The sequence below is a fragment of the Leiobunum rupestre genome, chromosome 11 (genome assembly GCF_980474605.1).
Source record: "Leiobunum rupestre chromosome 11, qqLeiRupe1.1.hap1, whole genome shotgun sequence".
NCBI classification, from domain to species: domain Eukaryota; kingdom Metazoa; phylum Arthropoda; class Arachnida; order Opiliones; family Sclerosomatidae; genus Leiobunum; species Leiobunum rupestre.
The window spans coordinates 43,955,542-44,098,139 of record NC_143394.1 but is presented as its reverse complement, the minus strand read 5'-3'; the positions used below and the strand labels follow the sequence as shown (position 1 = coordinate 44,098,139).

The window sequence follows — 142,598 nt, the reverse complement described above, 5'->3', positions numbered from 1 at the left end:
ATGTCCGGCTAGGCTAGGGATTCGGTCTCGGTCATCTGGTTTTCTTCCCTCGGAACGTCTAGATTTTGGGTGATCAACAGGTGATTCGAGGGTGTTGAGGGCATTACGCTTCCCGAATTCATTACTACTCGGCTTATGCTCTTCCCAAGCACGTACGAGTGACAATGACATTTCCGCACGTGTATCAAAGTTTTTTAATACATTTGCGATAAAATGATAATAAAACAAAGAACAAAATTGATATTGTTTTGCAAAATTTAATATTTGTATTGGAAAAGGGTAATGTTAATGTTGCGCTCCTTTCGTAAGAAAGGAATCGAGTTATATACGTCCTTGGCTCTTCCGGTTGGAATGTCCTGGATGTAGGTCATCTAGGCAGTCGGTGAGTGTTGTTTTGGTCATGAGGGTTGCATTGAGGGTTAATTAATATCTAAGAGCGACTTCATCGCACATTATTTTATATTTATCTCGACATGGTCTTTCTCTCGCACGAGAAACAGAGTTATCCGGGTACTCAAGGCGGACTTCCTTCCTGGTACAAGTTGAGTTCTCTCCAGAATCAGAATTCTCCCTTTTTTGGGGATTTTAGGGTGGAGTTGACAATAAAAAGCAATTGGTGACCTCCCATTTTATTTGGGTCATTGGTGCACCTAAGACTCGTGTCCTGTCATGGGACGTATGACGTTGTCTGACCCGCGAAAGGTCCCTTGGGGTTGGTTCCGCGTGATTGCGGGGGTCTCAGTGTTTGTGGGGAAGAAGGTACCAGGAAAGCATAAGGTTATCTTTATTTTGTCGTCAAGCGAAAATGTTCAGGCCCACTTTCGACCTATGACCTGGCCTCGGAAAACGTGCGCTTTTTGTAGGATCCGGGTTATCTGGTAGTGGGCTAAAGACCCGCTAACATGACACTGGTTCTATGGGATCGCTGTGAGTTGAGGGGACATTACTGGTTTAGTTCGGAAAATTTCTGAGAAAAACTCGGGTGGGGACGGCTCGGAAAGTATTGTACCATGGTAATAAAACGAGAAAAAATAAGCCAATTATTTCGATAATTCGAGGCTCTTAATTTTAACATTGCTGAAGGCAGGGATTTAGTTTATAATTTATATTAGGTACACTGTTTAATTAATTATCTTAATTTTATATTTTAAAGCGGGGGTTGATTAAGTTATATAAGATTTATAAACTATATTTAATTTGTATGTAGCGTTCAAAAGTTGTTTAGGTTTTTAGTTTAACAATAATTTCAATTATATTTAACACTGGAATTAGTTTTATTAAATAGAGCTCAAAATTCTAAGATATTTGATGTAGGGGGCTTAAAGAATGCCTAACAATAACTGTTAATATAGAGGGTCAAGAGTGCGGGGAAAATGTAATAACAAAAGTAAATAAAACACACAGAAATAAAAAAAAATGTAAGTATGCGGGGGAAAATGAACCTGAAGGGTTACAGCCTGCAGTCTTGAGGATAAAGTATGTAATTTTTTTAGCTTTGGCTGCCTGTAATATATTACTAATTTTAACTGATTTTCATTAAAAAATGCTATAAATTTATTGTTTCGGAAATAAATGTTATTGTTGAAGACTGTTTCAAAAAATTAACATCAACTGAAGGAAAAGAAATTAACAATATTGCACAACCTGAGACAAAGTCTTGTTTAGAAACAAGCAGACCTGTTTCTGTTATGTATCCAGAATATTGACAATAATAATCTAATAGTGATATATATTTTAAAATGTTAATTAAAATAATATAAATATTATATATTACATGAAGTCAATAACTAAACATTTAAGTATTCTTGAAATATTTTCCAAAAGACACGTACCTTCCTCTCAGGTAGCGAATAGTTGGAGTGTTATTTTGTTGGGAAAATGTTGAACACATAAATGGTAAGCTAATTTTATAACATTGTGAAGGCTTTAAATAATGTTTTTCATTAAAATATACTATGAAGATATAATCATGACAAAGCTGTTTTTGAAGGCTATGAAAATTTTAATCATTACAGATGCAACTTTTAAAGAAAAAAATAGATGATATTATTATGGTCATGCTGAAGTTCAAGCCAATTTATAATAAATAGGAAATAATTTTGAAGTGTATATGATTTAAGTTTATTTTACTGTCAATACAATTATATCCAAGACGCGTTATTTGAAACATCTTTACGTATACCGACCTCAGACGACGGGCGGCGAACACACGTATGGTGTAGGATTATCACCATTCGCGAGTAGGATGCGTTTGTATTCCGCCACGTTTAAGTAGAGCCCGTAAATGCCGCGGAATGTTCTATCATGAATAATCTGAAGTGGAATACTTCCCCCGAAGGGATTTATTATGAACTTCTGGTATAGATAAATTACACGTGTTTTTAAAAGGCAATAATCATGATGATATTAGAAGCTCAAGTAAAAATAACAGAAACTAGTTAGAATTAATCACCCTTGATCTCCGGTATTATATTAACATTTATAGAGGGGTTATCCTTGAAATTATAACAAATTCATTACAGAATTTATGTCACTAAAACTGTACGGTGATACTGCTACAAAGAAGGCTCGACATGCTAATGCCACATCTTCCCAATGTAAGTAAACAATAAAAATAAATATAAATTAATATTAAATTGTAATTATATATAATATTATTATATTATATAACAATATAAGACCAGAAAGGTTTAAATCGCAAGTTGCTTAAAGTTCAACATAAATTTCAATAAGACCTAATTAATAACGGCCAAGCTTTTCCAAATATGGCCTTATTTCCGTATCAAAAGATTAACGTTGTTTTTCTGTCTCACCGACTTCTCACCAGGTGTCGCGGCGGACACGCCCTTTTCGATTTACCGAAATTTCTTTACTTTATTAAAAATTAACCACTAAATATTTTTTGATGCGGTTTTCACTATTTTTGTTTTTAATGGGCTATAGGGCTATCTAACTGGTTAAAGCTTGACCGTTCCCCTTTAAACGAAATAATTATTTATATAATAATAATAATAATAATAATAATAATCAGCTAGGCTAATACCCAAGAAACCACCTAATAGTTAAATTTAGTTTTAACGTGGTTTCTTCTTCGTTTGTATTAGCCCTAAAAACATAATGTAAACAAACGAAATAAAAAGAACCGAATTTCCGAAAACTATTACTCCTTGCGTACAGGCGGCGCTGAGATCGGCGAAAATTTTGAAAAATAAATAAATAAAACGCTCACCATCGTGGCGGTTTGGCCCATCCTATTATAACCCGTGCACCTGAATTAATGACGACTTAGGCCTAAGGGGATACCTGGGATTTTAGCCTACCTGATTAATATTATTATTAAAACCAGCCCAAAGCAAAAATACGTTATCAGTACCACCATATGTAACATAATTACTCATAAGTATGCCACTAGCTCTATTTCTTCACTAACGGTTTGTTTCACAGATATTGCGTCATCCGTACCCTACGTAATATTTGACGTCATATCTGATGTCATATTTGACGTCATCGAATCTCAAATGCCGATAATGCCGTCGCCCAATTAACTCTACGTCTGATAAACCGACGGCCATTATTTTAGTAAACAAACCGGTTTGAACAACCAAGGCTTAGGAGCTAAAATTAACTACAATATAGTGTCAAGTTCTGTTAATGTAATTAATTTGCAAATTAATGAAGTTCTCTGAGACTCACGTTCTAAAATAAATTTGCATTGTCAATTAAAAGAAGCAGGTTTATTAGAAAAAATAGTTGAAATTCCAGTTGAGCTTTTCTGGCGCATCTACAAGGTTGGAGTCTGTGCAGATTCTTTTGAGCCTAGGCCTAACTCTTCTAGGCTTGATATGGGTTTTAATAACGCTGGTGGAATATCCCACTTCGACGACTTGTTCCATTTTCGGAAAGCGATCACTTATTGGTCATTTTCCCCAACCTTTTATTTTTCTAAATTACTCATAATTTAACTTCATCCGCACAAACCGAGCGACGCCAAAAAATCCTTCTCAATTTAGAGGTTTTCCATTGGCTTAAATAAATATGTTACTAGCCAATAGTGTGACTCCCAAAATTACTAGGATGAATAAAAAGGTTAAAATCTAACGTAGTCCACCTTTTTACTGGTTCGTGGTGAAACAAACCGTTAGTGAAGATTTTTGAATGGAATAAAGGTACAGTGGCATATTTATGAGTAATTATGTTACATATGGTACCACATTATCCATAAAGCTGACTAGGCTGTAGACTAGGGGCCCACCACAAGCGGGGACCAGCAGGGGCTCATGCAGGGAAGGCCGATGTTAAGGGGTTGATGAGCCCAAAAAAGCTGAAGCCAGGATTCCTACATACGATACTGTACGTTATGACGCGCTAGTGGAAAGAAAATAAAAAATTATTATGCCCCCTAGTGGAAATGGAAACTAAGCTTAAGGGTTAATTATCACTAGGGCAAAAACTCCGCGACCACGAGCTTCGTCACAAAAAAATTTATTATGCTTGGTTTTCGACGCTTCATAAACATAATGTATTTTTATAAGATTTAGGCTTAAGCCTTGGTTTCCACTAGCGCGCGTAATAAAGAATCATTCCCCTTTGGAACGTACGTTACGTACAACCGTTTTAACGCGCATAAAGGAACATACAATATGACACATAGGAGCAACAAACACAGCACCCCACACAAGGAGAACGCAACCCGTCAAAAGTCGTGCATTTTCTTGTGTACATTTTTCATGGGTTAGACGCTTTAGCGCCTGCTGCCGTCGGAAATTGTCTTCCCTCTTTCCGTAAAACGTTCAGCGTAAAGGTTCGTCCAATGAAATTTGTACACAACACTGCGTTAGCGTGTTTAAAGGCTAGCTGCGCTCTCCTTGTGTTTGTTGCTTCTAGATGGCACACCTATAGTGGAAATCAAGCTTACGGCTTAGTTTTCATTAGCACGCGTTACTCAACTTTGGGACGTACAAACTTTTTCAAGCGCGTTAGGCAAAATACATCATTACGCGCGCTAGTGGAAACTAAGCTTAAACCTTGGTTTCCACTAGCGCGCTTAACGACGCCTCACTCGACTTGGGACGTCGAAAGGTTTTTACACGAGCTAAAACATTTACATTATGACGCACACTAATGGAAACTATTCTGTTACGGGGATTTGTTACGTCGACGCTCGTCGTCATTGCGTTTTTGCACTAGTGAAAACAAGTCTTTATCGTTTATTATTGTTTGGTTATACCATAAGTGTATAATATTATTACACAAGTGTGACACTTCCAAATTTCCACATGCAAATGTTTTACTGAGAGCTATTCACAAGACAGACTGCATTACGGGTTTCGTCGCCGTTTTGCTTCCGCTTGCTAACGGGTCACACGTAACCTTTGACAGCGCCTCGCTAGGGGGAGATTTTCTTCTTGTGATGACGTCACAACGTTACTCAGTAAAATATTCCCCAAAGTGACAAACTTATGTAACATTATTATAGACTTATGGTTATACGCGTAACTCCCTTTGTTGAATGGTTAATATTTTATAGATTATTTTATTTACCAAGATGGGTAAGTCGGGGGAGTGTCATTACCTCGTGCTATCGGGAGGGAATTTTTCAATTACTGAACCTGAAGTACAATTTTATCTGTAGGAGTACCAATAGCTGATACTCTTATGAGTTTATATTTAGCCTAGGAATTATCTTTTGGAATTGATATTAATGTTAATTGTTTTCTTTCTTTTTTAAACGTTATAATTATTATTTTATCTAGTTTTGTAGATCGAGGCCGTTTTTCCGGAAAATATTCCGTATTTTTCCGAAAAAAAAACAAAAAAAGTTTTCATTCCATAATTAGTCAAATCAAGAATGTATTTATTTATACCTAGGGAGAATGTCTATGTTTTTACTTTAGCCTTTCTCTCAATCCACCCGTTGGTCCCCCCAGTACGCTCCTCCGCTTAAAATAAAACGAATAGTCCCGGTATTTCATTGGCTGCTTAAAATTTACGTCACCTAACGCGATGGAAATCAAACGCCGGTGACGTTTTGTCTTTCCCCGCGCGAGACGGGGGAAAGGCGTTCAACGTGCCCGGCGATTGTCGCAACATAATCATTCTTCCTAATAATAAATAAATACATTCTTGGTCAAATATTGTTTGCAAATTTAAATAAAGCGGAATTTTCGCCTCATTTTTCGAATCTAAAAGTAAAACTAAACCTCTAGACTAGTTTAAACTGATTAACAATGTTACACTATTAATGTTTTGTAGTATGTTTACTGTTATTTGACATTTTATATCGATAAAACGTTAAAAACATTAAAATCCCTTAAAAAGTAATTTGTTTCAATTTTATATTTTTCCGGAAAATTAACAATGTCTCTAATTTTATCGAAAGAGTGATCCCAACTTTCTGCGCGAGTCGAAAGTACAAGATTTATTTATATATTAAAATTTACAATCGTGTCCTGGAATTCAGTTTTCGGGTATTCAGATTTCATAATCAAAAACAAAACTTTTTTACGTTCGAGCTAAAAGACTCAAAATACCTAAATTATTAAAGCCATCAAATAAAGTTTTCCGCGTACTAATTAATTGTTGAGTTTTTAATCAATAACGAATTAAATAAATAAATACACACGAAAAAAATCGAACACGTAATGAGGAAAAAATAATTCCGCGAAACGTATCCGTGAAAAACAAATTTCATTGAATGGCGCAACAGGTATTTAAACAGGTCTTAGCCAAAAGCTTCTTTCCGATTGGAGCGAGCGATTCCTGCCGAATTTTTCGAGGTGAAAGCGCTTGTTTCTCAAACATTTCCAAGGACAACCAGTTCGTTTTGTTATTCCACGGGAAAGAAGGAAATATATCAATATTGCATCTTGCACGCCAAAAGCCGGGTGTTCAGTGCGCGATTGACATTATTGTTTCGCGTCTCTTTTATTAGTTATTTTCTTAAAAATATCCAGAGAGTTCGGGCGGTTCTATATAAGCTCGCGTCAAATCGCAAATATTTTAAAACGGGAATGGAATGTAACCTATTTACGTTCTAGTCGAGCGTCGCAAAGGCTTATTGAAGATTTGCCGCGTGTAATTCGAAGAAAAACCGCTCGTATCGCTAGTTTAGTAACGACGTTCAACACTTCAATAGAATCGATTTCCTTTCAATTACAATTGTAGGACATCATTTTTCTCACCAAACGATTTTAGTCGCTAAGATGTTTGGACCAATATCGGTCTTAATTTATCTTTCCGTGGCTTTCCTCTGCCGCTGTGAAGAAGAAGAAGAGGTCAAGGTTTGGTTAAGCACATCCTTGGATAAGACTAATCTCTTGACGCGTCAAGCGGGCTTGAGTTGGGAGGCGTCGGATAGTAGCACTTCGGAACACACCCTGGATATCGACGACTCGGTAACCTACCAAGAGATCGATGGATTGGGAGCCACATTATCCGATTCTTCCGCCTGGCTGATTTCGAAGAAGATGAAACCGGGCGCGAGACGAAAGCTACTGACGTCTCTCTTCGATCGTCAAGAAGGAATCGGCTTGGACGCTGTACAAATCGCCATCGGACCTTCTTCTTTCTCGCTTTCGAATCGAACGTACGATGAAACTTGTTGCGCTGTGGATGATTTCGATATCGATTTGGACAAAGAGTACCTTTTACCCTTGATAAGTTCCATACGAGCTCTCAATAAGGATATTATCGTGTTGGCTAAGAGCTGGAGTCCACCAGCGTGGATGAAGACCGAAAATTCGTTGATAGGGGGGGAATTGAAAGTTAATCAGTTTAACAATTTGGGAACCTACTTCACCAAATTCATAATAGAGTACAAGAAAGCTAGCGTGCCGATTCACGCGTTGATTGTTCAGAACGAACCTCAATACCGCTCTAATTCTTACCCTTCCATGTGGATGGACGCCGAAGAACAAGGATACTTTATTGCCCAGACACTGAAGAAAGTTTTTAACAAGTACGCTCTTGGAACTAAAATAATCGCTTCCAGCAACAATTGGGACTCGTTGGAAACCTACGGCTCGACAGTTCTCAAGAACGAAGAGGCCAAGCGAGCGGTGTCAGGGATCGCATTCCATTGTTACCGAGGAACTCCTCAGGATCAAACCAAATTTCACGAAGATTTTCCGGACGTTGACCTCTATCTGGCTGAATGTACCGACGAAGGTGATGAAGTGACGAACAAGGAATTATTCGAAATTCTGTTCCGGCGAGCCATGAATCGGGAAGTGATAGGAGCTTTCCGCAACTTCGCCAGAACAGTCATGAAGTTCAATTTGGTGTTGGATGGAAACCACGGTCCGCGGAACGGCGGTTGCTCCAATTGTCTGGGAATGGTCACTTTAGATACAAAAACCAACAGGCTAAGGTATAACGCGGCTTATTACGCGTACGGACACTTGTCCAAATTCATTCGCAAAGGGGCCAAAAGAATCCAGTCGACCACATCTACTTCCTACACCATAGAAAGCGTAGCCTTCAAAAATGCTGATGGTGAAAACGTTCTTCTGGTCTACAACAATTTGAAGGAATTCCCGATCAATTTTAAAGCGCAGTGGGGAGGCCGTTTCTTCGCCTACTCGCTTCCTCCGTACGGGGCCGCCACATTCGTTTGGAAAGGAAGTGATCAACCCAAACCGAAGTCGGCCTTTGAAAGGATCGAGGCCGAAAGCTACGCGGATGCCAAGTCGGTCGTTATTGAAAACTGTAACGACACTAGCGGTTGCGGCAGCTCTGTTACATCCACCGACCACGGAGCGTATCTTCTTTACAAGAATATAGATTTTGGATCGGGGGCGCTTTCTTTAACTTACAGGGTCACGTCGAAAGCCACGGGCTTAGTCGAAGTTAAAGTGGACGAACTGAATGGCTCCCATAATATTCTAGCTCTGTTAGTAGTGGAAAATACTGGAGGTTCAAAAACATGGAAAACCATATCGGTGGATATTAATCGTGTCACCGGAGTTCATGACTTGTACGTCGTCTTCAAAGGTAACGTGGTGAACTCCGTGTCTTTCAACTGGTTCGCTTTCAAGAGCGCCGATCGGGATTTCTACGAGAAGTCGCTGGAAATGAGCCAAAATAACTTCTACAAAATAGTTTCTCGATTTAGTGAGAAGGCTTTGGATGTGGATAGGCGAGATAGGAAACGAGATACTCCCGTCCAGCAGTGGGAATACTATTACGCTGATTGGCAAAAGTTTAATTTCGTCCAGTCGGAGGCAAATGACGGATGCTACAACATCGTCGTGAAAGACAGCGGAATGGTTTTGGAAGCATCGGACGGCAGCGACCACGCGCTACCTGTGCGCCAGAAACCGGCAAACGGGGGTCCCGAACAGATGTGGAAGATCGTTTCCGCCGAAGGCGAGAGCGGTTACAGCAAAATCGTTTCTTGTCATAGTAATTTAGTGATGGAAGTCGCGAACTCTACAACGGACAACGGGGCCCTTATTGTCCTAGCCAGAAATCAAAAGGTTAAGTTAGAACAAATATTTTCCCTCGTTTTAATAGAGCCTTTTCCGGTAGAAACTGACTTGAAAGAGTTTGAAAGACGCAAAATAGTCCCGTGAAACTGACACTTATTTGAAGACTATATAAAATAACTGAAGTTATAAGAGTAATAAAAAATTTAATTTTCAATATCTTTGGAATAAAAGAACTTTTATAATACCCTTACCGTGTTTCACAATTAATTTACTCTAATCCATTATTACATACATTGTGTCCCTACGTTTCCTAAGGGTTTTTTTTAATTTGGTAATCTAAACTTAAAATCTACTATTGTAATTCTTCAATATCTTCGCTGTAGGATCGCATACAAGCTAACTGTAGCTTAGAAATTATTGTGTACTAGTGTTGAAATAAATACAAGAACTTTGATTATAATTAGGGATGCACCGATATGGGTACAGCCGATATATCGGCTATTCGTGGCCGATATTAAATTTTTTTATCTATCATAACTGTTTTATATATCACAAAATCATTATAAAAGACTATTTTATTCATATTTTTCATTAAAAAAGATTTCAAGAACATATTCGAATACGTTTCCATCACAAATCGAAGTTAATTAATTAAGAATATTTTTATTTTTACGTTTTTCCAGAAAATATTTTCCTTATACCGGTATCGGGCAATATCGGGTTAAACGAAGCCGATATTGGCCGATACTGATATTAGAAAAATAGGCCGATATATCGGTGCATCGCGCAAACGTAAAGTTTCGAAGATGAATGAAAAATTCACGCGCTTCGAAAACTTTTGAGCAGCTCGAGCCCATGCGTGAATTTTTCATTCATCTTCAAAACTTTACGTTTGCGCGCTACTCACAGTGAAATATTATTTTGGGCGCGTGCAGACAGCCATGAATTAAACTATTTATTTACGTTGATTATTTTATTAAAACTAGCGTTAAAATTAGGGGTCATCCATACATCAAGTGTTTCGTAACTTCTAAACAGCGGGCCAAATCGAAAAAAACCACCCTTTTTGAAACACCCTGTGTAGTAGTAGCACTCCGTCTTCGTAGTTTTGGTCGCAAATTTCATCATTCGAAAGTGCCATTACTCTATACAGTCAAGATCAAACAACAACTGGGACTCTCTAAATAAATCATTCATCGAGGCCGGTCAGAGGTCACCAGGAGTCCAGGACCCCAGTTCAAATGAGAAACATTTATAGAAAATTGTGACCCTTACGCAAAATAGACATTGGGGGGGGGGGGGGGCAACGGTCAGAAAGACCATCTGGAAAAATATAACTTTTTGCAAATCTGTTAGGTTATAAATAAATGTGTTTTGAATTTAGTGCCATTTTTTAGTTTTACATTTGGCTTATAGATGGCACTTTGTGTTCTTAAGCTATTGTTGTCGTCTGCTTCTTGACTTGTTTCCCTTAGTTAGTTAATATATTTAGTTATGATTCTAAATCCAATTTAAATTTTAAATGATTAAAACAGTAGAACTATGATATATAAATATGACTTGCAAAGGACCTATCACCAGTCCACCATTAATAGTGACAGAACTTTTACAAGTAAGAAATATTCTTCTTCTTGAAGTTGACTCGCCAAGGCTAACGATACCAAATTATTCTAGTTGATAAATTTGGGTATTCCTTTGGCACATATCACTTGGCCCAGAGTATCGATGATATCAGACAAATGGATCAGTATTTGTCATAGTGGGAATTCTAAAAAGTAAACATAAAAAAACTTTCTTGAATCTAAAAATTTCAACTATTTACGTTTTATTAGCTTAACATCTGGTCATAACACTGTTGTAACAGTCTTAAACCTTCACCATTCTCTTCCTCAAACATGGGAAGCAAGCGCCACTTGTGCCAAAATGAATCCAGTCAAACCAGTCATAGCTCTTCGTGGTAAATTTTTCAATTCTTTGTTATTGAAAGTTAACTCCTATTTATTCAAATATCTTCAAATAGCTGGCCAGCTCTTCCAAATTTTTAATTTGGAAACTCGAAAATGTTATCAGAAATACAAAATGTCAGCTCCCGTAGATTATTGGACGTGGATCGACCATACTGTCATAGCTATAGTCACCGAATCAGCTGTTCATTTATGGGATACAAACTGTAATAATGTTTAAAATTTGGAAAGAAACACTCTGTAATGTAAAATCTCTGTAGATGATGTTCCTAAAAGATTATTTTATCGCGACGCACGTCTTATCAATGCTCAAATAGTCAATTGCGTTGTAGACCCAAGTTACAGATGGATCGCCGTGTCTGGTCTATTTCTTGAAGTACTTAAGTCTTTCTTTGTATAATTGGGTTAGAAAATTCTTAAATTTTGTTTTTAAACCATAGGATAACAAAGTTGCTGGGGTAGCTCAAGTTTATTCTGTTGACCAAAATCTAAGTCAAACTTTCGAAGCTCATTGGGTGAAATTAATAAGTGGAAAACTACAAGGGAATGCCAAACCAACTACTATATTAGTAGTAGCTAGTCGGTGCTGGGGAAAATCAGGAAAAGTACGATGAATAATTAGCTTATTGTAGGTTATTTTCATAGAACATCTTGACTATTTTGGTAGTTGCATGTGGTTGAATTAGGTCCACACGTTCCAGGTAACTTTGCTCTCTCTGTCCGTACTGAATGTTTGGAATTCAATGACCCTTGGGATAGATACGATTTTCCCATTTCTATACAGGTAATTTTTTAAAAGTCGTTGGTTTTCCAAGTGTAAGAAAATTAACATTTTGAACGGGTAACAGGTTAGCCTAGCTATGGGTCTGGTCTATGTAGTAACCAAATTCGGTTACATTTACATATGTGACTTTGAAACTGCGGTGCCTCTGTGTTGTTGCACAATCTGCCCAGATATTGTATTTACAACGGCTCTGAATCAAGAAACTCAAGGAATAGTTGCAATTTCAAGGAATGGGCAGGTATAATTTATGCTTAGAAGTGGGAAGAAAACAAATTATGGTTAACTCAGTTTTTCACCATAGGTTCTTTCAGTAGACCTCAAAAAAGAGCATTTAATCAAGTATGTTGAGGAAGTGGTAAAAAAACCTCATATCGCTGAACGACTAAGTAAACTAAATTAACCCAGTTTCACAACTAGCAGCGTTGTTATTCACGCTATACATTATGACTTTAAGCCAATTTTTACACTAAAGCATTTTAAAATTGAGTTTTCACTCAAATGTATTGTGATATATTCGAAATCTCTTCATTTATAGCTTAGATCTGATTGATGTTTAAGTATCTATATATTTATATAACTTGAAACAAATGAGGTTCTTAATTTTACAATGTACGATGTAAAGTTGGAGATAATAAGAAACAAGTTTACCGAGAGAATTAAACAATTTTTAATTCCAAGGCTGACGCAAAGAGTTTATACATTTTTAGAATCTTAATTTCTGGAAGAACCACTTGTTCTTTCCCGTCTTATATCTCTCTTCAAACTTTGATTTAACATCTTGCCTGGCCTTCATCTTCTTCGAGGGATCTTTCAGAATTTCCTTGTTAACCACAGACTTGTCGAATACGATATCAACCAAGTAACGGGTGGGCATTAGGTGATTGTAGTTTAGAACCTTGATGAAAGGCTTGATTTTACTCATCTTTGCAACCTTTTTCTTTCCCATCCTTCTGGTGACTTTCCTGGGGTAACGGTCGATGCCAGCGACCAAGGCATGTCCATAAGGCTTGTCCGAGGTACCTTCGTCGTTATTTTTCACAATCACGGCTTTTCGACCGGAATATTTGCCACTAAGTATTAAAACTACTTTACCGCCTTTCATAATTTTTCCCATTTTGAAAGTTTTTAATTGAAACGCCTTCTAAATTTCGATGAAGACGGATTAATGTGAGAGAATCGCGGCGCGTGAAAACGCGTTTATTATTAGGCCTGTAAAACGGAAGAACCGTGGCCGGGGCACAAAAAACATAACTTCCGGTAATACGTACCCAGCGCCACTCATAAGTCATTTTTTACTAACCCAGTTGATTCCTTTTTTAAATTTTTCAATTTGGATTGAATTATTTTAATAATCAATCAAGTAAATTAGTTGTAGAATTATTTTGTCATATTTTTTACGATTATATTAGTAAACAGAATCTGTTTTGGTGTAATCAAAGTTGGCCGTGCTGGTCGGCCAACTTTGATTACACCAAAGATTCATGTCTTTCTTAACTGTCTGCATTTTATTCTGCCACAGGGTCCAGTAAGCGTCCACATTATTCAGTGAAGGAAGGAAGGAAGCTCAAGGATTAAGAGGATGGTGGTTTTGAAAGCGACTAGTTCGTGCTTTAATTTATTTCGACGAGTTATTTTTAAGCAATTAAAAGTAAATTTTTCTTTTAATAATAATCGACCTAAAGATGGATCGTTTTCGTCTTTATATATATCGGGGCGTTATGGAGACAAACTTTACCCAACTGTAATACCTTATTTGGATCTCAGTTATTATGTTTCAAATTATAAAGAAGTGTTAGACAATATAAAACGTAGAAATCAAAATATATCTTTAGACGAGTCTTTTAAATCCAAGGTCGTTCAATTAATGAAAATCAATTCGCAAATTGATGAAAAGTTTTCAGAAAAACATGAACTAGAAGATAAAATAAGAAATTGTATAGCTGGCTCTTCAGATTATATGGAAATGACTGACACAATGTTGAATATAGGGAGACAGATGAGACCATTTATTGATGAAAAATGTGATCTCGAAGAAACTGTTATACCTATCATTTTAAAAGTCCCTAATACTATTCATTCTAAAGTAACAGACAAACCCATAGTTATACATGAATCAGGATCCAAACCATGTCTAGTAAATGTTAAAAGTCATATTGACTTAGGACTTCAAAATAATTACATGAAGTTAACCAATTTCAGTCCTAATGGATATTATTTAATAGGTCCTGTTGCGCAATTAGAAGTGTCCTTAACACAACTTTTTGTTAAAAATCTAAAGTCTTTAGGTTTCAATTTTGTTTCACTGCCAAATATAGTTAAATCTGCCATAGTTGAAGCATGTGGCAAGAGCCCCTTTGAAGCAAATGAAACACTTCGTATTTATGATAAGAAAACTAAATGGGGCAATTATTTACACGTAGTAGGCAGTGCATCATTAGAAGCCTTTGGGTCTTATTTCACTAGAGTTAGATTAGCCATGGAAGATCTTCCAATCACGCTTTTTAGCGTTGGTAGAAAATACCACATAGAAAATGCATCCCAATTTAATGAACCCAACTTATTCAAGCCATTTCAATCCTCTGAAATTGGCATGTGTAATGTGTCTCTAAATGAGACTGACTCACTTGAGAACTTTGACAAGATGTGTGCCAATATTCAACGTTTCTTTGAACATTTGGAAATGCCTTTCCGGATTTCTCAGGTCTCAACCCAACAGATGAATTATGTCGAAAGTTTAAAAGTGAACTTCGAAGTGTGGTCCCCTTTCCTGAAAACTTACGAAGTTTGTGGTTACCTCTCATTGTATGGACAATATTTAAGCAGGAGACTTAGGATACACCACAATGAACAATTTTCTAGTCTTTGTACCGGTAATATTAACATTACAGCTTTGATAGCTTGTATTGTGGAAAATAATCAAAATTCTAAAGGACAAATAATTTTACCTAAACTTTAAGCTTAATTCAAATAAAAATTGCAAATGGCTTCCACTAGACATTTTTTACAACTTTATTTATCTCATACATCCTACAAATCCAGTATTCACTGAAAAGAAATACTAAATTTACCATAATTTATCAAAACATCAGATGGAAAATTAATTTAAATGTTTAAAGAAATTAAACATTCTTTAAATTCTAGCTTGTGTTGAAACAAAGATATCCAATGAGAGAGGGTATTTGTTACTGTACAAAGATAAATGATCTTCATAATAAGAACGTTTCTAAATTTTATTCTTTATTACGCAGCCGTAAATGTAGCTAAGAAATCTGTAACAATCTTCTTTAATTTTGCATCAGTAGCTTCGCTAATTTTTCCCTCAGTGGCAATGGTAGCCAAGAGGTCCTTGTGAGAGGTTTGGACAAGCGATAAAAACTCTTTCTCAAATTGGTTAATCTTAGATGGATCCAATTTGTCTAGGTAGCCTCGGACACCCGTGTAAATTACTGCAACTTGGTCTTCAATAGCCATTGGTACTTTCAGGGAAAAATACTAATTAGTGATCAATTAACAAAAATAATTAACTGTAATATAATTACGATATTGTCCTTGTTTCAGAAGCTCCGTTAAACGAACGCCTCTATTTAACAATTGTTGCGTCGATGCATCCAAATCCGAACCGAACTGAGCAAAAGCAGCTACTTCACGATACTGGGCGAGTTCCAGCTTCATGGATCCAGCAACCTAAAAGTTACAGGATAAAAATATAAACTTTAACACTGAATATATATATAAAATAAATTTCTGATAGAGACCTGTTTCATGGCTTTGGTTTGGGCAGCTGAGCCGACTCGGCTTACAGACAAGCCTACATTGATAGCTGGTCGAATACCTTTGTAGAACAACTCTGTTTCCAAAAAGATTTGCCCATCCGTGATAGAAATTACATTAGTTGGAATGTAAGCCGAGACATCGCCAGCTTGGGTTTCAATAACGGGTAAAGCAGTGAGGGAACCGCCACCAAAAGTTTCGTTCATCTTAGCGGCTCTTTCCAACAAACGAGAGTGGAGGTAAAATACATCTCCTGGGTATGCTTCACGACCAGGGGGACGTCTCAACAAGAGAGACATTTGACGATAGGCAACAGCCTAGAAATAAAATAAATTACTAATTTATTTTTATTGGTTAAAAACTTTCAAGATTACCTGTTTGGATAAATCATCATAAATGATAAGAGCATGCATGCCATTGTCTCTGAAGAATTCTCCCATGGCGCATCCAGAGTATGGGGCTAGATATTGAAGGGGAGCAGCATCGGAAGCCGTGGCACTCACCACAATTGTATATTTCATAGCATCTTTAAACCAAACACTGTTAGAATACAAAATTTAAAGTAATGAAGCCTATATAATATACCAGAATCAGTCAGCCTCTTAACAATTTGAGCCACAGTACTCCTTTTCTGACCAATAGCTACGTAGATACAGAAAAGTTTTTTCTTTTCTTCACCACCTTCATTAAACCTTTTTTGGTTAATGATAGTGTCAATAGCGATAGCGGTTTTGCTATAAATAAAACCAATTTTTAGAATTATTAATGTTCAATTTAATACTTGGGTGCTAATATTATACCCAGTCTGCCTGTCACCAATAATCAGTTCTCGTTGACCTCTGCCAATTGGGACGAGACTGTCCACAGCCTTAATACCAGTTAACATAGGCTCTCGTACAGAAATTCTGGGTATAATACCAGGAGCCTTTACTCCTACACGGGCTCGTGTTTTGCATCCCAAAGCTCCCTTTAAAAAAAGAATGATTAAATTTAATCCACTGCTTTAAACCAAGCTAATAATTACTTTTCCATCAATGGGGTTGCCTAAAGCATCAACAACGCGACCTAAAATTTCCATACCAACTGGGACATCAACGATAGCTCCAGTTCTTTTGACAATATCTCCTTCCTTGATCAGTTTGTCATTACCAAATACTACAATACCAACATTGTCAGGTTCCAAATTCAAAGCCATACCCTTTCAAAGAAATTCATATCTTAGCCATTTGCTCAACCTAAAACATTTCTATATCAATTCAGTACCTTCAAACCACTAGAAAATTCCACCATTTCCTCTGCCTGAATATTTTTAAGTCCGTAAACACGGGCAATACCATCTCCGATGGAAAGGACTCTGCCTGTTTCTTCCAAATCTGCTTTTGATACATGACCAAGGATGCGTTCTTCCAGAATAGAAGAAACTTCGGCGTTTCCTTAAAGGGTAATTGGTTTTTAAAGATATTTACTTTGGTAAATGAAGGCCATGTTGATATTAATTTACCAGGTCCAGCTCCTAAAACTTTAGAAGTTGATAATGATCGGATTGTGTAAGATGGGGTACCATTGAGAAAACTTAGAACCTAGAGGTTGAATAATATTTATTTTAATTGAAGATGACTTTGACCTATGAGGTTAAAAATAGATACTTGGCAGCCTGCCAAAATAGCCTCCCCATGCTTGTAAATTTCCTAAATTTCAAATAGCTATTTAGATATAAATACTGTATTTAACTAATAATTTATCTCGGTTTGTTTATTTAATGTTAGAAACTTAGAATGCAACTTTATATAAATTTTAATATTAAAACGGCAAAACAACTTCCCCTCAATGACCGCAATATGACCTACAGGGATGTCGAATTTTAGGTACCAAGTCCCAAATACTTTTAACGCTAATTTTAAATAAAATGGGTTTTATATAAAAATATACCTTTGGAGAGGTTCGTGGAAGTTGCCTACAAAGCAGATTAGCTAATCTTACTGGTACGAAAGCCATGTTAAACTGATTTAACTAATTTTTGGGGGGAATTAAATTACAGATACCGGTGCCGCGGTGCGCGACCTTTACTAGTCCACACCGAAAACCAATCACAGGGGAAGCACACTCGCAGGCGAAAGCGAGTCCCTTTTTATACTCTTCTGAACCCCGTATCACGAAATATGTAAACCAATGATAAGTCTATTTTTTGGCGGGAATGATTCGGTGCATTTTGGCAAAAATAAATAAGCGAAGTTGTTAAGTTAAGTCTTATTTTAATCTTAGTACATTGACTTAAAATTTACATACAAAATTAATTAACAAATCAAAGGTAACAATAATCAAATTTCGAAAATGCGATGTTAATTTTACAAAAATTCTAAAGTAGCTTTCGCTCTTTCAATTTCGTGGATGAAGGAATAAAACTGTGATAATGAAAGTTCTATAGTTATGTTTTCTAAAGCTCCATTTCCTTTGTCAAGAACAAGTTGTAGTTGTAAGAATGTGGTACCAGCTTTTTTCAATTCGCTAGAACTTGCGACAACGCCGAATTTCCAATCCATATCGACCAAATTGTTTATTACGATACCACTACTATTTGAATTTTGATTTGAAACGGCAGAGTCGCTACCCATGTTTCGGCGGTGTTTCTCTCCTGCAAACCAAAAAAGAGGCGGATTGGAGATTCTGTAGGAAATTTGAAACACTTGAGCACGAATCACACAAGGCCCTATAAAACTAATGCAATATTATAGGCTTACGATTTAAATATTTTTCTCCAAATCACCAGTAAATTATCCGCTATATAAACAAAATTATTACCGTGATAAATGAATGAATTGTAATAGAAAATTAGCTAAACGTACTCATTAGGCTTGAATAACGTATGAGCTGGCCCGCTGCCGCACCGGTCACATCGTGACAGTGATTTGCCTGTAATTAATCCCTGCGCGGAAACGATATATTGTCTCTTTAACTTAGCAAAAATAAATAAAAGCTCCAATATTTTGCAATATTAAGAATTATAAATTATTTTTAAAGACAAATACGTTTTCTATTATAAATTATTATCATTTTTCAAATTTACAAACCTAGGACTACTTTTTTTAGGTTTTCGACTACTGCGCCAATCAGCGCAATGTTTGTTGTAAATCCTAAAAGTAGTAGGGAAAACTAGAAATCGGAGGCTGTTTTGCACTTTAAAAAGTTTAATTTATTGGTTATTGAAATCATTCACTAATGTATATTAACTAACATTTTGAAAAATATGAAGAATAAATGTTGTTTTGTAGGTAATTAAAACTTATGACGATTAATATAATATACTTTTTCTAAAACTTCGTTGTATTGCATTCCAAAGGGGCCTAAGCCTTGGCTCAAACTTGCAGAAAATAAAATACAGCAGGTCTGTCGTGTCACTTCGTATAAAATTTAAGAATAGTTATATCTTTTGCAATGAGAGTTAGTTCATTTTCTATGTTTAATACTACTTTGCATTTCATATTAATTGTATTTTGGTATATTTAGAATACGAACTCTTGAGTGAAGAATATTTCATAAGCCTTGTCAACCTGTCCTTGAGTTCTGAGCTTCTGCTTATCAAAATATTAGGGACTTGGTTAGTTTTTTTAATTTTCACATTTAATATGTTAAATAGCCTTACTAATTACAATTTGCTCCTAACAGATTACCTTTATTCTAAAAAAAAATGTGATTGCTTTAACGTTCAACTTACTGCAGTAATAAACTAAAGAATTAAAAAAAAATGGATCCAGATCAACCTCCAACAACTCAACCGGGTGAAATGGTTCTTGCCAAATTTGAAACTCTTCCAAATGAAGAAAATATGGAAATGGAAGTGGGACAACACATGGAAGAACAAGTTCTCGGCTACTTGGAAGTTCAACCATCTCAGCTTCAAGCTGTTCAAGAAGGCGGGACAATTTATTTTCAGTCCGATGGGCTTGAACTTGATGAACAATTAATTCTGGCTCAAGGTGGTGAAGGCGGGGAGATAATTGTTGTGGTTCGGACAGATCAAGATGGAATGAGTTTTACTGGGGAAGGGGGTGAGAGTGCCTTAAGAGCGGTGAAATTTGGTGATCTTGCTGGTTTAGCCCAACAGATGGGTCTAGCTCCTGGCACCAAAATTGCCCTTCAAAGTGACGATAAAGATGATGAGAGTGGAACAACTTACCTAACTTACGAAACGACCAGTGAAGATTATGCGCATCAAATGCAAGATACTCTTCAAACAACGGATATGGGTATACCCGGGAGTGAAGAAAGTGAAACTATAACATTGTCACTTTCTGACAATACTGTTAGTGTCTTGTCAGTTGGTGATGAAAATCTGTCAAAAAACACTTATTTGCAAGAGCATGGTGAAATGACTGAAATTCCTGTCAGTGTCGCTGAAGATGGAACACTTACCCCACTTAGAATCATTGAAAAACCTAATGATGGTACAAACTCAGAAGACAATGGTACAATTATGCACATAGTTGATAATGTATCAGAAGAAGCTGCGAGAGAAAATCCTGATCAGTGTTTCATTGCTGTTGGAGTCAATGGGGAAGAAATAAACAATGTCGAAAGCTATAACGCCGCTCTTGCCCAAGTTGTTGAACAAGAAAGACGCATTAATTCGCCATCCAAACATCCAATTGTGGTTCGCTTACCATCAGCTGCTGATATGGCCAAAGATACCAACGAAACTGCTCAAAGTGATTCTCAGGCTTCTGAGGAATTACCCCAACACGAACAGACCAGTCAATTAGCAACTAGTAATGGTGAAAACCAGTTGTATCAAACCACAATAGTCACGAATGAGAGTGGACAACAGCAGGTTGAATATCACCTTGTGCAAGCGTCGGACATCACTGGTGATGGTGAACCAGACATCCAACCGGCTGAATGTTATGGCCAGTGGTCTGCTTTAGATAATGCCAGCCAATCACTCATTAATGAGCAATCGAAATGCGAAGAAAATGTAACTAATGCGGTTAATGACATTTCAGACAGTATTAAAACATCTTCAGAGTCAAATCAAGATGTTTTTGTACCTAAAACTCCAACTGACAGTGTACAACACCAAGATCCTCCTGTAAACGAGACTCTGAGAAGCATTGAAGAGTTTTTAAGGACTGGAGAAACTGGGGAAAGTGATGATGAACCTCCAAAAGTGGACAGTAAAACACTGGTACCAGAGAATATGGAAAAGAATAAAACCGAATCAAAAGAACCCCAATCGGCACTTCCAATTGTTGAAAATCAGTTAGAAGAAAACCTTCCTACTGATACTATTGAGAACAATGAAGGAACGATACAACATATGGTCATGGAAGGATTAGGTGAAAATACCACTAGTTACGTTGTTATTGACATAGACAATGCTCCGGAATTTGCTAGTGCAATTGGAAATAATATCCAAATGGAAAGTGTAAATTTTAAATCGGTCGTTAATGAACATGGTCAAAGTGTTGGCATTTTAGAAACAGCCAATGGAGACTTAGAAGTTATTTTAGACTCTGAATCTTTAGTGCCTTCCACAAACGCATCATTCACTAAAGTGAATCACGATGATGAAATGTCTGCTATTTCTAATCATACATCCGCAGTAAGTGAAGCCCTAACACCTCAATTACAAAAAACTTTTCAAAAACTGTTAAGCACCCCTGAAAAGAGACCGCAGACCTCTCTTGAATCTGCTTCTTACCAACTAAATGTCTCATCCACTAAAAGCAAAGTTAACTCAAAATCTCAGCCTGATGGTGAATTTTTAAAAAAAGGCAGTGGTTACGAAAAACCGTTGAAACTTCAGAAAGAAAGTGCTAAAGAAAAGAAACCTACGATATTTGACGTTGGTGCATCTATGGAGGATTTTAAAGTTAAAATTCCCACAAGACAATATAGTAGAACATACAGTCGTAAGAAAACTACGCCACCACCAGTTTCTCCATCCACCAGCACCAGCAAAGAGGCTCCTCAGATGACTTTGGCTGGAAATGAATTTAATAGGAATGATATAATTCTTGTCATTGAACCGAATGAAGAGGTAGCCAGAGGATATGAAAGAATTGATTTAAGTAAAAGCGATATTTCCCATCATATTGATCCTAGTAAAATGGAAATCGTGATTGAAAGTGTTGATCCTAATAAGGATGAAAAGGTAATCTATGAAACAAAAGTTGATGATGTCAAAGAAACGGATAAGGCTTTGGAAAAGGAATCTGATCAGCCTAAACCAATTGTTAATGATACGAAAGTAACAACTGAAGAAAAGGAAGTTGTTGATAATAGTACTGTTTTGGACATCATAGAAAGCCCAATGACAGAAACTCTAAAGGATTCAGACACTGCTGTAGATGACGAAATTCTATCTTTTGCTGTTTCTGAAGAAATTAAAGAAAGCAATTCTTTAATGCAAGGTGAAGAATTGCAGGAAGTGGCTGAAGAAAGTTCTGAATTAACCAAAGAGACTACTCTCGAATTTCAAGAATCTCTGGCAGACACAACTCCAGAGCTAATGGAGACAACAAAAGAATCATTGATTATAACAAATGACGAATTAACTCCCGGTGATAAAATTTCCACCGAAGGTAATGAGGATATTTCTCAAAATATCACGCAAGAAGAAGTACCAATTCCTGAGGCACCAACTAAGAACCCAATCATGAGTACTCCTTTGGAAACTGTGGTAGAGGATCCTGGAGAAATTATGGAATTACAAGAACCTTCAAAAGTGGAAGAAATTCCTGATGAAATTTTTAATGCTCCCAATGATGCCACAATATTACCGGAAGAGTCTTTAACTTTATCACAGCATATTGTAGATGAGCCTAAAGAAATTGTTTCTGAAGACCACAAAGATAATGCATTTATACCTGAAGATCCTGTTGATGAAGCTCAAAAATCACCTACAGCTCAAGAAGAACATCTTGATGTTTCTCTAGGTGTTGTTGTTGGCTCACCTCAAGAAACAGGGTCTTTACCCGAAGAAGATGTTTTCACTCCCTTAGAACCAGTTGCTATTCCTGATGAAGAAATTCCAGTACCGCATCATCTTACTGAACCTCTTGTATCGCAAGTGGCTTCAACACCTAAAGAACCTTCGGTGGCAATTAGAGAAAAAGAATCTCTTGAAAAGGAATTTATAGCTATTGCTAAGAAGTCAGTTGCTGTTGCTAAAAAATCATTGCCAGTACCAATTGCTAAAAAATCAGTAGCTGTTAGAAAAACTAGAACCAGAAAGAAGGATTTGTCAAAAGACTTAATGGAGGTTTCAAATGAAGAGAGTGAAAATGATAAAGCTTTGAGTGAAATTGATAGGATGGAAAGTGAAATTGAAAATGAAATTCAGGATAGTTTATTAAGTGCAAACAAATCCATCAGCGCTGATGAGGAGCATTCGCAATTTGGTTTAGATCAAGATGAAAGTATGAATTATGATGATGACATCATGAAAGGGTCTGTTGTCTTGGACGATAGTCAGTTGGGTAGCATCAAAATTTCAACTAAAGACATGGATGGGAAAAGAAGTAGAAAGTCACGAAAAAGGCATTCAGACTCCGAAATAGAGAAGGAGATCAAGAGAGCCAGATCGAGTGAACCACGACAAAAAGCTTCTACATCTGAAAGCGTTACTATAACTACAGAAAAAAATATAAAAAGAAAATTGTTTACAGCTGGTTCTAAGAAACTTGGCAGGCCAAAGAAATCTTCAACCAGTGGCAAAGCGTATCAAAGCCAAGATGAACTCTTTGATGAATTGTTGAAAGATTCATTACCTAGCACAGGCAAGAAGAGGAAAATGGATAGTAAAACTAAGAACAGTAGTGCAGATCCAAAAAGAAGACGGACTTTGCCAGCTCGGCTTCCGAATGATTACGCTTCCTCTGATGAAGATGTTGTTCTTAGTAACTTCTTTCAGTATCCAGAAAAGAAATTCAAATCAATTGGTCAAGGGAAAAGGGGCCGTGGCCGAAAAACTAAAGTTTTCCAAAACCAAGGCTCTTCTGATGAAGAAGAAGTTATGATGAGTAATTTAAGAATTTATCCCGAAACTTTCAACGACTCGTCCTTCAAAAAAGGCCGAGGCAGAGGAAAAGTGAGAAAAAGTGGGCAATCATCCAGCTATGCGAAATTTCAACAGGAAAATCAGGGAAGATTAATCAAATCCGATCCATCTAAAAGAGGTCGTGGAAGACCTAGAGGCTCCACATTTATTAGAAGAAAACCAAATATGGGCCATCGCTCTCAAGTCAAGAAACAAAAAGAATGTAAAATACATTACTGTTATCAACAGTCCAATCCTGAAAAGTCCCACCAGATTTACACTTGTAAAGAATGCCATTTCAGAACGTCTAGGATGGCTAATATTATAAGGCATTATAAAGACTGTTCTCTTGATATGTTCCCATTTAAGAGTAATAGTTTGGGAGAAAGAACACCGACTAGGTTTAAACTTGACGCAGCATCTGGAAGTAAAAGCTTGCCTGATAACAAAATCTTTAGAAGACTAGAAACCCCCAAGAAAATGTCACCCACAAAAAATGACAAGAGTTCCAAGTCAAGCAAAGCTAGAAGACCCGAGGATGCTAATGCTTCTAGGGATGAAAATTCTATTGGGTACAAAAGAGAACTAGCTATTCTTTTGTAAGGAAATGTACTTAATTTATGTAAAATCGCACTTCTTTAGAACTGATGATCAGGAAATGTCCGATTCTACTCTTGATTCAGATGAGGATGATAGCTACGACATTGAAATGAAAAATAGTGCGTTACACGCTTACAAATTTTGATTCTAAATTAATGTAGATTGGGTATACTAATTAGTTTTAAAATCTAGCATTTGGTTTCGCTGAAAATGATGTTGTATGGGCTGAATGGAGAAATCAACACTGGCCTGCATTGGTATGGGAATTTAGTAGCAGCAAATAATTTTTTGTAGATTTTTAATGAGGCTACATGTCTTTTAGGTAAGAAAAATTTATCCCAGACAGAAAAAGGTGTCAATTTTCTTTATTGCAACACCGATGCCATCTAAAGGGTAAATATACCAATATAATTGGAAAATTTTACTTAGCATAAATTAACATTACTTTTATTTAGGTTCTCAATGCATGTTCGTAAAATCACAAATTTTGATGATGCTGCCAAAAATAAAGATTTTCTTGTAAATATTTCATCCCTTAATAAATTAAAATGTGGTTTTGGAGATGAATTAATTTTTTTTTTGAATAAAAAGGAAAAGGGTTTTTCATTACAAAATAATAATGATCAGCTCGTTAAAGCTGTGCAATTAGCCGAGGATTATTTAAGGAAAAAGTGTCTTGGTCTGAAAATGAGTGCGTTACAGTTTTTCAACGATCCGGAAGGTAAATTGTTGAGCTAAAAATTATTTACTGCTACTGATAGTTCCCTACTTTTTATAGCTGCCAAACAGATATTATCAGAGCTCGAGGAATCTGTGGAAAATCAAGCATCGGATCATAGCGACTCCCATTTAAATGATCCATTGACTCCAATTGCAATTATTGACTTGGACAGGTTAACGAACCCCGCTGGAGAAGTAATGGGTGATCTAGATGGGGAGACAATGGACGAGCGTTCAAAAATGTAATATACCTTTTATTTTTGAGTTTTAAGTCTTTAATTTTCAATTGCTTCTACAGAGAGGATGAAGCTGAAGCCGCAAAAATGATTAAATTCATCATGGATGGAAATGCTGATGTAAGAAGGTTGAATTTCTTGTACTTAAGTTGAAATATTGATAGTTTCTCTGTAGGAGCACCTAATACAAGTTTATAAAGAAGATGTCAAAAGTGAGCGGCATCGACTCTTCAATAGCAGCTTGGATTCCGAGAGGGATTGTGTTAAACGAGCTTCTATTTATAAAGGCGTTATTAAAGATGAAATTAAAGTAAATTTTGTTAAAGTTTTAGTAACCATTAGTCATGTATGCTTTTGCAAAATTTGGGTTTCTTTCGTAGAAGGTGGAATTGACTCAGTACTGTATGGATTTGTTCAAAAAAAGACTTAGCCCAGCCGCAAATTTTGACGTAGTAGCTTACGCATACGAAGTCATGGCTACTGAGGTAATTTTAGTGTCTTGTTTATATGCTTTTTTTCCATTAATATTGACTGACTCGTCATTTCTTCAGGCTATTTTAAAAGCAATTTCGCTTTTAAGCGATGTTACGTTAAAAGAAGCTGAAGAAATATTTGTGAAGGATGACATGGACAAAACGCAGTGCATTTTTGCTGCTAATAGCAAAACTGTCAGTGGTGTTGTGTTTGAGGATGGTGCAAAAGACCCTGTAGCCGTAACTGGGGAAGAAAATGACGATATCGCGGAACCAGAGTCGCGAGAAACATGTCCAATATCACCAACTGAACTACCAACATGAAAGATCACCGTTTATCGCGATATTAAGATTTAAAAAAAATCATTTGTTTTTGACATGCGGTCATCCATTATGGAAAGTAAATTTGTTAGATTTTTGACTTACAAAAAATTATTCACCGTTTAAATTGTCACAGACAATGTCATAGATCTCACGCCTTGTTGGGTTTATGTTTCTTATTTGGTCTATTGTTTTTATTATCCTACCTACAACCCCCCCCCCCTCTTTATTTTTTTCTCCCAGTATTTATCTTTGATTTGCCAATTGATACTGTCTTAAATTCTTAATATACGCAATTTATTCTACAATTTACCTTAATAAATATACAAAAGATTTTTGCGTTTAAAGCTAACGCATTTTTTACTCTTCTGTGCAATACACGTATTTGGAAGCGTGAAAAGTGTACATGCAAATTTTTGGACCAAATGATATTTTAATTATCTAGCCTTTTTTGTTCATTGGTTGTTATACTCCTTTATCAAATATTTGGCTTGGCTCCTTAGCGAGTGTAATTCATTGTATAATTGTTATGTAAAGGAAAAAAATGGTTAGCTTTCAATTTTTAACCGCAAGCCCTCTTCTCCATCTGGTTTAGAAAAATCATTCATATCACAACTTGTGTACAGAAATTCATCCTTCATCATTCATGTATTCATAATGGATCATCATTTAGCTATTGTTTAAAGCAAATGGCAATTTCTAACCTATAACTGCTATAGCGTATAGTTTTTGAATGTCTCGCTCATGCTATGGAGCTCTTGGGAAAATATTTGAAGGAAATAGAAGCGATAGACCAAAGAAAACATGCTCTGAACCAGTTGTAGGGATACAAATTGCGCTAAAATATTTTAATGTTTAAATTACTGGCAGTTATTGAGAGTTGAATAATATAAATGTGGTCCTTTTCAAAAAGCGGACTAGACTTGGCCAGAAATTTCACTCCGCTTCGTGTTTACATGAGAAACTGCGAAGAGAGTATTTACGAACATTCTACCTTGAAGAGTAAAAGACAATTTTAAATATTTTTCTTGGTTTTGCGTGCTGTTTTTAATTTTTGTCAATTATGAAAAAAAAATTTGTTTAAGAAAGACTGGTGATTTTGAAATGGTTGCCACGTAATGTACATGTACTACTGATATTGTTGAAATTCTATCATCCTTAAGTGTAGTAGGGCGGTGCATTTACACGCTACATTTCAATTCCCCCTTGCTACTGTATACAGTTTGTCGCAAAAATAAATGTAGGTTTTAATAGAATCATTTAAATAGTCTTCAGAGAAAGTCAACATAAAAAGAAGTGTTTAAAAAAGCAAAATTATAAATAGATAATTGTCACCTTAAAACAAAAATCTTTTCTAAAAGTTCTGGTTCTTAAATTGTATCCTTGCTTTTTCCAATAATAAAAAACACCATTATTGTAAAGCGGATTAGACATTTAAAGAAATTAAGAGAAAATTTTAAAATAATTTTATACAAAAAAGTAAAAAAAAATTGCTTGTACAAGTAAAATTTTTTAAAAGTGATAACAATAAGTTAAACAATATTTTTAAAACATCAAACTACTTAGTTACAGGTAAATCTAAGACTGGTGAAGTGGTTAAATGAATTAAACTTAATGCGGATGGCGATTTGTAAATATTTTCACTAGAAATACCCTTCCTAATTTTATTTCTTTTGATAGTTGGTGAAAAATATGCATCCTTGCTGGGGCTTTCCTCCGAATCCCCATCGTAGGTTTTGTCAGGACTGTTCTTAGCAGAAGGAACCTTTTTCAGACTGATAGTCAAATTGTGGCTGTTTGAAGGAGAATTGACAACTTCCCATTCCATTTGCTCTGGTTTATTCTTCCTGTAGGAACGACTTAGTCTGCCTAGTGGTTTTCTCTTTCTAATAGGCCATCTTGAGGTAAGGCTATCGCTGATTGGAGATCCACTATTTGATTTGAAACCCTGAATAGCTGGACTCAAAATCTTCTGAGAAATGAGACATGGCACTTTAGTGCTTGTGATATCATCCGACTCTTGTTCATTAGGAGATCTAAGCACTTTCCTCCGTTGAATTTCTTCAGGAGATGTGTTCAGTTTTGAATACAGACTTAAGATAGGAGACCAGCTAGTTTTGGTAAAAGAATTTTCGATTCTTTTTGGGGAAACTAAATTAGTATTAGCTGATCTCGATTTAACAGGAGTCATTGGAACACCAGTTTTAGTTTGGGTTTTTCTGGTTTGGCTGGGTAGTTGGTATTTTGAAGGTCCAAGATCCAGTGGCTCTTGTGAAATTTCTTTACATTTCATTGGCATTTCAATTACTGTAATGGGTAAATCTAATATTGTTTCAAATGCATTGTCAACTAATTCTTTTTGTTCTGAATTTTCAGAATCCTCGGTATCAGTACTTTCATCCAAATTATACATGTCATCTTCAGTAGGCTTTTGAACTTGTTGAGGATTTAATTTCAATGTCTCTTCTAAAACGTTCTTAATTTTAGATCTAGTGTGAGAAGCTGGAGAAAATTCATCGCCTGCTATGAAACACGCACTCTTTGATCTGGTATTCTTGGCAGGAGAATCATCACGCTTTGCATTATAAAGTTTTGATTCTGGGCTCTTGCACAAGTCTAAATTACCAGCTAAATTGCGTATGCATTTGTTCAAACGAGGTGAAGATTTTGGACTAAGTTTTTTCATATATATATTAAGTAAGGGACTTTCCAGTCCGTAATTGTGTGAGTTGGAAATTGAAGCAATGGGACTTTCAGTTAACATAGTTGATAAGTTCCTTGAAAATGATTTCTTTGGTTTGGGAGTATTTTCACCCCTAACAGGAGTTCTTGTATTTTTAATGCCAACCGGACTTGGCATGAGATCCTGAAACAGAAATGATGGTCCAGGTGATTCATTAGATTGAAGTTTCTTCTTAGTGGTTGTTGGTTTTTTCACTGGGGAGTATACATCCAACAAACTCTTCCTTTTAGGGGTAATTCCTTTAGACCTTGGTGTATGTCCTGGGGAAATATTATTTTTTTATCATTTCCTTTAAATTAGTATCTTTTCACATACAAACCTTTTTTACTAGGAGTTTGATTATACGTATTTCTTCTTGTAGCTGATCTAGGTGTTCTCGGTGTAGTGGCTGATAAATGACATTACATTACTGTAAATTAAGCCTGAAAGTTTTATAATTTAACTTACGAGTTTTTCTAGGGGTTCCTCTTAGCTGTTTCTTGGGGTTCTCTGACTTGGGCATAGATTTTTCCTGCTTAAAAAGATTGCGACAGACTTTTCCAACTTCGGTTTTACTCTTCTTTGTAGGTCGCTTCTGAGAAGACCTAATTCTTGAGGATGACCTTATTCTCCTTTTGGCGCGATTCTTAGTCTAATATAAGTATGAAAAAAAAATTACTTATAAACTTCATGTTTCTTGTAAAATACGTTTTACTTTAGGAGTTTCTTTTTTCTTGGCTTTATGGAGCACTTTTTTAGGAACTTCAATTTGTCTTTGAATCTGTGACTGCATGAGTGATGGATGGCGAACAAGAGTTTTTCGATCCATATTTTTCTGACTGGCCACACTCGGTATGGAACTTGTGCCCAAGGAAGAGCATGAAGGATGAGATTTGTCATCAAAATCAGAGTCCATCGATGATTCTTGGCTATCAAATAATGGTACATTCAATTCTTCTCCTATTTCCTCTACAATACTTCTTAGCGATTCCCCATAGCTATGGAAAAGTTTATTATTTAATTTATTAGAAAATAATAACAAGGAGAGTTCAAGTGGCAAATCGTACTTTTCTTTTACAACGTCGTTGAGAAATTTGTTTAAACTCTGAGCACCCTCAACAAATGAAAGTGTTCTTAGCAGAACAACCACCTATAAATAGAAAGTTTAGAGTTAATTACAATAATTATTCCAGCCTCCTAACGCATAAGATTTTAATCACATTATTGCAACAATTTTCAGAAGCTGTATCTCTTTGTAATATCGTTTCTAATTCCAGTCTGAGCAAAACTTGAAGTTTATACTCCATCAATCGCCGTGATTTTTTCGAAGGAGTTTCGTATTTAGCAGAGATAGTTTTCGCATCCATTAACAAGTGTTTCTCCGCTAATTCTTCAACATCAACCTACAGAATTATTTAAAATGTTATTAGGGCACTAAATTTTTTTACATGATCCATACATTTTGAGATTTGGCAAAATGACTTAGAATGTTGATTATGGTTTGTGTGCTTGTTACTAAGCATTTTGCCCCGCTGGAGACTTGATTGTACATTTCTTTTAAATGGGACATTACTGTTTCTTCGGTTGAATCTGTGGAAAAATTTGGGTTTGTGTATAACAAATTTTTGGTGGATATTATTAGAAATGGGAACACCGTTACCTTGATTTATATCAATATTTAGCAAGAAAGTGGGGTTTGATTTGGAAACTGATTTTTTTTTGGAATTAACTTTCTTTTTGGGACTTGACTTATCTGCATTTTTCATAGACAAGCTTCGTTCAAGTAAAATTGAGCTACGATGCGATAGATTGGCACTGTAACTTTTATGGATAGTTTTATTGCTTTTAGAACAAACCAATTCTAGAAAAATGTACACATCATAAGATAAAGAATACGTTTTTATAAAACAATATTCACCATCAGCAGAGCGAAGTTTACGATTAATTTTAGATTTCGGAGACATCACTGTAGATTTCCCTTTGGTATTTGACTGCACTATTTGTTTCAGTTTACCAATTATAGAACTATCGTCAAAACTGTAATTTGGGTTATTCAATTGAGTCCTGTAATGAAAAAACATTAATAATTTTAAGTGGTTTGTTCAAATAACATTTAGTTACTTTACATTGAAACACTAGTAGTAGCAGCCCATTTTTCTAGTGCAGCGCAATTGAAGGAAGAATATGAAGGGTTCAGACACCCATTGGATTGTTTATTGCAAATTTCCATAACTTTAAAGGAGGTTTCACAATTTACAAGATCCAATAGATATTTTTGGAAGTCCTGGTTATTAGGATAAATTAGGCAGGCTGCGGAAGTAGTCACAGGACGCAGTAGACCAAATTGAACCTCATCACTACTTTTGCACTTTACAATCTAATCAATGATAGACATACATGTAGTAATAGCAATTATCAAACAGTTTACGGTTAGTTTAAAAATATACAGGTTATTTTACCAGAACTGCATTTTGTGAGATACTCATCAACATCAAAGCAGAGAATGGGGACTCGTTAGATTCAATAGGAGTGACGGAGAAAGTACAACCAGTTAGAAAAGGAAAAAGCTCTGGTGAGAGTTCAACACTGGCTAATATAGTTATACTAGCTTCATTTTCTAAGCAATCCAAAATCCGTCTTTCAAAAGCTTCTGTATCCATCCTAAAAAAATTAATTCTTTTAACATTTTTTATCCCATACTAATGCATAGTAAGGCAATAACAAACCATATTGTTGCTACTCTAATTTGGCAGATTACGCTCTCATCATTGGTTTTCAGAGGCAACTGTAGGGTTTTAAATTTAGTTATCTTTTTTTTTTGAAGGCAATTACTGAGGATGATCGAGATTGGAATAAAGGAATCTTTTCGAATATGGTGAGTCTTATTTTGATATTGAAGATATTCATCAGTAGCCAAATATTGTATCGGAATGACCCCAAATTTAGAAAAATCTTGTAGTTTAAACATTTCAGAATTAAACTTTTGAATGGGTTGGTTTGTAGTTATATCATCCAACCAAAAAAGATCTATATTAGAGTCTTTGGTTAGCATAGTGTAGAGAGACTTTGGGGTTAATTGTTGAAATATGTCAGTATCTCTATTATAAATATCCACATGGTAATTTTGCAGTGGTGAGATTACAAATAAGTAATTTTGTGATAGTTTATTCACACTGTAGCCATTTTTGGAGTGTAATTTGAACCTTGGGGAAGATTTTTGTTTTCGTGTTATTAGCACTGGGGATGATATATCTGGGACATCCCAATTAAAGTCTGTGCATACTTGACTAAGAGCTTGCTTTAAAGTGTTTTTAAAATCTTTCTGTGATTCATTGCTGTTTTTAGTCTCTTTTTTTTGTTTTGCTCTCAAAGTAGCAAAGAGGTGATTAGTTTTAGTAATGAGTTTCTCTTCAAATTCTTCATAAGTTATGAGGTTAAATGCGGAAAACAGCCGTTTTTCCATAATTTGAAATTCCGGTCCTTGAGAGTTGAAAAAGACATAACCCCATTGCAATCTGTCTAATTGTTCTACTTGATCATAGCCTAAATGGCATAGTAAACGTAGAACAGACAGTCTCACACAGTGCGTCTCACATTCTGGGTCCTTGACACTGAACTCACTTTTCATACATGATTGTTCATCAATAAGAAACACACACCTTACAGGTACCATCATAAGTGGTTGATTTTATATAGTAAATAGCAAGATTTTGCCTAACTTTTCTATTAGCCAATAGCAGGTAATGGCTCTCATTATTCCAAAAAACAGTAATTTTGATTAAATTAGAATATTAAATATACTTTAAACTCTAACTAACAAAATATAATTTAAATACCCTTAGTATTAAGAGTAAACAACAAAAATTCCATCCGCGCAACTCGTAAAATTTCAAATTCGTTAGCTCTTTTTTTTTTTCAAAATGATAGTTTACGTTGGTGCATACAAGTAGGATATATAACCCTCCATGGTGCATATTTCATCGGGGCCTTGACACCAGTGCTCTTGGCGAATGATTCGTGGTAACTTTAGGCTAAAATTTTAAATAAATGAATAACAAAGTTTTATAAGCTATTACTAAATATAATCCAATAACGGAAATTCAATATTTAATGACCGTGATCCAATCATTCTGTCGAGCAGCACAAAGAAAAACGTCTTTGGTATTGGTCATGTCAGGAATAGAAGTTCACTTACCTCCTATGCTTACCTCCGTTGCTCTTTTTAAATTTTTAATATCTAACTTTAGACGGAAATTAGACAAGTTTCGTGACAAATTTATTGTCCAAAATGTTTAGTGCGATAACTAATAAATTGTGGTTTCGTAAATTTATTTTCTGAAAAATCTATTTTCCGACCGACTGTTTATTTATTTATTCACAATTTACAGATTACCATGCCGTTCAATACAAATAATACTTCGTACTTTCATCTTTCTAGAAGTAAATAATGAGTAGGAAAGTATGATAAGAGTCAAATTAGGGTGAAAATTAAGATACTAAAAAAAACAGGAAATAATCAATAAAGAAGAATGTAACTAATGTATGATTGACACAAATGATAAGGGAAGTAATAGGGTACGTTAAGTAAATTAACAGTCAACGGAAAAAAACCCAAGGGATTTATATTATCCACCGATGAGCTTTTTCTTCATAATGACGTAAGTTGCTGAACGCTTTTATTCAGTCCACGGTGTTTTTTTTAAATGGCGTTGAATTTATAGTAGTTTTACGTCAGTAATGACGTCAGTCAACGGAAAAACCTGAAGCCGATTGCCTTCGGTGAGCAACCGATTACCATCATGACGTCAAAACCAGAAACGCGAAAAAGCGTACAAAGCCGATGTCCGCGATTACTAATCGGTGAGTTCGGTGAGCGCTGCTGAACGTATCCCTTTATAGCAGATAGTTGATTAACACTACAATCACGGCCAACTTTGATCACGGGCTGTTCGCGCTACAGCGGCCAACACATTCGTAGAAGTTTATATGTTAAACTATGAGCTTACCTTCAGAGGCGTATCTAGGGTATGGCAGCCATGGCGCGTGCCATGGGCGCCACTTGACGGGGGGCGCCTAGTTATGTTTTAAATTTTTTTTTGGTGGTCTGCTTTGGTGTTGTGTTTTAGGTTTCTCTGAATGTTTATATTTCCGTTATATATATATATATATCTCTCTAAGATGAGATTAGATTTAGGTAACTTTCTGGAAAATGCCTGGGGCAAAGGAAGGTTGTGTGAACTTGCTTTGCTAAGTATCGAGAGAGAAGAAATGGAAACAAGATGTCCCGGACATTTAAGTACACACAATCCCCCTGATGTAACTTTTAATCGCAAGAGGAATTTTACCGAAAACGTATTTTTCGAGTTACCTGGTTTTGGAAATAAGGTAGCGAAACGTGAACCATAGAAATCTCATAGGTAACTAGAATGCTGCCGCCTACGGCCGAGCTTGGCGCCAGTTCGTCTTGAACCTTCAGCCAATGAGAGGCCGTAGAGTGGTTCCGCCAAGGAGGATAATAATCTTCCTTGGATCCGCTACTATAGCGGGAGATAGGTGACGTCATTCTCTCTGGTGACATTAAATTCTTGGCAGAACCACTCTTTGAGCTCTGATTGGCTGAGATCTGGCTATCGTCTGCCACGGCGTTTGGCCCATTTGCCAGTTACACGTTAATTTAAATTAATTTTAGACAAATCGCATTTTTCGAGTTACCAATTTTTGGAAATAAAGTAACGACTTAGATGGCGCCTTTATAGAGCTCGGCGGAACAGATAAATTAACTGGAAAATTTTTTATTATTCATAAAAATTTCGGTTATTAATTATTTATGAATATTATTTGCGGTTATAAAACGAATTAATGTAACTTTTTATTCGGATATTTTCGGCTATGGATAAAAACAAATAAAACTGATATTTCGTATCCAAACGACGAGCTCTACGCCTGTATCAATTGGCACGAAATTCAAATATGACAATGGTGCGTACGTGGGTTGTGGGGTCCCGCGGATTGGCCAAAAATCTCACTTAAAATTAAAAATCGTGTGTACGGCGGCTGGTTATAAAAATATTTAGTGGCACACTTATTCTTAACTTCTGGGCATAACAAATTCAGGCAGGATTTCAATGGAATGCGAATTTAGCTTCAGCGCTTAAAGAATTCAGGTCTGACGTGAAATGCCTAATTAACTCACTTAAAATTAACTTTTTTCAACGCAACTGCAACCTAAGCTGGAATGGGCCTAGACAGGGCCGGCTCAAGGAATTTTTTTCACCCGGACAAGGGGGATTTTTGGCGCCCCTGTTATTTGTAAACTAAATTAAACTACCCCCCCCCCCCCGTAAAAAACATAAATTTACGGTTTTCATAACAATAAATAATCCCTTTAATCACTTTCTAAATACTTTGTGTAAACATATTAAATACCTTCTTTATGGTACACTAGCTGAGAAGCCCGTGCTTTCAGCTAGTTGAGTAAATTCGGGTTTAGAAAACGGGAACAAAATGCACTTTACTTGAAATATGCAAATTAAATGAGTAAATTCGGGTTTAGAAAACGGGAACAAAATGTACTTTACTTGAAATATGCAAATTAAATTATTTTTAAATAGTAAATAGGCATTTTTTTAAATTGCAAACGTTTAATAGTGCAGAATATCATATCTTGTAATATTAACTTATATTTGATTTCTTTGATTAGTTTAAGATGTAATTATGATAAATTAACATATATTAGATTTCTTTGATTAGTGTAAGATGCAATTATGATAAAGCGTTTTTGTACACAATATTTTTAGTTTCAACGTTTGGAGTAAGTATGTACAGGTTATTTGCAGCTCCAACTCTTGAGCACGCCACATAAGGTTTACCCCCATTTCGCTCAAAATAGTTATCCCAATTCCAATTTCTCCCAATTCCCATTTCTCCCAATCCCATTTGTCCCAAAATAGTTATCCCAAATCCCATTTGTCCCAAAATAGTTATCCCAAATCCCATTTGTCCCAAAATAGTTATCCCAAATCCCATTTGTCCCAAAATAGTAATCCCAAATCCCATTTGTCCCAAAATTATCTCTGAACGAACTTTATTATGAACCTACCGTAAAAATATATATTACTTGAAATAAGTCCAAGTAATTCTTTATATTACTACAATTAGGATATGCCTACTAACCTAACCTAACCTAACCTAACGCCAAGTCAATTCACATATTCACAAAACGGTAAACTTACTTTGTTTACCAATTCCAAAGGGCTGGACTCAACTGCCGTAGTAAATTTCTCGTTTTGGGCCCCTTCCTATTTTATTAGACAATGTCGTCAAAAAATATAATGCCGTCAAAATGTTACGCTGTATTTTTTCGACATATCGACTCGTACCGATGAGATCTAAAACCGCGCAATTACCATATATTTGGAAAATAATGATTGGGAGAAAGGGGAATCCATATTTTTGGGAATATTGATCGTTGGGAGAAATGGGAATCAATTTTTTTGGGAAACTTGATCGTTGGGAAAAATGGGAATACATATTTTTGGGTTAAATGAACTCCGCTTCGGAGAAATGGAATTGGGACAAATGGGACACCAGGTTTTTGGGAGAACTGATAACTTTGGGAGAAGGTAAAATTGGAATAAATGGGAACATACCCCACATAAAGCATGGGTTTCCCGCAGTTTTAAGTGACTGTCCTTGCGCTTTATTAATGGTCATTGTGAAGCTAAGATTTATTGGAAATTGCAGGCGTTTAAAATCAAATGGCATATCGGTTGGTATTATGGGTATGCGTGGAATAAATACGGCCCGGGCATATATATACAAACATCAGATTTCCGTCCTTCGGCTGGGCCCCAGCTAGAACGAAAACCCCGCGAAGATTGAGTCATAACCCAACCCCCCAGCGCAGCCGCTAAATTGACTGAGGCAGAAACATATTAGTTGTATAGGTGTATGTAGGTTGCAGGATTCACGGCACCTTTCCAGGGGCAACCATAAATGATTATAGCGCGAGGTCAGGGGTTTCGGTCTTGCGGTCACCGGTTATTGGTTCCGTGGTCAAAATCTACGAATTTTAGAAATCTCAAGACGACCCTATAACCTGACGGCAGGAGCCACAATGCCACAGGCCAAATTTCGTGCGAATCGGACAATTATCTTGGGCGTGCATAGAAGGTAACAAACCAATATATATACATACAATCATCAGATTTTATTTATATAGATGGTCATTTTACATGGAGCTTGAAACACTAGGTAAGGTGGCAAGACTAGTATACCTTAAGTAAATTAATTATAATGTCCAAACTGAATAGTATCAGTGCCAAAAAACACTTCCAATTCAGTAACCGTGTCGGCCTGACCGTCCCGACGGTCTCCACGAACTTTCATCTACGCCAACATGGAATCGCTCTGCAATAAAGTTCCAGCCTTCCGAGGTTACCTCTCCACTCTCCGCCCTGCTATTGTCGCGTTAACTGAGACAAAACTGGACTCCTCGATACATTCCTCGGAAATATTTGGCTCGGACTTTGCCGTATACCGTCACGACCAAATTCGACACGGTGGTGGTGTCCTGATCGCGGTCGCCAATAGCATAAAATCTTATCCAGTGCGCTCCGAGGATACCGTTGAGGTGGTTGTGGTGCGACTTACTATGGGCTCCAAATGTCTGAGGGTCGCTTGCGTCTATCGTCCCCCCTCGTCCAATAAGTCGTATTCTGCCCGGATCAACGCCTTACTTGAAAAGCGGTCCCAGGGTGTCTCTGATATCCTAGTAGTTGGCGATTTCAACTATAAATCCATAGACTGGGATCTGTTACAAACCCCTTTAACTCTCGATCCGAAGTTCTTGTGCACTGTGGTCTCGTGCAACTACACGCAGCACGTTCTAAGTGCTACCAGAACTACGTCTTCCTGTGAAAGCATTCTCGTCTCCCGCAGGAGTTGTTGGTGACGTGATACACCGCCCAGCCCCAGGTCTCGGGGACCACGACTTCCTTCAATTCACTCTGCCGGCTCTTCCCTCATCACCTAGACTGCCCCCCGCATCTGCCTAGCGAACGGCAAAGCGGATACTGAAGCTATCTCAGCTGAACTCCAGTTACTGTGCCTCCCAAACCAGGATATGTGTGACAAGTGGGACACTTTTAAGGCTACCCTCTTCGAGGCGGTCTTACGACACACCCCTCACGCAACATCTCATCCAGATTCGGTGTCCCCCTCCTCCCCTCGGTCACCCCCCCCCCCCTATGAAAAATATCACAATCACAAGCACGGGAATCCTAAAGCTCCTTCAGCAGCTAAATCCCCATAAAGCGCCAGGGCCCGATGGACTTCACCCAGCAATCCTGAAACGTTGCACGGGACCGCTGGCCTCTCCGGTGGAGGACATGATTGCTTTCTCGCTCTCCACAGCCACACTCCCCCAGGACTGGAAGCGCGCTAATGTAAACCCGATTCCAAAGGGAGGGCCCCCAGATGATCCTGAGGAATACAGACAAATCTCCCTGTTTGCCCAACTCCTAAAGGTTGCTGAGTACGTTGTCACCTCCTCCGTCACCACCCACTTGGAGCTCCATAATGCCATTACTCCAGCCCAGCACGGCTTCCGCGACGGTTACAGTACTGAAACCCAGCTCCTCTCCACCGTGGACGCTTGGTGCACCGGTCTAGAGACCGCCCTCCAAGTGGATGTGGTCTTTCTAGACTTCAGAAAGGCATTTGACGCGGTGCCTCATCAGCTTCTTCTTTCGAAACTACATAGCTACTCTACGGTGGCTAGCCTCCTACCTGGAGGGGCATGAGTTCCGTGTAGTCCTTTCTGGTGAGGAGTCAGATTGGTATCCCATCACTTCAGGGGTACCACAGGGCTCAGTACTTGGCCCTCTTCTCTTCACAATTTATGTCAATGACGTAGGCTCTGGTGTATTCTCTCGTTTGTCCATTTACGCCAACGACGTCGCCCTGTCTCGAGCAATCTGCCCTCGTGATCACGACACCTGCAGCTGGACCTCGACCAAATCATGCTCTGGAGCTGCCACTGGAAGCTGAAACTAAACTCCTTCACCGCTCAGGGTTTAAACCCACCTCCTTCGGGTACCAAGTTCAAGAGTTCAAGTATCTCGGTGTTACTTTAACTGACACGCTCTCCTGGGATGTCCACGTTTCTATGACTGTCTCTAGGGCCCACCGAGCTCTCAGCTTCCTCAGCCGAACCCTCCACGGCTGCTCCTTTCCCACGAAAGCATCGGCCATATAAAAACCTACGTCACTGTACTGCTCAGCCATGTGGTCCCCACACAGCGCGGCGGAAACCCACAAACTCGAAATGGTTCAACGAAAGCCCGTCCGTTTTGCCACATCGGTCGGGTACTCGTGGGACATCAGTATCTCACAAGTACTTGAGAATGTTAACTGGCCCACTCTCGCGTCGCGTCGCCGCATCAAACGTCTTGTGGCGATAAACTCCATCATCCATAAAGTGAATGGGGCGCTTTCACCAATCGCGCATACAATATCATCGTGGATGCGTGCCCTCCGCGGTTTGAAAACCGACCAATCCTATGTTATCCCCTATCTGAAAACTAAGCTTTGTAAGCATGCATTTGTACTCTCCTCCATAAAGGACTGGATCTTTCTCCCAGACCACCTAAAGTACCTGCCAGACCACGTAAACTTCACACGTGAGATATCTGACCTTTTCTTTTACTCTGGCGTGATGAGCATCGCCTTTTGTCGGAATTAAAATATTTCAGAGCTTTAGAACTTTAATATATGTGAAATAAAAGAATTAAATTTACGAATAACCCGTGAGTTAAAGATTATAATAATGAATATTTTTATTTTTAACTCACGGGTTGTTCTTAGTAAACTTAATTCTTTTATTCCTTACATAAAATTTACGCTAATTGCTTAAACAACTTAATTAAAACACTATTTTGCGGGATTTTTAAGGCCTACACTTATGGACTTTATTAAAGCTGTAGCTTGCTTTTCTGCTTACAACGGCTTCTCTTCATTTCCTTTTTTTATAAAAAGAACCAGAATGCTTCTTTTTCTCTGACATCTTTATTCTGTTCAACGTGACTCTAATTAATATCTATCTAACTAAAACTAATAAATGGCTTTCTGCGCGTGCTCGTAAAATAGAAGAGACTAACTATAACCACGGTACGGACACACGACAGATTAAATCGTACCGATAGACTGCTTTGGAACTAGCCATTGAAAGCCGGTTCATAAGAGCCTAAAAAACCAATAGAATTCTTGAAGATGGCCTGCAAGTTTATTTATCATAAAGCTGGATAAACGACAACGACATAGCAAGCAAGTACATTGAAGTACTGTACTCCTTTGGGCTTCCTTCTATTCTTGTAGTATCGCCCAATCACTTTTTCTTCTTCATATTATATACCCTGGTTTATAATGAAAATACTAGGAAAATGCTTTATCCGTCAGAACTATCCACTGCAAAATTTATGGATAATTTACTATTGTAAAGTAAATAGTAGAGAAATAAACGTTCATCGACGATGTTGGACATTTTCGTTGGGAAAGCGATTTGTATTTCTAATTAGCTAAAGATTTTTCGAATTATGTTATGCTTTCAATAAAATTTTTATAAACAAATCCAATTCTTGGTAAACCAAAAAGGCGCCCAACTCAATTTTGGCGCCCCTCTCAAACCGGCGCCCCGGGCAGTTGCCCGGTTTGCCCGGCCCTTCAGCCGCCCCTGGGCCTAGAAGTAACAAAACTTGTGATTTTTGATCAAATCTTACTTACCTTCTAAAAAGGGCGTAAAACGTTGAGTTATAATTACTTCTGGGCATACGTTGAAAGCTCGGCGCGAACGGCATTGAAAAATGTGAGAAGGAAACTGGCGTTTAGAACTCTATAGACACGCGGATTTACAATGTCGGAAGTTGCGGGGGCCCGTATACGCTGTACAAAAAACCTCACTTAGAATTAAAATTAAGCAACGTAGTTCCAAATGTAGGTTATATGGAAACCACAGCTATTCAAAAATATAACTCTCATGAAAATCGGATTTAAATTAAGGAACGTTATGTAGACTTTTAGCGGGAAATATAAAACCGCGAAAATTGGGGTCCAGTAAATTAACAAGGAAACTATACTTAAATTTAATATTTACTGATATAACTGAAATTGTATATCCGCTGTATCCTAACCTAACCAAAAATAGTTTTCAACGTTATCGTACTTATTTTTAAATAAAATATCTACCACACAAAGCGAAACCACCAAAAATAGGAAATTTGACCAACTTCTCGGGCTCCGATCCCAAAAATTACTATACTGCCGTCGAGCCTATAATAGTGCCTACCGATTGAGATATCAATCGCCTTGTACCACTAACGTACCGCGAGCAATCGTTTGTACGGCCGCGGCGGCGGCAGCGACGGGGGCGGCGGCTACATAGTAGGTGATCGTAATACACACAAATCCCTAAGGATTGTGTGTAAAAACAGACTTCGACGATATTATTGACAAATTTTCGTGAATCAAAGCCTGGAAGGTAACACTATAAGTTGTTTTCGAATTACACAATATTTCTTGTACAATAAAAGATTATAGTTATTAAAAAATCAATAAAGTTTCACTTATATTCCATTTTTTATAACTCTGACCACCGGGGAAGGGGCGCAATTTCTATGGTTTGCCATAGGTAAAATTTTCCTAGCTACGCCACTGCTTACCTTCCCTAGTTCTTTTTTTTCTAAGCCTATTTGGCCTAGCTTCTTTTGTCTTGGCTTTCCCAGTCCCTATCCTGCCTAGTTTTTTAGCTTTCCCCGTCCTGTTTTAATCGCCCGCTTTTGGGACTATGGCTTCTTCCTCGGAATTTACCGGCGTTTCTCAAGGTATATGGAGTTGGCCGAAGATGACTCTTTCGGCTACATCACCGTGGATCGCCTAGCCGGCCGATCAAGGAGGATAGGAAGGGAGGTGAAGTAGGAGGGATGAACGCGCCAGCATCCTTGTAAGAAGCTTAGCGCGCGCTTGGCGGATTGGCTGCAACACGTAGCGTAGCGGCCGCAATCTTGCCGCCATTTTTCCGAAATTTTCACGCCAAGCGCGCTAAGCTTTTTACACGGATGCTGGCGCGTTCATCCCTCCTACTTCGCCTCCCTTAATATCCTCCTTGGGCCGATCAACCGCGCCAAGCGTTTGCGTTCGCCGGGCGTTGGGGAACATTCCTACGTACGTGCCCCCCCCCCCCACCGATTATACCAGGACTTTTCGGCGCTCGGGGCACCCCCTCACCGGGGTCTCTCCCCCCCCCCCTCCACCAGAAGCCGTCTTTACAAGGTGAGAAATTCTCAAGCCTGGGTACAAGGACAGTAGATACAGGGACGATAAAGTGTATTGGCGGCCTCTGTTGGAATATATCGCCTAAAACGACCTAAACGCAAGGAGAGTTAGTTGTAAACAAAAAAAAATGGCGGTCACCTAATTTTAGCGGTCCTTGACGAGGCTTAAGTGTTCAAAACAAATGGGCATTTTTTTATTTACGCTCGTAGTTTTATTCGAGGGGCTAACCACTCTTTGAAAATCTGTACACCGATTACATAAATGTGAAAATGATAAATCTGTACTCACTTACATAATCATTTTAGTGCAGTCAAAGCTACAGGCTTGTACACCAATTACGGGGAGTGATCAGCCCCTCGGTTTTATTTTTAATTTAACATCAAAATGGTAAAAACTAACTACAATAATACTGTCCATGGTGAACCACGTCTTAACAATGGCCGCGGTTTGTTTACATCTAACTCCCCGTTAATTAGTCTTCGGAGTGCCCTTTTCTGAAACGGGAGCAGAAAGTACTACAAGTCCGCCGCACAGAGGATGTCTCCTTCAGAGAGGCACAAGCAATCGTCCGTTAAAAGTCATACGCTCACGTAGTGTCACGCCACAGGAGTAAAACCCCACGCAGGCCACCACCCCTTCGACTGCGTCCGCTCCAGAGGTACAGACGGCCGCGCCTCTGGGTCTTTTTTCGGCAGTTGATATTTCTCTGATGGTGGCGTACATCGTGGCCGCCGTTGTGGAAACCTACGAAAAGATCCAGGGCATCCAGGACAAACGGTCGGTTTTGAAATCCCTTGCGGCTTCTCTTACCACCGGATTCGTGGACAAGTTCAACAGCAAATTGCCCCCTCATGGGCAGGGCTCTACCACTCAGGATGCCTTCACTTCACATCCTACTGGAGATTATTAGCGTCCTCCAGTGGAATGTCAATGGCGTTCGTTCTCGATTACCGGATCTCATTGACCTTCTAGGTGACTTACACCCCACTATTATCGCCCTTCAAGAAACTTTTCTCTCTCCAACGGATACAGTCAATCTTCATTTCGGCTGTTATGAACCCTTTCGTGCGGACAGGGTAGTCCATCGACCTTCACCTTCCGGAGTTCGTGGTGGTGTTGCGACTCTCGTCGACAAGTCTCTTCCGGTAGTCCGTCTACCCTCTCCAGCCTGTGTCGGTGTCGAATCTCTAGCCTTGAAGATTCACTCCTCCGTTGGATGGTTCCCCCTTTTCAACATCTATGATCCTCAGACAACTCAGTCAGCTGAAACTATTCTATTTCAAGCGGCCCTGGCAACGATTCCGGTTAAGTGGGGAAGTGGTTCCGCAGCCCCCCTCCAGCCTCCTTGGTGGGATGACGCATGCTCGGAGCAGGCCAAGACTGTCAAAGCGGCTCGACGCAGGGCGCAACGCTCGAGTCATTCGTTGGATCAGGTCGCTTACAAACGTGAAAGGGCCCTTTTCAAAAAACTAACTAGAGAGACGAAGCGTAACAGTTGGAGAACTTATTGCAATAAACTACATGCTCACACTCCTTTGACTCAGGTCTGGTCTCAAGTTCGGTGGTTCAAGACCGGCAGACGTCCACGGTAGCTCATTACGTTGAACAATGGAGACAAGGTGGAAATGGATCAAGCCCAAGTCGCAGAGTGCCTCGCGCAGTCTGTTAGAGCGGATACCCATCCTCAGCCAACGCTCGGCCCGGAACAAAAATACCAGCCTGAACCACTTTTGGAGCAGCCACCGGCGAGATACAATGTCCCTTTCTCGGAAGCGGAGTTATACGAGGTCCTCTCCAGCCTTCGCAACACCTCCCCGGGGAAATACAACGTCTCCAACCTCATCATAAAGAACTCGACTCCGGCTTTCCGAACGGCACTCCTAGCGCTCTATAACAGCCTTTGGGCGGAGGGAATCAAGCCTTCTCGTTGGAAACATGCTGTCTAGCACCCCATTCTGAAGCCTGGGAAGCCCTCCCCCGATGCCGCGTCTTACCGCGCTATCTCTCTGCTTCCTAATCTTGGCAAAATTTACGAGAAGCTGGTTCTAGGCAGACTGGTCTGGTTCCTAGACCAGAATGCTGTTCTGCCTGCAGAGCAATCGGGTTCTAGACGTGGGCGTCGAGCAACTGACAATGCGATCCGCCTTGCTATGGCAGCCCAAGGTGCTCTCGCTACGAACAATCACTGCCTTGTGGTCTTCTTAAATCTGAAAGACGCTTTTGGCAGTTTCACCACCAGGCGCTGCTCTACAAACTCCAACGCCGGGTCTTACCAGCAATCTTCTTCGTTGGGTGGAAGACTTCCTCAAGTATAGCACCTATCAGGTCAGGATCAATGGTGCGCTCTCAGCCACTTACCTCGTCACGAGAGACGTTCCTCAGGGCAGCTCGATCAGCCCCATTCTCTTCACTGTAATGTTGGACGGGATCCCTCAACTATGCCAGAGACATGTTTCCCAAGGGGAACACGCCGACGATATTGCGGCCTGGGTCTGTGGCCAAGCCCTTCACGCCTTATACGGCTCCATGCAGCAATCGCCTGATCACATCGCGGAGTACGGTGCACGCTGGGATCTCAACTTTCAGCGACTCAAGTGCCAGTTTATTCTTTTCTCAAAAGCGACTAACATCCCAGGCGATCTCATTCTCAGTCTCGATGGCACTCCCTTAACCAAAGTCCACTTGTATAGGTACCTTGGTGGTATTTTCGACGACAGACTCACATGGAAGCCTCACGTCGAGGCTCTAGCCTCGTCTTCTCTCAAGCGCCGCAATCTTCTGCGTACTGTCTCAGCGACCGGTTGGGGTGCCAGAAGGGGCGTGTGAAGGCTTTTGTACACCCAACTCATTCGCTCCAGGCTGGATTATTTCAGCCCCCTCTATGAGTCCGCAGCCACTCCTCTGCTCGCCTCTTTGGACAAAGTCAAAAACGCTGCTCTACGGGTCATCCTTGGTGTGCCACGGTCTACACCCATTGTCCTGATGGAGGCTGAGGCCACAATTCCACCGCTGAGTTTTCGTCGCACTCTTTTGGACCTTCTTACACTTGCTCCATGTGGCGCAGCGGATACCCCGGCTTTTTATCCCGCTCTTCTGCGGGACAACCTGGCTCAACTGGAGGTCATTGAACATCGCTTCGCCCCGGATCAGCTTCCTCTTCTGCTCCGGGCGTTGAACTTGGCTAGGGAACACAATATCTCCTGGCTCTTTCATTCCTTAAGGGGTCATCTTACTCCCACGTCCACTCCTCCTTTTGAACCTCCCAAGGTGACGGTCATCTCCCGTTGTCTAACTACTCGCAAAGGTGACCTCTGTTTGGACGCGCTGCGACAGATGTTCCTTGCAACGCTCGACATCTATGCCAAAGACGCGACGGTTATTTACACTGACGGGTCTCTCGCCCCGGACTCGGTAGTCGGGGGTGCCACCTTCACCATTCCTTTTCTCGGGGTCGGTGCTCGGTCTTTGGTGGATCCCGGACATCCCATCAACAGGATAGAGCTGTTGGCCATTCAATTGGCACTTTCATATGCTTCCGCTCATCTTGCAAGTTCAATAGTGCTCTGCTCCGACTCCAAAAGCGCGCTTACGATGTTACAATAGCGTTCAAATGATCCGGTAATCACCTCTATTCATGACTTATGCGACGGGTACTCCTACTCAGTGACTCTTTTGTGGTGTCCGGCTCACGTCGGAGTAGTAGGCAATGAAACGGCGGACGATCTCACGGACGTCACCAGTCTTCCGCGCCCCTCCAAGGTGGACTTTTTCCTCCCGGCTACGCTCTCCGAATTGAAATCTGTGTGTAGTAAAGTGGTTACCAGTGCTTGGTGGGATTCCTGGCAGACCCGAGCCACCTCCTACGCGCTCAGGGAGACGAAGCCTAATCCGGGCTCTCGCGGAGCACATTCTCTTCGCCTGTCCATCCCAAGTTGCACCACGGCATGGTCTTCTTAGTAGTCTCCATAAGAGGGCTCTTCCTGTCTCTCTGACGGGTGTGTTGAAAGCGGTCCACGCCGGATTTTCAGACGTTATTTCCGCCACTTGCGCTATACTTCGCAACGCTGTTCGGACTTGATAACTTTCTTCGGACTATTATTATCTCGTTTCTTTTTTTTTGTTTTGTTATCCAATTTGTCGCGTATTTTATTTTATTTTTTTGTGTGTTCATTTTATAGCACTGTTCGCTATTAGTGATGGTTAATTTTTTATTTGTTTTATTTTGAATCTGGTGCGCTTGGTGTGAAGGCTCATTGCTATATACACCAACTTATATCATATCCATTCTCGTTATTCTGCCCCCCCCCCCCCCCGCAAAAGATGTGTATGGTTTGAGCGCCCCTAGCGGAATATTATTTTTAGAATAGTTTTTGCATTGAAGCCAGTATAAAAACGAGCGTGGCGCTGAACTCCTACAGTTTATAGTGCAGTTTATAGGGGGAAAATCCTTGCTCACGGAATTTCGACGAATGGGTTGGCCGCTGTAGCGCGAGAGATCAAAGCTGGTCGTGCTACAATAAAATTGATATTTGGCTACTAACAAACAGCTAGATAGGGAAACATGGTAACGTCGGAATGCCAAACGCTTTTCATAGAAAAAAAATTAACAATGGGGAGTGAGTTCCAGTTTTTAATAGCTCGAAATGCGAAATGCCGCTGGCGAACATTTCACTTTACTCTGGTCGTAAGAATTTTGGAAGTGTGACCCCGCGGGTTTTGTGAAGGTTATCAAATTTAAAAAAGGGTCAACTTATAATTTTCCATTTCACAATTTCAAGAACTGAACGTCTTTAATAGCGTTGCGAAGAAGGGTTCAATATTATTAAATTTATTTATATCCTGGAGACTTTTTTAGGGCCTCTGGTAAGTGATTGTATGATTTCGTGAGTTAAGTCTGATCAACAAGCATATTGAGGGACTCCAGATTACCAAGCTAGAGTGTGCGGATTAACCGAGGGATGCGGAAGAAGAACGTTTGTTTAGTGAGACCGGTAACTGTGTTGATCTTATTGACGACTTCACTTGAGTGTTCACTGAAAGTTAGAGAGGTGTCTATCCATACCCACTATTCACGCTCTGGAGAGTCAAATTTTGAGAGCACAACGCTTACAATGGTGTGGTGTAATCTCTATATTGGTTATTAAGACTGAGGTGGAGGGCATTTTGCAACATTAAATGTCATGCCGTGGCCTATGGTCCATCGATCGTTCATCTGTTCATTGGAATGGCCCAGAGAAGAGAAAACTTTGAGTAATCGCCAAAGAGGTAGATGCGCCCGTGATGTACGATGGTAGGTCGGGAATTAACGAATACGTTGAACAGGCTTGGACCCAGTACGGCACTGAGAGGGGTGTGGGGGCTTTCGGTATTCCATTGCAAGACGACAGAGTGTTGCCTCCCCAAGTCTTTAAGCCAATGTAGAGCTGATCCCTTATGTTAGACTCCTCAAGAGCGTTAATGTGACCCTGTTGTGAGATGGTGTTATGTTCGTAAATAATAATGCTTTTGTTACCAAAGATACTATTTAATTCGGGAACAATGTTTACATGGAAAAGTATAAGGGGAAAGTTTAGATGCTAGGGATCCGGTTGGAATCAGGAACCAGAACGCCGGAGGCCGGTCTGGCGGGGAGCTGGGTAGCCCCAACTCCTGGGGGGCGATTCTGTAAAAAATCGAATGGGAATTCGATCTTGAAATCGACTTCGACAATTTGCATTGATTTATGCTTATTCGAAATCTTTACCGAGATCTCGAAGTTCGAAATCTAGTTTTCGATTGAAAATTGGATTTCGATTATTTACAGAATAGGCCCCCCCTAGTTATGTAGCGCCCTCTACAGTTAGTTAGGGTTTGAATATCTTATATATGTGGGTGTAACAATTACCTCTTTTTTTTTACTATGAAGGTGTAATTACATGCATTTTAAGGTTAATTTAATTTGTAACGGGCTGGTTTGTTTGTCTGACGTCTTGTCCTCGTGAGTGCCAAAGATGCGGTTTCTTGTGAATTTATGGGCGATGGTGCTTTTGCTGTTGAGCTTCTTTCATTTTCATCCGAGTGTGGAATCTTCGTTAGTGGGGGGGGGGGGGGGGTGATTTCCAACCTTAGTTTAAGCCATGTCATTCAGTTTAAATTTTTGCTTACGGTCTATAGTGTCTATGTCTGCGACACCGATCGGGTACTGTGTATTACAGTTTTTTGGATGACATAAGTCAATTCGTGTTGTGTCCTAACATCAGTTCTGCGGACGATTTACCGCAGGAAGTAGGCGTCCGCCTGTGGTCGTCTAAAGATCCAGATCTGTATACAGTGAGTCCGGTGTGTACTATATCGAGGGCTTCAAAGTTGATACTGGATACTTTCTTGAGGTTGTCTCTGATGGTTCTCACATTTCGCTCAGCAGCTCCGTTAGAAGCTGGGTGATGTGGTGCGGTGTATGCCATTATTTTTCGTGAAGTCTTCAAAGTCATTACTTGTGAAGCAGGTACCGTTATCCGTAACAAGTGTTAACAATATGCCGAAACGTGCAATGCATTGTCGAAGGCACTTCATGACGGCTTGGGACGATTGTGTGGTGGTTAGAAATACATCAAGCCACTTGCTGTAGCTATCGACAATTACGAAAAGGTATTTCCTTCAATGGGACCCGCAAAATCTGCATGCACCCTTTCCCAAGGGGTTTTTGTGGTTGGCCATGGTTGGTATTGTTTTGCGGGCAAGGGTGCATGTTGGCGGCATGTTTGGCAAGTGTTTGAAACAGCTTCAATATCCGTGGTAATCGTGAGCCACCAGATTTGAGACCTGGCCACTGCCTTCATGTTAAACACACCTTCGTGGGAGCTGTGGAGTTCCTGTAGAAGTTCGCGTTGTTTAGCTTCTGGAACTATCACTCGATTGCCCATGAGTAGGATGCCGTTGAAATTAGACAGTTCATCTCGTCGACGATGATATGTGGTCAAATCTGGATAGATTTTACTTGGCCACCCCTTCTTCATACAATTTCTCAGCTGCCGTAAAAGAGGGTCTGCTTGCGTGGCATCGTCAAGTTGACGTGCCGTGAGTGGACCTGCCTCTGCTATGCTTTTTATGAGGTAAACATATTCAGCGGGTACCGGAGTGTTTTGTGTCGTGCACGGTAGAGGTGGTCTACTCAAAGCATCGGCGCGGCGTTTGCATTTTGCGACCCTTTCCGGAACTTGATCTCATATGAGTATGGAGCGAGCATAAGGGACCATCGCTGGATCCTGGCTACTGCCATGGCTGGGATCGCTTTGTGAGCAGCTAGAAGTGATACGAGGGGTTGATGGTCTGTGTAGAGCGTAAATTTCTTGACGTACAAGTAGTCCTTGAACTTCGTCACTCCGTATATTAGGGCTAGACCCTCCTTGTCGAGCTGCGAATAATTTTTTTTCAGCGGAGATATTACCGCGCCGATGCCCACCGGTGATGCGTCACATGCGACCGTGACTTCCTTGTTGATGTCAAAATGTACCAAGAGATTTGACAAAGTCCCCTAGGAGGGGTTATACAATCACCGTGTCTGTGTGTCTGGCTGTCTGTCTGTCTGTCTGTGTTTCTGTCTGTCCGTGCAAAGGTTAATCATTGCGTACACGCAATTTCTCGAAATCTCTGCGTTCGCAGTTTCTCGTAGGTTTGGCAAAACCACCGTGTGACGGTGAGCGTTAACGCATTATTTTGCGGTTGGGTTTGGTTTGGATGGTGTTTTTTCGTTAACGCTCACCGTCGCGACGGTTTTAACTCAGATTGATTGGGTCGGCCAAATGAGCAGTCGGCCAAATGAGCGGTCGGCCAAATGAGCGGTCGGCCAAATGAGTAGTCGGCCAAATGAGTAGTCGGCCAAATGAGTAGTCGGCCAAATGCACCCCACCCGTGTTAGATGGGAATCGATGCAATGAAACATGTGAATTTGAGTTACAATAATTTTTACAGCCAAATACAGAACATTTAGGTTCAGGCATCGCTATATTTAAAAAATATATTAATCATTAAAATTAAGCAATAAGACATGCAGAAATTTAATTTAAATCAGGGCTGTCCAAAATCGATCTTGTAGATCGAAATTTTCAAGGTCAAGTAACATATAACGTGTTTAGGTCTCAAATTTTAACAAAACTACCTTCAGAATCAAAAATAATGTTTAAAATGCGTTACGATTCAACTCGCGGAGAGTTACTCGTCCTTATGTAATGATTTATATGGTGATTGCCGAGACAGACTATCATTACATAATTTAGCGTTGGGAGAAGAGGAAGTGTCATACTTATTGTTATTATGTTACTAATTAATGGTAATGCTCTTATAAAAAGCAAATGGTGTATATAAAAATTAAAGTCAATATGCGAATGCAGTATTTAGCAGTGGCATTGCCAAAAATGGGAGGTTGGCGAATGTGAATGTTAAAAGCGGGCCTAGATGGGATTAAAATTTAGTACAGTCAAAAACGTTACGTTAGACCCAAGAAGCTTTAAAACTGAAACTTCCCTTTTCTACGTTACTATTATGTAATTAAAACATGCGAAAATTTATAATATTAAAAGATGCAAGATTTAAAATTTTCCTTAGTACTTACTACTATCTACTTCGCTAGTTTAAGAATACGGCCTAATATACAGCATTGATATGAAAATATATACGTTTTGAAAAAAAAGTTAAAGATTTCCGTAGTGTAATGAAAATTAAAACATTCCTTAAGAAATACACAATTTTAACATGAAACAAGGCCACGTGTTTGGTAGAGAATCATAAGGGAAACGAAAAGATCCAGCTCGGATAATAACCTTGAACCAGGCCCAATGCCTTTATTTATTTATTTATTCAAGAGAGAGCTGCTCAAAAAGCCAGTAGTAGAGCATCGGTAACAATGGCAGGAACAGGTACATAAAACAAAAATAATAATAGATAGCAGGTGTACACGTCATACTTAAATAAAACAGACAATTTTGAACTATAAAAATAAAAATAAAAATGAAATTCGAATTTAAACAGTGAACGTGGAATTGTAGGGTTTGTTTTTAACCACGGAGGTAACTATAGCAGCTTTATTGCGAAAAGTATTTTTTTTAGAAATTGTGACGAGATCCGGGGGCAACGAATTTCAGTCGTGGATAACATCATATGCCAAATAGTTGAGACGGTGGGAGGTGAGAGCACGCGGTTTGTTTAATTTAAGGGAATGGCCACGGGTGTGGGAGGAGTTCACAGGTAAAAAATCAGTGAAGTTAAGAGGTAAATCATTGTAAAAGAAGTCATGAAGTAAACAAAGGTTATTGAGGCGATTCCGAATATTAACAGGATCGATGTGAAGCTTTTGCAGACGAGTAGGGTCTGGGAGTTTAGATAGTTTATATGGAAGTTTGGAGAAGAAATTCTGCGCCTTTTGAAGGGCTAAGATGTCAGTTTGGAAATGAGGTTTCCAGACCGGAGAACAATAGTCTATGTGTGGGAGAATAAGGGAATTATAGAGCGTTTGGATGAATTTAGGAGAGCGAAAGAGGCAGGGGCGGCTTAAGGGCCGGGCAACTCGGGCAACTGCCCGGGGCGCCATTTTGAGAGGGGCGCCAAAATTGAGTTGTGCGCCTTTTTAGTTTACCAAGAATTGGATTTGTTTAAAAAATTTTTAATGAAAGCATAACATAATTTCAAAAATCTTTAGCTAATTAGAAATACAAACCGTTTTCCCCACCAAAATGTCCAACATCGTCGATGATCGTTTTTTTGCGACTATTTATTTTAAAATAGTAAATAAACCATAAAATTACGGTGCATAGTTCTGACGGATAAAGCATTTTCCTGGTATTTTCATTATAAACCAGGGTATATAATATGAAGAAGAAAAGGTGGTTGGGCGATACTACAAGAATAGAAGTGTGTCAGAATTTTTAGCCGGGTGTACCTAGCAACAGGGGCCATACCACCGGAGGCCTATCATCATAGTGCCCTACGCCAGCGTCCCCAAGCCCGGACAGGTGACAAATCCAGCATGGGTAGTAGCGTGTTGCTAGCCAGTAAGAATTTGCCTGTACACCTATTACGTAATCATTAATGAGTTCAGATGATTACGATGATAAAATAATGATTACGATGAGTACACAGGCAACCCAAAACTTTAAAATTGTTACAGATGAGTAATTGAGTACGGGATAATTCCAATGAATAAGAGTGATTACAGATTATTACGCACTTTACAAATGATTACACGTGATTACAGATGAGTACGCATTATTTCATAAAGATTACGGTGATTACAGATGAGTACGAAGATTACAAATGATAACGGGATTACAAATGTGTACAAAAGATTACAGAATAATACGTAATCATTACAGTTAGGGTGTACACCGATTACGGGAAGTCGATAGCCCCTCGGGTAGTAGTACCCTACTACTGATGGTCAGACCTTTGACGCAAGCCACTCAACCCACCAGAAGGTGCAGCAATGGGTGGACCAATTATCACTTCGCACACAGCCGTGCGAGTAAGAGTGGATGCTATAGCAACTCCTTCCGACACCCTACCTACGTAGGTAAAGAGTCATACCCTTTGTAGAGAGCTCCTAAAGGGGAACGACGGGACACAGCGGTCCACATAACCCGGCACAGCTGGCCACGGAGATCACGGTGTGACTCCAAAAGGCCGGGAAACAGGACCAACGTGCCCTCACACGGAGGCCCGCCACCCCACAGCAGGCTACCCAATCCGCCAAGGCTGCTAGTTTACACGGACCCTCTCCGTTAGCCTGAGTCGAAGCTCAGTTTCCAGCCAAACCTGGCCGAAGTCGGAGGTGGAGATAGGACCATTTGATCAAAGCTAACATCTCCCAGTGCGCCACCGCCCTTATGGGTTACAAGACCCGGACCCCAACTCCCCGGTAAACCCACCAGTTATTGCACACTCTAACCAATTTAGGGCCACAAGAATAGAAGGATGCCCAAAGTAATACAGTACTTATATGTACTTGCTTGCTATTTCGTTGTCATTTATCCAGCTTTATGATAAATAAACTAGCAGGCCATTTTCAAGAATTCTATTTTTTCTTAGACTATTATGAACCTACATTTAATATTCTAAAATGCTTTTAACTCGTTTTCGATGGCTAGTTCTTAAGCAGTCTATCGGTACGATTTAATCTGTCGTGGGTCCGTGGTTACAGTTAGTCTCTTTTATTTTACGCGCACGCGCAGAAAGCCATTTATTAGTTTCAGTTAAATAGTTTTTGTTAGATAGATATTAATTAGAGTCAGGTTGAATTGAATTAAGATATCCGAGAAATAGAAGCATTCTGGTTCTTTTTATAAAAACGTAAATGAAGACAAGCCGTTAAAGCAGAAAAGCAAGCGACAGCTTTAAAAAAGTTCATAAGTGTAGGCCTTAAAAAATCCCGCAAAAAGTTTCTTAATTAAGTTGTTAAAGCAATTAATGTAATGAATAAAAGAATTAAGTTTACTAAGAACAACCCGTGAGTTAAAAAAAATATCCAGGGATTATTTTTATCTTTAACTCACGGGTTCTTCGTAAACTTAATTCTTTTATTTCACATATTAACCTTGATACTATTCAGTATGTACATTATAATTAATGTATTTAAGGTATACTAGTCTTGCCACCTTACCTAGTGTTTCAAGCTTAATGTAATATGACCCTGTACCATAAAGAAGGTATTAAATATGTTTACACAAAGTATTTAGAAAGTGATTAAAGGGATTATTTATTGTTAGGAAAACGGTAAATTTATAACAGGGACATGGTAATGTTTTTTACGGGTAGGGGTAGTTTAATTTAGTCTCAAAATAAGAGGGGCGCCAAAAATCCCCCTTGCCCTGGTGAAAAATATTTCTTGAGCCGGCCCTGGAAAGAGGAGATTACGACGGATTATATCAGCAGTGGATCGTATTTTCTTAGTGACTTTGTTAGTATATGAAAGGAAAACTTTAACCCCGGATCGACCATGACGCCTAAATCTCTCTCAGATAGGGCAACCAGATATAGTATAAACAGTGTAATAATATTGTAATTTAAATTCCCGCCATTAGATGGCGTTAGCGTGCCTACCGGCAAAAGACGGAAAACAAATGATAAAAAACTAAATTGCTTTGTATATAAGCCAATGTAACGATATTGGAAGAATATATTCTTTTCAGCTATGTAATAAACTTTTATACTCCTTGAATACGGTCTGATCATTACCCTAACATGGTGTCAGAAGTCACGAATCTACGTTCATCACTGCGAGCTTGCATCTTTACTGGGTAAGACTTCCTACGCCTCGCCTGCATTATGGCCTCGAATTACCGTGGTCCTGATCATTTTGACCCTACAAGTGACAATCCTGCTGCAGCATGGGCTATACATATAAGGCAAGATTCAAACTTTTTTTCGGTGCCACAAAGCTCTCAACAGAATCGGCAAGTGCCAAGTCTCCATAGAGTGCTAGCAGTTTATGCGTTTTTAAAAGTTAGTGACGTCACAGCCGTAGCTTCCGTAGTGGTTGTCATGAAAACTCGCGTTTTTTCTCAATAGACGTTTAACATTGATGACGTCGTAGGGTTTCAAGCTGCTGGCACTCTATTGTAAGGAAAAACTGCTCTTATTATCCAATTTCGTTCATTTTAGTCAATACAATTAACTCAACACGATTCTAGTCAATTTCATTTATTTAACCCAAATTCCGGGTTTTTTAACCAAATTTCATTCAGTTTATTCAATTTTATTCATTTATAGCCACGTTTTTGGCTGTTTTACCAACATTTTGTATTTTACCCAAATTTTATCATTTTACCCAATTTTAGCCGATATTAGTTGGTTTAAAAGCTGGTTTTTGGGCAAGGATTTCGTTACAGACCGAAAATGATTTTTACGAAGGGCCTGGGGGGTGCGGTGAATACGAACCGACTTTCTTTTTGCTTCCCCTACATTTCAAACCCCGAAAACTTAGAGAGGGACCCGAGACGAGACCCAAAGAGATACGGAAAGGACAAAGGATGGGTTCTTTATTGCTATATAAGTGGCCTAACAATGAGAAGAAGCTAGAGTTCGACAGAACCGTATCAGTCTACGTTCCAAAAATAGACGATTCTATGGCATGCCATCCAAGACAAAATTCTCAAATTAACAAGTTTATACGTCGAAACGCCGAATCAAGTTTTTTTTTACATCGAAACCGCGAATCGCATTTATTTTTACATCGAACCCCCTTTTATTTTTACATCGAAACCGCGAATCGCATTTATTTTTACATCGAAACGCCGAATCGAATTTATTTTTACATCGAAACGTTGACGAATATAATTATCATCTCGAAGTTTACACTCGCGTTACTCGAAGTTTACTCTGGCTCTACTCCATTATTTTCCCTATACAAGGACTGCATACACTATAGATGGACTGCAAAGTTTCAACATCTTATGATGGATGGATGGATGAAAGGATAATGTTTGAAATCAATTTTATGTGGTCAATTTTATTGGAATACCGTGCTTGACCAGGGGTGGGCCCGGCTGATTGAACATTCAAATATAACCTGCCAAAAACCGGCTCATTTAAAAGGCCTCATCGGCGTTTTGAAAAAATCAGGCCGAGCCGAGGGGCTGATCACTCCGCGTAATCGGTGTACAGAGCCGTACCTTTGACTGTACTAATGGGATTACGCGTAATCTTTGAAGTCCCTGCCTTTGGCAGTGCTAATCTAAGCGTAATCGGTGTACAGACTTTCTAAGAGTGGTTAGCCCCTCGGGCCGAGCTGTTACTAGGTAGCTCGAGCCATGCATGACCTCCTTTCCGATATTACAATGAGCGCGTGCGGAAGCTCGCGCTGTAGCATAGCCAACGCGCACCTATGCTGGTGGGTGACCTTTTTTCAGAAGACATTAAACTTTATTTAACGAAAAGATTTGTATTACTGTAATACTACGATCAACATCATATTGGGTGGTATTTGACAAGGGCGTATCCAGGATCTTATTTCGGGTGGGATTTAAACTTTCAGCCCCATTTGAGACTTAAAGTAAAATCAGCGGCGGTGATCGGAAATTATTTCTGTGGGGGCACGGGTCATTATTTTTTTACCCAAAAATGCATATACTTAAAACTTAAGTAAAAAAATGTACAGCTCTGAATTGTTATTACTATATAACTTTTTAAAAATATCTGTGTACATGGCTAGATAAATAAGCCTTTCTTGGCCTTTTTACGGGCCAAAAAAATGGAAGTCGGGTATATCAACATGAGGGCATATTTATCTCAGAGATAATACTAAGAATGGAAACGAATATATGCGATGTTATTTTCGAGATGATTTTCAATGTATGCAAAGAGCGGTGTTACGCGTAGGAAAAGACCACTTAGAGCTAGTCCACACTCACCCGGTCCCGGATAATAATATTCAAGAAATGAAATTCAAACCGGAATTGAGAACCAAAGTGGCATCGGAGATTAATATTTCGAATCGAAACGCATTTGATCGCGTTCGAATGAAGTAAGTCAATTTTAATTAATAAATTCTCACCTATTACCCATTTTAATTTTATTCCTTCCCGTATTAATACTAATACGCGCCAATTCCCAACTCGGTAGTCGGTACCGTATAGAGGGGTTGCCCACTTTTGGAAATTTGGTACACCTAATATCAAATTTCACTACTGATTTGTACACAGGATTTCAAAGAGGTTAGCCCCTCGCACAGTAATATAAATAATTTCAAAATTTAATAGTTTGTCGGAGAGTATCCTCCTTTGCTACGCGTCTGGAACACCAACTGATAATTAAGAAAATATTCAAAATAAATGATATGGCTTAATTTTTAGCCACGATATTGATCACGTATCATTCCCTAATATGAGGTCTATGATTAGAAGATCTAAAAGGGCCGCCTATCCACCTAGTCCCGCCCCTATCGACCAGGTGGAATTGGCGACAAATTTTCAAGGGATTCAAACAACAACCAATTCTTTAAAGTTCTACTTCCGGTTTTTAAAACCGTAGTTTTTATTTCCCATTACATGGCCTAATTTACGCGTTGATGGTCAGCAAAAGTGTAGACGCGTATAATGAGCTATTCTCATACATAACACAGGAATTCCCGTCACTTCAACCAGCGAAAATAATGACGGATTTTGAAAGCTCCCTAAGCAATAGCCTGGCGCGAAACTTTCCTACAGCGGCAATGACTGGTTGCTGGTTCCATTGCTCGCGGGTAAACCGAAATAAAATATTTGTTAGCTTTACCACCCATAGCTTTATCAAGAACGTATTTATATTTATGGATAATGAATATATTGTGTGGATATGATTTTTTGCGTTTTCTTAACCCTCTTCACGGTCGGATAATATTATCCGAAGAGTCGGACATTTAGAGAAAAGTGTTATTGATTTTGGAATCTTCCTAACGATTTCGGAATTCTGAAATTTTGTGATGTTTTAATTTCCTCCCAGATTTTGTAAAATGTCGCGTAGTGATTTTAAATTTTGATTTTGTAGGCAGATCTCGAGTTGTGTCCGATCCCTCGATATTCTCCACTTCATATTTTATCTCCCGTTTTTTTCAATTGAATGGATAAATATTTTCGTTATCCCAAACATAAATAAATACATTCTTGGCTTTACTATGTATATTTAAATGTGCTTTTATAATTACATTAATAAAAATATAGGCAATATATAGAAGAATTCAATCTTCAGGCATCACGCGTGTGTACGAAGTAATGGGTTCACGATTCTCCCCCTGTTACCGCCACAGTCTATTCAAGAGGGATTTAATATAATTCGCCTGAAAATTGCGGGAATGGCCTATGTAAGTCGTACATAAATTTTTATATTAAAATTCGTTTGAGCTTTTTTGTTTGTTAAAATGAAAGCCTCGAAAATCACTTAGAAGCTCAGACGTTCAGTTCTATGCTAGGTTTGTTGAAACTCTAATACGCGTGTTAAATTAATTTATATAACAAATTATTAAGCTGGATCCAATGCACTTGGTCGCCCTTAACGGACTGGCCCAGTATGTTCAAGATTACTGGATCGGGACGGTTTCTGGCAACGTCCTTTCCGTTCGAAAAGAACGAATAAAGCTGGTTTCACACTCGACGGAAAATTAGCAGCGTAAAGTTGGACGTTAGCGGTATATCGAATGAGAACCAATTTTCAGCTCGGCGTTTATTATCGTCTTTCCGGCATATTTTCCGTCGAGTGTGAAACCAGCTTTACGATAACGAATCATTCAATGCGTCGCTATAAAGGATTTCTACAAACAATAATACAATAAGCGAATGGCTATACATAGGTATAAAAAATTACAATTTACTAATACTAATAAAAATTAACAAATAATTATATATATTTAAAAAAAAATGATACTTATCGAAGATGCCCAGAGAAGGGACCACGGGTCAAAATATACGATCAGGTTATAACAGAAAATATCACCATAATAACGCGTGAGTTTTTAAATTTAAATATTTGGCATTTGGCTACCTACGTAACCAGAATTTTAAAATAAATCCCCTTCAGGAGAAGGGATAATATGTAACTTCGCGATTTCCTTGAAACACCCTTTAAACGAGTTTCGGATGACGAGCGTGCACAAATTCAAGCGACCGAAAAATGTTTAAGCCTATAAGTTTTTGTCTAATATTTATAATTGTTATTTTATAGCCGCATCCAAAACCTTTCTGGTAAACTGGATAGGCAGGAAATTAATGTGGAGCAATTTTTGGATGCTGCAAAGCACTGCGTTAATCCAGGAGGTGCAATCGGTAATTTAAGTTTTAATTTTTAAACCTAAAATAAAACGCTTTAATTTGTAAATTAAATTAGAAGGTGCGCTCCATTTTGCGGCTCATGATCATGACGGAGACTCACCACCCGCCGACGGAAACGGTCAAAACATGGCACCACCGGCCGCTGAACACGGTAATATTAGCCTCAAATGGTTTCATCCCAAAAGAAAATGCATTCATTATTTGCAATCGAATATTTTAAATTTTTTAATAGGTCAGAGACTGATAGCCGTTGCCGTCCGTCGGCAACAACTACATGGTCCAAACATAGCACACGGTAATATTTGGTCCTAAAGCGTTTTACTCCGAAACGAAACGTGTTGATTATGTGAATATTTAATTAGAAGGTGCGCTGCTGGTTGCGGGACATGGTAACGACCGAAACATTGATCCACCGGCCGCTGCACAGCCCCCTGCACAATTTCGCCTAGTGAGGGCGCCAAATGGGTTGAAATTAGACAGGTAATAATTTACCTCAACTGGTAATACATTTCTAAATACTACATTATTTTGTAATTTTACTAACTAGTTATTTATAGCAACATAACAACGAACCAATGCTACGCGCAGCAATTATTCGTGCGCCAGCAGCTCTAGGTGCGCCAGCAGCTATACGTGCGCCAATTCTACATGCGCCAGCAGCTCTAGGTGCTCCAATTCTACATGCGCCAGCAGCTCTACTTGCTCCAGCAGCTCTAGGTGCGCAAATTCTACATGCGACAGCAGCTCTACTTGCTCCAGCAGCTCTAGGTGCGCCAGCAGCTGTACGTGCGCCAATTCTACATGCGCCAGCAGCTCTACTAGCACCAGCAGCTCTAGGTGCGCCAGCAGCTGTACCTGCGCCAATTCTACATGCGCCAGCAGCTCTACTAGCACCAGCAGCTCTACTAGCACCAGCAGCTCTAGGTGCGCCAGCAGCTGTACCTGCGCCAATTCTACATGCGCCAGCAGCTCTACTAGCACCAGCAGCTCTAGGTGCGCCAGCAGCTGTACCTGCGCCAATTCTACATGCGCCAGCAGCTCTACTAGCACCAGCAGCTCTAGGTGCGCCAGCAGCTGTACGTGCGCCAATTCTACATGCGCCAGCAGCTCTACTAGCACCAGCAGCTCTAGGTGCGCCAGCAGCTGTACCTGCGCCAATTCTACATGCGCCAGCAGCTCTACTAGCACCAGCAGCTCTAGGTGCGCCAGCAGCTGTACCTGCGCCAATTCTACATGCGCCAGCAGCTCTACTAGCACCAGCAGCTGTACGTGCGCCAATTCTACATGCGCCAGCAGCTGTACCTGCGCCAATTCTACATGCGCCAGCAGCTCTACTTGCTCCAGCAGCTTTAGGGACAACAGAAACTGTAGGTGCGCCAGCAGCTCTACGTACGCCAATTCTACGTGCGCCAATCTTACGTGTGCTACGTGCGCCAATTATTGCCGAACCCGTTATTCCAGAAAATGAAGAAATAGAAGTAATTTTTTTTCTTAGGAAATAAAAATCTATAAAAATATTATTTTTATAGGAACATAAATGCCGCATATGTTATTCGAATGTTCCAATAACAATGGTGGTTCCGTGTGGGCATACGGCTTGCCGTACGTGTCTTGAAAGGGTTCAAGGAATCTCAAGAATAAATGAAGAGAGACCCCGATGCCCATTCTGCAGATGCCTTATCCGATCAATAAGAGACACCTAAAAATTTAAGTGGCCCTTAACCTTTCAAATATGAATACATAATCCTACCCCCATCTATTTTGTACATAATGAATTCTCCCCCTGAAAAAAATGCACATTTTCCATTGAATAATTAAATAATAAACACCTTATTGAACGATACTACACAGTATATCGTACTACATCGTATTACACGCATATTATTTCGAATAACAAACCAAAGTGTACACCAACTACACGAAGCTAGCTGTTACCCCCTCGCTTTCCAATTTGACTTCATCGCCACGTGTTTTTGTACAGGTGCTCTCGACAAATAACTTGAACACGTGATCAAATTATAAATTAAGGCATAAGCGAAATACTGGTATATGTGATAATGAAAACTTACCTCCATTCTCAGGGTGACTTTCTTACACTTTTAAGTTTTTAACACTTCATCGTTTTTCTTTTAAAGCAACGCGAATGTAAAATAATATGTAAATAAAGGATTTTCATGTGCAATGTTTATCGCGAAAAGATAATTGAGCGTCTGATAATGGTCCTATTGTTTTTTATTTTAAAAGTCATAGCTGGTACGAGATAGTCACATTTTTACAAGAGGGTAGTAGGAGGTCCGTTTCTACCCTGGCGCCATCTATTTCAAAAAATTCAACTACAAGAAAGTTTTTTTAAAAATAGGTCGTGATATAGTGCCTTTAAGTAATCAGGCGTACAAATCATAGGTAATCACGGGAATGCACTTATAATAATCACCAGAAATTACCGGACATTTGCAAAATTTATCGGACAATGTCCAGTGTCCTGTGCTTATTTCATGCCCTGAATCCGACGTTTCGATTGGACCTCTAGATTAATATTCCCAACTCAATGGCGCCAACCTTATCATTGAGTTGGGAATAATACTATCTAGAGCCCCAGTTCAAATTTTCCCCATAGGCTTTAACACAGCATTAGTGAAGATAGGAACGAAAATCATTCGAGGGTTATCAACTACGACAAAAGCCACCTATGAGCGAAAAATGCAACTATTTAAATGAAAAATTCTTCGATGGCCCCTGCCGCCAGCTATTAGCGACTTTGTGAACTATTATAATTTAAAGCTAAAAAACAAAACAACAAAGTTTCTTGGTAAATCATATTCCATTTTGAAATAATTTAGAGTATTTTAAAAGATTAAATTGCACTAAAACAAAATAAAGTATGTAAAAAATGAATACAAATAAATAATAACGAATATAAATAAATAAATAATGATTATAAATAAATAATAATGAATATAAATAAATAAATAATGATTATAAATAAATAATAATGATTATAAATAAATAATAACGAATATAAATAAATAAATAATGATTATAAATAAATAAATAATGAATATAAATAAATAAATAATGAATATAAATAAATAAATAATGATTATAAATAAATAAATAATGAATATAAATAAATAAATAATGATTATAAATAAATAAATAATGAATATAAATAAATAAATGATGAATATAAATAAATAAATAATGAATATAAATAAATAAATAATGAATATAAATAAATAAATAATGAATATAAATAAATAAATAATGAATATAAATAAATAAATAATGAATATAAATAAATAAATAATGAATATAAATAAATAAAGAATATACACTACTATTACCGTTCTAGCTCTTGTCGAGTTAAGACGTGCGTTTTTTTTCTCTCCGTGTTTTCGATTGGTGCTCGCTTTTCGCTTTTTCGCGTTTTAGGCCTCGCCGAGTTTTTCTCAGTGTAAGTTCTTGGATTAATAATGTACTGGATATAGCACTCTACCTTACGCCAGGCATTCTCGGGCGTCTCTCAAAGTCGACAAAAAATCGGTGGGTACCGCGCGGGTGGGATGAAATTTTGGTGATACAAGCTGCTCTGCGCAGGCGCGAAGTTTCGAAAATACGTTTTAAAATCAGTTACCGAAAATCTGACTGTTCAGTAAAGTTTAAAGGGTATTTTTAAAGTTTCTAAATACTTGAACCATATTTTATTGTTATTTAAAATGGGAAGGATAAAGCATTGCACATATCCAAAGTGCAATAGTGATTCAAGGTACCAGAATAAACCCCATATGTTGGGAGTAACATTTGTTCCCTTTCCTAAAACAAAGAGGAAGCCTGAAATATGTAGGAAATGGTATAGTTGGTTAAGAGAGGTGAAAGATGATTTCAAAATTGAAAACATAACGAAGAATACATATTTATGCTCCAAGCATTTTGTTGGAGAAAATGGTCCATCTGTGGAACATCCTGATCCCGTACATAGTCAAGTAAGTATTAAAGAAATATAAATATCTCTATATTTCTAAATAGTAACTATATAATGTCGATTATCCTAGAACATGCTATCATTGCTTCTTAAGGAACCAATTGATTCCGCTGTAAATTCTTGTCAATTAACATCGGAGAGAATAACAAATTTCAATGATAACCCTACTCAACCAACAGCTCATTTTGAAATTAACACTGAAGACTCATCAGTTGATCATAGCATTCATCAAGCCAATACCAATTTTGAGAACTTAGTACACGTGCTTCCAGAATTTGAATCACTGGAGGAGAATAGCAGCATTGTAAACAATGCATCTACGGGAAACAACATTCATCAAGCTTCGGTTGAAGTTGAAAATATTTTGGATTCAGCCAAAGAAACTCAAGAAATTTATTTGGATAAACTGGAGGAGAATAGCAACATTACAATCGAGTCATCTGCAGATATTAACTCTAATATTTATCTTGAGAACAGATTTAGGAGTTTCTTCATTAGCACCGAATGGTTTAAAATACAGAATGATTACAACTGGTTTTTAAACATAAATAATATCGGACTACAATTACTCAGAGTGGATAGAGCAAAGAACAGGGTACAAATATCCACAACATTAGAAAATGACTTCAGATTTATGGTATCTGTTTTAGGTCAGAAATTAGATAGTCATAATTTGATAGTTCTGCCGCAGAGTGTGTCTAGTGATAATGATTTGTGTAATGTATTGTGCGAGTTGAATCAACTACACGTATGCAGTGGAGTTGGGGAAAAGGAACTTGTCAATTTGTTACAAGATAGATGCCGTGGAAAGTTTTTACACGATTCTGGAGCAATACACGATGAAATGTGTACCCTGCTATCGAATAAAAAAACATGTCTATTTTGTCTGAAATTGCGAAGTTATGCTTTGAAAACCAAATCATTGAATGAGAAGAGATCTCAGAAGAAATATAAGTCAATGTCTAAACAAGAGCTCATTGAAATAATCAAAGCCTCAAAGTCTAGGGAAATTCTTGCAAGAAGAAAGGTCAAACGTCTCCAAAAAAAATTAAGAATGATATTGACGTCGAGGGGAAACGCTTAGATGATGATGATGATTCTTGCATTGAATCCATTTTAGAGAAATCATTGCCGAAAAATGATAATTCCTTTCGTGCACTCTTTCTACAAACTCAATTAAAACAAATAAATAAAGCTGATAAGCGTGGACGTAGGTGGCATCCAATGGTAATAAAATGGTGTCTCTACCAGTACCACAAATCACCAAGTGCGTACAGAAGTTTAGCGGATTCAAAAATATTGCAGTTGCCATCCTACAGTACTTTGTTTCGCCATTCACCAAAAGACAAGAAAACTCTTGGCTTCTCAGACGAGGTTTTAAATCAAATGAAGAACGATATCAAACCTGAAACTCTTCCACCTTATAAGCAATATTTCAGCATTCTCCTAGATGAAATGAAGGCAAAAGAGGAATTAATTTATAAGAAGACGACTGGAGAAATAATAGGTTACAATCACCTAAATGAAGCCAGAAATGACATTAATGCAAAGGAAAAATATACTGAAAAATCTGTTGCAACACACGTGTTAATGTTGATGCTGCGAGGTACAACTAGCCACGTAAAATATCCCTTTGCCCATTTTGCCACGAACAGCCTAACATCAGACGATTTAAACTCAATAATATGGGAAGCAGTCGAAAAGTTGGAATCTTTGGGCTTTAAGATTTTGTCAGTTATCGGAGATGGTGCTGCAACCAACCGCAAATTTTTTAGCATTAATAGTAATGTCAATGCTGAAATTCCTCACTGCTGTATAAATCCGTACAGTTTGGATGAAGAGAGATCCATTTTTTTCTTGTTTGACCCTCCTCATCTCTTAAAAACCACCAGAAATTGTCTATATGCAAGTCACGAGGGTTCCAAAGTTAGGCTCATGTTTAAAAATGGTGAAAATATTACATGGTACCCAGTGAAGGAACTCTACAAAAGAGAAATGCTCAATGCGGGTAACTTACGGAAGGCACATAAACTGACTATAGACCACGTACAACTTAATTCCTATAGTAAGATGAAAGTTAGGTACGCTTCTCAAGTGTTGAGTACCTCAGTTGCTAATGCAATTGAATCGGTATTTGAAGATAAGGAAAATTATAGTGAAACTGTTAAGTTTATCCGATTATTCGATAAGTGGTTTGACATTTTGAACACCACCAATTTCCATGAAACATATAGAAAGATGAAACCAAACAAGAAGCCGTTTACAAGCGTTAGTGATAGCCGTCTAAAGGTATAAAACACTAAAACTCTTAATTATTATTCCATTAACCTTTTTAATTTTCTAGTGGCTTGAAGATGAATTCTTAGCTTATCTAGATGAATGGGAGTTGGATGTTGAGCAACGGCCAGGAGATTTCGAGCCAAACGAGAGAAAAAAGATGTTACTATCTCATGAAACTCTTTCTGGATTACGACAAACCAGTAAATAGTTTTAAAGCTTAAAAAAAACGACAACCATAAAATGGTCAAAAGTGTGAACTATATAAACGTGAACAAGTAAAAAGACCATAGGCGAAAATGCTACTTAAGATTGGTACTTTAGTACAGCGTATTTTCCTTATAACAGCTCAGTTTTATGGTCCTTTTACTTGTTCGCGTTTATATAGTTAACAGTTTTTACCCTGTGTGAAAATAAATTTGTTAAACACCCGTATTTCATTTACAGCTAATGCCATGATAGGGATCATTAAATTCCTATTATTTAAAGGGGCGAAATTTGTACTCACAGGAAATTTTAATCAAGATCCTCTGGAACTTGAGTTCTCTAGGCAACGAGGAGCCAATGGTTCCAATGAAAATCCCACAGTATACACCATAGGGAACAATCGGGAAACTCTTTTTATGCTTAAAAATTATAAAATTCCTTGCCACAACGTATTGGGAAACACTTCAATTGAGTCTGTGGAAGAATTTTTAAAATAAATTTAGTCTCATATAAGGTTATCAGTTATCACACACTATTTATTCAACCCTAACGACATTTGTTGTAGTTGCTTTCTTTGTCTGTCTTTTGCATTTGCTTTAGAATTTGCTGCTTTTAAACTTGCTTTAGAATTTGCTGCTTTTAAACTTGCTTTAGATTTAAAATCAGCTTTGAGTTTTTTTAAATGTCCATTGGCTATGGTATTGATGAAATTTTGAATGCAGTGATTCAACAACTTGTTTTTTTCTTCTTCATTGACATTATTCTCAAAAAAACCACTCCATTTAGCTAGTATATATTCGCTTGTCAAAATTTCAGTTTTAGCTTTTTCTACTCTATTGGCAATCGAAATTTGTCCATAATACTGCGCAACTTTAGTATATATTGCTGCAAAAAAATCGTAAGCGTCCGTTGTTGGATAAAATAGCCCTCCTCTGTCTTGGGCTTCTATCCAGGCATGTAGGTCTTTGGAGGCATTATCCTTAGTAGTACATAATCTTTTTGATAGTGTAACACCAAAATCAGATTTCATACTAATTGACCTTAAAACAGATCCAATAACATACATTAAAGTATCTTTTGCCTCTTCTAGTGGAATTCTGAGGTCGACTGGTTGATTCTTTTTTGATGCGGAACCAACTTCTACAGTTCTTCTTACAAAGGTGCTCATCGCAAACACCCTTTCTTGAATTTGCAATTCTTGGAAACCCTAGATTAGTTGAAAATTTGTTAGACTTAAACAATTTAGCAGTTTATTTTTTTAGCATACAAATTATAAGCGCCCAATAAGGTAACGTTGGAAAAAGTAATTTTGGCCAGCGGGAATGCCCCCTAGTATTGGATCCATTATTTTTAGGTAAAATACTCAAGAGAAGTTGGGGACTAAGGTTTTGTTAAAGAATTTGTGGATGCGTGGTTTTGTTTAGCTCCCTACTACGGATGGTTCGATTTTGGGGAAGAAGCTGGTTTATGAAGGGAGCTATGCCTGCACCAATAAGTTCAAGAAATACGTTCCATGAATCCGAGATGGAGGCCTTAGAGTGGGAGCAAGCGTTAGGGGTAGACAAATAAGAGTCCGAAAATCAGCAAATTCTACTTACTATTGTATGTTTTAATGAATTGAGCAATCGTTCAATCTTTTTCCTATTTCTTATTAATTTGTTCATTTCCATTGCAACTTTGTCCTCTATTGTTTCAGTTAGAATAACTCTAATTGCATTTTTGAGTTCAGACAGGTCTTGGATATTGATACAAGAAATCCACTCTATTGCTTTTTTTGCACTTGTAGAAAACTCCAACTTGGAATTTTTTATTGTACTTTGTACTTCAGTTACGATACCTCCAAATGCAGCTCCGTATTCATCGGCTAAATGTTTCGGCAATGTTGATAAGAGATTTATGGCATCCATTATAATTAAATCATTTAATATACTTACGTTCAATCATTCGTTTCCTAAGTAATCTCTTTGTCCTTTTTGGAGGTGGCTTCAATTTTTGACTAGGCTTTGGAATACTGCTTATAGATATTTTCAATAAATCTTTAATAATCAAAAATTCTAATACGAAGATTTATTCTTGCTTTACTTTGTCAAGGTGCCCAAAGGTTTCAGGCTTTTCCCTTTTGCTTTGAAAAACGAGGTGTTATCATTGATTTCTTGAAAAAACCCATCTAATTCCTCATTAGTTAATAGTTCATCATCACTTGATAAACTCTCATCTACGATAAAGGAAAACATTTTAATTTTCCAAATTACGACTTAAATATTATATCATATAAGGTTACCCGAAGAAGTGGTTTCACTGCCAATTTCTTGTTGGTTTTTTCTTCTGTCAATTCTTTCATTCTCACTGTTCTCTGTTTAATACGAGATTAATCAATGAAGAATGGTGGAGTATCAATTAATAAAGATTTCATACCAGATGATTCTGTGACATTGCAGTCATTTTCTGAATCGTCAGTGTAGTCCGTTTCTGGTTAATGTATTAAAAGTTAAAGGATTAGTTCATTTTTATTGACAAGATTCAATGGTTCTTCACCTGAAGATTCACTACTTGAAATAATATTCCTTTTTTGGTTTGGAATTCCCAACACTGCATATGTGTCCCAACAACTCATCACTTACCGATTGCAATTTAAATTCCTAAAAAAACTAGAACATTAAAAAACTGAAAAACATGTATAAATGAAATAATAAAACTTACCCATAAATAATAATTCCTCTTAAACACATAAATAAAATTAACCTATTTAAGCCAAGAATACACTATGTTGACCACGTGTATAAACATCGATACGCGAGTAAAGAGCGCGCGGGCGAGCGAGCCTCCAGGGGCCATGGCTTGTATCACCAAACAAGGAATTGCATTTTTAAACCGCTAGATGGTGCTCGAGTTCGCTACGAACTTTGAGAAACGCTAAAAAATAGTAGTGCTATATCCAGTACATTATTAATCCAAGGTAAGTTTAAATTTCTTCAAATTTACCTGAAGTCGCGACCGTTAATGTCGCGGGTAGCAGATTCTTCGAGGGTTTTTCCCTCAAATAATGACCCACCAGACAGACCACGTCAACCAAGACCAAGAACACCAGTAGTGACCAGGGAACATGCGGTGGTTTTTAACTCCGTACCAGAGATCTCAGCGATTAAATATGCTATTGCCATCAATACCGTAATCGGTAAGGATAATACCATATATTGCGGTAGAATATCAAGAGGCAGAGTTCAGGCCTATTTGAGTACACCAGAATTGGCCGAAGAGCTCGCTTTAACAGGATTTGAAATTAATAACATGCAAGTAAATGTAGAAAGGGTAACTAAATCGTCAGACAAAATCATTATTTCGCAAGTTATGCCTGAGATTCCAAACGAATTATTAAAACAGCAGATATCTAGATTCGGAAAACTAACATTAGAAATCACGGAAATTTACAGTAATGCAAATAACGAAGAAGATGAATTTATAAGTAAACCTTTATTCAGTTATAAGAAACAAGCCTTTGTCCTGTTAGAAACGCAATTACCAGAGCGCATAAATTTTAGGTACGAGAACCAGGGGTATACGATATTTCTTGAAATAGCTGGAAGCAAACAATGCGAATTTTGTAACAAAAAAGGCCATACGATAGAGACCTGTTATAGGAAAAAAGCGCACGACCAAAATCAAGCGGAAAAATCGATAATCGAAGATAGGCTTAATAATGAAAAAAATTTAACTTCTTCTAAAAAAACATACGCTGATATAGCAAACCCAGAACGTGCCTCGGCAAACCTAGATAATAGCCTACCAAGTAATGACGCTTTTAATAGCGCGGTAGAAAATTCATCATCTACTCCTGTTAAAAAACCAAACCAAGATAAGATCGATTGGGTTAATGAAAGTGAAAAAATTAATATGTCGAATGAAAAAAACTCGTCAACGAGCCAACCCCTCAGTCAAACCCAAAAGAGAAGCGCGCCAAAAAACACACACTCGCCGGGAAATATAAGTTCGACCTCTGCCAAGAGAATCAGAACGACATCACTAGAAAATAATAAACCACGTCATACAGAAAAAGGTCCCCTACCTAAAACACTATTCGAAGAATTCCTTGAAGAAATTAAAGCAAAAAAAGCGCCTAAACAAACTGCTATAAAATACACGACAGATTTAATCGCTCTAGTAGACCAAATTAAAGTTCACTTAAAAACCGAAAATGAATCCACAGAAAAAACTAGATTAAAATTATTAATAGAAAATTTAAAAAAGTAAAAAACAAAAATCAAATTTGGTATTTTATTTTAAAAAAAAATGGGTTTGAAAATAATAACGCATAATACAAGAGGACTCAACAATACTTTAGAATTTATTAAAGAATGCAATCTCATAAAAAATACTAAAACTGCTTTAGCCTTCTGGCAAGAAACGTTTTTAAAAACTCAAACTACGAACTATCTACAGAACATTTATAATCACACTTATAGTGGAATAACAAATCATAAAGCTGGAGTGGCTACAATACACGAACTTAGTTTTATAAATCAAAATTCCGTAGACATCAAAATTGAAGAATTAGTTCAAGGTTTTCTACAATGTTGTACTTTAAATTTTACAAATGAAAATTTTAAACTATTTATCTATAATGTATATATTCCGCAGTCAAACACGGCAGCTATAGATGTACTAAATAACATTAACAAGCATATCGATCAAAACAATGTTTTTAATATCATTTTACTTGGAGATTTTAATTGTACAGCAAATTTTAAACTAGACAGAGAAAACACGATAGAAAAACGAATACCGTTACTCCAAAAACTAATTGAACTAATTGGAAAATTTTAATTATTGGATGTCTATAGAACTATAAACCCTGATGGTACCCAAATGACGTGGCAAAGCAGTTCAGCTCCAGATCAAAAAGCTCGTCACGACCGTGTTTATGTCTCCCCACCCGTCTGGCCGTTGGTGGGAGATATAAAGACCGTCTATGGCGGAAGCAATTCAGACCATTTGCCCTTAATGTTGGAACTCAACATGCCAACTCCAACTTCAAACCGTAACCTAAGCGACACATGGTGCTTCAATAATTCTTTACTTAGAGACGAACATTATGAAAACATTTTTAAAAATTTCTGGAAAAGACGCCTGGAGCAATGCCCGGACGACACTGAAAAAATTCTTCCCTGGTGGGAAAAAACAAAACATCTTATAAAATGCATCACCAAATATACACTTGCAAATCCAGAGTAAATACAATTGACGAAGCCAACCAAATCAAAGAAAAATTAATGCGCAATCACAACATATCTAAAAATGAAAAAATTCAACTATTAAAACGATTAGAAGAGATAGAAAATATAAAAGCTGAAGGTATACTTACCAGAGTAAAAATAAATAATAGTGTCGCGGCTAAGTATCCGTCTAAGGAGTTACTAAGGGAAGAAAAAAATAAAACCATAAATAAAATTCAAAGTATTAAAACTGAAAATGGGGTCGAAACAACAACGGAAAAAGAATTATTTACAGAGGTAGTAAGATACTACAGTACGTTCTACGACGATGAAGACACTAAAGACTCCAAGGAGTATATTGATATCTTACCTAAGTTAACCCAAGACGATTCTAACGAATGCTACGCTGTACTAACAAAAAATGAGCTTGATAACGTCATAAAGGACCTACCGAAAAACAAGTCTCCGGGTAAAGATGGACTCACTAACGAGTTTTACACCTATTTCTGGCCCATTATTGGTCCAATGATTTTAAATATTTTTCTATCAATTTTAAACTCTTCCAATATACCAAGTTCCTTTTCAATCGCCATAATCGTACTTATTTTTAAAAACGGGGATCCGAAATTATTAAAGAATTGGAGACCCATCTCCCTTCTAAATGTGGACTTTAAGATCTTATCTAAAGTTTTATCAAACAGAATTCGTCTAAAAATAAATAAAATTATACACCCCGACCAAACATCGGCGATACCTGGAAGGAATATTTTATCAAACTTGAATATCACGAGACGTTATTCACCATTATAGCTTTAATTCAAACGAGGGTGCCGCTTTAATTTCACTAGATCAAGCCAAAGCATTTGATCGAGTGAAACATACCTACCTGTTCGAAATCCTAAACCATATAGGTTTTGGCTCAAAAATTTTTAACTTCGTTCAAAACGTTTATATGAATGCCGAAGCGTGCGTAAAAATAAATAACATCCTATCAGCTAAATTTAAAGTAAAAAAGGGCATCCGCCAGGGTGACCCACTATCAAGTTTCTTATTCAATCTTTCAATTGAACCTTTTTTGTGCCATTTACGAAAAAATCTAAGAGAACACTCGATTTGCCTACCTTTTCTTCGACATCCACTGACTGTAATGTCTTTCGCTGACGACCTAAGCTCGTTTATAACAACCAACAAAGGCTTTGAAATTTTAAATAGCGAATGTCTGAAATATAGCGAAGTTAGCAACGCGAAATTCAATATCGAAAAAAGCAACGGTCTTTGGCTGGGTGCCTGGAGAAAACGAACCGACAATCTAATTAACGTTAAATGGAGTAACGATAATATTAAAATTCTGGGCGTAACGTTTACGACTAAACAAGAAATATTAAACGATCACGTAACCAAGTTGGAACAAGAAATCTCAAACGAAATAAATAACGCCGTTCCAATGGCTGAAAGGTTTTCATTTAAAACCCGAACGCAATTATGCAATATTCTTCTTAGCAAACTTTACTACGTTCTACCGATTATAAATTTACCGAAAAATTTTTCAGAGGCGTTATTTAAAAAATGCATCGAAATAATCTGGTATAAAGAAAAACATTGCTCTCCCGATGGAAGTGTTTCGCCTTTTCAAAACTACAAAATTTGCTCAACGATAGATGCCACCCTTTAGAGAATGATTTTGTCGTCCACTATCTGAAAAAGACAAATGTTTATACTTTCGGTTACGAAGTATTAGGTTTACAACAAATTGATCTAACTTACGATTTTCTTCCAAAATATTATGTAGACATTTTCGATTTTTGGCGCACGTGTCCGGTGCGACTAAAAAAACCCATAATTTTAAGTGAAATTTTAAATCTACCGATACTATACAATCCTTTTATCGTTTTAAATTTCTATCACCCGAAATGGAAGACACCAGGCTACCGCTTTTTGAGCGATATTTTCGACAGAAAAGAAATGAGGTTCAAGAACCCTTTTATTAATAAGGGCTTAAGAGCCCAAACGGAACGTGCGTTAAATAAACAATTCCATCAAATTACAAAAATATTTCGGGAACAATTCGATCTCGAAAACTTAGGAGTCGCGCGTAACGAAACTGTGAGTTTTAATCATAAATTCGAAATTAACATTAACAATAAAATTAAACCGTTAACAGAAATAGATAAAACTTGCTTTAAAGAGTACCTACAACCGCGATCAGAAAATTTGGAAAAGAGAATACTAAAATTGTTTACAACCAGCGAAAATATTAATTACAAGATAAATCATGTTTGGTATCCCGGCTTGTTCGCCAAAGAAAATAACGTCTTATGGAAAATGGTTACTCAAAATATTACTACCCCTACCTTGGCTGAAAAACTGTTTGGTGTTAGCCCAATGTGCCCGCTTTGCGATGATCACCGAGGGGATCTTAATCATATATTTTTCAGTTGTGTAATAACTCAGAAATTCTTAGAAGCCTTGGTTTTATTTATACATAATTTTAACCCGTCATTTAATTTAGAAGATAAGTTTTATTGGTTGTATACAGAGGAAAAAATCCCATTTTTTAAAATAACTACCATTTTTATTAGTATTACCAAACTGTCTGTATATTTTAATTATCAAAATTTAATGAACAAAAGAGAATCAAACCCCCTAGAGTTGTTGAAATTGTACTTCAACAAGAAACTGCTACTAGTGTGTTTAACCGAATTAGAGTTTTACAAAAAAAATGAAAAAGCTGTATTTAATGAACTGTTAACAAGCGGCGTCTGCAGACTGGAGGGCCAAAAGGTGGTTGTAAATTTTCATATGTGAAACTTTTCTTTGTTAAAAAAAAAATAATAATAATAATAAATAATTGAATTTAAAAAAAATAAAATAAAAATAAATAAATAATGAATATAAATAAATAAATAAATAATGAATATAAATAAATAAATAATGAATATAAATAAATAAATAATGAATATAAATAAATAAATAATGAATATAAATAAATAAAGAATATACACTACTATTACCGTTCACCTCAGCAAGTTTTAACGGGAAGGGTAAACCGAAGATCTCGGAGGAAAACCCCTTTAACCAGTGGGGAGAGAACTTACAAACCTTACGCAGAAGGAGTAAATCCGGATTTTCACCGAGGGCCACTAGCTGGGATCGAACCCAGCTCCTCTTGCTGCGAGGCGAAAGTGCTAACTACTACGCCACCCCACTTTCTACTGTACGTTTTCTGTGAAAAGTTATCTAAGTAATGGTCTAATAATTTGTTTTCTTCTTAAATAGTACCATGCCAGCTCTAAAATTTGTATTTAAGAAAAGTGAAGGTGTTGCGGTGTTTGTAAGCATTTTAAAAGTGGTGTTTTTCCTGAAGTCTTCCTCTGTAAAATGATCACCGCAAACTGCATCTGTGGCGTCTGGAACCCAGTCTGATCTTCCAATGGCTTTGAGCCATTTTTGCAACAAAGGATTCACTTTACCTGGAAACTTTATTGTAATTTTGAATAATTTAGAATAAAAATGTCTTTAATTTTTTTGGAATATTAGTGCTGCTCCTACTTATGCCAAGAAACTTTTTTGTTTCTTCCATTATTTTCGCAAGACGAAACTGCGCATTTCCTACCCATTATGCTTTTAATTTCACTCAAACTCTATGAAAAAATAGTAAAGAACTCACATAAGAAACCTTTGTGTGAATAAAGAGTTTTCAGATATACATGACTTTAATTTTAAAAAACGCGTTTTCAAAATTTTTCTTAAAAACGTGTCGCTTTCCCTCTTCAATCGACCATATTCCTATTTACGCCAAGCGGTGAAAAGGGGGAAGCTCATCGGGGGACAATGGAGTTTTTGTGCGGGCCTAATAGGTTCAGAGGGCTCTGACCGATTATTGAGTAGTCTCTGATCGTAGATTGTTAAAATGGCGGCGTAGTTACACTCGACGTTTGTTTTGACAGTTTTTTCGCCTGTTTTCATTACAAATTTTTGTCGTACGATAAAGATAAGTTATTTATTTTATTCTTTTATACTTGCACTTTACTTGGAATAAGATTCTAGGGTGAAATTCGATTTCTATCGTTTTCCCCCAAAGGTATTTTCCTTAAGCCTAGGCAAATATTGCATGAGCTATAGGGTTATTTAAGCTTGGATTAATAATAGGACTACTATTATTATAAAACCCTTTTTGTCTTATTAAAAATTGCAAACTTAGATTTTTTTAAACTTAACATCTTTTAATATTTAAGTCTAAGGTATTTTGCAATGTTGCAGAATGGTTAAAGTATGCTGTGTGGTAGGATGTCATAGCGACACCAGGGAACAGTCCACAAAATCATTATTTCTTTCAGTTTCCAACTGATGAAGATGTTAGAATGAAATAAGCAGAAGCTTGATAATGTAGCCATATAACAACTGGTGTTTTGCACAATACATATTTTATTAAAAAGCTAATGTGGTAGAGAGATATTTAAAATATTTTGAGAAATCAGAATTTAAGTTTAGATTGTTTTTCTATTTTCAAATATTGTGATACTATGTACAAAATGAAGCAAAATAAAATATTTAGTTTTCCAAATGTATATTTACTTTAATAATAACTTTACAGATGTGCACTATTACAATGAAAAATTCCTCCATAGGAGTTCTCATCAAGCACTTTTTTAGTTTTACCCTCCTGGCCAATGTATGATACGGAGGCTGCCTCGGGCAACAAAAATTGGTAGAAAGCACAAAATTTTTCATAGGATAAAAATCCAGTATAAAATGTAATTGTTTTATCGCTGCATAGAAATTTATTTTAAGTCAATTTCCCCTTTTTGCCTCAGTTTGAAAAACAAATTGGTACTTTAAGTTGCCAGTGATATAGTACTATAGTCAGATCCAATATTACTTAATGGCATATTGGGAATCAATAATTGGTTCTTCAGCTTGTGGGATGGGATTTTCCAAGTCCTTGATAGAAATGTTTCCTGATCATCATTACTGCCTGTTTGTAAAATATACTTATCGGTCATGCTAGTATAAACATAGGAATGTTCTTTCAAAGCTTTGCTGTAGTGTTCGGCTGCCAGAGAATAAGCGTGGTCTGAATGTTGCTCAGTTTCAGTATTTTCAGTTGACCAGGGAAATATCGGTAGCGTAGCATAGTGTTTCAGAATGGGTATCTTTCCAACACCAAATGATCTCAAACACGAGTTTTCTTCAAAATGTATCAAACAAACTATTTCGTAGTTCTTTATATCATAAGACTGTTTTTTAACAGCTTTTGCCCATTTCATCCTAACATCATCATCACTTAGAAACTTAAATAAATTTAATAATTTTGTTACACAGCATACTTTTAACTATTCAGCAAAATATCTTAAGATTTAAATATTTCAAAGATCTTAAGCCCAAAACAGCTTAGTTTAAAAAAAACTTGATGTGCGATTTTGAATAAAACGAAAAGGGTTTTATAGTGGCTTTAATAATTCTATTTCATGCATTATATGCAAAGGCTTGGGGGGAAAAACGATAGAAATCGAATTTTACTCTATAATTTTTTCCAAGTAAAGTGCAAGTATAAAAGAATAAAATATATAACTTATCTTTATCGTACGACAAACATTCGTAATGGAAGCAGTCGATAAAACTGTCAAAACAAATGCCGAGTGTAACTACGCCGCCATTTTAACAATCTACGATCAGAGACTACTCAATAATCGGTCAGAGCCCACTGAATCTATTAGGCCCGCACAAAAACTCCATTGTCCCCCGATGAGCTTCCCCCTTTTCAGCGCTTGGCGTAAATAGGAATATGGTCGATTCAAAAGTAAAAATTATAATAGTTCACAAAGTCGCTAATAGGTGGCGGCAGGGGCCATCGAAGAATTTTTCATTTAAATAGTTAAATTTTTCGCTCATAGGTGGCTTTTGTCGTAGTTGATAACCCTCCCATGATTTTCGTTCCTATCTTCACTAATGCTGTGTTAAAGCCTATGGGGAAAATTTGAACTGGGGCTCTAGATAGTATTATTCCCAACTCAATGAACCTTATAGTGCTGCTTGTAAGAACCTTGGGAGGCAGCGTCTTTATCAATCGTCTGCTGCTTTGAATTCAACTCGGATTCTAGTAATAATTATGGTCCTTGCTCGGTATATATTCTATGGTCACAGAGTGGACGTGGCGAAAAGTGTCGTTTATCGTTTATCAGCGTCAATTTGCCAGATGAAAAACAATTCTTTACGAAACGATATTTTGGGGTAGAATAAGGTACACGACGAATCCCCCGAGGCCTCTAGACCAAACTAACCCAAATTTTAAAGTATTCTAATTAACTAGTAGATAGTTAAAAATTAACCACACGTATTAACAAGAAATAAAATTATTTATAAATTATTATATAGGTATAATCTAAAACTAAATCGTTTAGGAATTTTTATCTTCATAATACTTGTTTTTTAAAATTATATTACAGGAAAACGACACGGTACACTTAATTAAAATTAACTGCAGTTATTCTAAAAATAAAATGCTATCGAATGGTTTATTAGTTAGACGTGTACCCGTGAAGGCCAATAAACTACAAGCTTTCCCCTTACGGAAAAAAACCTCTTGGAATGTTATTGGTGATATTCCAATTGGAGTCCTATTGGAAATCAATCGTGTTTTGGGACAAATTACCAATAAGATTTTTCTATTGGCCTAACTGAATACCAATACACTCCAATTGAATACCAATCGGTCATTCTCCCTAAACATTTCCAATTGGCCTGCCCCTATTGGAATCCAATGGGAAATGTATCGGTCATTAATCTCCCGATACATTTCCAATTGGCTTCTTCCTATTGGAATCCAAAAGGTGAAAGTTCATTTCCAATAAGCAATGTATCGGTCATTCTCCCAATACATTTCCAATTGGCCAGCTCCTATTGGAATCCAATAGGTACCAATACATTTCCAATACATTTGCCGTTTTCCCAATAAATTTTCCAATTGACCTACTTCTATTGGTACCTGTTCCTTTCCAATGGGACATGTATTGGGTATAATTTACCAATAGGTTTTATTGGTATCCAATAGATTTTCAATTGGATTCTTAAGGTTTTTACCCGTAAGGGTCAAAATACCCCTTCGGTCACTCACGGACTTTACTATAAGAGGACGGTTTTGGGCTGTAGCTTCCCCAATGCTTTTCGCCCGGTTCTATGATTGTCTGTTTGTCGGGAGAGTCGAAAAAAAGGAGAAAAACTCTTTTTTAGATCTTCAAGGTCAGTTCGATGAAAAATGAAATGGTAACCAGTTAGTCAGGGCCGTAACCAGGGGGGGGGGGCGGTCGGGCCGTGCCCACCCTGAAACGTATTTTTGTATGTGCAATTTTTTTTTATTTGTTTCCATTGCGTGCCCCCCCCTGAAATAAAATCCTGGTTACGGTGCTGCAGTTAGTTCACGCTATGGAGAAAACGAATATATTAATTTTGTTAGTTGTTTTAAAAATTTATGTTTTGTTAATTTAGACGAGGTAAATCAAGTGTTATTTTACTCGCTTTTAGAATTAATTAGTAGATCAAATATGGTTAAAAAACAGTGTATGTATTCTTTATGCTGTAATAAGGACAATTCAATTAAGCCTAGGTCCAATTCTAGTAGTGAAATTCGTTATTTTCCATACGACGCAACGACCTTGAATAAACTATTTTGAGGTACTGCTAACTTTTTTCCACCCCGCTGAGTTGGCCGCAAACGGAATGTGGTCTGACTACCAGAAATAGATTGATAAACCGTCCCCTTGGTCACTCGATTAGGCGTTATAATCATAACTTATGTTGTAGAGTTTAAAAGCCGGACAAGGAACGTATCGTATAATAAAAGAGTGATAAAACTTTATTTACATTTAGTCATTGGAGATCATAATAATAACTGCCCCCTGATGCATGGAGGCAGTCTGGCAGATCGTATATTTATAGGGAATAAAACGCGCCAAATTCGATCACATGATTGCAGGGCCGGCGGAAGATGTGGGTATAGTGGGTAGCACTACCCACACGGTAAGTTCCAAGTGGGTAAAATACCCACTTGGAATTCGGGGATGGGGTAAGAACGGTGAACGGTTTCGGAACTTTCGGTATGGACTGATCCGACTGAAAATAGTTGTTAAGCCGATTAAAAGCTATTATATTTTCTGGAGAGGCTCTCCCCCTACCGGCCAACTACCCACACGAGCCGAACACCACCTGCCGGCCCTGCGTGATTGATTACATAATTTTGCATAATAGCGCCATCTAGGCATTATACTGCAAAGGCATTATATTACAATTAAGACTTAATAAAATTATTTAGAAATTATTATAAAGGTATAATATAAAACTAAAATAGAAAAATAACGCAGATGGCGTTAATGTCTTTAGAGACGCGTAACTGGTCACTCGAATAATTTAGAAAATTCTTGTTTTTTTTTAAAATTATATTACAGGAAAACCACACGGTAAACTAAATTCAAATTAACTACATTTATTCTAAAAGTAGAGTGCTATCGAATGGTTTAACAGTTAGACGTGTACCCGTGTAGGTAGAGCAACTACAAGCTGTTAAAGGGAATATAACCTCTGGTATTTCTGTCGGCCTCCGAGGGTTCCAATATTGTCCGCTACCTCCCATGGCTTTTCACACTTGCTGCGCTGATAATCGCTGATTGTGAACGGAATAAAGTAAATTGATGGGGTCTTCCATAAAGAACGCGTTGGAGGTTCTATTCCCTTTAAACATACATGTACCCCCTTCGGTCGCTCGATTAGGCGTTATAATAAAAAAATGGAACCATTTCGCTAAATCATTGGTTCTAGTGATAAACTTTAAATGACCTTGAACCATGAGTTGAAGGTCATCCAAGTTTATAAATTCCTAAGACCCCTATCAGATGAGAATGTCTAGCAAATTTTGATACTCAACCATGAATAATTTTAGAGTTATTAGCCTTTCAACGTTCAACCCGGTCTCAGCTGGTGCATATTATTTTCATCACAATATTCTTGTTTTGTCTAAAATTCCTCGACTAGATTTTGGTTTAATAATTAGGTATGATGAAAGCTATCTAGACCTAAAATTTGACGGGGAATACTTTTCTAATTGAAACCCACTTTGTATCTCTAACATAGATATAAGAAATGTATATAAAGGTCTAGATAAATTCCGGGGCGTCTAAGCCTAACATAAAATACGAAATAGACCCATGTTGAAAGTTGGGGGGCCGAAAATTAACATTTTTACCTGGCAACTCAGCATTTGGACGGAACATCCGTTTCCTTACTTCCGCCTGTGTATTTCAATGGCGGTCACGTTGTTCAAAACGTCACAAACAGGATGTTCCGTCCAGAGGTCTCACTTAAGCCTCGTCTGCGGCCCCTCTTTTGTTATGGGTCTATTGACACCTAGCCTCGCACCTAGCTGCAGACACCGAGGAAGGCACGTGACCAAGAGCGCGAGCTCTCTTAGCATTTTAGTACTAAGTGCTTGACCTTTCCGCAGGCCGTAGTCTTTAGACACCATCTGTTGGTGACTTTTAGTATCATTTTTAAGCAGGAGACAATGGCTCTCGCGACGATAGCACGAGCTTTCTTACCGATAGATAGCGCCTTTTAAGGATAGCCTGCAGAAATTACGCGTTTCTGCTAGCTGTCACCTCCGTATTCACTCCCTTTGAAATATTTTATCTAGACCTTTATATACGTTTCCTATATCTATGATCTCTAAGGGTTTCCGAGAAAAATTCTTAATGACCTTGAAGACGTGGTTCAAGGTTATTAAAATGCCTCTCTGCATGAGCTAAGCGACCAGAAAATTTCAAATTCGTACTAAAATTAAATTTTGCTCTTATTAGCACTGGATCATTTTTTTTTGTTTACACCCTACTTATTCCACCGTATAGAAGTATTAAAATCGACGCAATAAAAACATTTTGAGACGCACAATGTCTTAATTTTATTTATTTATTTATTTATTTAAATACATAATAGACTGCTAAGCTACAGTAAGCTTTTGTGCAATCTTACAGGCTGTGGCTTATGGAGATATGACAATAATATGATATAGAAGAATAAGAAAAAAACAAATTAAAAGAATAAAAAAAATACGTTAAACATGAGAAAAAAAAAGAAAAATGTGAAGGCAATAGTACAAACAGGGAATAAATGGGAAAAGGGCGGGGTTACTGAGAGTCTATGAGATGGTTTCTAATGTTGCGTCGGGCCATCGGGCGTGAGGTGCAGTGGAGTACATCGCTGGGTAATTTATTCCACAAGGTAATTGTACGGACGGAAAAGTCAGGGGCGGCTCCAGACCAATATTTGGGGGGGGGGGGCACCGTCGTAATTTTTTTAAAAAAAAATAAAAAACAAACACCTGTGAATTTGTATACCCATGCACCGTAATACCATATGTAACATAATTACTCATAAGTATGCCACTAGCTCTATTTCTTCACTAACGGTTTGTTTCACAGATATTGCGTCATCCGTACCCTACGTAATATTTGACGTCATATTTGATGTCATATTTGACGTCATCGAATCTCTAATGCCGATTAAGCCGTCGTATAATTAGCTCTACGTTTGATAAACCGACGGCCATTATTTTAGTAAACAAACCGCTTTGAACAACCAAGGCTTAGGAGCTAAAATGAACTACAATATAGTGTCAAGTTCTGTTAATGTAATTAATTTGCAAATTAATGAAGTTTTCGGAGACTCATTTTCTAAAATAAATTTGCATTGTCAAATAAAAGAAGCAGGTTTATTGGAAAAAATAGTTGAAATTCAGATTTAGCTTTTCGGGCGCATCTACAAGGTTGGAATATTTGCAGATTCTTTTGAGTCTAGGCCTAACTCTTCTAGGCTTGGGATGGGTTTTAATAACGTTGGTGGAATATTCCACTTCGACGACTTTTTCCATTTTCGGAAAGCGATTACTTATTGATCATTTTCCCCAACCTTTTATTTTCCTAAATTACTCATTATTTAACTTCATCCGCACAAACCGTCGAACCGAGCGAGTTTATAAATTTCAATAAAGCTACCTTGGGCTGACTAAAATTCCTTCTCAATTTAGAGGTTTTCCATTGGCTTAAATAAATATGTTACTAGCAAATAGTGTGACTTCCAAAATTACTAGGATGAATAAAAAGGTTAAAATCTAACGTAGTCCACCTTTTTACTGGTTCGTCGTGAAACAAACCGTTAGTGAAGATTTTTGAATAGAATAAAGGTACAGTGGCATACTTATGAGTAATTATGTTACATATGGTAATACTACTTACAGTACTAGAAAAGTGGTGTAGGGGAAAGAGGAATACTGGGCTTTGATTTAGGTCAAGAGAGTCCACCCATGGCACTGTAGGTATTAGTGCACCATAGGCATTCTATAAAACCATAAAACTCTATAAAGCTTTTTAGACATTTTTAGGATATTTTTATAAGAAAGCACTTGCATTTGATATTCTAAAGTTCCCATAAAACTTATCGTTTGTCCCTTATATATAGGCCTACCAGGTTTAGTTTCGACGAAAATTACGACGCCATCGTTGAACGGTTGCACTACAACCGTAATTTCATAAATAGGCTTACTAAAATAATTTTATTACTAAGATACTTGTGAGTTGTGACTTACCATAATCGCATACGTGCACCGAAACAAGTTGAAGCAGCGACAAAAACGAGGTTTTTGTGTAGTTATAAATTGTAATTATAAATAACAATAACATTTCCTGAAGTTTAATAAAAAAACACAATGTATCGTACATTTTCCATTGGCCTGGCTCGCGCCCTTGCCTCCCCTAGAAGAAGGAATAGAAACGGCCGTCAACGCCTTGCCGTTAAGCGCTGCAGCTGCCGCAGCCTTGAAATTTATCTCCGAATAGTTCTTTTTATAAAATAACCTTGGCCATCTTGTTGAAATGTTGCCTCCCCGCTTCAGCTGCGGATCCGTTTTCCCTCCCACTAAAGAGCTTATGAACTCATTCTTAGGCATTGGCTGAACTATTCCAGGGCAACATTTCAACAAGTTGGGCAAGCGTAGAGACATTTTATAAAATCAACTATACGGGTCTCGATTTTCCAGAAGTGAGTCAGTGACTCGGCCTGCAGCTGCAAGAACTTTAGCATATAGGTGACGGTCGAAGTTCCGCTGTTAAAGCTCTGGCAAATTTATCTCCGCAGGTAAACGTTACGTAGCTCTACTGTAGCTGCAGTATCTCTTGCATGTAAAAGACCGCGACGGCATGTAAACAGTAAGCTTTATTGATTTCTTACACTTATATTAAAATGATACTCATCGTAAATATCAACTATTTTGGGGGGGGGGGCATGGCCCCCATGCCATTGACGGGTGGTAGTACGGACATGTGGTTTGACTATCTTGGTATTATGACTTCTCGTTTTTCGAAGAGTGGCGAAGTCGAAGAAAGTATCTGCCTTTAAGGCAGAGCTACCAGTCCAGATATTCCAGAGTTGGAGAAGGTCGTTGATAGTATGTCGCAATAGTGGCGCGTCAATGGCAAGTTTGGAGTTCCGCATCTCAGGCGTATCAGTTTCGAGCCCTTTCGTTAGCTTGGTGAATCGGTTGTGGGCTTTGGTCCGTTGGTCTCTATCTCCAGCCATCTGCGGGTTCCAAACCTCCGAGGCATAATTTATTTGAGGAACACTAGTGACTGGGGTACGTATCAGGCGCGGGGACCGAAAATAGAAGGAGCGCCTGGTTAGGCCCGTCAAAGAATTTATTTTCTTGACAACCTTTGTCGTGTGATGGGAGAAGGTGAGAGATGAATCGACCCATACTACAAGGTCGAGGATGGGTGAATCGGGTTTGGAAAGTGACATGCCGTTCATGGTATAGTTGAAGCGCAGATTTTTGCTACCTAGGTGGTTTACTCCGCTTTTCAGGACATTGTAGGTCATACCATGGTCCCTTGCCCATGCACTCACAGCGTCAAGATCCTCTTGGAGGGATAGTTGGTCTTGTGACGTAGATACAGGGTGGGCGAGTTTGGTATCATCAGCAAAGAGGTACGACTGGGAATGGAGGACGACTGTGGGCAATGAGTTTATGAAAATGGAAAAGAGAATGGGTCCAAGTACGCATCCTTGTGGGACACCACTTGTCGGTGTAAGCGGTGCGGAAGTACAGCCCTTAAGGACAACAGCACGATGGTGACCTGAGATGAAACCGCACAGCCATTTGAAGGCATTGCCCTGCACACCAGCTTTTTCGAGTGACGCAATTAGGCCTGAGTGGGGGATAGTGTCAAAAGCCTTGCTGAGGTCCAAGTAGATGACATCTACTGGGGACCCAGAATCAAGCCATCGAGTCCAGTCATTGGTAGCTATCAGTAGATTCGAAGTACAAGAGTGTTTGGAGCGAAATCCGTGTTGTGAAGGGTGTAGGAAATTGTTGTCAGTCAAGAAGGTTCGAAGCGGATCATCAGCCAGCCGTTCCGCAACCCTCGCAAGTAGACAGGTTTTGACTATTGGGCGGTAGTGCGTTGGGTTAGTACGTGCTCCTGCCTTGTGAATTGGTGTGATGGTAGCCTACTTCCAAACTTGCGGGACTACACCGGAGCGGAAAATTTTATTGATAATTACAGTTACTGGTTGTGCAATAAGAGGTGCTAATGTTTTCAATAGATAGGGTGTAGGCCATCAGGTCCGGCTGATTGGTTATGATCTAGAGCCATTAATTGCTTGAAGACTGAAGTTGTAGTGCAGGAGAAATCGGTGAGATAGTTATCTTTGGGAGTGATGTGGGTTGGATGTGTAGATGCGGGTCGGGTAGGTGGTGGGATCGTGTTGGAAGAGACTGCGGCAAAGTGTTTATTTAGTATATCGGCCATGATTGCGGGATCCATTGTCGAATTGCCAATATCATTAGTCATCTCAGTTATAGTAAAGTTAGACTTGCGGAGCCCGTTCACATGGCTGAAGAACGCTTTGGGATTCGAAGTTATGCGTTGTGTTAGATGGTTTTCAAATTTGCGCTTGAATTTGCGTGATGCGTTAGTCACTGCATTGCGTGCCTTTTTATAATCATTGTGGGCAGTGTCGACTAATTGAGGTTTATAATTTCGTGATTTGGAGCGAACAAAACGCCGCCACGTAGCAGTTTTGTGCTGGCGTGATTTAACGAATCTGGGGGAAGAAAGTAGCGGCCTCTGCTGTTTCGGTCTACGGTAAGGGACGTAAAGTTCAATACCACGGTGAATTATTTCTAAGAAACAGTTCGCTTTTCTTTAAAATAATTAGATGTTCTAGATGTAGGGATTTTGGTTGAATATACACTCTTTTATTTTACCCCTCTTATTTGCCTCCCGCTCGTCGGCCATTGCCTTTGCCCTCAACGTGGAGTCTAGCATCCACTCTTTGGGTATCCGTAATGGAGGATGGGGCTGAAAGGAGGAAAACCAAACATGGACGCACCCAGGAATATACCGCGAAAAAGAGTGTATACTTTGGCTTGTATTTTTTAAATTCCTGTATCGAATGACAAATTATCTCTTTTCGCTTAGAGAGATTGAGGCTGTTTCGTCCAGGTCTTTCTCGTTATCCTGGTGTTCGCCAATATAGTCATCCCCATTCTTATACCGGTTTATGAGGACAATTCTTGATACAGTACCGCAATTTTTTTTGAATATTTGTCCCAGGTTTTGCTAGAATAGTGTTTCCTCAAAAACTATATTCTAGTCTGTCATCGCCAAATGCCAGCTGCTTTTGCGGAATGTTCCTCCAAGCCCCACATAAAAAAAACTCGAGCCTTTCTCCCAGGTAAAGAAAAGATTGCAATATCTAAATTTTAAATCTTTGTCTTCAAGCTTGAAATGTGTTTCTTTTCCTTCTTGTAGACTTCTTAAAATCATATGTCTTCTCCTTTAGCATGTACACCGTACACGATCCATCCTAAAATATATTGCAAAATATATTTAGTTCGTCTGTCGTAATCCGTGAGCGTAATTTTAAATGTTAAAACTTTCATAATGGTAAAATTTTTAACACATGATATGTATATAGTTTCTTTACATCCCCTATTTTTATAATAAAATCGGTACGTATTCGATTTTTACTAAAGCAGCTACATGAAAGTTTGAACGAAAAGTTAAGGTCTTAAAGAGGCTTATTCAGTTTTACCATAAGAATATAATATTATTACATAAGTGTGACACTTCCTATTCTTCACATGCAAAAGTTTTACTGAGAGCTATTCACAAGGCAGACTACATTACGAGCTTCGTCGCTGTTTTGCGTCCGCTTGCTAACGTAGCCTTTGACCGCGCCTCGCCTGGGGGAGATTTTCTTCTTGTGATGATGTCACTCCGTTATACTAGCTCTCAGTAAAATATTCCCCAAAATGAAAACTTATGGAACAATATTATAGACTTATGGTTTTACCGAATGTTTTCTCCAGGATTTTTGTGTGCAAAATACTCGACCTTTCCTCATGTAACTCATTTTGTCCCTCTGTAATGAGCCAATTTAATATTTTATAATCTATTTAAAAAATTTAGTTTCCAGTGGTAAAATAGGGTTAAAAATCTCTTAACTTCACATTCTATTCCCTAAAATATTAAGTGACACTAAATCCTTCTTCCATTCATCGTTATATTATTCTTAAGCACTTCCCTTATACAACTAGCGTAATGTACTTAAATGCTTACCATGATTTTTCTCTAGTATACGGATACAGGAGCGGTCGTTTAACGATGAGCCGCCTTCTGTCTGTCAGGCCCGACAAGAGAGGGGGGAAGTCGTTACAAATTACCGGGGCCCGTAGAGCCTAGGGGCCCGGTTTTGAACAAACGAGCTATACTAATCCCGGGTTTCACTCCTAAAATGTATAGCTATCTCCGGTAGTCACGGCTCTCTTGGGGCCTGGAATTTGTATTTGCCCGGGGTGGCGGCCCTGCTGTCTGTGGCCTCGCAAATTAACTTTGTTCATTTTCAAATTGAATTACAACTTGAGTCATCTTTTCCGAGCTTTGATGGGTTGACGGTGGTGGTTTTCCAAAGTGTATATCAGGCGTAGACGGATCCTCTTCCCGGAGTGGTTGTCGGAATATGTCGGGAGCCTTTTCCCCAACCGGTTATCTGGCGATGGGAGCCTTTTCCCCAAATGGTTATCTGGCGATGGGAGCCTCTTCCCGGAGCGGTTGTCGGACGAGGACGGGAGTCTTTTCCCCAAACGGTTATCTGGCTTTGGGAGCCTCTTCCCGGAGTGGTTGTCGGACAAGGTCGGGAGCCTTTTTCCCAAAAGGTTATCTGGTGATGTGAGCCTCTTAATCCCGGAGTGGTTGTCGGATGAGGACTGGAGCCTTTTTCCCAAACGGTTATCTGGCGATGGGAGGCTCATCCTGGAGCGGTCATCGGACTATGTCGGGAGCCTTTTTCCCAAACGGTTATCTGGTGATGGGAGCCTCTTACCGGAGCGCGGTTGTTGGACGAGGACGGGAGCCTTTTTCTCAAACGGTTATCTGGCTTTGGGAGCCTCTTACCGGAGCGGTTGTCGGACGAGGACGGGAGCCTTTTTCTCAAACGGTTATCTGGCGATGTGAGTCTCTTCCCGGAGTGGTTGTCGGACGATGTCGGGAGCCTTTACCCCAAAAGGTAATCCTGTGAGGGGAGCCTCATCCTGAAGTGGTTGTTGGACTATGTCGGGAGGGAGAGTTTCATTTGTCGATTACAACGCCTAATCGAATGGGGTATTTTGAAAGCTTGTAGTGTATTGGCCTTCACGGGTACACGTCTAACGGTTAAACCATTCCATAGCATTCTACTTTTAGAATAACTGTAGTTAATTTGAATTAAGTTTACCGTGTCGTTTTCCTGTAATATAATTTTAAAAAAAAACTAGATTTTTCTAAATTATTCGAGTGACCGAAGGGGATATGTTTGAACAGTTACGCGTCTCTAAGGACATTAACCCCATCTGGGTTATCTTTCTATTTTAGTTTTATATTATACCTTTATAATAATTTCTAAATGATTTTATTTTTTGTTAATACGTGTGGTTAATTTTTAAGTATCTACTTGTTAATTAGAATACTTTAAAGCCAAAATATAAGAAAATTCGGATTAGTTTGGTCTATAGGACTCTGTGGATTCGTCGTGTATTTTACGCTACCTTAAAATATCGTTTCGTAAAGAATGGTTTTTCATCCGGGAACGCTGTTTCTGGCAAATTGACGTTGGTGATTAAGAATTACATATATTTTGAAATGGCATGGACTGAGGTTGAAAATGAAAAGATAAACTCAACAGAAAGTAAAAGTTATAATGGAAATGACAATATACTGTATGAAATTCTCATTTATTCCGAATGGGTTCAAGAACCAGAAACTATAGTAAGTAATGATTGGAGAATGATGAGATATTTATGCCTTGGCTCCTAATTTGCAAATTATAAAAATAAAAAATCTGCGAGTTCTTCGAAAATCGTAAAAAAAACTAGCACAGTTTTGCAAATACTCTCTTGATCTTACATAGCTCTCTAACATGTAATTGTGTTACAAATTAATGCATAAAACTCAGTTGAAGAATTGACTTTAAGTAACAGCATCATGCTTTCTGTTATATTAATGTTTATCTTGGTCGCGTATGCGGTATGTTTCATTTTTTATTGTGTTCTGTCAATTTTTAATGCGCGGAAATGTCCAAAGAAAATTAAAGGTGATTCGGTTCTTCTTGTTGTTGCACATCCCGATGATGAATGCATGTTTTTTGGGCCAGTTATAAGATCTCTGGTTAAATCCACGGATGTTGTGTATATCCTATGCTTGTCCTCTGGAAATCACTACGGACAAGGAAAAATACGAAAAGCTGAATTTAGAAGAAGTTGTATTTTGTTGGGCATTAATCCAAGTTATATTTACGTGATAGAACATACACTCATGAATGATCACCCAACTTGTAGTTGGAATAAACAGTTAGTGTCTCGTATTCTTAAACAATACATGGAAACATTATCTGTAGAAGCTGTGATTACCTTTGACTTTTACGGTGTAAGTGGTCATGTGAATCACATCAGTGTATATAATGGTCTTAGACACTTGTACGCAAATGGTCATGTTGCTAATAATTGCAAATTCTATGTTTTGGAATCAGTCAATTTACTTAGAAAGTATATAGGCTTGTTAGATTTACCGTTTTCGTATACTCTTGCTTCATTTGCATATGTATGCAATTTCCAGGATTTTTTCATACTTCAAAGAGCTATGAGAGCCCATAAAAGTCAGCTATTATGGTTTCGTTATCTCTACGTTTTATTTTCAAGATATATGCTTATAAATACATTTAAAGAGCTGAAGGTGGAAACAAATAGACTTAGGTACAAAAAAGAATGATATTTATCACAATAACTCTTGTGTTAATTTTTTTATATGTAAAATACGGAGATAAGTGCTTTAATTCTCTTATTATTTTTCATTTTTCATAATGCTCAGTTTATTAGCACACCATGTTACACTACGTATTTCTGAAAATGCCAAAGATTTGCACATTCCATTTCCGTAAACTAATGCCTATCATTGCTAGACTGAATTTAGTAAATCCAAATTTTTAAGTTGGTTACATCAACCAGATAATTTGTATATTTTGACCAAATTTGAGTCAGTGTGTTTTACATGTATTTTTGAACATGAGATTTATTTAGAGCATATCTTTTGTATAAATTATATAAATATAATTTTTACTAATGGTCTTTAACAATATTTTGATAGTCTTACATGACTGTCATAGGTCATTGTAGGCCTTATGTAATAAGTCCTAAATGATATTAAATAGTTCAATTATATAAATCAAACTTGTCCTTATGAATTGTATAGCAAAATAGTTGCAATAAATAATTACATGGACAAATAATTTTTTTCTTTAATTAGGGAAAAGGCCTGCGCGATAAAGAGGATGAAAATCAGGGTGCATTTTGGGGTTGGTTCCAGTCCTTATCGGTTTCAAAATCAATGCCAGCTAGCCTTCAAAAATTTTACAATGCCCAGATGACATGGCAATTAGCAGTTGGAGGGTAATTATTCAAAAACATATCTTATCTTTGTGTACTTAAATTAAAAGGTGTTGGAATTTCTTAATTTTTTCAGGGAAGGGAGGGTAGTAGCTATAGTTCAAGATGACGTTGTGGAAATAAGGTTAGTTGTTTTATATTTAAAGAGTGTAACTGAGAAGTAATTCTGTGTACCTTTGGTTAGATCTTCACGAGAGGATTATGCAACCATGTTAGGAAAAGGCACCAGTAAATGAATATAGATAATTGGCTGTTGGTTGGATATTAATTTTATCTCTCTTATTAAGTTCCTAAAGATTCATGTCCTCAGTGGAGGAAAACCCTTTTTTCCCCAGATTGTAGTTTACTGGCCGTTGCCACCAGTAAAGGAGAAATCTATTTCTTTGATCTACTTGGCTCTAATGTGTTTACAATTATTATTGTAAGATAAAAAATATTTTGGCTCCAAGTCTTTGGTTACTATACGTTATTCGTCTATTTGAAATTGTGCTTACAGAGTAGCTCTGAAACACTACACAATGCAAATGATGTTAGTGATGCGATAGCTGGCATGGTTTTTTCTAATGCACGAGTAAAAAATACACAATGGTCATCGGAGTTCCTATTTGTGACCTTTAAAGGAACATTGCATAGTTTTCTAGTCAGGTATATGGTTTTCTATTATTTTCTTGGTTCAACCTCTCTAATGAAGATTCTATCTTCAGCTCTGATGGCTTCCAAGAAAACCATTCTTTTTCACTAGCCAGACAATACCCAAGAGGCGTAACTGGAATTGCTCTTCATCCTTCGGATAATTTAATTGTTATTAGTGGCTTTGTAAGTTGTTCAGGTCACGGAGAGAAGGAAACATTGGCTAAAGGGATTTATTACGGCCTGACAACATGGAGGTTGCTATCTGACTATCCTCATTATAAATTATATACTTCGTTAGAGGGAGATGAGGTAAAAAAAGAAATAGCATTTTTTATGAATTTTCATGGTAACTTTATTTTTTTAAGATTAATTCAAAATCAAAGTTTCTGAGTAAAATATCTGTATATCCTTTTCGATCGCTTGAAGGGGTGTGTATGTTTTTTTTTTATATATTTAATAAGCTAAATTTAATTATCTAATTCTGGTTGTAGAATTTTATTTTGAAAATGGGACTCTCACCTAATGGTAAAATATTGGCTGCAATTCATTCCTCAGGTGCATTGAGTTTTTGGAATTACCCTTCAATGCGTTTACAACGAATTTGGGAACTTAATGATCAGGTACGGAACAACAACGGAAAATTATGAATAATTTTATAATTATTATTATTTTACTCTCTAGCCTGAAAATGACCTAAAAAATCCACAAATCTGTGAACTGGGAATTAAGCGTAAAACATCCAAACTTGCTCTAGATAACTATGGTTCTTATATAGCAGATATTAACTGGTGGAGTGATGAAGTACACATTTTCCTTTCCTTTTCTTTATTTTTTTATGTACTAATATTTACCTTTATTTAAGAAACTGATATTAGCAAGGTTCTCTGGCGCGGTAGTTGTTGCTTCTACTTTGAATCTCAAGAATCTGCTTGGCCAATCGCCTGAATGGTTTGAAACTGCACCCCAAGTTTCCTTAGCACACGATAGAGGTTTTTTAGGTCTAGAGGTTCGTTTTTATCAATATCTTGGTCCAGATTAAGTGACTTAAAAGATTCTGTTTTTCTATAGTGTGAACAGGTAATTTCTTCAAAGAAAGTAGTTACGACATCTTCGAGGCAAGAAGAAAGTAGTGATGAGGAAGAACCATCCCTGCTGAAACAAAGCATTCGAACTGTGAAAAATGCTCTTTATTACGTCACTGATAATGAACGTTTTCAACCTCCAAAAAAGAAAACAAAGTAATCTAGTGAAAGATCTACAGTTGTCAACTAAGTTCAATGTTTTTAATTTTATATTTAGAGTTGTGACAAAAACATATCGGTTGTTAAGTTTAAATTCGACAACCCCGGATGAATTATTTCTTAGAAAGGTAATTTTTTAATGTTTTTTTTGCTATAATTGTAGTTATTTTATCCTGTTAACTTTTATAGCTTGATAATGAAGAATATGGAGAAGCACTGGCTCTGGCTAAAGTGTATTCTTTAGATTGTGATTTGGTTTATCAACGGCAGTGGAGGAAGAGCCCTGTGTCAATTGCATCCATTCAAGATTATTTGGTAAAGACTTAACTTCAGGCTAACTAGCAAAATTTGATTTTTTTGTCATTTATGCAGAGTAAAATTACAAAAAGGACTTGGGCTCTTCATGAATGCCTTGAACGTGTTCCTGAAAATATTGATGCAGCCCGAGAACTTTTACTTTATGGCCTAAGAGGTTGCGACCTTGAAACATTGGTGGACATGGCAATGGGTAAAGATAAGGGAAGGTTCATGGCAACTACAATTCGGAGTGCACTTAGCTTCGATGAAGAAGAACTTGAAGAGTCCAAAATCAAAAGAAAAGCCGAAAGATTAAAGCTGCTTTTGGAGAAAGTTAATTTTAAAAAGTAGAAATTAACAAAAAAATTAACTTTTTTAAGCATTACTCATATGATTTAATTTTTTAGCTTGACTTTAGAGCAAAAACAACTATGCCAGTATCGATTGAAATTACTTAGCTACTTGGATCGACTGAGTACATATGAAGTACGCACTAAAGAATTACAATTGCTTGCATTTTAGGGTGTTTATTTAATATCACAGGAGGCTTCCGATCAGTTACCTATAAAGGAAGGGAAAATACATAGGGGCGACATAATACAATTGGGGCCAAAGCAATAAAATTTTAATACAAATGTGACAAAACATATTTATAATACAATTCTGGGCAAAATAAAAAGAAAATTACAAATCGGGAAAAAAACAAATATACCAAAACAAACATAACATGTAACATGCAAATAATGACAGGGAAATGAGGGAAACATCAAGTGTCTGCATTGAAAGAAATTGGTAGTAATGTTTTAAAATTAGAATAATTTTTTTTCAGCTACAATTTGATTCGGGAGAGAGTTTAATTAAATTTAATATTTTTTTTAGATAATATTGGGAGGAGGTCAAGCCGCCTTAGACCACTTTGACCATTGGTTCTTTAAAAATTTCCGAACTCAGTCATGCTTGGAATCGTCAGTTAATTTTGCTCAAACTGGAAATTGGAGAGCTATCTCGCAAATGTTTACCTACCACGGATCTCAAACTCTTACTCATAGACTACCAATTATATCACATATTCCCGAAACACTCTCACCCAATGAATATCAAGATCTTTTACCAGAATCTGGATTTGGCCCAGATGAACCAAAAGTTTATCATTGGGATGAAATTATTTCGAGAGAAGCAGATTGGGTTGAAACCTACTTTGAAAGGTAAGATTGTTTTTTTTAATATTAATTTGATCATATAAGTTAACTAGTTTCAATTTTTTAATTTATTTAGTTTGCAAAAAATGGAAGAAGCTGATGATTTTGAAGTTGAATTTTACGAGTGTAATGAAAAGCTTCAAAAATACAGGTGGCATGTTCATTTATTATTTATTTTAACATTCTAAAACTTTTTCCAGACAAGTTTCTTATATGTATCTTGTTTGTTTAAGGACTGACAGTTTAACGCTGAAACTTCTCACAGAATGGTATATTGAAAGAGCTCAGGAGATTGAAAATATGAGTGATTTGGTTGACAACGCATTGGATCTCATCAAGTGTGGCCGGGAAAGGAATATTCCAGGACTAGAAACATTACACAATGAATTCATATTCCTTGAAACTCTGGTTTATGAATGCCATTTAGTTAAACCTGTAAATTTCTGGGAGCTGAAAGCTATGGCAGATATTGAGAAATTGAGGCTCTTAATGTCAACGGTAATAGTTTTTTATTATTTATTGTTTGCCATTTGCAATAAGCTGCTCATTCTTATAGAGTACAAAGAAAAATTTCATCAAGAATGTACGGCAATGGCTTATTCCATTTTTAAATCGATCTGATAAACTTTATCCTGGATCAAAAGTTACTTTACTTAGAGATTATGTAATGGGTCTAGCTAAAAGTGATATAGTGCAATGCAAACTTTTGTTAGAGGCATCAAGACCAGATGTAAGTTGTGAATTTGTTTACTTCATACCCTTTTTTTAAGTAAACAAACCTTATTGGAAATTATTATAGTTGCCTGATCCTGTAATCTCAAATACTGAATTACTTCTTACGGTTGGACTTGATGCGATTTATTCATGTGAAAAGTTAGTTCTTAACTTATGAATAGTTTGTTAAACAGTCTAATTTTGTGTCTGTTACTGCCAGGGAGGATGAGCTTGAGTCCTGTTGCTCCATTTTGGAATGCTTGCCTGATAGAAATCCGAGTGTTGACACTGAAGAACTTGAACAACTTCATGACAAAGTTGATATATTGGAAAAGCATTTGACGTATGACAATTTTTTTACTCAAATAACTGTGACATATCTCTAAATATGAGTTTTAAATGTTATCCTACAGAGTTGCAAGTATACTGGAAAAGAATGGATTACCTTTTACACCATCCTATATACAAAATGCACAAAATAATGTTGAGGAAATAAAAAAACTTTTTATAGCACTATGCAACAAAGCTTGTTCAAGAAAACCTCCATTTGAAGGAAAACACTGGAAAGATTTGCTCCAAAGTATAATTACAATAAGGGAAAAGGTTTTTGATAAAATCACAATTGATGATTGTTATGAAGTAAGTTTTTGTATTATTATATCCATTAAATGTTTTTGACAGTATTTAATTTGTTTAGATCATTATCAACACATTATTGTGCTCTGGAAATAAGAAATACATAGAATTATGCAATGATTTGATGGAATGCTCAGTGAAATCAACTTATGGAACAACCAAGAGGAAATTACCACTTTCAAAAGCTATTGATTTGGTTATTTCTGCTGGACAGAAGTACTTTAACATTTCAGCTTCCCTCGATGACCCCAGTATAGCACTTGCAAAGTAATTTCATTATTTACTTAATTATATTATCGGGTAGAGATATGCCCTGCTTATCTGGAATTAATTTTAAAAAATTATGATGGAGTGTATCTCGTGACTTGTTATGATGATTCCCTTTTTGATATGCCATCAATGGGAAAACATTTTGCAATTCCATGTGGGGTCAGTCTTAAAATGTACTTTTGGGATAAGACCTTTTGCTCCTCTTTTCCGTGTGTTATTGACTGGACAACATACTTTCGCAACCTGGCATTGATTCCCCTCTTTTTCTGTTTGCTAACAATTAGGACATTTACTTTGGAACCCAGCAATGTTGCCCCTAAACGTGCTTACTGTGATAACGGTCCTGGATGAAACCTATTTTTTGTCTATGGTTTTATGGGGTGCATTTATGTGAACAATCTTTTATTGAATTTCTTACAAGAAATTTATGTTTTACTTAAGGTGCTGTTTTACTCTAATTGATGATCCAAATCCTAATATTGAAGAAGAGCTTGATCTGATATTGGCTCTTTCCCTATTAAAAGATTTCAAAGTTAACATGATTCCCCTACAAGTTCGCTTGTGCAAAGATAAAATGGTCCTCATTAGAAAAGCTATTAGTAACTATCCAACAGCCTATAAAAACTCCCAAAAGGTAATTTGTATTTTTAAACGCTGAATTGTTTATGATTTTAATTTTTGTTTTAGCTATTACGTTTAGCTACATTAATTAGAATACACGAAAATGATCGAAGGGAACGTGATGGGAATGTTTTGTGTCTTGTTGCTGAAGCTGCGTACCAAGTAGGCAATAGACTTATTAATATTCTACCATTCTAAGTCAGTAGGTCATGATTAATTCCAATTTTTATCCCAGAATGAAGATTTCAATCAATGCTTTCAAGCCTGTCAGCAGTTGATTGACCTCCATTACGAAGATGCGTGGTCAATTTGTTATCAATTAGGTTGCTGTACCCAATTTAAAGATATATCTGCCAGGTAATTAAAATTTGTGCTTCCCCTTTTTTTAAATTAAAATAATTTATTTGATATTTTCAGGGGACTTCTGCTCTCTTTTGCTCTAATCTATTGTTCAGATGATTTAATTGCTACTCTTATCCCTGCCAAGATGGAACTCGAGTTACTGGAGATAAACTCACTGATGAAATCTTCTGTAGAAAAACCAATTAAAATTGCAAATACTGAGGAAAGTTTGGAAAGTACCCAAGATGATGGTTCTGAATTTGCGGTATTACCCAGTTTGAAACAAACCAAGGATACCACCCTCAAAGTACTTCAGACAACAACAGAGACTACAAAAGCGGTTTTGGCAACTGTTGGCAGTCAGAACTTTTGGAAGGATGCGGTTAAGTAAGTATCTCTTATCACTTTCTTATTATTTTGGTTTTATTTTTTTAACTCAATATGAACCCTTTTTCTTTTGTTTGCCTACTAGTTTCTAAGTGTATTTTTGTCTTTGATGTTAATGCATGCTTTGATTTTCTTATACTAACAATTAACATCCCTGACACTTGCTATGTTTTTCCAATGGCCAGCTTGTCCTACTTGTTGGAAGGGTTATTTAGGACCTTCCCCCCTTTCTGGTGGGCCTTTACCACTGTTTTACAAAGGTACGCTAAATCCTGCCTACTAACAACACCAGCCCTCTGCAACAAATCCTAGCATGCAGTAAAAACTGCAATTGAATGTTGCGGCGGGCACGTTATCTCTTTTTATCCAGTCACGCTACATTTTTTTGTAATATTTTATTTTTCTGCAACTTTGCTGTTGGCATGATTTACAACTGCACATATTTAAGTTCCCCAATCCAGGCATTCCTTCTCGATTTTGAGTTTTTATTCAGTATTTTTTGTTTGCTGGTTTCACTTTTATTTTTTGATGTCTATTTTATTAATTTTTATTTAATTGTAGGTGGGTTGGTTCACTGGATGAAGATAACGGAGATTTAAAGAAAATGGATAGCAATAATGATTTCAAAAGAATTGGAGTTGATGCTTTCCGCGCTGATGGGGATGAATGTCACTTGAGCAAAGTGAGATTGCCCAAAAACATCCTTCAAATTTAATAACATTGTCCTAATTTTAATTTTTAGCTCCATACCAATTATGATAAGTATTCAATGAGGGATGTACCACAACATCTAAAAATTAGTTTAGACATTTTTCGAGCAGCTATGATTGATGAATCTCTTGAAAAAACTGTTTCTCAACAACTAACCTCTGAATGTGAGGTTAAAGTAAAAATAATCCACGCAAATGGAAGTTAATTAAAATTTAAAATTTTTAGTTTTATTGGACATTGTTAAACACCTCTTACCAGAAGATACTGAACTGGGATTTGGATATCTACTATCTTTGCAACAAGCTAAAGATGCGGCAATTGTCTTTGATAATTTTCCGCAAAGCATGGTGGTTTTGGAATTAGCATCATTGTATTTCTGTTTGGCGTTTTTCTCCGAAGCCCTGAACAGTTCTAAAGCAATTTCTGTTGAAAAGCTATTGAAGGAAGATCCGGGAACTTTAATTAGAGAGTGCACAAAAATTATAAGCGAAATGGATCATTCCGAACTTTCTGAAGAAGCCTTGGTGTTACATAAATTGTTTTTGAAATACCGCAAGCTTCATTCTGATTACATTGAAGCTGAGTTCTTAAAGAAGCTGAACAATGAGATGGATTATGATGTTGATCTCGAAAAATTTGTCAAGGATGATGAATATAAACAACAAATAATCTTAAAATTGGCGAGGTACATCGAAATGTATATTCAATGTTAACAGTGATTGAATCAAGCTTCATATTACAGTTTCTCAGAAGATTACTACAACACAGCCAAAACATTAGCCGTGAAGTACAACGTGAATACGCAGCAGTTTTATATCAAACGTCTAAGCTTTTTATTTCAAAAGATTGGGTAGGTAAAGTCATATTTTATTGTGGTTTAAAATTAAAATAAAATTGTCTTTTAGGTCTGTTTCTGAAATTGAGAAAAAATTGAGAGAACCTCATTTTAAAGAAAGTCTATATTCGAATCCTGAATTGTTTAACAAATACATGGAAGATGACATTATACCAATAATCGATGGCTTTGATCATTCCAAAATGGTTTTTTACTATTCATTGCTTTTGGATTGCGGAGATGTTGACGATTCTCACGGAAATAAGCCCAGTTTCCACCTAAAGACTCTTCAAAAAATTAAACACATCAATGGTGGCACTGGTATCAGTTATTCTAAGCTGATGTCGCCTTATAAATCAACTACAGTACTGGGAGAGGTTTTAAACAGAGAAAATATACATTCCATATCCAAGTTCGCTGATAAGATTCCATTATACGTAAGGTTATACTTACCCTTCAAATGCTTAGGCACAATTTTTTTTCTAATTTTTATTTTAAACAGCCTAACAAGTTCCATTCTTCAAGTTCTGTATTCAGAATTTTTTGTGAAACACAATTTTTTAACTTGGAACTAGATAAACCTACTAGTTCCACGGTAACTCTAACTTGTTTTTTTCTATAATAATTTTAATATATGGTATTATAATATAATTATAATATAATAATAATAATATAATATAATTTTTACAGCGAGAATGGGTACAGAGGTTCCAGGCATCCAAAGACCTCTTTTCAAAAATGACTACCAAAGATTTCAAGGATTTCATCAATACAATTACGTTTAACTTATTTGCAGTTACCAAAGTATGCTTTTCACTATTCTTCTATTATTATTAATAATTAAGTTTAAATATATGATATTTTATAGCTTCCGTTAGAAAGTCGTGTAGAAATTAATAGATTGGCTTTAAAATATTGTTTGGAGAAGGATTCAAATCAGTATGTTATATTTATTATCAAATTTTAACAGTTTAATATGTTAACCTGTCTTTTTTTTTCAAAAGATGGAAATCAGTGATAACTGAATTTCAAAATAATTTAAATCACTTAAAGAAACTTGATGATGAAATTGTTTTATCATTGAGGGAATCGTCAGACACAAATATTCAAGATTATTCTATTAAATTTGATATGACTCGATCTGTACCTGAAAATGTCAGTCCAGATAAATTCCCGTTGTTAAATATGTTTTACTCAAAAATAAACAATTTTCAGATTGAAGAGATGTTGATACAAGCTGTAATGGAATGTTTGCCATTAGCAAGAGTTCAAGATCTCCTTGCCTTAGCGCCAATGGAATTGGCTCTGGACCCTGAAGAAATTTACAAAAATGCTATTAAGATGGTTGTCAGTTATTTATGGTATCCAAATAAAACTCCTCATCAGTTCCTTTTAGACAAAGAACCAATTAAAGTATTGAAAAATATTTTGGAAACTGTAATATTTGATAAGTGAGTGATTTTGACTTCGCAGAATTGATTTTGCTAATTATGAAGTAAATTTAATGGTCTAATGACAATTACAGCGAAGTTCTAACAGAAGATAGTATTTTGGATATATTAAGGCCTTTCCTTAGCGATGCAGATGCTCCTGGAGATTCTAGAATGGCTGTTTTGCTATATTTGGAACAAGTGAGGTTGAAAAATAACTATTGTCTTTTGAATCTATTTAATTTAGTACACTTATTTTGTCTTTAGACATTTATGTTGTGTCCGGAAGATTTACAATCCGTACTTTTCTATAAAACTAAAATTCTATTGGAGGAACAATTTTCTGAAATTGATGTAAGATTTTTTATATTTTTTTGGTATAATACTTTTAATTCTTTTTGGATGTATTTTGTGTAAATGTTTTATAGGTTACAGAAAATGATGTAGGTGATGTGAATTCTTTGACTACTTTGTATGAAAATCTATTACCTTGTGCAAAGTCATCCAGTCAATTTTTTGCTTTGGCAAAGTGGCTTTTATGGTGGCCAAGTCTACCAAACTCAAGCAGCTTGTCAGTTTATTTTACCTGTTTGTAAATTCATAAAATTAATATTTGTTAAGATGTATTTATATTTTAGAGAACCAAGTGATAATATATGGATTCCTCTGCTTGGTTCGTTAATCAAACAGGCCGCGCAAGAGAGCAAAATGGATGAAGTCATCCAACTACTAGAGATCATTTTTGAATCAACAAAATTTAATTTACAGGTATGTCATGGTAATTCAGCGCATATATTTGATTATTGTTAGTTGATATTGTAATTTAGCCAATTCCTATCCAAAATTTTATTTATGTTGCAAATCAATATCCATTTACATTTCTTCCAATTATCAACCAATTTTGGCAATAATCATTAAAAAAAAGGTGGTTTAGAAGCTGATGTTAGTTATGTCAAATTTTGTGGCTATTATCTAACACCTAGGAGCAACAAACACAGCAGCCCACACAAGGAGAATGCAACCAGTCAACAGTCGTACATTTTCTTGTGTACAGTTTTCATTGGTTAGACGCTTAAATGCCTGCTGCCTTTGGAAGGGGAAAATTTTGAAATTGTCGTAAAAGTTTGTCCAATGAAATTTGTGCACAACACTGCGTTCTCCTTGTGTTTGTTGATCCTAAATGCCTCAAAGATCCAGCTAACACCTGGTTTCTGAAAATTGACCTTCAAATAATTCCGTATAATATTTCCTTGATTAATTTCTAATTTAAAAACAATTAATTGGTAAAATTGCAATTTTACTACAATTTAGTGCATTAGAGTTCTTTTTGAAAGAATATCAGGAGTTGGGAACATCTGTAATACTTTAAAATTGGTTGTTCTTGCTCAACAACCGAAAATGTATAATACAATGAAAGAATTAGTCAGATATAAAGATGAGGTAAAAAGTTATTTTTTTTATTTTTTTGCTACAGTTTTAATTAATTTTTTTTTTCATACAGCTATCAGAAGGGGAAGATTTTGACAAACAGCTTTTAAGTTGGATTGTTAATCGCCATTTGACAACCACTTTTGTTTCAACTCCATTATATGTTCACATTTCCAATTATCTGTTAAGCAATGGAACCAAGGAAACATGCGCTAAGGTTGTGAGAGAGTTGGAAATGGCTGGATTCAAAGAAGAAGCTTCAACATTGCTGGCTAATATAAAGCAACTTTCAAGTACGCCTAATACGCTAACTAATGCTTTATCCGCATTACGACATTGGTTACCTAGAAAAGAATAAGTTAATGAATTAAATGTAAATTAAAATTATCACAATAATAAATTATAATTTTTTTCATAGTTTCTCATTAATTTTCCTTTAGATTTAGTTCTGGATAAATGTTTAGTGTGAATTGTGTTTTAAATGATACTTAATAACATTTTTTTCAAAAAAAAAAATAAATAATAAACTTTATTTTGATGCACATGGCAACTAGGTCTTCGCACCATACTTAATAACATTCTTATGTAATAAATAACCCAGCTGGGTGGCGCCACCAGTCAACAACTTAAAACCACCACCCCCATACTTTATCACCACTTCTCAATGTCCCTACCATTCGTTGGTCAAATGAGGTAAAGTATAGAATAGCCCTCGCTAATGGTTTTAAAGAACGGGGCTGGAGGGTCTCCGTTTCGGCTCGCCAGCGCCCAAGCGAAGAGAGTGCGCGGCGTCCTGAAACGCCAATACTTAGATGACGAGTCTGATTCCTACAGTAGTTTTAGTTTCACTATTCTTTTTTCGGTGGGAGAGTTTGTTTCATTTTGCCTTGTCCAATCCGATATTAAAATTATTAAAAAATAAAAAAACATTTTAATTGTATAACAAAGAGAATTAGTTGCTACTAGTTTTGGTCCGAAATAATTAGCTCTATAGTTACCATGATAACCAACTATAGATAAGACCACGGCCAACTTTGATGACGCGCTGTTCGCACAACAGGCCCAACAGCTCATCATCAAAGTTGGCCGTGATAGGACAATACAGCAACCGATGTTTTCGGAGGCCATGTTCCGAAAGTGGGTAAACGCTTCATTACAAAACCGTCAAGTGGAAAGCTCTCAGAATTCGAATCTAATGGACAAGATTATCTTTGGTCTAGCCACGTGACTACAAAAACAAATTCATCCAGACCGGCATCAGTAAACCCCGTTGCTAGGCGCGACGGAGGGAAGGTATTTTTGAACTTTGAGAGACTCATAAAAGTCGCATTACTGTATATAGAGTGTTGTTGTCTGAAACCCTGCGACGTCACCATTGTAATTTGCCTATTGATAAAAAACGGTAACTGTCATGGCGGCCACTATTAACACTACAGCTGTGACGTTACAAGTTTTCAAAATCGTATCAGACGACAACACTCTATATGTTAGAAGGATGGATCATGGGTAGCCCTCCGACCAGCCCGTGTTTTAAAAAAAGCCGGCAGCGCCGTCGATATTAAGAGAGCCTCTAAATGTGGGACGCATAGAGATAGAAAAGAAATAGATGCACTATTGTATCTGGCGAAGTTGACCGCGAGTGCCAACCCCCTTTTCGCCAATGTAGGACGCCATGAGATGGGCAGATTACGAGGCGCCATCGACGCGCGGTGAAATGAAATACATTATGCCTTTTGGAAAATCAACTGTCATTTGATGTAAACAAAGGAAGGATAGATGGCGTTGCAAATTCTGCCCATCTCCGCTTTCATACATGCGTGGGGGGGGGGGATGAAATTTCTCGGTCAAAAACAGGGGCGCCTTAACGTGGTAATCTTCCCTCTATTTCTTTTCTATCTCTATGGTGGGACGTCTTGTTTCTATTCCCTCAAGGACAAATTTTGGCGGTGCTTCCTCCATGTTTTGTCCTTGACGGAATCTAAAGACGGATTCTCTATCGCGCATGACCATAGAAATCTCATAGGTAACTAGAATGCTGCCGCCTACGGCCGAGCTTGACGCCAGTTCGCCTTGAACCTTCAGCCAATGAGAGGCCGTAGAGTGGTTCCGCCAAGGAGGATAATAATCCTCCTTGGATCCGCTAATATAGCGGGAGATAGGTGACGTCATTCTCTCTGGTGACATTAAATTCTTGGCAGAACCACTCTTTGAGCTCTGATTGGCTGAGATCTGGCTATCGTCTGCCACGGCGTTTGGCCCATTTGCCAGTTACACGGCAGCATTCTAGTTACCTATGAGATTTCTATGCGCATGACCCACCGACGGCGCTGCCATTTTTCTTCCCTCGCCTCATATCCTTCTAACATATAGGATCCTTGATATAGTAGTCATAATAGATGGTTTCTTTTCGCTTTCTTTCCGGGATTTCGGAGTAGGGGCTGCGTTCAGTGACGCTCAACGGAGGGGAAATTGTTAATTAACCGTTGATCTCCGTTTGCAATCGTGACGCCACGTCTGTTGAACGCATAGAAATCTCATGGGTAACTAGAATACGGCCGCGTAACTGGCAAATGGACCAAACGCCGTGGCAGACGATTACCAGATCTCAGCCAATCAGAGCTCAAAGAGTGGTTCTGCCAAGAATTTAATGTCACCAGAGAGAATGACGTCACCTAGCTCCCGCGATAGTAGCGGGACCAAGGAGGATTATTATCCTCCTTGGCGGAACGACTCTACGGCCTCTCATTGGCTGAAGGTTTAAAACGAACTGGTGACAAGCTCGGCCGTAGGCGGAAGCATTCTAGTTACCTATGAGATTTCTATGGTTGAACGCTTTTTTACGATTGTTGTAAATTTTATACAATATCGTCTGTCGTGTCGTGCCTTCCCGCGTGCTGTGATGTCACGATTGCGTTTATCAACAAAATAAGCGGCTCTTCAATAGATCAAATGAATTCGGGCTAAAGTTATTCAGACATAAAATATGATGAGGAACAACTTTCTAATTGGAACGAAGTTTCTAACTCTAACGGTTCTCGAGATAATTTTTCAATGACCTCGAAGAAACGGTTCAAGGTCATCGATGTTATCATTTTTAATTGTTCCCCAACACTTGTTATGTGCCAGAAAAATTTGAAATTAGTACAGGAAACGGTTTTGATGTTTTCGCCATGGATCGTTTTTAAATTGGACACACTTATTAATTTCATATATCTATTGAAAATCTGTACAAAAAAATAGAAAATAGGCAAATATCGGCAAAATTTTTAATCGATATTATGATAAATAATGAACATTCATGAACTTAAATCAAAAATTGTCTACCTAAATTCATAACTATAAGTCACATTAATTCTAAAAGGAATATATTAGTTAAAGACCTTTAACATCGTTTTCCAGAATTCACACTATTTGAACTAAGTGGCTTTGTATAATAGTTTCATAATTCTAAAATATCGATATCTACTTGGTTTTGATATTTCCAAAACTAAAGACTGCAAAAAAAATAATAAAATTCAAAGTGCCCGCCAAAAAAGTTGGCATATGGAGGACTGTTACGTAGTAATAAAACATAGATGGTGACATAATTTTTGAGTGGGCTATCGTGATATTTGGCTGGGCAAAATTTTTATTTAAAATATCTTGTTATATTTTAAGAACATAAAATAAAAATATCAATATCTAACATATATATATTAAAAATAGTTATTGTTTTAAAAAATTATGTATAATTCATTATTAAAATTATAGATGGTACTACATTCGCCGATGAAAAATAACTTTTTTTTCGTGGTTCAAACGGAGAAATTTTGTTTATCCCCCTGTTTGCCGCCGGTATTCCTCACGGACGCAATTCGCGGTTTTCTCTCAGTCGGAATTTGTACGGCAGAAATGGAGGATCACGGACCGTCCGCGTCTTCTGAAAGAGTTATCCAATTTTTGAAGGATTTTTCGCCCGACCAGGGTTCACCAACTGGAGAGGAGAATTTGAATATTCAACTTAGAAACAGTATCGCTGGAAATTACCATCTCAGCCAAGCCGATATATATCCCGAAATTTACGACTGGGTCTACAACTATCTCGATCAAAGGTAAGCCTTGGCATTTGTTTTGTTTTTTTTTCCCGAAAACCTGACCCGGCGTTTGCGAGTTCTTTCAAACTATTTACTTACTTCGCACTGTGATATCCGGTTCGAGATAAAAAAAATTTATGGGTATTAATTAAAAGTATTTACGACGCCTGCACAAACCAAGGATCATTATCGTATCCCACATTTTTGACAGTTACAAACAGTAGGTCCTCCTATTAGGGCCTCGGAGGTTTCTCATTTTAACCGTTTTCACCCCTATTTGTCTGGGCTGACTTTCGCGACTGAGGCCCTTAAGGGCACATATTTCTCCTTGAAATTAAATCCCACTTAATTTTTACACCGTAGCAGGATTTTAATGGTTCATAATCTCGTTTTTTTTACTTCTGGCCCGACCTGGTGGGATCTAATCCGCGTTTAATTACGGTGTGAAATCATTAAAACGTTTTTAGACGTAAATTTTGGGGGGGAAATATGACTTGTAGGAAAAATGGGTGAAGGAATCTCTGGGCCATCAGTGCCAGATGCGTCGCTGTCGTTTAGGCATTGAAAAAAGCAGCCGCCCTATTAGTGGAAAGCCTCGCGAGCCAAGAATAGACCTACCTTTTCTTAGGTCTCAGTTGGTGATTCAACAAAATATAGCACGGCTCGGCTATGGGGGAGATAGGGGAGGGTGTCGTGCCGAACGTCTTTTTTTATATTCTGTCTTGGGCGTCCGTAGTTAAGAAGAATCAGCAGACCCCTAGATTAGATAGCTATTTTAAAACTGCGCCTTCGTATAGGCTTATTTTCTCCCGTTCCTTGTTGGGTTTCCTGTTTGCTTTGGCTTTTGGGCGTTAGCCGGCTTTTTGTTGTCATTATCAAGCCAAGGAGGATTCATCCAAGCTGCGCCAAATAGCTCCCCTTATCAAAACCGTTTTTGCATAGGCCTTTGTTGCCGCTTTATTTCTTCAATGATTTAATTTGATTATCATCGATAACACATTTCTTTTGAAGTTAAATCTACGCGTATTTAACACCCTCGCCTTTTACGTCAACTCCTACGCGTTAACGGTATCCTCGATGTTTATTCTGCAAGAAAGTTTTTTTCAATTTAACTTCAGCGAGAAATCGCGCCTATCCCTGCTCAACGAATTTGTAGATCGCGAAGAATTCTCGTTAGAATTAGAGGGGGGGTTAAGGATGTACCCGCCACTAGTAGTAAAGAGAAACAAATCGCGGCAAATTTTTTCTCTTTTTGGAGGCCATAGGGTAGAGGGCTCTAGAAAAAAATTCCTCAAAATGTCAAATATTTTTTAAATATCCGGCCCCCGCTTGTAGTTATTTTTTTTGGCCTTTATCGGCTTCGTAACAGGCCTGATACTGAGTCACTTTTTTCACTTAAAATCACTTTTTTTTTATCTGTCACTAAAAGTCACTTTTCCCAAAGTTAGTTACTATTTATCACTTTTTTAGAATTTTTAGATTGAACGTTAGAAAACTGTCTTACAACCCTTTTTTACAAATAATAAAACCAAATCAAACTCCGTTCGCTTTTAATTTTGTTTTAATTTTTGAAAAACACGCAAATTACTTAAATAATTTGCTAATTTTGGCGCTGCTGTACTTGAAAAGCTTCGGGAGAGGGGCGTGTAATAAAAAGTACGTCTGCTCTTTGGATTTCGCGGGTATTCCGTATAAACACTTGTTAGGCGTATATCATCTAGCCAAATAAAGAACAGGTATGTTTAAAAATAGTTATTTCAAAGAAAATATATAAAAAATCTAGTCTAATTTCATCGTTTCTAAAAAATAGTGATATAACTTCCTACGGTTATATAGTTACTATTTTGGTTGTGTAACTAGTCAACAAACGCAATAAAACAGTACTTTTTTCCATTTTTGTTAGATTTTCAGTCACTATTTAGTCACTTTTTTAAAATTTTTAGTCACTAAACTCACTAAATTCTACTCCGTAAGCGAGTATCAGGCCTGTCGTAATTAAAACATTAATTTAGAAGAAAGCGAAAAAAGTACTAAATCGGCTCGTAAATTTTATTTTCCAATCGCGATCCACCTGGAAAGATTTCGTGATAGCTCGTCCTCTTCGACCCTCGCCTAATTTTCGCATAATCTTCTAAGGAGAAAGTAGTTAATTTTTTAAGGGACGTTAAAAGAAAAAAAATATATTTCTTAAAGGCAGCGCGGGAAAACGAAGAATGTGAATAATGCAGAGAGAGAAAATGAGTCACCGATCGTTAAGAAACATCTTTCCATCGTTGGCAGATTTGAATTTCTTGAACCCCGTGGGCCTGTATTAGAAGCGAGCGTAACCCCCTACGGTTTATCACCGTCGCGGCGGCGGGGGAGGGTTAGACCGTATCAGTGCCACCAGAAGACGATGTCTGATAGTTCTTTTTTCCGAAGCGTCCAGGGCCGTCGCTTGTTTATCCGCGAACTCGATTTCGAGAACGATTACGCGTTATGACCGCGCGGATGAGTCATTGGCTCGAGGAAGCGAGAAGGGGATATCCACGCTAGAGCGACTCGCGCCTACCTGTACCGTCTATTTGCCTCTTTTTGTTGCGGCTGTGGCCCGGCTCCTTCCTTCAAGCTGATCAAACGGAACGTGATGCTCGATTTTCTTTTGGCTTTTAAAAGTTTCGATATGACGAAATAATTACATCCACCGGGTTCTGTTATAGTCTTAGTCGATAGCTACGCCGCAAAATTTTCGTTTTGAAAACTAAAACATTTGAGAGAGTTGGCCGTTTTCGGTCTATCGAAATCTGGCAGCATTGCCTGCCTTCCGGCCTGTATCTCCATACCGAAAATAGCCGACGATTACGCCGCCGAAAATATTTTACTAAACTGATCGGCGGAGTTTTTGACCGTTATTTTGAATTATCGACTAAGACTATTATTTACGTATAACCGACAAATTATCGGCTTCGTATCCTCGTTTCTTTGATCTTATTTTAATTTGTTTTTAGTTTCTCGAAATTAACGGCGGATTTAACCTAGTTGATACATTTTAAGGATATATTAGTAATAGGCGTTTGTCAAGGCTAATTTTCTTCATATTTTAAATGTCCCGTTTTGGTCTGATTAACGTTTTGTATTTAAAGACTATCCGTAACGTTTAATAGAGTAGAAAATAATTTAAAGCAGGGTTGCCACAGTACGTGAAATTCCTAGAAAAATCGGGGGATTTGAATATGGGTCTAAATGTCAGGGAATTTTAAAAACTATTATAAAAATCAGGGATTTGAATTTAAATTAAAAATATTTTGGCACCAAATAAGTCGGGTAAAATTTCTGGAAAATTCAGGGAATTTGAATCTGAAAAAACTGTGGCAACCCTGAAGAATATACTTAATATTTGAATTATTTAAATATATATCTATTCGTAGCCTGCTCGTAATGTCGTAGCTAAGCCGTGGCCATAGATATAGGAAACTTATATAAAGGTCTAGATAAAATATTTCAAAGGGAGTTAATACGGAGGTGACAGCTAGCAGAAACGCGTAATTTCTGCAGGCTATCCTTATAAGGCGCTATCTATCGGTAAGAAAGCTCGTGCTATCGTCGCGAGAGCCATTGTCTCCTGCTTAAAAATTATACTAAAAGTCACCAACAGATGGTGTCTAAAGACTACGGCCTGCGGAAAGGTCAAGCACTTAGTACTAAAATGCTAAGAGAGCTCGCGCTCTTGGTCACGTGCCTTCCTCGGTGTCTGCTAGGTGTCAATTCCGTATTTTATGTTAGGCTTAGACGCCCCGAAATTTATCTAGACCTTTATATCATGGACTAATTAATGTATACATTAATTAGTCCATGTTTATATACATTTCTTATATCTATGGCCGTGGCATTAATTTCACGTCATAGATCACGAGGCAAAACTCCACACGATTCTGCACAATAATCCCGAGACTGTCATGGGCGTCTTAATGTCATGGCCAACCTATACGCGTTACGAATACGACCAACTTATTTTTTTTGCACGTGAAGGTTTTAATTAATAGTAAAAATTAATTTAAAATCAATCTAATAGGTGTTTCCATAAAATAAAACAATCCCGTATTTTTTAGAAACAGCTATTGGACTTAAATTTAAAAAATATCGAAATATTTAATTTAAAAAATATCGAAATATTTAATTTAAAAAATATCGAAATATTTAATTTAAAAAATATCGAAATATTTAATTTAAAAAATATCGAAATATTTAATTTAAAAAATATCGAAATATTTAATTTAAAAAATATCGAAATATTTAATTTAAAAAATATCGAAATATTTAATTTAAAAAATATCGAAATATTTAATTTAAAAAATATCGAAATATTTAATTTAAAAAATATCGAAATATTTAATTTAAAAAATATCGAAATATTTAATTTAAAAAATATCGAAATATTTAATTTAAAAAATATCGAAATATTTAATTTCAAAAATATCGAAATATTTAATTTCAAAAATATCGAAATATTTAATTTCAAAAATATCGAAATATTTAATTTCAAAAATATCGAAATATTTAATTTAAAAAATATCGAAATATTTAATTTTAAAAATATCGAAATATTTAATTTTAAAAATATCGAAATATTTAATTTTAAAAATATCGAAATATTTAATTTTAAAAATATCGAAATATTTAATTTTAAAAATATCGAAATATTTAATTTTAAAAATATCGAAATATTTAATTTTAAAAATATCGAAATATTTAATTTTAAAAATATCGAAATATTTAATTTTAAAAATATCGAAATATTTAATTTTAAAAATATCGAAATATTTAATTTTAAAAATATCGAAATATTTAATTTTAAAAATATCGAAATATTTAATTTTAAAAATATCGAAATATTTAATTTTAAAAATATCGAAATATTTAATTTTAAAAATATCGAAATATTTAATTTTAAAAATATCGAAATATTTAATTTTAAAAATATCGAAATATTTAATTTTAAAAATATCGAAATATTTAATTTTAAAAATATCGAAATATTTAATTTTAAAAATATCGAAATATTTAATTTTAAAAATATCGAAATATTTAATTTTAAAAATATCGAAATATTTAATTTTAAAAATATCGAAATATTTAATTTTAAAAATATCGAAATATTTAATTTTAAAAATATCGAAATATTTAATTTTAAAAATATCGAAATATTTAATTTTAAAAATATCGAAATATTTAATTTTAAAAATATCGAAATATTTAATTTTAAAAATATCGAAATATTTAATTTTAAAAATATCGAAATATTTAATTTTAAAAATATCGAAATATTTAATTTTAAAAATATCGAAATATTTAATTTTAAAAATATCGAAATATTTAATTTTAAAAATATCGAAATATTTAATATGCAAATTTAACACATGATTTAAATGCCCGTAGTTGAAGATTATTTTTAAAAGTAATAGACGTTGGATAGTGCACGCGTGGCTGATTTCTGTCCCATTTTTGTAGAAAAATTCCTGTTAAAATTAATTTAAGCCGGTCTTAAACACTTCCCCCATTTTCGACATTTCTTGCGAAGTCATTTTATTTCCGGAGATTTTAAATTCCCGCGGCGATGTGGGCGGAAAGGAGCATTATTTTCTATTCTCCAAGCATAGGGGTAATTTCACTTCGTAATAATAATTGGTTCTAGCAATTAGACTCGGTCGCGAGATTGTTGTTGACTCATTGAAATTTAAAAAATTGAAAGCAATTATAAACGGTTATTATTAGAAGTAATTTACATACTAATTTTTTTGTAGAGAATAGAAACGGGTGAAGCACAAATACCTTGAATTAGAAATTCCATTATAATTAAAAAATATATACTTTTAATGTATTTTATTAATATATTAAATAAAATGTGCAAACAATACCTTAAATTAGAAATTCCATTATAATCAAAAAATATATACTTTTAATGTATTTTATTAATATATTTAAAAAATGTGCAAACAATAACTTAAATTAGAAATTCCATTATAATTAAAAAATATATACTTTTAATGTATTTTATTAATATATTAAATAAAATGTGCTAACAATACCTTAAATTAGAAATTCCATTATAATTAAAAAATATATACTTTTAATGTATTTTATTAATATATTAAAATGTGCAAACAATACGTTAAATTAGAAATTCCATTATTATTAAAATATATATATACTTTCAATGTATTTTACTAATGTTGAAAAATGTGCAAACAATACCTTAAATTAGAAATTCCATTATTATTTAAAAAAATATACTTTTAATAAATTTTATTAATGTTGAAAAATGTGCAAACAATACCTTAATTTAGAAATTATATTATAATTAAAAAAAATACTTTTAATGTATTTTATTAATATATTAAAAAAGTGTGCAAACAATACCCTTAATTAGAAATTCCCATATTATTAAAAAAATATATTATATGTATTATTATATATTATGTATTTTACTAATGTTAAAAAATGTGCAAACAATACCTTAAATTAAAAATTGCATTTTTATTAAAAAAAAAATAATTTTAGTTTAAGGTATTCTACTTATATATAGAAAAATTGGGCAAATAATACTTTAATTCAATGTATTATTTGCCCAATTTTTCCATATAGTAAAATATTTTTAATATTGTTTTAAGTATTATTTGCCCAATTTTTCTGTATATTACTAATAGTAGAATACTTAAAACTAAAATTATTATATTTTTTGAATAAAACTGCAATATCTAATTTAGATATTGCAGTTTTTTTCCATATAGTAAAATATTTTTAATATTGTTTTAAGTATTATTTGCCCATTTTTTCTGTATATTACTAATAGTAGAATACTTAAAACTAAAATTATTATATTTTTTGAATAAAACTGCAATATCTAATTTAGATATTGCAGTTTTATTAAAAAAAAATATTTTAACATTTTACTAATATACCGAAAAATATAGAAAAATTGTGCGAACAATACCTCAAACTAGATATATTAATTTAATGTATTTTTAAAATTTATTGAAAGGTAGCCTTAGAAAAACTATTTCATAAGATTATCTCTTTTTTAAAGGGGGAAAGAGGATAATCTTTCTATCGAGGTGCGAAATCGTGGTAACGTGCTTTTTGGACCTCTGTCATTTTTTTGTATCTTTATCTCAGATTCCCAAGAAACAGACTCGTCAGCGGTCTGCGCGGGCGTGAACAAGCCGGATGTGTTTGTCTGCTACTCTGTTCCGTAACATTTGGCTGATCGCGGAAAAGACCAACCCCCCCTCCCCCCGGATCGTCCCTCTGGCGGCGGCGGCCACAGTCCCGGCTGACGTCCGTTTCTCGCTGTTAGATATTCTGAAGCCACGTCGGAAAGTTCCTTTGCTCATCGTTTTTTGTTTTTTTTTTGCAATCCCCAAATATTGGCCACCTTTAACTGTCAGTTCCGCCGAAGCTAGGCGGAAGCGGTAAAAGCTGCTCTTCCTAACCGGTTGGTCGTGGAGCCAGCGAAGTTAAGCGAGTGTGTTTTTTTCGTCAGTTTTTCCCAAGTACCCGACCACTCGAGCGTGATAATGCTCTCGTATTTTGCGTTTTTACTTCGCAACGCGCTTACAAGTACTTGTAAAAGTCCTTTTCGCCTGGTCATTTTTGATTTTCTTCCAACTTTCTGATAAACGTTGTCTATTCCGCGGGGAAAAGTCGAAAGCCTTTGATATACATAAGTGAAAATGTTCATTTTTCACCTCGCTGAAGTACTATTATTGTCCTCCGAATATAAATAGATAAAAATGTATTTCCCCATTTGCGTTTGGCGAGTTTTCCGTAGATTGGTATCGATTCGACGCCTTATTGTAAAAGGAAAATATAAATGATAGAAGATAAATATTGAAATTTCAAAAAATTTCTAACAGTATAATTTATTTATCGATTAAAATACAACTATTACGAAAACAAATTACTTTTTTAGCAAAAAATCGTGATCGAATCCCGGCACGAATTGCGATAATTATCGCGTAAATTATGCAAAAGCGTATTTTGGAATATTTTATAATAATTCCGTAAGGAACGATTAAATTTAATGGATTTTTTGGGGAATATGAATTATTATACGCGGGTAAATATGGGATACGGTTTAAAATTAAGCGTATCCTCCAATAGTCGCGTTCATAGTTTAAAATGGGCGCAAATGCCGGATTATCCAGTCGGTTTTGGTCGAAAGAATTTTAATTGGCGTTTTCGATAATGGCTTAACCGTATCTCTCTCCTCGTGGTATTAATTCTTGAAAGGATGACGCCATTTATTGGACTGGCAACCCCATTTCTCAGTTTTGTTTGTTATTTACAAAAGGCGGGGCTTAGAGCTCCGCTTCGAAAGGCGCTACCACTAAATCTCTTCCTGTTTCCGAAGCCTCGTTGTTAAGCGTATGACTCATCTCCTTGGCTACCTCTACCTTTTGCCGTGCTAAGCGGTCATTTTAAAATTGGCCGGGCGTACCTTACAACCTAGACGATGGTCGGAACTCCGTAACGCGGGGATCCTCGGCTAGGATCTTGACGTTTCAGAGCTGAGATTCCCTCCTTGGAATTAATTTTCGGATATTTCTATTCCTACTTGTAAATAATGGTCTTGTCTCGCAACCCCTTCTGTTCTACGCCCCGCTCGTTAAGACTTGATCCACGGATTGTATGTTTTTACCTGACCCCTTAACTGTACGAACGTAGGTATTACTTCGATACTTTTAAATCCGTTATAGATCGATTTACAATTTTTAGGAGCAGAGACAACTTTAAAGGGGTAAAATTCATCCGAGGTAACGTGGTGATGGCGTTATTTGTTAGTAGATGGCTCTCTGATAGCAACATGAAGTCATAATTTTGATTTTTCAACGATTGGTTGAAAGTTTTCAGTTTTTAGTGCACAATGGTTTTGTCGAGATTTAAAATACAAAATTATCTTCCCTGATTGGATAGTTTAAAATTGTATTATAGTGCCATCTATGGCGGAGAGTGTTAACTACTGTTAAAATTAATTGTTAATTTAAATAACAAAAATTATAAATTTTTAATATTTATATATTTCCCTGTAGGCAATATGTGAATGCGTCTGTAGTTATGTGGCTCTGAATTGATTTTGGGAGAATTGGGGGGCTCTGAATTGATTTTGGGAGAATTCGAGGTAGGCTCTGTATTGTTTTTGTAAGAATTCGGGTGGGCTCTGAATTGATTTTGGAATAATCAATATAAATTTCTAAAATATATCGAAACTAAAAATAGCAACTCTATGTACTGTTTTGGTAAAGCGCTTTTGATTTCGGCCGTCTTGTTTGCTGGCCTTTTATAAAGTGCGGGCTTCGCCATAAATTGTTGAACTTGCTAACGAAGGCTATGCGCCGGACAGAACGCGAACTTTGGAAGAAGCGCGGCTTTCATTACCTTAATGCGCAGCCTGCCCCCGTCGTCGTTAAGACTTCTATTCTTGTAAAGTGCTGGCCGGGAAAGCCCTACGCGCCGCGTCCATCACCCGATACCACCAATTTAAGCCTGGAGACCCGCGCTGTTCTCCCTTTAAACTCCCGGGTAACTTCGACTCAATGTCGTTGCATCATCGTCTCTTCGGCTCACTTCGCCCATAGTTTCTCTATGCTTCGCCGGAGAGCGGCGTGTTCTAAAAGCATTCTACGATAAATCGGGTTACAGTTGATGATAAAACGTCGCCGATATGAAAAAAGAAATCTCGCCACTTTTGGATAATGCATTTACATACTCCCTTCGCGAGTCCCACCACACCATCTTTTATAACGAACTTTCTCCTCATTCCACCGTAGCTCGTACCGTCCGGGTTTCTTCTCCGGAAGTAGGCGTAGCTCCAATTTCTCGACGGACGTTTTTCTTATATCATTCAACCTGAATAAATATTTGGTAGGGATTCACCGATATGGGTACAGCCGATATATCGGCTTTGGCTATTCGTAGCCGATATATATCGGTGGTTATATCGGCCGATATTAACAAAGTTATCTAACAACGCAGTAGTGTATATGATAAAATCATTGTACACTGTCATACCATTTTATTCTAATTTTTGTTTGAATGTTTCTTTTTAATTTACTTGATACATATTTCCTGTCACAAATCGAATATCGTTGTTTTTTGTTGGCTTACACTCGTAATCCCATGTCTTAAAAAAGGTATGATCTAGCTTCTGAAGTCTGGCGTACGTGGCGCGGCCAATAAAATATTATTAGAAGTTAGTTAATCGAAAGTTTTCTTATTTTTAAATGTTTTTATGAAAATAATTTTTCTAATATCGGTATCGGCCAATATCGGCTTCGCTTTAAGCCGATATTGGCCGATACCGATATTATAAAAATAGGCCGATATATCGGTGCATCCCTAATATTTGGCATTTGACTTATATTTTTTGGCCCAAGAAAAAGTTAGCCGTTACATTGTTATTGAAAATGTTGGGTAATTATTTCTTAGATCTTTAAACCACTCAATCGAAGTAAATTTATATATTTGGTCATATTTTTGGGGGGGATATATCCTGTTCAAAGTCCGTGTAAATTACCGCTAGGAAGTAGGCAAACCTATTTTGAACATTTACCGTTTATATGATTACGATATTTTTCTTACTCAGTGTCGTAATTTCCCCGCCTTTTACCGAATGAGAAAAATTTTCGCGTGACTTTTGAAAGTAATATTGTATTAGAGGTATCCAGGCGTGCTAATTTCCGCGCTACTTGATGGAGTGGCGTTAATTAGCGTTCAGTCACGTAACCCTGAAAGTGAGGCAACCCACGTTGCTAGTTATTTTTACCGATTGTTCATTCAGTCCTGCCAATTTTAATTAGTCTATAATATAACGAAATTTTTTTAAGAAAACATTTAGAAAATGAAATTTTTCCTATCCCGGTTTTTAAAGTTAACGCTTTTGGAAAAGGGAATTTTAATAGGTTTTTCGAGAATTCATTCTGTTGGAAAGGGGAAAAATCAGTCTCTTATAGCGTGCACTAAGTTTTATTATATTGGAGGAAAACACTATTATCTTTCGCTAGAAATTTGGTCGGCGAGGAGGATATTGCTTCTATCGTAATCGTTTTTCCCCGCCATTGATAAGATATAATATTTTTTGCGTACGGACTTTACTGTCTAATTTTATTTTTGAATGAAATCCAAATAGTGTAAACCGAGGGGTCGGACATTTACCAAAATCCCGTACACTTTGTCTAAAATTGCAAAATTTTTCAACTCTCTCTATGGTAAATTAACATTGAAACCCCAAAATAACTTCAAAAAGTAATGATAAAATCGCCAAAATCTCTACGAAATCCCGAAATCCCGTACAAAATAATGGCAAGTGTCCGACCCCTCGGTGTAAACGAACTTGATATATTCGTCAGGGTTGCCACACGCCAGGGAAATGTCAGGGAATTTAAAAATGAGCCTAAAAAGTCAGGGAATTTTAAGAATTGGTAAAAAGTCAGGGAATTCAATTTTATCTTGGCACTTTTTGAAGGTATTTCAACTTTATCTATGACAAATTCCACGATTATCATATTTCCTTGATTGTTTGGCTAATTTTTTCAACATTGCAATAACCTTTTTACTGAAATATAAGTCCATTTAAATTTATTAACTTCTGATAAAAGTGAAATATAAAAAAAAATTTGGCCTTAATAGGTCAGGGAAAGGTGGCAACCCTGTTCGTGTTCGAAAGCTATTTGACCTCGAGTCTTTATTATTTCTTTCGCAGCATTTACCCCCCCCCCCCTTTATTGCCCTCGTACGAATTGTGGAATAAATCGTTGTAAGATCACGATCTGAAAATTGAAACCTCTATATTGTCTAAGCCAGATAGTATATACGACTGTCGGCTAAGAAAATTCTTTACCATTGGTAAAAAAAAATTATTTGATGAGAAAATATTATCGTTGTTTGAAAGGTGATTTATTCTCCGGACTTTATAGATATAGAGATCGATAAACGAGGAATCGTTACGCGAAGATTTATAATTGTTGATTCAACTTTTCTTTCCCCGCCATTACCGATTTGGGTAGTTTTCTGGAAGGTTTTTGGGCACCCGTTGGTTTGTATCGCGTCTGGATTCTTGGCCCGGAAAATGAAGTTTGGTTTTCTTCTCGCTCATTCATGCAATTGCGGGGAGGGGCCCTCCGTTTCGGCCTTTTCTTTTCGGCCAGTCACGCGTCTCAGACAATCGCGCACCCTTTATTGCTCCTCGTTGCCGAAAGAATGGCTCGATTCCAGCTTCTTCGGTCGGGCCTTTTACGCGCCGGCATTTTCTCCGATATTCGCCGCTTTTAGGAGTTAGTTTTACTGGGAATTTTGTATCGACATTTTCCGAACATATTTCTTGTTCATTTACGAACTATATTGTAAATTATTACAATTGTATTTATTTATTTATTATTATTATTATATGAAATTTACCCAGGGTTGGCTGATTCAAATAAAAGTAATTTTTAAGCGCTGTATTTTAATGAAAAAAATAGGTTCTTAAAAAATTAAAATATTAATCAAATTTAATTAAGATTTAATTTAATTCAATATTAGCTAACTGATAAAAGTAAAATATCCGATAATTATACAGAAAGAGATCAATAAAATAAAAAAATTGATTTTAATTTTTATAAAAATCAAAAAAGTGTCAACCCTGATTTTACTATAAACTTAATAAAAAAGAATGAATTATATTTAATCCAGATTTGATGTGAAATTCGTTATTTAGCATTTATTTTACACCACTTCGATATTTCTGTCGGTCATTAAATTATTTAAAGGGACACACACAATCTGGGTAAAAACCAATAGCCCCTCCCCTTCCGTCCCTTCTGATAGTAAATCAGGCCAATGATATCCTAGAATATTTCCGGAGCTCGTGGCGGAAACTAGTAATATTCAATCTCAATGCTCAAATTCAATTTTATAGAAAGTTTACGTTTTAAGGTTAGTCTTTTAGTAAAAAAGTTCATTTTTCTCTGATGAAAATCGTGGTATACGTTAATAATGGCTTACGACCTACGATGTAGCCTTTTTTTTTCGTCTGGGGTTCACGCTTGGAGGGGCAGACGCGCGTACCCTCCCCTAGAAAATAGAAAAACTTATTTGACGAAAAAATTTCATTTTATTTTAACGTGTCATGCTCTACGAAGATTACTCTCTTTTTTCCAATCGTGGTTTTTCTTTAGGAAATGTATTTTGTTTTGCGCCCTTACTAAATATTTTCAATGCCAATGACCCGCGTAACTTTTTGGATATTTTATCTTTGTCTAAGCTAGCAATTTTATTCGGAGTAGACATACAAAGAATCACGTTGAAAAGTGTCCCATTATATTTCTATTTACCTCATTTGGCCCAAAAAAGATTTTCTAACTTGTGGCTTGTTTATAATAGTACCCTCATCTCCATTAACGTATTTTCCTTCCAACTTCAACAAAAAGCGGTTTCTTTTCAATGGCATTCTTTGAGAAGACTATTTCTTTATTGGTTCGCTACCGTCTTCGAATATAAAGCTTTCTTTTGTTTCAATTTCTCTTAAGACTTCTTCTTCGTGTCTATTGTCCGGAATATTTTCTTTATGAAAAACGAGATTTTGTTCAGTCTATATTTACGTTATACCTGAAGGCGTGCAACGTATAAAAAGCGAAAAATATATATTTTTAAAGTTACGGAATATTCAAATAATTTGAGGACAATTTAATCTCGTTAGTTTTCTTAAAGCTAAATAAATGGGTAGTTTTGAAAAGGGTATTAAATTTTGACATTTTTTTTATTCTACTATCGGTCATTCCTACTGTGTACCAATGAAAGATATCATCACTTATTCGAAAAACGACCGTTAGTGGCGGGGTCTATCGGTTAAAATTGTTAGTCGATACGCGTTGCGATCTATATAAATTATAAACACGTGAATCGGCTTGCAATTTTGTCTGATAAAGGTTACTAGAGATGCACCGATATGTCGGCTTAAACGAAGTAAAATATTTTAAGGAAAAACTTTTAAAAATAAGAAAATTACCGATAAACTAATATTTGATTTGATTGGCCGCGCCACGTACGCCAGATTTCAGAAGCTAGATCATACCTTTTTTAGAGTATTTTAGATAAGGGGTTACGAGTGTAAACAAATGAACAACGATATTCAATTTGTGATAGAAAATGTATCACGTGAAATGAAAAGAAACATATTCGGATATGCTCTCGCCAACGTTTTTAATGAAACATTAGAATAAAATGGTATGACCGTGCACTGAACCGTTTTTTTTACAATGATTTTATCATATACACAATACTGTTATGATAGATAACTTTGTTAATATCGGCTGTAGTCATATCGGTGCATGCCTATAGCTTACCGATAGATGTCCCTGCATTCAACAGGGAAAAAAGGCCGGAAGTTTGATCTAAATTCCGGTTAACCTCCCCCTATTTCCAACCCTTTCGGACAAGGTTAGTAAAGTCATGTCCTAGATGAAATCCTTTATTTGTTCATTGTCTCTACTATCTTCGAAATTGCGAGCAAATTAAATTTTTTTACCGCCCAGAGCCAGCGGTTGTTTTACTGAAAAGATTTTTCGGTTGATAATACCATAAGTTTATAATATAGTTACATAAGTGTGACACTTCCTATTCTTCACATGTACAAGTTTTACCAAAAGTCTTACGCTACTTTTGGTTTTACTTAGAGCTATTCGCGAGACAGACTGCATTACGGGCTTCGTCGCCGTTTTGCGTCCGCTTGCTAACACGTCTCACGTTGCCGTTAATGGAGATTTTCTTCTTGTGATGACGTCACTCCGTTACTAGCTCTCGGTAAAATATTCCACAAAGTGACAAACTTATGGAAGGATATTATAGACTTCTGATAATACTCTCCCTCCCCGTGTCATTCGGAATGAAAATCCCAGGCGTTTCGATTGCTCATTGCTGGGAAGATCTCTTTACAGGGTGCAGAGTAAAAGGGGCTTATTATACCCGCTCCTGTCTTACGAATTTATTCCTTCGGGGGAGACTGGGGCTTATCGCGAAATCCCTTTCATTCGGGTGTACCAACTTCGAGGACGAAACAAGATGCACCGTTTAAAGGGTCATTTGTTAAAGATAATTGATCGAATTAAGATTGTATTGGTTTAATAGGTTGGATTTTTCAACAAAGCATCGAAATAGTGCTTTTAATTAATTGATTTTGCGCCTGTATTAAATGATATTTCACCAGTTCAATAATCGAATATCTCGAACGTTTAACCAGATGTATATACTATTTATTTATTGCTTATAAAAGTGAAACGGGTACCTTTTTAAAGAATCGTTTGAATTTTGAGTGTGACTAAATAGCAAGTGTTTTGGGAAGCGGGAAGTCGCGTGACAGGAGGGGAGGAGCTATTTTCATTAAAAAAAGTTTGCAAGATAATATCCGAATATATTTCTTTTCATGTTATTTGATACATATTTACTATCACAAATCGAATATCGTTGTTTTTTATTGGTTTACAGTTATTACCCTCTGTCTAAAAGGTATGATCTAGCTTCTGAAGTTTGGCGTACGTCGCGCGGCCAAAGCAAATAAAATATTATAAAGAATTTTCTTATTTTTAAAGGTTTTTCCAGAAAATATTATTCTAATACCGGTATCGGCCAATATCGGCTTCGTTTAAGCCGATATTGGCCGATTCCTAGACCACATGTACTTCCTAACTTCCCATTTTCTCCTATAATAAGAAATTAAAATGGTTGATATTTTACCCTTATAAGTCTTTTAAACGTCCTAGATTTTAGAAATGCTTATTTTCAATACTGTTCTATCGGTTATCAACTTTATTTTGAACTGTATACCCTCTTTAAACAATTTTTGACAACCGTTTTCTCTCATTCTATAATTAATTTTATCCAATTTTTTTCCTTTTCTTCCTATATTTCACTGATAACTAACACTGCGTAGCTTTGGCTGTAGCCGCCATGTTGGGTAGAATTTTTGTTCAATAGGAAAAAGCATGGGTGACGTCGTGTGACGTAGAACCAAGAATGTATTTATTTATACCTAGGGAGAATGTCTATGTCGAGACGGTTTTTAGCCTTTCTCTCAATCCACCCGTTGGTCCCCTCAGTACGCTCCTCCGCTTAAAATAAAACCATAAGTTAATGATACGAATTTTCTAAGGGAATACCGAAATTTATATCTTTTGGGGAAGTTCAAGCTAGCCTTGGACCAAACGGGATTAAAGAAACGTCAGCTTCGGCAGTTCCAAGTGTATGTTAAGGCTACTTTGATACGCAGTACGGCAAGACATAGGTCGATTTGGACAAGCATATCCGCCATAGGCAGCATAGCCATTTGTCTACTTAGAGGTATCATTAACTTATGGTAAAACGAATAGCCCCGGTATTTCATTGGCTGCATAAAATTTACGTCACCTAACGCGATGGAAATCAAACGCCGGTGACGTTTTGTCTCCCCCCCCCCCCCGTCTCGCGCGGTGGGAAGGCGTTCAACGTGCCCGGCGATTGTCGCAACATAATCATTCTTCCTAAATATAAATAAATACATTCTTGGTAGAACTTTAAGCTCCCTATAATTCCTTTAAAGGATTTTAAAATATTCCGTGGTCACCCTGTACTTCTAGTCTAACGAGGAGACTACCCGAGGTGATAATCACCGATTTGGTTGAAACTAGGTGGGTATGTAGACCTTATGGTAACATGAAATTTCACCAAGGGAAAAGTTGCAATGGGCATTAGTTTTGCCATGGCAACCGAAAATGTTTTTGACAACACAGTACGTATATTGTCCCATTGAAAATAACAATTGATCAATTTTTACATATTTTGATAAAATGGACCAAAATTCATCAAAATATCATAAAATTCATTTCATTTGTCAATTTTGATCTATTTTTTTTGTTTTTGAAATTTTTTGAAATTTTTTCACAGGGGGGGGGGTACCCTTGGAAGTGCTCAGATTCCCATGTTATTTTCAATGAGAAAATATACATACTATGGTACCCTTGGAAGTGCTCAGATTCCCATGTTATTTTCAATGAGAAAATATACATACTGTGTTGTCAAAAACATTTTCGGTTGCCATGGCAAAACTAATGCCCATTGCAATTTTTCCCTTGGTGAAATTTCATGTTACCATAAGGTCTACATACCCACCTAGTTTCAACCAAATCGGTGATTATCACCTCGGGTAGTCTCCTCGTAAGCGAAATCGAAAGGTGGCGTGACAGACGCGGATAGCGAACGCGTGAAGAGCCGCAAGAGCTCCTCGTCGTATTCAAAATATTCGTTCAACCCCTTGATTGAAACAAAGGGGTTGCCTTAGCGCAGACCTCGCGCTTGGGTTTACGGCGAGGAGAGTCGGCCCGCGAAAGGAGCCCCATTCGGTTCGTTCAACTTTTAACGCGGCGCCGGATTTTGAATGGCCCTTTTCTGGTTTGTTAAATCTCCGGCGAAGAATGCTAAACAAAAAGATTCTTCTGGGGAACAAAAAAGCTGCCGAATTATTAAAGTTTTTTCCGAAAATCGATTTCTTATACACCCCCAAGACGCGTACGCTATTTGGTGATTACCAAACTGCGACACACGCTACGTGTAACGAAAATATAGAAAAACCTTTTATGATTTGCTCCATCGAGTAACCTTGTCCACTTAACTGACAAACGGGCCAAAAATTAATCGTAGCTCCCGTATTTTGTTACGCCAGTCACGGTGGTTTTCTCGCAACTTTGCATGTACCCGTAATCTTTAGACTGAGACCAAATGATTGTAGGGTGGTTTTTTTTAATAACTAATACCAGTAGTTAATAATATCGTTACGAGAGAAGTATGCCATTCGGATTAAACCCCGTACAGGGCTCCCACCAGGTCCCTAAAATACCTAAAAGCCCCTACTTTTTTTCGAGGTCCCTAAATCACCTTAAAATCGGAATTTGGTACGTAAATTACCCTATTTCTAGTAAAGTTGCTGAAAAGTACCATCGGCTTATAATATAGAGACTTGGCACTCCGTAGCTTTGGCCATGGCCGCCATTGTGGTAACATTTTTCTCCCCACGATAAAAACTATTGAAAAAAAAACTGTGACGTAGTATTGCCAAGTCCCTATTGAACCAGAATTGTATCGATTAACGTTTATAGCTATAATTTACTACATTAGCTCTAAATTGAAATACTCGGTAAAATTGGAATGAGCCTCCCTGCCGTAAAGTTGAACTATAATGTATAATTTTTAAGTCAGTTTTAGAAATGTCCTATTTGAAAAGAAATTTTTGTAAAAAATTTCAGTTTAAATAAAGATCCAATTTTTCTTAAAATAGTCCTATTTCATCCTATTTCTAGCCTGAAAAATCCCCTATTTCCCTATTTTTTTTAAAGATTTTTGTGGGAGCCCTGCCCGTATCAAGACTCAAAATTTACCGCGTGCATTACTTCATCTGATTATGTAAAATGTTAAAATTACAACGCATACGGTATAATGGTATAGAGTAGTATCAGTGTGACGTCACGCAACGTCATCAATGCTTTTTTCCATTAAAAAATGGCAGCCATCGCTAAAGCTACGAAGTGATATTACTCTATATACGAACCGTTTATCTCGATTAATAGTTTCAGAAACTGACTATTTTTCCCAAACTATTTTATATCCGAATATAGGGCAATTATTTACTTCTGATAATACCGAAGTTTTATTATTTTTAATACCGAATGAATGTCTGGTTCTCGTCATCGTATAGCCACTTAAAATACAAAAGAATTCTATAAAGAAAAAACTAAGTTTGACCGTCTACTAATCTCATTGCGCAATTTCGCTGATTATTCGACTTTTTCGCTACGAAAGTTATCGGTAGATTTGTCAACCATGTTGAGTTGGGCTTTACCAGCTGTTACGCGGCTCTGGTTTTTTGTTTTCACACCCCCTCCCCCAGCCCAAAATTGATTTGAAGATCGAGTCTGCTTTCTAATGGTTAACCGTCAAAAAAAGTACCTTCGTATGCAAAAATGTGTAGTTTTCAAAGCCCGGCTCTATGGATCAACGAACAGTAAATGACTCGTATATCTATACTAGAACGAAACCTTGATTATTTCAAGGTGGAAATGTTATAGAAAAAAAGAGGGTAGGCTTTCCGCATTTTTGTATAGTTTGTCAGTTCTAAGGTTCATATTGGAAGTCAAGGTTCATACAGCCCTTGAAAACCTGGAAATATCAGGAAATTCGATTGTCGACAGAAAATTTAGGGAAATACCTTTTTTCTTTGTAAAAATCGGGGTATAAAAAGTTTCCCTAATGAGTATAAATTTAAATCAATAATAGCGTTTTCCATTTGATTGCTCGATATTCGCTCCAAATCTGTCTCTGACGTCATAGATCTCGCCCCAATCAACTAGAGTAAAACCGCAAATGGAACATACCATTACCATGTTCCTGCACTTTGTTGTTTTTCGTGTGCTATTAATATTAATTTTCGCGTTTTGGTCTGCCATTTTGCCAACAAAACTAAAAGGAACACGCAAAAATTTGCTCCGATATCGATCTCGATCCGTTGATCTGTCAAAATCGGCAGAGTTTTGAGGGGTCGCGGAGCACCCGGAGCGGGAAATGGAACACACGAAACTTGATCGGAGCAGATCCGAGCACGCAAATGAAACATAAAACGCTATAAGTTTTCTTATATCAAATGTATCTACCTTTTTGCACAAATATTTGAATTTATTACACCTTTTATAGGAAAATATCATGGAACCAATTTAGCTTAAATGGCAATCGTAAACTCTGGAAATCTTAGTTTTAGTTGTGGTTATCTGGCACCTAAAAATATCAGGGAAATATTAGTGGGAAAACCAAAAAATATCAGGGAAATATTAGTGGGAAAACCATAAAATATCATATGGAGAAATATTATTGGTTAAACCTAAAAATATCATCTGGAGAAATATTATTGGGAAAACCATAAAATATCATCTGGAGAAATATTATTGGTTAAACCAAAAAATATCAGGGAAATATTAGTGTGAAAACCTAAAAATATCAGGGAAATATTAGTGTGAAAACCTAAAAATATTAGGGAAATATTAGTGTGAAAACCTAAAAATATCAGGGAAATATTAGTCTGAACAACTGAAAATATCAGGGAAATCGGTTGGTCATTAGCTGTATGAACCCTGTAAGTGTTTTAGTTTTAATTATCGCTATTGTAAAGACGTTCTTAAGGGGAAAATACTCCGTCGCGGATGTCGTGGGAGTCAATGGCTTCTTGCGTGGAAATTAAATGGAAGGATGTTTGGCCACTAAGGGGGTTTAATGGTAATTAGGAATCTGGCTGTGAAATCGGTCGTTTGTAACCGAGCGTTGGCTTAATTTCCTTTATAATACAACCGGTGACTCAGCGTGTTTTCCCCACCCCCTCCTCCTAGTTACAACCGGCTAAAAAGAAAACTTGCCTATTTACAACTAGTTTTATTTCCTATATTTATTCCCGCTGAGCGATTTCACTGACGACTTTTGGCTCCCTGCTTATTCTTTCTAGTTGACTAATACGATAGAAATAGAATTATCGTCGGAATTGCGCTAGGATACGAAATGTCTTTCATTATTTCATACTGTCTGTTGATATTGCGCAAATTATTGGCGGCAATATCTCGTAATATAATCGATAAAATTGTAGGTAAAGTTTGGTAATTGTAATTTTTGGGTTCGGTTTCCGTGAGTCAGTGCCGGTGCCCGATAGACTAGCCACCGCGCCCAAATGGGAGATATTATTTTGATTATCGGCCATTATGGACACTGATGTGTTATAAAGAGCGCCGGGGCTGGCGAGGAACCAGGCCGATGAGCTGTTCGCTCTCTCCCTGTTACACATCATTTATTCTTCCTGTAAACACCCCTATTTTCTTTCATTATGACCGCAGAAAAATAAGCGATATCACGTTATTAGAATTCTGTTCCCGCAAGGTTATTGCCCCCGCGTGTTACTTTTCCATTTGTACGTGGTAGTTATGTATTCAATAAAGAAGTTAATTTACGATTATTTTGATAGTTTAACATTCTAATAGCGTTTTCCATTTGACCGCTCTAGATCGTTCTGATCAACATTTTACGCGTGCTCGGATCTGCTCCGATCTGACTGCTCTAGATCGTTCTGATCAACATTTTATGTTCCATTAGCATTCTCGGATCTTCTCCGATCAAGTTTCGCGTGTTCCATTTCCCGCTCTCTGGTGCTATGAGATCGCCCAAAACCGATCTGCCGATTTCGACAAATCAGCGGATCGAGATCGGAGAACATTTCTGCGTGTTCCTTAAAGATTTTTTGGCAAAACTACAGACCAAGACACGAAAAACAACGCGCGGGAATATGCTAATGGATGTTCCATTTGCGTTTTACTCTAGTCGATTGGGGCGAGATCTATGACGTAGAGACAGATTCGGAGCTAATCTCGACCAATCAAATGGAAAACGCGATTAGATACTTTTGAGATGGTATACTTTTTGTGTGGTGGAATAGGTATGACTTGTCATAATCAGAAGTGAAACTATAATCTGTTGGGTGAAAAGGGATTTAGGTCTATTTTCTGATGACTGATGTTTTGGAAGGGAAAAGGGCTATCAACATGTCCCCAAATCGCTTTTTAGGGCGCCCAGTTTCCCCCCATCCAAGGACAGGATGTGAAGCTTGAATGGTTGTACGTGTCACTTGACCACACGCTATTAAGGCGTGAAGCGCGCTTATCATCCCTTTTTCATTGAATATAATGTGTTTTCATTTTTTTCCAAATAATGCGCATCAATTGAAATATTTTTCTACGTTTTATCAATTATAACTACGCTGACATCAATTCAGTTTTAACTTTAATTAGAATTGTAACATGATTGTGAATTTTATTATTTCGTTACAGAAAATGTCCAAATGAACTGTCGCTGGTGCTAGCAAATGAAGTCGCAACTAATTTAAAAAACAGCTTTCCAATAAACGTGAATGAACAGGATCCAGAAGCGGACTTCAGTTAGTATATCATTGATTTCAGTTACGTTTAAAATTTAAAATAAACGTTTTTCTAATATTTCAGTGCTGGACTCTGTTCTTCTTTACAATAGTGGTCTCGAAAAACTTAACGAACTTTGTAACCAATTTAGAAATACTCCCGATGACATTGTAGCGAAAACTCTTTCGATTAAAAAACCGCTCTATTTGACGTCTGTAAATGCTATCAAGAATGGCAGGCGGAAAATGGAGGATCGCCATGTTGTCATTCATGATTTGAATCAATTGTGTGGCCTTAAAGTATACATATATCAACTATATTGCTCATTTAACATTGTGACATGATTTTCTTATCTTAAGGACGTGCCACCACACAGTTACTATGCAGTATTTGATGGTCACGCTGGCGTAGATGCTGCGAGTTACGCAGCTTCTCATTTGCACTGGAATATTGTGCGTCATTCTGCCTTCTCCACAAATTTAGAAACTGCCATCAAAGAAGCTTACATTCAAACTGATGAAGCGTTTTTAGAACGGTCCAGAAGAGATGTACGTTTGTTTTTATTCAATTACTATCTAAATTTCTTTTAAAGCCATTATTTCTTTATTTACAGAATATTAAAAGTGGTTGTACCGCTGTTACTTGTATCATTCGTGACAATACATTATATGTAGCGTGGCTCGGGGATTCTCTTGCTATTTTGGTGAGGCAAAGCTTGCCAGTTTCTTTGGTCGAACCCCATAAGCCTGATAAATTGGTAAGGTGTCGTTGGTAAAGAGTCTTAACTGGTGTTCATTGCATTAAAGATAGGTAAATGTCTTTTTAGGAGGAACGACAAAGAATTGAAGAAGCTGGTGGTATGGTTGCCTACGTTGGTACTTGGAGAGTTAATGGAACACTGGCTGTGTCTAGAGCAATTGGTAATTTGTCTAGACTTGAATTAATTTTTGAATTTGATAAATTAATGGTTTTTAATTAAAAGGTGACATAGAACATAAACCAATGGTTTCCAATGTCCCTGACATTCAAAAGATCTCGCTTGAGGGAAACGAAGATTTCCTCGTTATTGGATGTGATGGTCTATGGGATAATTTATCCCCTCAAGATGCGTCTGCCTCTGTATATTCAAAGGCCAGCGATTTAACTTCTGATGTTGATTCTATCGCATCGTCCATTGTTCAACAGAGTAAAAATCAAGGTTCTCAAGACAATATTACGGCGATTGTGGTGCTCTTCAGAGAGCGAGCTAGTTTAACGAAACCCTTACCCCCTACTCACTCTTTGAAGGACAATGTTGGACAATTTGATCCCTTTACCCCAAATGGTAGAATGAATAATTCAGATTTTACCTCTGATGGTCTTTTTTCCAATAACCCTTTTCAACAAAACTGGATGGATAATCCAACTGAAAGTTTAGAAAGTGGTAAAAGCATTTATGTGTATAATTCGGGGATTACCGTAGGTGATCCTATAGGTGCCAATGGACCCGAAGAAATATTTAGACCTTTTACAGGTGTCACTCTCGAGAGAACCTCTATCAGTGAGCTACCAACTCCGCCAATTGAAGATTTGCCTCCAACTCAACAGTTTTCAAACTTAGATTCCTTAAACCCTGAAAGTACAGAGCAAGCTCAAAGCTTCAATCCATTTAATGGTGGAGAGTCTGCCATGTTTGAGAAATCCTCTCTAACCGATGCAGATTTTTTCTCAAACATTTCTTCTAAAGATGGATCAGATTTGTCAGTTCAAGATGTGTCAGATCAGTTTTATCACAATGTTATGGAAACTATTGAATCTCAGAATGCCACTATGGTTAGTTCCCAGACTGGCCATTCTCTTTTAACAGCAGTACCTGAGTGCGAGGATCAAATTCCAACTTCCAAACCTTGGGTGATGCAAGTGGAACATTCCTTGGGTCATGGTGAAATTGATTATTTGCCAAGTAATGAAACGTCGGATAAAATTAATGCTCAGAGTGACTCATTTTGTTTGTCCCAAGGACCATCTTCCAGCGAACCGCAAATATACGATTTCAGCGGTACAATGCAACTTGAAGAAGTTTCATTAAGTACCGGTGATGCCAGCGACCATTTTGATCCCCTAAAACAAGTCGACTTACCCATTGGCTCAGAAACTGATATTAGCTACCATGAATTAAATTCAATAAAAGAGGTTAAAAGTCAGGAGGATCTGGTATCAAGCTTAAGCGAAGAAGCTCCATCCACAATCAGAGCTATTCATGGAATTAAAGAAATGATTGGCATATCAGAGTCTGTTCCTGGAAGTAAGGCTCAAGACCCACCTTCAACTACTGGTAATCCATTTTTGGATAATCCATTCAGTGCCCAAAAAACCTTCGAAGATTCATTAACTTCGGTTGATGATTCAAATTTGGATGCAGAGGCTTTGAATGAAAAAGCTGATGTTGTTGGGGAACTGCTAATCTCGGGAATGCCGGACATAAATCACGAATCTCTTATAGAATCGAACGTTGATCCACCTGAGGATGAAGTTTCTGAACCAGACTTATCTGAATTGCCTGATGTTTTACTTCCTACCTTAAACAGTGTTAAAGCTGATTATTCAAATTCTGAAGAAGTTGGTCTTGAATCCGTAATTCCTGTAGTTCCTATAGACAGTCCAACCAGCCCAAAAAATGTTCAAGATAGTTTTGGCCTTAATCCCAGTAGTCAGGGTGTTTTATCGAAACAATTGGAGTCTCTTTTAATCAAGGATGAAGTGAACTTAGAAGCTTTAACTCCTACCAATGATGCAATTGCACCGCAAGTAGAATCCACCAATGATGCTATTGCCCCGCAAGCGGAAGCCACCGATCTTACTATTGCCCCGCAAGTAGAAGCCACCGATCTTACTATTGCCCCGCAAGTAGAAGCCACCGATCTTACTATTGCCCCGCAAGTAGAAGCCACCGATGATGCTATTGCCCCGCAAGTAGAAGCCACCGATGATGCTATTGCCCCGCAAGTAGAAGCCACCGATGATGCTATTGCCCCGCAAGTAGAAGCCACCGATGATGCTATTGCCCCGCAAGTAGAAGCCACCGATGATGCTATTGCCCCGCAAGTAGAAGCCACCGATGATGCTATTGCCCCGCAAGTAGAAGCCACCGATGATGCTATTGCCCCGCAAGTAGAAGCCACCGATGATGCTATTGCCCCGCAAGTAGAAGCCACCGATGATGCTATTGCCCCGCAAGTAGAAGCCACCGATGATGCTATTGCCCCGCAAGTGGAAGCCACCGATGATGCTATTGCCCCGCAAGTGGAAGCCACCGATGATGCTATTGCCCCGCAAGTGGAAGCCACCAATGATGCTATTGCGACGCAAGTGGAACAGCTTAACCTTCAAGATACTTTACAGTCTAGTTCCTTGGCAGATGAAAACCATTTATTGATAGAAGAAACACCACTTCATCCAGAAATTCCAATTTCACCTTCAAATGAAGTTCATATTGTTTCACCCTTGCAAGAGAATGAGGTTTCTATTGCCGTTTTAGCCTCTGTTTTGGGTCCAAAAATAATAGTCAAACCTATTAATGATCAAGATTTATCAGCAGTGGAACGGGAAGTTCAGAATCAAGTTACAGATGATTTACCCAATGAACCTGTATCATCAATTGTAGATTTTGTCCCTGAAAGTAATGAGGTTCCTATTCCTGATTTGAAAAATACACAATCAAATTTTGAAGATCTTCTTAGCCCCATTCAAAGTACACTAGAAGTCACTCAACAGCAGCAAAACACTGAAGTCATTACAAAGAAGGAAGACTTGTCATTTTCTTCACAACCAGAAACTGTCAAAGTTGATTTCTCACCCACTCTAAGCTCTGAACCGATGATGTCCATATTGTCGCCCAATTTTGGTACTGTCCCAGTTACTGAGGTTCCCATTTCTCAAGATACTCTTGGTGCACCTGCAGTGCAGTTGGGTAAAATTCCTGATGGTGTACCCGAAGCCGATGGGGTCACAGAAGATGCTGATTCCGATTCTGAAAAAGATGGTGGCTGGAGCTATGTCAAGGCAACTGAAGAAAAAGTGGAAAAGAAACAAACCACAAAGCCAACATCAAAACAATCTTCTTCAGCCGCAACTTCTACCATTAAGAAAGTTCCCGGAAAAGATATTGTTAAACCAAGCCTTGTTAGTAAAACTTTAAAGCCAGAAGAGAAATCCAAGAAGTCAACAGCCCCTACAATAAGTAAAACTGCCACTGATGCCAAGAAAAGCCCAATTACTCAATCAGCTGTAGTAGTAAAAAAGACAAATACTCTAAAAAGTGCTCCTCAACTCGCAGCCACTTCAAAAATGTTGAAGATTGAGAAACCCAAAACTATTAGCAGTCCAACTGCTCCAAAACCAAAGGTGCCACCCACAACAAGCACTCCTTCTAAAGTTTCCAGCTCTACTTTACTTAAGACAAGTACTTCGACTCTTAAATCTGCTTCAACAGCTGTTTCAAAGTCAGTTTCAAGCACAAGTGGAGTTTCCAAGACAACTATCAAACCGGCAACTTCCAGTAAGACTGAACCGGCCTCCACTTTAAGTAAAACGTCAAGGCCAGCTACAGCAACCTCCACAGGCAAGTCCACAGCATCCAGAACCACTGTCACAAGAACAACAGGCGTAACAAGCTCAACCAAAACAGCTGTTACTAAAACTACCACAAGCGCCTCTAATACTATATCCAAGTCAGTCTCTTCTTCTACAGCACCTAAACCTTTAACTGGCACTTCTCGCACTACAACTACTACTATGTCTAAGGTCACAAAAAAGCCTGGTTTAACCTCAACTACAACAAGTACCGCTACAAAATTGCCCCTGGAACCAAAACAATCCAAGGAGACTGTGAATAAACAAATTACTCGTCAAAGTGGAACATTGGGGAAACCAAAAACTACAACATCTACACTGATTAAGACTTCTACCACTAAAACCAGTACTCCATCTAGACCTCCGGCTGGAAGTGACAAACCAAAAAGTGTCCCTGGAAAGCCTATTTCTGGCATTACAAAGAGTTCAACGAAGTCTGTTAGCAAGCCAGCTGGTAATTTGGTCAATGGCAATGCGGAAGGATTACGCAAAGAGGCAGAGGTGCAAAACAAGGAATTGGCTAATGATCAAGCGAAAGGAATTGAAACAATTCAAGCTCCGGTAGAGCCGGAAAAGGGAGTTTTAGAAGAGAATCACAAGGAGATGCCTGCCATTGATTCTGGCTTAGCATCCCCCGAATCCTTAGAAAGTCCTCAAAATGGATTAGTTAGTGGTGATTCTAATGTTTCGAGAAGCGAAATAGTTTTTACCCAATAAGACCATATTCGTATGAACCTGAACTAGTCATACAAAATCTATACATCTTATAATGGAAAAAGTGGAGGTAGCAATAACGTCCAGCTTTTGTGCTAATTTTGACACAATTTATTTGAGATTTTGAGGTCTCCCTTTTCAAACTGTCCAATTCATGCCTTAAAATATGTATAGAAATATTTTGGTTGTTCCTATAAAAAGTTATTTTTCTCTTTTATCCCCTTTTTAAAATTGCTGTATTGATTCTTGTTTTAAATACTAAAATATTTTTGCCTTAAATTTTAATTCGCGTTATTATAAAAGCTTTTTAAAAAGCCAGTATTTGATAAAACAACCAAAGAACTTGCTATATTTATAACGCTTGTTAGCACATATCGTAAGCCACAATAATATAAACTGCCCTAATCTAACACTTCAACCAGTTTCCCAGATTTATATATAAAAAAATGGCTTCCAGACCTGACGTTTATGCGAATTGGATCTGGTTTTTCACTTGGTGTAAAAATGGATCGTAGAATGTTACATAAAGAAATGAAACCCCAATTTTATATTTTCCACTCATTGAGAGAACCAAGCATTTTTTACCAAGTGAATATTCTGTCGAGCATATTTTTGTACTAAAATTTTAACTTTTAAATGTTGAAAAAGTGTATATCTGTTCAAAAACTAAAGGGTTGAATCAATACGGTGCTAAAAAAATAGAAAATCCTTTCTTGTATGCTGAAATCTTAGTGTAGAAAAAGTTAAACTTAGTTTGTGCGCATATCTGACTCTTAATTTTGGAATATTTTTAGTTGAGCTTTGTATTTATGTTAATTAAAATTCTTGTAATTAAAAAGTTTTTTCATTTTCAAACATCAACTTACTTATAATTGAATGATATACATCTACAGCAGTTTCATTGCCTGAAATTTGTCTGGTCAAGGCTCATATTATTAAAATTTTTAAGAGGGTTACAGTTAAGTTGTTCCTAAGCAGGGTGTGACAGAAGGCCCTTTATCTGAGCTATTGATGTATGGAATTGCGATGGAGGTTTGTTCGATAAGTATTTTAAATGTAAATGCCATATGTTGCTTTATTCAAGTGCACAGTTTTATTTAAAACTAAATTTTATTATAAAATAGATAAATTCTATATGAAATGAAATGCTTCAGTCACAATACTATATGCATGAAATCACAAACTGGACAACTTATTAATAAATTTGTAGCACCTCCAAGATTTGTTGTGGAAAAACAGGGGTTAACGTGGCAATTCTTATTGTGTGAATTGAATCCTTCAAACAATTTGTTTCTAAAATCTTGCAACCTTAAACAGCCTTGCTGAAATTAAATTTAATTAGTGGTTTTAGCACATTAGTTAATATTTTTATTGTATTCACAGACAGTGCTCGAAATGGAACGTAAAAGTTTTCCTCATATCATTTTGGTTCGTAAATATTTTTTATTGCACAGCTCTTGTTTTTCAGAATAATCGGAAGCTTTGTAAGGAAACACGTTCTGGTTCGTGAATAAGTCCATTTCGAGCACTGTTCACAGATAAAAATCACTTACTTCTGAATCTATTCTAAATCCACATAAACAACTGATCACACTGAAGGAATGTTCTAAAGGTAGTTTTTGACAAATTGGGCATATAACTTCTTCAGAAACGACTCTCTTAATATATTCTTCCTCAATTTCAATATTAACATTATGTTCCTTAAGTATTAATTGCTCTAAAGTATAGATTGTTAGTAAATTGATCAAATAACAGTATTTGAGGTATGAATATACCTTCATATAACAATTCCTGTTGAATTTCTTGCATTAACAAGATGCGTTCATCTTCCCATTCTTCATCCACAAACTGTTATGTAAGGTAATACCCACATTATTAAGAAATTAACGATAACCTGACAACAATATTTTGTACCATAATATTTCCAATATCAGACTTCTTCTCTTCCAACATCTCATCCCATTCTTCAGCCATTACCTCCATAACAACAGAGTCATAATTGTCGCTTTGTAAAATACTATTAGGGATGTCTCTTAATTTCTCAACGAAATTGTGCCTGTTGTTTTTTAATCTTTCCAAACACCTCTAATAACGTAAAGTATTTAATAATAATTTGAGTCTCAATTCATAATAATAAATCACCTTTCGATAACTTTCTTTCCATGGCAAGAGAGATTTCCTTTTGTATAAGTTTTGGTGACTAGGTGAAATTGCCTTACCAGACATTATTTACAATATTATAAATCCAAGCTAACTTCTAGACCAAAATCTCTTTTAATAAAATAATGAAACAGCAACATCAAAATGGTTTGTCAAAGCATGGCCGCCTGTATTTAATAAAGACTGTACATTCTTTTTTTCTGTGGCCGCTTGTATTTAATCTGTACCATTGAATTGGGAATATTGTACCTCTAGAATTACATAGGCGTGTTCGGGAGTCATGGTTTCGCGAAACAAATTGTGAAAATTCGAGTCGGCGCACTCAGCTGTCAACTCTATCATTATACGGTGGCGTCATCTATCACTTTCAAGGTGGAATATTGTAAAAAGTCATTTTCATAGGATATAGTTCTCGCCTCTAACAGCGGATGACGCCACCAACAAATGATAGAGTTCTCAATTTTTTAAAATTTTGTTTCGCGGAAGGCAGATTGAAACTGTAATTCTACAGTACTATTCCCAATTCAATTATCTGTACATTCTTTTTTTTCTGTGGCCCCCCACAGAAAACACAAATTAAGCCAGTAGATGGCGTTTATTTAGAATAAAGGTTGAGGTGCAGATTTTAAATTTCTTATTTTTAAGTTTAGTCCCAGTAGAACAAATTGTAATATAATTATTTGTAATATGTTCCTAAAAATGGTTCAAAACAACCCTTCAAAATTCCCAAAATTCCACGTGAATCCACCTCTCGTTAAAAATAAACTACAATTCCCGTTGACGCTAATGTAAATGTAGCGATGATTTAAAGAGTAAGTTGCAAATTATTCGTTTGACTTCACAGCCGTGACAAGTTATAATAGGAGGGACATAGAAATCTTATAGGAGTATAAGATTTCTATGAGGAGGGACCTCTATGGCACGCCATCCTGGTCAAAATTAAGTTGAAATATAGGGTGATGGTTTCGAAATATAAGGTGATCTTTTGAAAATATAAGGTGATCTTTTGAAAATATAGGGTGATGGTTTGGAAATATAGGGTGATCTTTTGGAAATATAGGGTGATGGTTTGTAAATATAAGGCGATCTTTGGGAAATATAGGGTGATCCTTTTGTATGGCACGCCATCCTGGTCCAAATTAAGTTGAAATATAGGGTGATGGTTTGGAAATATAGGGTAGAAACAATATGGTGGAGTGAAAAATCTTATAAGGCCGTGCGCAACTGTTGAATACGGTTTTAAGTAAATTTTACTACTTATTACCTCACATTGATATTAATATCCAAATATCTAGACAGGTACGGCGAAAATAAGCACTGGTGTGCAGCTGAAGAGACAAAGTTAAAAACTTTTGAAGGCGGCTTCGGACTTCAAATCCTTAAAACGCAATAAAAAATTTTGCCTTTGGAAAATTAAAAAAAATATGTTCAAGGTCACTGCCATAGAATTGATCTCGATTTCATTCGCTATTATCTTCAATCCACGATTAACATGCAACTTGATTTTTTTTTGTCCTGGGCTATAAAGAAATTGACCTCAACACCGACCAAATGCCTTTTTGGATTCTGGAAAGGGCTGCCTTTTCAATTGAGTAAACCTTCGAACCTTGCGAGCTTAATGGAGTTCCCTATTTAGAAGTGTTCCTTCGTAAACATGACATTGTTCATCCCCAAGTTGAAATCAGAAGGCCAGTCAGCTAGGCTAGGCTAATACCCAAGGCACCACCTTAGGTCTAAGTCGTCAAGCGACTTTTGAAGCCATTAATTCAGGTGGCCGGGTTACAATGCGTAGGAGGGTGGTGGCAAGCCCTGAAAGTAAAGAAATGGAAGTGCTTTATAGTGGAAAGGGCCTCAGGGCCGCCACGTACAGGGCTTTGTCTCGACATGTCTCGACAAGTGCAAAGTATGCAGTCGGAAATAGAACGCAGTTTTTCTCCAGAAACGTTTCATGCCTAAAATTAGGGTGAGGTATTACCCCCTCACAATTATTTAGAAATAAACTTGAAACCAGCTAGGAACTCTGAGCTTTTAAGTAATACGGATAAGGTAAAATTGGAAATGTATTTAAGTTTAAAAAGTAATTTTTATAAAAGAAAGCCTCTAAAACTATTATGCAACGACGACCCTGTAAATTGTAAACTGATTTCACTTATCACGAGAATTACATTTTGTGGCGATTATTGTATAGGCATGTAATAACCCCTAATTTAGTGATACTAAACATATGTTTTTCAATTGTCCAATTACAAGAACTTTTTTAAACAGAAAATAAATCTTAATAAAATCATAATAAAACTTTTATTTTAGAAAATAGTGTATATTGGATTTATAATTTAAAGAACCAATGTTTTGTACATACATATAACCAAAAGTGACATAATTACCAAAAGTGTGACAATCCCTGTACTTTCGTATGCTAAAGGTTTAATGAATGCTCGACTAGAGATCGACCACATAAAAGACTATTTATGGACGCCTTTCTGGATCTTTTTTTAGTCTATGGTATTATATCGTAGGTAGATGGCGATAGCATCTCCACAGAACGACGAAAAATCCAAAAGTACACTAACTTTGACCAGTGCTACTTAGTTCCTCCGTTCCTCACTACGAGGCGTTATTTGTGGGTTTTAACTTCCTTCCCTCCCCAAGGCATACTTTCCCTTCTCCCCTCCCAACTTGTATTTCGCTCGTAACATTCATTAAGAAATAGGTCCGATTGACACACTTTTGGTAATTATGTCACTTTTGATATAACTAAGATAATTTTAGCGATAAGTAATTTGGTTATTTACTTCGGGTACCACCAAAGAATTTACAATTGTACAGATGATAGCCTCTAATTAATTTTAACACATTTAAAAAAAGAATAATTGATTTTATTAAACTAGGAAGGGAATGTTTGAAGAAATACAAAATCTCATTATATAGCGAGTTTATAGAGAGTAGCGTAGTAGTGCAGGAGAAGGAAATAGTAACGCTTAAAATACTTTTTTAATTTTTTAAGCTTCATTGTTTCTTTTTAAACTAATCATTTGTTTAATATGTTGATTGGCCGAACTTTATTGGATTTGTAGTTTTTGTTGTTGAAACATTTTACCTTTTCATTGTTATTTTTTAAATTTTGTAACAATTGTCAAGGTTTAATAAATGCCTGCCTGCTTGTCAAAAAAAATATTGCCGAACTGCGTGATAATAACAATCGTATAGGGTTTATTTAAAGTTTCTGAAACACATCTTATTAAATGTTTAGATAATAAATACCATACATCGAAAAGTTGATAAGCGTTATATATTGTTGTAAAAAATTAAAAAACCACTAAGACTGAACATTCCGGCCACCTTAAAATATCGGATTTTAACTTGAAAGTACAGGTAATTACGTAGTCCAAAGGTAGTTGACAAAGTTTTGTGACAGATCGTTTCAGCTCCTTGTCCGCAGTTTTTACTGTGACGACGCGTACTAGTTGGTCTTCGCCAGGATGTACTTGGATGATTCTGGCCATTTTCTATTTGGTTGGTGGTAGCTCTTCTTTAAGTAGAACTAAGTCGCCGACTTGTAGGTTACGAGCAGATTTAGTCCATTTTGGTCGTTGTTGAAATCGAGGAGGAACTCTGATTGCCAGCATCGTCGCCAAAAGTGTTGAAGTAATTGTTGTCAGAGTTGCCACCGAGATGGAGTTCTGGAATGGCTTTCCAGGAATCCCCGTAAATGTCCAGGAGTCAATACTGCTAGGTCGGTTGGATCCGACATCATCGGAGTGAGTGGACGATAATTCAGGCAGGCTTCAACTTGACATAGAAGGGTCTGCGTATCTTTGAAGATTAGTCGTGTCTCACCGATGACTCTCTTTAAGTGGTATTTAACGGATTTTACACCTGTCTCCCAAAGTCCACCAAAATGAGAAGCCGCCGGATGATTGAAGTGCCAAACGATTCCTTCGTCACTCATCCAGCGTGCTATGGTTTGGTCCTTCGTGTTGGTTGTGACTATTTTGATAAACTTGTAACGACCAATTTAAAATTCCATAGTTTCGTTATTAAGGGTTGGTTTTCACTAGCGCAAAACCGTCGTGACGGCGGGCGTGAACGCAAAAATTTTCTATTAGGCCTAACGAGGATTTCAAAAGTTAGCGCCCACCGTCACGGCGGTTTTGCCTTAGTGTAAACCAGCCTTTACAGTTACTTTAAACACCTTGTCTTATTCTTAAATATATATTTCTTTTCCACGTTTTCAAAATTCAACCTTGTCTCTTTCTAAGAAATTTATTAGTTAGTATAGCTTTGGGCTACTCTGGCGGCGATGATGGACGTCACCACCAGGGGGCCCGGGTGAAGCTCTTTATAGCTCTATCGTTCTAATTGAAGTGACCAAGCAACGGACGGTGGGAAGGGGTCGTCATAGGTGACCTTGTGGCCAAAGGTATCCTGGGTTTTCCCTTTCCCTTTATTATTATCTCTCTCCGTTCTCTCACTGTTGGGATTAGCGAGTCCCCAACCTCTTTGTATTATGCCGTCGCAAGTCCCCTTTAACCCTTTATCTTCCCTATGAGTTTATTGCCAGTCCGAATTGAGGGTTGCCAATTATCTGGTTCGGAGAAATTCTCCGTTGTTGTATATTTTAAGAAATTTTGATAGTTCATTGTTTGAATGCCTGGCGACTGGATGGCGCCATTTTTGACACTACTTTTAAGCAGTGATTTATTGGAGACGCTACGGCTGACCCTTTGAGGAATCCCGCTTGTGGGAACTGAAAGATGGAAACGAATCTCATGTCGCTATCGTGATGATTGGTTGGGTCCGGCCAGGTTGACTGGTCTCGAGCCTGTTGATTGGGGTGGAAGTTCGCGCCACCGAAAACCACGTGACGAGGTCCATGAACAAAACCGGGGTGTTGGCGCACTTTTGGCAAGACTTGACCGGGTCTCATGGAGACACCCGGACCACGAGAGTGACCGGAGCGAAAAACTTATGGGCCACAAGTGGCGGTCGGTCAGACCTATTCCAGGAGTCACCGACGTTAATTTAGTTGGCACCAACGAAATTCGTCCCACAGTCGCTATAGACGTCTGGGCATTTGCCTCGACGGGAGACGAAGCGCTTGAAGGCGGTCAAGAACGCAGCCGTTGACATGTCACTGACAAGTTCGATGTGCAACGCACGCGTTTGGAAACATGCAAATATGGTGATGTAGTACTTGAAAGATCGTCATCTTCGGCCCTTCACGACTTTTAGACTCGAGGTGCCGGTAGATTGCCCATGAGTTGAGTGACTGTTTTTGCCTGTTGTCGAACACATCGCAAGCACCTTCGGACGTGGAATCAGACGTCATTACGGAGTCCTATGATTCCTGAAATTTTACTGTAACGAAGCCATTATTAGTTGTGGACCACCATGTAGCGTTTTGGCATGTTCATTGTTGATAATGAGATCGGCGAGTGGACTTTTTCGAGGTAACATGACTGGATGAATCTGGTCGGTTGGGAGTTTTGCATGTCAAATCCGTCCACGAACTCTTAGGATACCAGTTGCGTCAAGGAATGTTGTCAACAACAGAATTTAGCTTTTTCCTAACAAGGGTTTCTGATTATCCATTTGCCGGATTTCCTCTCCAAAGCAGGACGACTGCATAGCTTTTATCCAGTGATTGAGTGCGTTGTCGTTTACTTCCTTAGTTAATAAATAATAATCATCAGCTAGGCCAATTCCCAAGGCACCACCTTAGGCCTAAGTCATCATGCGACTTTTGAAGCCACCCTCCTACGTTACAATGCGTAGGAGGGTGGTGACAAGCCCTGCATGTCGAATTCTCTTGACTCTTTGGACGCTCTGGTATTGCCAATAAACCGCTGAATGTACGCCGCGACGTGAATAAGAGTTGTTGAGAGTACTTGAGTAGAAGACTTGGATCTATTTTGCAATGTAGGATGACAGCGGGTCTGATTGTTTCTTTGATAGAACATTCAGGTTTGTCTACCATGGTTGACTCCTTGGTGTAGACAGATTCAGCTTGGACCATTCCAATGGATGGGTTAAAAATTCTGTTGTTTCGATGCCACGGGAAGCTGGGTGATGTGTGCCCGGAACGTGATGCCACTGAATAGTGGGTCGTACATCTTGAACTTCTGATACTCGATTCGCCACGAACGTCTTCCATCGTTGTGGAGGTGAGGCCAACCAGGACAGTACGAACTGGCTATCACTCTAGCAATGGACATCTGATACGGTATTTCGTAAAGATAATTGCACGAGTGTTATGAGTCTTGCGAGGAGAACGGTGGAACAGAGTTCTAGTCTGGGTAGCGTGATCTGCTTGAGTGGAGCGATTCTGGTTTTTGCGACGATCAGTTGAACAGTGACCAGTCTTGATCAAAGTGGTAGTCTTTTAATTGACCGCGTCCGCATACGCCTTCTCCGAAGCATTGCAGAAGCCATGGAGACTTGATTTGTTGGAGTGATGTTGACTGATAAACCGCTGAATTCTCAGGTTTTCAATGCCAGTTAAGTCATCCCGGAATGTATACTATTTATGAACGAACGTTGATGGTAATTCTTCGTTCCAGCTCACTTTAATTTGCCACATCTGTTGTAACAGGATTTTAGCTCGTAGGATAACTAGTGACAAGAGACCCAAGGGATCGAAGACGCTTGTCAGACAGGATGGTGCGTTTGGTAACAGCTACTAGGGAACTAAGTGATTTGAGAACGAATGATAGAACGTCCATTGTAGCCCTGATGTTCGAATTGATTCGGCATTGTCGATATTCAAGGGAACCAGGATCTCTTTGCTCGGGTGTAATTTTTTCCAATTCGAATTGATCATTTGACGCCCACTTCCGTAGTGGAAGTCCTGCTTCATTCCTTGCTTGATGAAGCTGTCATTGTAATCTGATGGTTGTAGTGGTATCCGCTGCGCCTGATAATGGATCATCCATGTAGAAATCGTCACGCAAGACTTGAGAATTCTGTGGATATTTGGACTCTACATCCTTGGATAGCTGTTGCAAGACCTTTGTGGCTAGTTAGGGTGCTGACGCTATTTCATACGTCACTGTTCATAGTTGATAATCTTCAAGACGATCTTCTTTTTGACGTCTCCAAAGTATTCGTTGATAGTGGAGGTTTTCTTTATTGATTAAGATTTGGCGATACATTTACCAGATCGGATTGTAATTTTGGACCAATAGGAGAATATTGTTGAGGGAGGGGGCGCCCCGTTGGATGCTTTTGATAATCCATCAAATACGACTCGTATTTTCGAGGCTGAGCTCGACTCCTTGAAGATAGCATGAGCTAGTACAAGCTCCATATGGTTCAACTGGATATACTCTTTCATGAATTTTCTGTACTAGTCGTAAATTGAGGGATTAGCTTGTAGGCGTCGTTCAACGTATTTGAATTTTCTTAACTCTTTATTTCTTGACTCGCCAAGGTTCTGGGAATTGTCTTTGATTGGTAGTTTGACGATGTATCTTGAAACGCCTGTTCGTATTAAATCTCGGTGTAATTTGATCGATGTTCTAGTTCTGTGATTTCCAGAATCTCGCGAGTTGCGTTTCGAGGTGGCAAAAACTGACTTGGATTAGTATTGTGACATGTTTCTGACCTTGACTTCCTGTGGTTTCAACTACCACCCAGCCAAAGACGGTGTTGAATGCGACAGGAACTCTCGGTCTTCCCACCTGTTATCCATCTTGAATCAAATCCAGAAATACATCAGCTCCAATTAAAGTAGCATATTGACTGAACCCGGGATATGGAAGGTCAGATCAAAGACAGCAAAGTTGGGGAGCCTTTCCGTGACCTGCTTCAGGATCAAGGCTTGAATTGTTTCGTTAAAGTGTGTATCGATACTGGAACTGATGGTCAGAGTTGCGTTGCCTCTTGACTAATACCGGTTGCACCAATCCCTCCAATAAGTATGCTCTGATGATTCCGTCTGAGTTGTGATTTCTGCATGAACTGCTCGGAGATAAAGCTTGCTTGTGATCTGGAGTCAATCAGCGCTCGGACTGAACAGATATAGCCATTGCCACCCTGAACATGAATAATGGCTGTTTTTAATATTAATCGGGCTGGGCACAGTAGCTGTTGGGATACATGAGAGAAGACTTCACTGCTTCACCGGACTCGACACGGTGACTCCTCGTGCGAATTTTGATGCAAGAGAGTATTGTGCTTGGCCTTGCATCTGCGGCAGGTTCCCGATTTGCAATCATTGCTGACGTGTTCGCCTCTTGGACAGTTGAAGCAAAGCGAGTGAGACTTGACTAGGTTCCAACGTGCTTCGTGCTTAGCCTTCAGCAATGATGGACATTTAAACGTTGGCTGTACTTCCTTGCAAATATGACAGCCGTTGTCTCGAACTGATCCATAATGCGAAATCGAATTCTTCTTGGGATATGAAATTGATGGTTTATTTCTATTATCTCTTGTTGGTTGAGAAGCGACTAGGGCTATAATCTCTGTTCGA

General features: G+C 37.3%; 11 protein-coding genes across 16 annotated transcripts; 6 read left to right on the top strand and 5 right to left on the bottom strand.

Annotated features, from left to right (window-relative positions):
* The first annotated feature begins 10,879 nt into the window (after positions 1-10,879).
* Positions 10,880-12,822, top strand: LOC149922947 (clathrin heavy chain 2-like). Its single transcript, XM_090163474.1, has 9 exons — positions 10,880-11,040; positions 11,103-11,203; positions 11,261-11,385; positions 11,449-11,598; positions 11,653-11,768; positions 11,833-11,997; positions 12,060-12,176; positions 12,241-12,414; positions 12,478-12,822. The coding sequence occupies exons 1-9, from the start codon at positions 10,984-10,986 to the stop codon at positions 12,574-12,576; spliced, it is 1,104 nt and encodes a 367-aa protein (XP_090019600.1). The 5' UTR covers positions 10,880-10,983; the 3' UTR covers positions 12,577-12,822.
* Positions 12,820-13,404, bottom strand: RpL27 (ribosomal protein L27). Its single transcript, XM_090163475.1, has one exon. It carries the CDS (start codon positions 13,288-13,290, stop codon positions 12,880-12,882), a length of 411 nt encoding a protein of 136 aa, XP_090019601.1. The 5' UTR covers positions 13,291-13,404; the 3' UTR covers positions 12,820-12,879.
* Positions 13,405-13,700: 296 nt separating this feature from the next.
* On the top strand, positions 13,701-15,167 carry Slimp (Seryl-tRNA synthetase-like insect mitochondrial protein). Its single transcript, XM_090162108.1, has one exon. It carries the CDS (start codon positions 13,756-13,758, stop codon positions 15,130-15,132), a length of 1,377 nt encoding a protein of 458 aa, XP_090018234.1. The 5' UTR covers positions 13,701-13,755; the 3' UTR covers positions 15,133-15,167.
* Positions 15,162-18,056, bottom strand: blw (ATP synthase subunit alpha blw, mitochondrial). Its single transcript, XM_090162107.1, has 10 exons — positions 17,877-18,056; positions 17,449-17,527; positions 17,211-17,380; positions 16,972-17,145; positions 16,748-16,914; positions 16,533-16,681; positions 16,322-16,473; positions 15,932-16,264; positions 15,716-15,860; positions 15,162-15,652 (listed from the first exon to the last, which is right to left on the bottom strand). The coding sequence occupies exons 1-10, from the start codon at positions 17,940-17,942 to the stop codon at positions 15,417-15,419; spliced, it is 1,671 nt and encodes a 556-aa protein (XP_090018233.1). The 5' UTR covers positions 17,943-18,056; the 3' UTR covers positions 15,162-15,416.
* A 140-nt stretch (positions 18,057-18,196) lies between these two features.
* LOC149922943 (COMM domain-containing protein 7-like) lies at positions 18,197-18,843 on the bottom strand. Its single transcript, XM_090163550.1, has 3 exons — positions 18,791-18,843; positions 18,686-18,725; positions 18,197-18,611 (listed from the first exon to the last, which is right to left on the bottom strand). Exons 1-3 carry the CDS (start codon positions 18,792-18,794, stop codon positions 18,293-18,295), a joined length of 363 nt encoding a protein of 120 aa, XP_090019676.1. The 5' UTR covers positions 18,795-18,843; the 3' UTR covers positions 18,197-18,292.
* A 246-nt stretch (positions 18,844-19,089) lies between these two features.
* On the top strand, positions 19,090-27,750 carry LOC149922942 (uncharacterized). 2 transcript variants are annotated; one of them, XM_090163980.1, is made up of 14 exons: positions 19,090-19,216; positions 19,285-19,385; positions 19,452-19,542; positions 19,611-24,554; positions 24,625-24,701; positions 24,775-24,839; positions 24,905-24,975; positions 25,038-25,101; positions 25,174-25,303; positions 25,361-25,544; positions 25,601-25,658; positions 25,714-25,848; positions 25,919-26,023; positions 26,090-27,750. In XM_090163980.1, the coding sequence occupies exons 4-14, from the start codon at positions 19,690-19,692 to the stop codon at positions 26,333-26,335; spliced, it is 6,000 nt and encodes a 1,999-aa protein (XP_090020106.1). In that variant the 5' UTR covers positions 19,090-19,216; positions 19,285-19,385; positions 19,452-19,542; positions 19,611-19,689; the 3' UTR covers positions 26,336-27,750. The 2 variants fall into 2 exon arrangements, with proteins under 2 accessions (XP_090020106.1, XP_090020107.1); XM_090163981.1 differs by having other exon boundaries at positions 19,097-19,212.
* Positions 27,751-27,781: 31 nt separating this feature from the next.
* Positions 27,782-33,295, bottom strand: LOC149922941 (treslin-like). The gene is made up of 13 exons (XM_090163982.1): positions 33,263-33,295; positions 31,781-33,085; positions 31,514-31,715; positions 31,181-31,431; positions 30,973-31,118; positions 30,715-30,915; positions 30,514-30,644; positions 30,275-30,457; positions 30,122-30,204; positions 29,770-30,052; positions 29,523-29,706; positions 29,395-29,463; positions 27,782-29,335 (listed from the first exon to the last, which is right to left on the bottom strand). The coding sequence occupies exons 2-13, from the start codon at positions 32,728-32,730 to the stop codon at positions 27,891-27,893; spliced, it is 4,128 nt and encodes a 1,375-aa protein (XP_090020108.1). The 5' UTR covers positions 32,731-33,085; positions 33,263-33,295; the 3' UTR covers positions 27,782-27,890.
* A 54,675-nt stretch (positions 33,296-87,970) lies between these two features.
* On the top strand, positions 87,971-101,007 carry LOC149922939 (NBAS subunit of NRZ tethering complex-like). Its single transcript, XM_090162433.1, has 44 exons — positions 87,971-88,173; positions 89,707-89,849; positions 89,923-89,970; positions 90,031-90,074; positions 90,134-90,267; positions 90,343-90,491; positions 90,551-90,788; positions 90,845-90,907; positions 90,971-91,099; positions 91,161-91,280; positions 91,342-91,485; positions 91,548-91,717; positions 91,779-91,848; positions 91,910-92,035; positions 92,093-92,364; positions 92,425-92,503; positions 92,897-93,222; positions 93,293-93,367; positions 93,450-93,714; positions 93,773-93,946; positions 94,016-94,089; positions 94,151-94,273; positions 94,344-94,569; positions 94,628-94,833; positions 95,278-95,470; positions 95,524-95,619; positions 95,693-95,814; positions 95,875-96,186; positions 96,748-96,868; positions 96,929-97,061; positions 97,123-97,582; positions 97,640-97,747; positions 97,803-98,169; positions 98,235-98,327; positions 98,423-98,536; positions 98,601-98,671; positions 98,737-98,887; positions 98,948-99,183; positions 99,258-99,363; positions 99,430-99,516; positions 99,591-99,733; positions 99,801-99,930; positions 100,474-100,602; positions 100,664-101,007. The coding sequence occupies exons 1-44, from the start codon at positions 88,048-88,050 to the stop codon at positions 100,946-100,948; spliced, it is 6,981 nt and encodes a 2,326-aa protein (XP_090018559.1). The 5' UTR covers positions 87,971-88,047; the 3' UTR covers positions 100,949-101,007.
* PIG-L (phosphatidylinositol glycan anchor biosynthesis class L) lies at positions 88,171-89,446 on the top strand. The gene has a single exon (XM_090162434.1). It carries the CDS (start codon positions 88,390-88,392, stop codon positions 89,170-89,172), a length of 783 nt encoding a protein of 260 aa, XP_090018560.1. The 5' UTR covers positions 88,171-88,389; the 3' UTR covers positions 89,173-89,446.
* Positions 101,008-104,391: 3,384 nt separating the features above from the next.
* Positions 104,392-132,801, top strand: LOC149922938 (uncharacterized). 5 transcript variants are annotated; one of them, XM_090164025.1, is made up of 9 exons: positions 104,392-104,681; positions 126,557-126,663; positions 126,728-126,942; positions 127,003-127,191; positions 127,257-127,400; positions 127,470-127,563; positions 127,626-128,066; positions 128,157-128,261; positions 128,370-132,801. In XM_090164025.1, exons 1-9 carry the CDS (start codon positions 104,482-104,484, stop codon positions 131,969-131,971), a joined length of 5,097 nt encoding a protein of 1,698 aa, XP_090020151.1. In that variant the 5' UTR covers positions 104,392-104,481; the 3' UTR covers positions 131,972-132,801. The 5 variants fall into 5 exon arrangements, with proteins under 5 accessions (XP_090020151.1, XP_090020149.1, XP_090020148.1 ...); XM_090164023.1 differs by having other exon boundaries at positions 128,157-132,801; XM_090164022.1 differs by having other exon boundaries at positions 104,393-104,681; positions 127,626-128,585; positions 128,643-132,801.
* A 258-nt stretch (positions 132,802-133,059) lies between these two features.
* Ripalpha (RPA-interacting protein alpha) lies at positions 133,060-134,460 on the bottom strand. Its single transcript, XM_090163489.1, has 5 exons — positions 134,111-134,460; positions 133,883-134,053; positions 133,744-133,816; positions 133,522-133,685; positions 133,060-133,290 (listed from the first exon to the last, which is right to left on the bottom strand). Exons 1-5 carry the CDS (start codon positions 134,192-134,194, stop codon positions 133,123-133,125), a joined length of 660 nt encoding a protein of 219 aa, XP_090019615.1. The 5' UTR covers positions 134,195-134,460; the 3' UTR covers positions 133,060-133,122.
* Between the last annotated feature and the right edge of the window lie 8,138 nt (positions 134,461-142,598).

Bases quoted from the DNA above. Each gene is read 5' to 3' on its own strand.
- PIG-L (XM_090162434.1), top strand. From the start codon at position 88,390: ATGCTTTCTGTTATATTAATGTTTATCTTGGTCGCGTATGCGGTATGT.
- LOC149922942 (XM_090163980.1), top strand. From the start codon at position 19,690: ATGGATCCAGATCAACCTCCAACAACTCAACCGGGTGAAATGGTTCTT. The intron at 24,555-24,624 runs GTACAAAAGAGA...GCACTTCTTTAG, and splicing joins AGGGATGAAAATTCTATTGG to AACTGATGATCAGGAAATGT. The intron at 25,849-25,918 runs GTAAATTTTGTT...TTTCTTTCGTAG, and splicing joins TTATTAAAGATGAAATTAAA to AAGGTGGAATTGACTCAGTA.
- LOC149922941 (XM_090163982.1), bottom strand. From the start codon at position 32,730: ATGATGGTACCTGTAAGGTGTGTGTTTCTTATTGATGAACAATCATGT. The intron at 30,458-30,513 runs GTATGGATCATG...ATAATTCTGTAG, and splicing joins ATTTTGCCAAATCTCAAAAT to GTTGATGTTGAAGAATTAGC. The intron at 29,707-29,769 runs GTAAAACGTATT...TACTTATATTAG, and splicing joins AGAAAAAAGAAACTCCTAAA to ACTAAGAATCGCGCCAAAAG.
- blw (XM_090162107.1), bottom strand. From the start codon at position 17,942: ATGGCTTTCGTACCAGTAAGATTAGCTAATCTGCTTTGTAGGCAACTT. The intron at 17,528-17,876 runs GTATATTTTTAT...TTCAACCTCTAG, and splicing joins TTCCACGAACCTCTCCAAAG to GTTCTAAGTTTTCTCAATGG. The intron at 15,653-15,715 runs GTAATTATATTA...TTTCCCTGAAAG, and splicing joins TCTGAAACAAGGACAATATC to TACCAATGGCTATTGAAGAC.
- LOC149922943 (XM_090163550.1), bottom strand. The intron at 18,612-18,685 runs GTAAGCCTATAA...AATTTCCTACAG, and splicing joins TGGAGAAAAATATTTAAATC to AATCTCCAATCCGCCTCTTT.
- Ripalpha (XM_090163489.1), bottom strand. From the start codon at position 134,194: ATGTCTGGTAAGGCAATTTCACCTAGTCACCAAAACTTATACAAAAGG. The intron at 134,054-134,110 runs GTGATTTATTAT...TTACGTTATTAG, and splicing joins GGAAAGAAAGTTATCGAAAG to AGGTGTTTGGAAAGATTAAA. The intron at 133,291-133,521 runs GTAAGTGATTTT...ATTTAATTTCAG, and splicing joins GATTTAGAATAGATTCAGAA to CAAGGCTGTTTAAGGTTGCA.
- Slimp (XM_090162108.1), top strand. From the start codon at position 13,756: ATGGTGGTTTTGAAAGCGACTAGTTCGTGCTTTAATTTATTTCGACGA.
- LOC149922947 (XM_090163474.1), top strand. From the start codon at position 10,984: ATGACTTGCAAAGGACCTATCACCAGTCCACCATTAATAGTGACAGAA. The intron at 11,041-11,102 runs GTAAGAAATATT...AAATTATTCTAG, and splicing joins TAGTGACAGAACTTTTACAA to TTGATAAATTTGGGTATTCC. The intron at 11,386-11,448 runs GTAAATTTTTCA...ATCTTCAAATAG, and splicing joins ACCAGTCATAGCTCTTCGTG to CTGGCCAGCTCTTCCAAATT.
- LOC149922938 (XM_090164021.1), top strand. From the start codon at position 104,482: ATGGAGGATCACGGACCGTCCGCGTCTTCTGAAAGAGTTATCCAATTT. The intron at 126,943-127,002 runs GTATACATATAT...TCTTATCTTAAG, and splicing joins ATCAATTGTGTGGCCTTAAA to GACGTGCCACCACACAGTTA. The intron at 127,564-127,625 runs GTAATTTGTCTA...TTTAATTAAAAG, and splicing joins GGCTGTGTCTAGAGCAATTG to GTGACATAGAACATAAACCA.
- RpL27 (XM_090163475.1), bottom strand. From the start codon at position 13,290: ATGGGAAAAATTATGAAAGGCGGTAAAGTAGTTTTAATACTTAGTGGC.
- LOC149922939 (XM_090162433.1), top strand. From the start codon at position 88,048: ATGGCATGGACTGAGGTTGAAAATGAAAAGATAAACTCAACAGAAAGT. The intron at 94,570-94,627 runs GTAAGTTTTTGT...TAATTTGTTTAG, and splicing joins CAATTGATGATTGTTATGAA to ATCATTATCAACACATTATT. The intron at 97,748-97,802 runs GTAGGTAAAGTC...ATTGTCTTTTAG, and splicing joins TTTTTATTTCAAAAGATTGG to GTCTGTTTCTGAAATTGAGA.